General features: G+C 42.8%; 7 protein-coding genes and 2 long non-coding RNA genes across 21 annotated transcripts in view; 5 read left to right on the top strand and 4 right to left on the bottom strand.

Annotated features, from left to right (window-relative positions):
* Positions 1-8,329, bottom strand: part of LOC138961595 (sine oculis-binding protein homolog) — a 135,698-nt gene extending 127,369 nt beyond the window's left edge. Inside the window, exon 1 of the mRNA XM_070333253.1 lies at positions 6,327-8,329. Within this exon, the coding sequence (XP_070189354.1) occupies positions 6,327-6,467 (141 nt within the window). The 5' untranslated portion in view covers positions 6,468-8,329. The remainder of the gene's footprint in view (positions 1-6,326) is intronic.
* Positions 8,330-22,655: 14,326 nt separating this feature from the next.
* On the top strand, positions 22,656-29,230 carry LOC138961607 (uncharacterized). 3 transcript variants are annotated; one of them, XR_011454246.1, is made up of 7 exons: positions 22,656-23,198; positions 23,539-23,714; positions 24,041-24,215; positions 24,834-25,040; positions 25,862-25,970; positions 26,907-27,019; positions 28,429-29,230. It is a non-coding gene; the product is annotated as an uncharacterized lncRNA (long non-coding RNA). The 3 variants fall into 3 exon arrangements; XR_011454245.1 differs by having other exon boundaries at positions 22,977-23,198; positions 24,926-25,040; XR_011454247.1 differs by lacking the exon at positions 26,907-27,019 and having other exon boundaries at positions 22,977-23,198; positions 24,926-25,040.
* A 1,735-nt stretch (positions 29,231-30,965) lies between these two features.
* Positions 30,966-67,465, bottom strand: LOC138961601 (ADP-ribosylation factor GTPase-activating protein 2-like). Of its 8 annotated transcripts, XR_011454244.1 has the most exons (16): positions 67,360-67,465; positions 63,757-63,948; positions 63,273-63,404; positions 61,799-61,828; positions 58,285-58,444; positions 57,224-57,345; positions 56,603-56,745; positions 55,825-55,953; positions 53,734-53,922; positions 51,884-52,024; positions 46,890-46,952; positions 40,429-40,558; positions 39,348-39,557; positions 38,354-38,378; positions 34,585-34,622; positions 30,966-31,363 (listed from the first exon to the last, which is right to left on the bottom strand). XR_011454244.1 is itself a non-coding variant. In XM_070333266.1 (15 exons), exons 1-14 carry the CDS (start codon positions 67,429-67,431, stop codon positions 38,370-38,372), a joined length of 1,722 nt encoding a protein of 573 aa, XP_070189367.1. In that variant the 5' UTR covers positions 67,432-67,465; the 3' UTR covers positions 30,966-31,363; positions 38,354-38,369. The 8 variants fall into 8 exon arrangements, 7 of the variants coding, with proteins under 7 accessions (XP_070189367.1, XP_070189368.1, XP_070189366.1 ...); XM_070333266.1 differs by lacking the exon at positions 34,585-34,622; XM_070333267.1 differs by lacking the exon at positions 38,354-38,378.
* Positions 67,466-67,510: 45 nt separating this feature from the next.
* On the top strand, positions 67,511-79,650 carry LOC138961604 (protein AMN1 homolog). Its single transcript, XM_070333275.1, has 7 exons — positions 67,511-67,601; positions 69,967-70,099; positions 71,141-71,285; positions 71,690-71,907; positions 72,567-72,623; positions 73,476-73,587; positions 74,497-79,650. The coding sequence occupies exons 1-7, from the start codon at positions 67,552-67,554 to the stop codon at positions 74,574-74,576; spliced, it is 795 nt and encodes a 264-aa protein (XP_070189376.1). The 5' UTR covers positions 67,511-67,551; the 3' UTR covers positions 74,577-79,650.
* Positions 79,651-81,032: 1,382 nt separating this feature from the next.
* On the bottom strand, positions 81,033-86,535 carry LOC138961603 (ufm1-specific protease 1-like). 2 transcript variants are annotated; one of them, XM_070333274.1, is made up of 6 exons: positions 86,407-86,535; positions 84,912-85,061; positions 84,021-84,737; positions 83,449-83,551; positions 82,826-82,896; positions 81,033-81,821 (listed from the first exon to the last, which is right to left on the bottom strand). In XM_070333274.1, exons 2-6 carry the CDS (start codon positions 85,032-85,034, stop codon positions 81,681-81,683), a joined length of 1,155 nt encoding a protein of 384 aa, XP_070189375.1. In that variant the 5' UTR covers positions 85,035-85,061; positions 86,407-86,535; the 3' UTR covers positions 81,033-81,680. The 2 variants fall into 2 exon arrangements, with proteins under 2 accessions (XP_070189375.1, XP_070189374.1); XM_070333273.1 differs by having other exon boundaries at positions 86,322-86,469.
* Positions 85,247-85,837, top strand: LOC138961096 (uncharacterized). Its single transcript, XM_070332693.1, has one exon. The coding sequence runs from the start codon at positions 85,247-85,249 to the stop codon at positions 85,835-85,837; it is 591 nt and encodes a 196-aa protein (XP_070188794.1).
* A 25-nt stretch (positions 86,536-86,560) lies between the features above and the next one.
* Positions 86,561-97,514, top strand: LOC138961605 (protein LTO1 homolog). The gene is made up of 6 exons (XM_070333276.1): positions 86,561-86,679; positions 87,071-87,176; positions 88,445-88,515; positions 90,443-90,557; positions 95,929-96,052; positions 97,021-97,514. The coding sequence occupies exons 1-5, from the start codon at positions 86,600-86,602 to the stop codon at positions 95,995-95,997; spliced, it is 441 nt and encodes a 146-aa protein (XP_070189377.1). The 5' UTR covers positions 86,561-86,599; the 3' UTR covers positions 95,998-96,052; positions 97,021-97,514.
* A 6,439-nt stretch (positions 97,515-103,953) lies between these two features.
* On the bottom strand, positions 103,954-121,182 carry LOC138961594 (uncharacterized). Its single transcript, XM_070333252.1, has 5 exons — positions 120,147-121,182; positions 118,224-118,901; positions 113,815-113,997; positions 105,386-105,583; positions 103,954-105,063 (listed from the first exon to the last, which is right to left on the bottom strand). Exons 1-5 carry the CDS (start codon positions 121,179-121,181, stop codon positions 104,467-104,469), a joined length of 2,691 nt encoding a protein of 896 aa, XP_070189353.1. The 5' UTR covers position 121,182; the 3' UTR covers positions 103,954-104,466.
* Positions 121,183-124,749: 3,567 nt separating this feature from the next.
* LOC138961592 (uncharacterized) lies at positions 124,750-129,240 on the top strand. 3 transcript variants are annotated; one of them, XR_011454242.1, is made up of 5 exons: positions 124,750-124,905; positions 125,404-125,502; positions 125,719-125,811; positions 127,131-127,228; positions 128,378-128,636. It is a non-coding gene; the product is annotated as an uncharacterized lncRNA (long non-coding RNA). The 3 variants fall into 3 exon arrangements; XR_011454241.1 differs by lacking the exon at positions 124,750-124,905 and having other exon boundaries at positions 125,235-125,502; positions 128,378-129,240; XR_011454243.1 differs by lacking the exons at positions 124,750-124,905; positions 127,131-127,228; positions 128,378-128,636 and adding an exon at positions 126,748-126,787 and having other exon boundaries at positions 125,235-125,502.
* The last annotated feature ends 14,939 nt before the right edge of the window (positions 129,241-144,179 follow it).

Genomic DNA, 144,179 nt, shown 5'->3' with positions numbered 1-144,179 from the left:
ATATATTCCTGTGAGTGTCTGTGTGAGAGAGAGAGAGCGAGAGAAAAAAACAATGAAAACAACATTCTTGTTACTGATTACAAATCATGATAATGTATTTCTATGTGTGAATGAAAGAGAATTCACACACACACACAAAAAAGTGCAACAGTTGTCACTTTGTGTTGAATAAACAATAGATCCAGAGGAGCGAATAACTGTGTGGTTGTGTTTACTTTGACACGTGTTTTCTGTACCTGCAACTTTTACCGTGACCGTGATTTGCTACTGGTGTTCGTGATCGTGAAAACAAAAATCAAGGTAACTGTGATCGTGAAAGCTAAAATTTCCCTTCCCGTGATCGTGATGATACCCCCCCTTTGGGGCCCTCTATAATTATATCGAATGCAAAAGCTGAGTCCAGGCCCCAAAAATGAGATCGTTACACCGGAACCTGGTCGGATAAATGCCGCATGTCAGTTTCAGGTGTGACAATGCTGTTATCATTCTGCCCGTGATACCCGTGATAAAACGACGGTCTAGATCTGAATGATATACATTAACCAACTGACACAACCCTTGGATATACATCTGTATCATATTACACAGAGAACTGTCCCGCTCACTTGTTTGATGGCGTAACAAATGACTGACAAACACGCAGCGTACCTTGGTCCTGACACTCCAGGTACGAACACCATCACTGCAGTGCGACACGACGAACGATCCGCAACACGACACACAACATAATTATCCAGCTATCATTTGGATGCTCACTTACAATCAGTCCTGATTGGTAGTCAAAGAGTTCGGTGGATTACAGCAACACGAAAATACCCAGCATGCTTCCCACGAACGCGGCGTATGGCTGCCTAATTAGTGGGGTAATAACGTTCATACACGTAAAAACCCACTCGTGCAAAAGCATGAGTGAACGTGGGAGTTTCAGCCCATGAACGAAGACGACGACGACGACGACGAAGAAGAAGAAGAAGAAGAAGAAGAAGAAGAAGAAGAAGAAGAAGAAGAAGAAGAAGAAGAAGAAGAAGAAGAAGAATATATTATATATAGTACACTAAAATTGTAATACTTGTACATTGTAATGTGTTATATGCACAGTGTGAACATATCACCTATATATATTATATATCACCCTCCTGTATATGCGATATGAACACTGTGAACTGCAAAACATCATAGATATCATCCTCCAGTGACTCATCTGGCCATAACACGCGATACGTGTCAAGACAAAGCCCCGGATCACGTAACACATTGTCAGGCAGCCATATTGCATTCCGTGTATAATATTCTCATGTAGGCAACTCGAGCAGCCTGTCAAATGCTGACTGCTGCATCCCCCTTACTGGTGATCGGCCTCTTACTGCGGCTGTCTTAGTGCTTCAAAAGCTCAAGACGTTGGGTAAATTAAAAAAAAAAAAAAAAAACCAGCAAAAACCACAATTTTAGAACGGCCTGGGTGCGGGTCGAAAAGAACTCTATCTGAGCATGAAAAGTGGCTTGTTCATTTCAATGCTGGTTATTCTCTCAGGTGCCAGGCAAATGGTTCCGAATAACTGCCACTTACTCTGTCTCTATTACACATGTGACTGTCGTATGCATTTAGAGCGCTTACTTCCCTTGGAACTCTGTCATCAGCACCAAATTAAATCACTTTGGTGAAAAAATCAAGGCAAAATTAAACAAAACAAAACAAAACAAAATAAACCAATACAAAACATCCTTCTCTTGCATTCCCCCCACCCCCACCCCACACACACACACACACCCCTTTTTAAAAAATTTTTTAATGGAGAAAGAAAACTATATATAGACGGAAAGTAGTCAAGAAATGAAATAACGTCACTAAGAATCTGTGTTTTCTGACGGATTTTGTTACATGACCTTCTTTTGTACAACGTGAGGAATGTCTAGACAAGTCTGAAGAAACGTACAGCCACAAACTCGTGTGTGAGGATCAGCTTTCCAGCATCGCTCTTGCAGGTAACCGGGCCAGAACACACAGATATGTACTGTAGACTAGATACATTATGTGGCCAGACCACAGAAAAAGAAACTTCAAGACTGAGAAAGTTTGTGGGCCGGCAGCACTGGGTTGGGGCTGAGCTGTGTGATGGGTTTCTAGCCAGGTGAGCGGCTGGGCGACTGCCTACTGTTTCCCTGATCACTTTTCAGCCAGGTAGAGGAACATGAAGACTACCCACTGGCTCCCCGATCCCCCATTCCCACCCTACCTCCCCCTCTCTCTTCCAGGTAGGCCTGTGTTGAGAGCTGGCAGAAGGCCCGTGTTTACCTGACTGGGGCAACCAGAGCCCCGTCACGGAGTCGTGTTTCTCTCTGCCGTACCAACTGCACGTGCACCAAATGGGGGGTCGGGTGGGGGAGGGTGGAGAGGGGGGGGGGGTGGGGGGGGGGGCGGGGGGGTTGCGAGGGTCGGGTGTAGAGTTGTACAGTGGTGGGGGAGAGTGACCCTCTCTGTACACACGTTCGCCTGGTACTGTACAAAGGGCCATGCATGGAGATCGTTCCCTTCCATTATAGTGTAAATCGAGTCATTCTGTAAACCAAACTGAGATCTGTCCAAACAGCTGTGTGCAAGGAACACCTCAAACACAACAAGAATGTGTTGTTGATCAGCAGACCCGTGGTCATAGATCTAAGAACACTGTCAATGTGTTGGAATGTCTTTATTCAACAATGACCACGGGTCTGTAACAAACGAAATGATATATGATTATCCTCTAGATAGGGTAGGCGGATCCTCCCACTTGGACACACGAATACGCAAAAAAGAAGAACAAACAAACAAACAAACAAACAAACAAACAAACAAACTAACAACAACAACAGCAATTTGTTACTGAATAAACTTGTTTAAACCAACATGTCTGCTACCCGCGCAGAGTGAAACTTTTTGTTGAATTTATTCCGCAGACTGAAACTTTGTCAATTACGAAATGAATTGAGCGAAACATCCCCGCTCTGCACACAAAGCAGCCAGGCTGTTGACACGTGTCCAGGTGAAGGCGTGCTGTTATCCCATGTAAAACTGGCCTGGCTAGCTCAGCTGTATGGTGGTCAACAAGGGGCTTTCCGCGGGAAGGGAGGCATCTTTACAATGACATAAAACGGAACTACTTTTTCCGTCCAATTATCTTCAGCACATGTGGTTGTTGTTTTGTTGGTGGTGGTGTAAAATTTCTGTTACAGCGTTTCCTAATACTTTAAAAAGTAAACGCCTTTCACCAGACGGCGCTGACACGGCCATAATGGAGAGTAAATCGTACACAGCATTAGCAGACAGCGGTGAGACAAGATAATGGAAATGTAGTCGTACAAAACATTAGCATAGGACACACTTTGTTGGGACTTTGGCAATGATGTGTGCAGTGCACGTCACGTGGTACTTTGACTTCTTGGTTTATTATACAAATAACCTCGCTCTACACCTATTTATTGTTCTTTCTTTCTGTCACAGTCTTTCTCTCTTTCTTTCTTTCTTTCTTTTGTCCTTTCTTTCTTTTCTTTTCTTTTCTTTCTTTCTTTCTTTATTTGCTTCGCTCTTTCTTTCTGTGAGGGGAATTGTGCCCAACGCGGTCAGATTTCTCCACCGATCGGACAGGCAGAAGAAACCGGCCAACTGCTGCACTGAGAGTTGCCCTCCTCCCACCGCCAGTACCTCCATTATACCTGGCAGCACACGGGGCAGCCAAACCCGCCCTTCTCAGGTGTTACACCTGTTTCTGATCTTTTCCGCCACTGGGTGGGTAGGGGTCAGTCAATGGTCATAACTGTATTCCAGACGAACGGCCCCTTTGAAACTTGTTTCTGTATGTTACTGTATATCGACATTGGAATGCATCATGCTCTCTCTCTCTCTCTCTCCCTCCTCCCTCCCTCCTCCTCTCCCTCTCTCTCTCTCTCTCTCTCTCTCTCTCTCTCTCTCTCTCTCTCTCTCTCTCTCTCTCTCTCTCTCTCTCTCTCTCTCTCTCTCTCTCTATACAAGCTTACCAATCTGTTTCTCTAACAGTCGCGACGTGCCCAATACAACAAGGACACTGACAGACGTGACGGGGGCCCTTTGAAAAGGAGAATAGAATGGACAATTTTCCTTGACGCCCACACACGCTTGTATAATCTTATTAGAGACATCAAATGATACGCTTAAACAAAAAAGAAAAAGAAAAAAAAAAAGAAAAAAAATGGAAAAAAAGAAAAAAGAACAGAGATTGCAGCAGAAATGTAACCATTTATATATATTGGCCATATCTTTGTGTAAAAAGAGGTTTCAGCTGGAATAAGATGATATGCGGTGTAACTGCGCCTTGCAATGTGAAAATAAAACCGGTTTAACCAAACTCATGTACACGCCGATGACGTCTGAATATAAACTCATCAAAAATATTATTGCACCTATTTTCATACCCCAACTAAAACATTTATTACCGTATCATTTCACTCAAACTGTCTATTCAATTACTTAATTACTAAGAGGGCGGTCACGTGACTCCTGTAAAAGAAATCTTTGATCCAAAGAATGTACCAGGCCGCCAAGTTAAGTGCCTTTAATGGCATGGAAAGTTTGAATGAAATGACAAATTAATGAATGATTTAGTTGGGGAAGGAAAATGGGTGCAATAATGTTTGGCCGAGTTTATATTAGACTGGTTCAGACAGTAGACAATCATAAACTCTGAAACTGTAAAAGATCATGAACAACCATCATAATAAAACCGAACCAGATAAACAAGACACAAAATACAACATAGGTCACCGTCTGCAAAAGGACTTGCAATGTTAGGATTATTCTCAAGAACATAAATTGCAAATGATGATACAAAGGCAGCACAGAATCTATCAGGCCAAAAAAAAAAAAAAAAATAGGTGTGGTTACGGTAACATAGCCAAAAAAAATAGGGTAGGTAGGTAGGCAACCACTTTTTTTTTTAAACTTTTTTTTCTAATGTGTACAAATTAAACCTACTTGACAGGGAAATAAGTGTGCGACTCGGGCGCTTTCGCTTTCATTGCGTTTTTTGCACTCGTTTTTTTTGTTTTTTGTTGACAAATGTAATAAAAAGTTATAGGATTGGCCCCTAAAATTAGGGTAGGTCGGGTTACCGTAACCACACCTATTTTATTTTTAGGCCTCATGAGAGTGTTTCAACAAAACGGTTATCAGCAAACAACAACACAATTAATAACAAAACAAAACAAACAAGTCGCGTAAGGCGAAAATACAACATTTAGTCAAGCTGTGGAACTCACAGAATGAAACTGAACGCACTGCATTTTGTCACAATGACTGTAGTCCGCCGCTCGTGCAAAAGGCAGTAAAATTGACGAGCCTGTTTAGCGCGGTAGTGGTTGCGCTGAGCTGCATAGCACGCTTTTCTGTATCTCTCTTCGTTTTAACTTTCTGAGCGTGTTTTTAATCCAAACATATCATATATCTTTATGTTTTTGGAATCAGGAATCGACAAGGAATAAGGTGAAATTGTTTTTAAATCGATTTCGAAAATTTAATTTTAATCATAATTCTTATATTTTTAACTTTCAGAGCTTGTTTCTATAAGATGAACGTAATTTTAGATCGTTTTATAAAAAAATAATTTAAATTACAATTTTCAGATTTTTAATGACCAAAGTCATTAATTAATTTTTAAGCCACCAAGCTGAAATGCAATACCAAAGTCCGGGCTTCGTCGAAGATTGCTTAGCCAAAATGTCGATCAATTTTATTGAAAAATGAGAGTGTGACAGTGCCGCCTCAACTTTTACAAAAAGCCGGATATGACGTCTTCAAAGACATATATATAAAAAAATGAAAAAAACGTCTGGGGACCCAGGAACTTTCATGTAAAATTTCATAAAGATCGGTCCAGTAGTTTACTCTGAATCGCTCTACACACACACACACACACACACACACACACACACACACACACACACACAGACACAGACACACATACACCACGACCCTCGTCTCGATTCCCCCTCTATGACTGTTAAAACATTTAGTCAAAACTTGACTAAATGTAAAAACATAACACCATTCCAAGCACTGTGTGTATGCGTGCGCATGTGTGTGATTTGCAGAGAGAGAGAGAGAGAGAGAGAGAGAGAGAGAGAGAGAGAGAGAGAGAGAGAGAGAGAGAGAGAGAGAGAGAGAGAGAGAGAGAGAGAGAGAGAGAGACGTACACAGCGAAAGAAAGTCAGAGATCCGGACAAAATAAAAGACAGACAGACAGACAGACAGACGGACGCACACACACACACACACACACACACACACACACACACACACACACACACACACCACTGACCTTGATATCATCTTTGGGTTCCTGTTTGATGCGCAATGCCATGGGTTGTGTTGGGACACTGCTGGCTCGCTTCCCTTCACTTGCGCTGGGGGGCGGCGCTTCCTCTCTCCCTCCCCCTCCCTGGCTCTCCGTCGCCTCCATGCTTCAGCGAACGCGAGACACGCCTCTTTCCGGTACGTCCACGTGGAGTCACTCAGCCGTGAATGGAGCCTGAGCCGCTAAGTCAGTGACCGTGTCGGGTCCTACGTGTTGTAATGTCCCTTGATTCTCGAAGACGGTGTGCTGGCATCCAAGACAACGCATTTGAACTTAACCCACGTTACAATGTTGTCAACCGCTTGTGAGAAACAAACCACGTTACAAAGTTGTCAACCGCTCGTAAGATACAAACCACGTCACAATGTTGTCAACCGCTCGTAAGAAACAAACCACGTTACAGTGTTGTCAACCGCTCGTAAGAAACAAACCACGTTACAATGTTGTCAACCGCTCGTAAGAAACAAACCACGTTACAGTGTTGTCAACCGCTCGTAAGAAACAAACCACGTTACAATGTTGTCAACTGCTTGTGAGAAACAAACCACGTTACAATTTTGTCAACCGCTCGTAAGAAACAAACCACGTAACAATGTTGTCAACTGCCCGCTTAGCATCGGGGGAGTTACTGTGACAGGCGGAGTGGGTGTGGAGGGGACGAAGTTTGGTGTCTGTGTTTCCATCACCTCACGCGGACTTCCCTCGCTACTCCAACAGCTGGCAGACACTCACACTCACATAATTCCCAGTCAGCGATGAAATCCGGAGTGTGGACAGTAGCAGAGGTGACAGTCGCGACAGTCGCGACAAGATCGGTGTCCGTCTCGGTGTCCCTGACCACTGACGGATGATCCAAGTTTCGTCGCTGTCAGCAATGACTCAATCCGTCCTCTTCACTGCGGCCTGCTCGCCGTGTCCGGGCACGGTGGACGTTGGTCAACCCTTACCTGAGGTCACCCCTGCACGTGACTTGCCTTCACGCCGTGCCTACAGGTCAGGTCAGGTCAGCAACAAGAGCCGGACGCCACGAGCAGTGTTGTGTGGAATCAGTCAGCGTGACGGCTGTGGGCGCCGAGCAACAGGTGGTCAGTATTCAGCTGCTCCACCCAGAGCCACGGGGACACTGAGGGCGTGCTGGTCAGTCCGAGAAGGGTCAGAACTGTGTGGTCAATGCACGGTGCACCACTGATGTGGGGTCAGAAAAAGGTCTGTGGTCAGTTGTGCCAGAGCGGCGGGAGGCTGGATGCAGCACAGAGGTATTATGGTGTGTGTGTGTTCTGCACAGAGCAGTAAGGTCAGCACGGACCGCCCCACACACACACAGACAGGAGGGAGGCAGGCAGCGGTCAGTTTACACACACCTTCGACAAAGATCTTTGCCTTCACCACCAATACCGACTGAAAAGGAGAAAGGCCCGACACACACGCGATGAAGAAGCGCGGTTCACACGGACACAACTTATTAATGGACCAGGAGACTGTAAACACGAGTACTAGCGATAACTTTTATTCAGCCACTACACTCATCGGCCCACACAGCGATGGGTAGGCAGTGTGGTGTGGTGTGGTGCACGGCACAACATAACGCAACACAACACGATCATCGTGCTTCAGTGAAGGCACAATCTCTACACTATGGGCTCTCCAGTAAGCTACGTTTCCCCAAGAACTGTGTGTGTAGCGGCGGTCCCGTGAAGAGGAGCAGCGCGACTGACTGGGCCGGTGCAGTGCTATCCATCCGGTGCTGGTCGTGCAGTGTCTACCTGCGCTGTGAAGATCGCTGCGCTCGCTGACTGCTGCTGACGGCTTCCTATTGCCGCACGGCACGGCACTACTATACGGCACGGCGTAGCAGCAAGGCAGGAGGAAGGCGGCAGGAGCCGAGCGCACGGCACTCGGGACGTAACGTACGGCAGGCAGAGACCTCAGTGTCAGAGACGAGACTGCAGGCGACACACAGTGCGGAACACAGCGATTTGCAAGGTGGTGCAGGGGAGGCAACTATTTCACTGTGCCCTGCACAGACTCCTCTTGGCACGTTGGTGACACTGGTCACAAGTCTGTCTGTCTGTCTGTCTTTGTCTCTGTCTGTCTGTCTCTCTCTGTCTCTCTGTCTTTCTCTCTGTCTGTCTGTCTGTCTCTCTCTCTCTCTCTCTCTCTCTCTCTCTCTCTCTCTCTCTCCCCGACGTCTCCGACCTTGCCGTTGCAGACGAGGCTTTAATTGAGTGCAGGTTTAAATATATTACACCCATGGCGATCTTAACAAGTAGAGAACGCTATGATTACACCCCATTATTAATAAGCAAAGCAAAGTTCAGCGGACAGATTGTTGAAGGTATGGCTCCGCGTGATTGTTTTTTTTAATTTTTTTTTAAGGCAAACAATATGAAATATAAATCAAGTTTAGCATATTCTGGCAGCGTCCCTTGGAACTTTCTTCCAGAATTTGTTGGAGTGCCCATGAGTCTCAATGCATTTAAAAGGCACTTGTCATCGTATTCAATGTTACATTACAAACAATCCGGGTGATAAAAGACTTCGTTACAGATCCAGCATTGTACGCTAAGTTTTTGCTTAGTGCTTGGGTTCTTGGTGTTATGTCTCGGTTAAATGTATGCTTTGTATGCTTGTTGATTTGTGCTAGTTTATTCTGTAATGAATTTGTAAAGCGCCTGGAGCCAATTGATGGGACTCGCGCAATAGAAAAGTTATTTATTATTATCTATTATTATTAGAAACACTAGGTTTCATGATACAAAACTTCAAGTTCTGAGAACGCATTTCCCCAAGAGCCGGCTTAAATGTTTTCAGTAATTTACCAAATGTGTACATCTATAAGGTTTGATGGTTGTGTAAAAACCATGGTATTCTTGTGTACATATTTCTATGATTTTGTTTTGTTGTTGTTGTTGTGTGTGTGCTATGTCTGTGTATACTTAGGCCAAAAAAAAATAGTCTGTTTACGGTAACCCGACCGACCCTATTTTTTTGGCATTTGGGGGGAAAAAAAAATCTTGTTTTTTTGCAAAATAACGTAAAAATATGGTTTTTTTGGGAAAAAAAAAAAATCCCGACCTACCGACCCTATTTTTTGGGCCTATGTTACCGTAAACAGACCTATTTTTTTTTGGCCTTATGTGATTTAGACGTGGCAGTCCATCTCCGGGCTAGGGTTGGTTGAAAAAAAGCTCGTGTTGAACAAAGATTTTTCTTATCTTATCTTATCTTATCTTATCTTATTTAAGTTTTTTTTTTATTATCTATCTCATCTGATCTGATCTGATCCTATCTTAATCCTTATATTCTTTTCTTTTTTTTCTTCATCGGAATGAGCATAATTAATATGTGTATGTTGAAAAAATTTGCATTTCTTTAACATTTGTTTTCCATTTGTTTCCTCCATGTAACTTCTTGAATACATTCTTTACCTTGCCTTGCCTTGGAGAGTCCCGGCCGCCGCCTCCACGGAGACTGCACGGCTGCGATCTGCTGTGAGACTGGTCAACCCTGGCACTGTCCGTGTGTCTTGGTCTCACCATACGTTCACTGAGACTGGTCAACCCTGGCACTGTCCGTGTGTCTTGGTCTCACCATACGTTCACTGAGACTGGTCAACCCTGGCACTGTCCGTGTGTCTTGGTCTCACCATACGTTCACTGAGACTGGTCAACCCTGGCACTGTCCGTGTGTCTTGGTCTCACCATACGTTCACTGAGACTGGTCAACCCTGGCACTGTCCGTGTGTCTTGGTCTCACCGTACGTTCACTTCAATGTAATGAACATATTTTGTGAATTTGAGGGTTGAGTGAGTCTTCAATGAAGTCAGTGCCGTTGTCACGAACTGAAAACTCTGCCTGAACAATCCTTCTCATTGCGGTCAATGCGCATGCGCTAACATGGGGAGATTCTCTCCCTGACAGGATGCCTTGAGTTTCCTTGCCTGAAACCGATTTTTTTTCCCAACATATTTAGAGCTTTTTGTAATGTATTAGGCCTATTGATATAAGCAGATTCGCGATCCGGTCGATAATGAATTTTCATGGTGTTTTGTAATTTTTAAATTACAAAGGAATTGATATGTAAGACAGTTTCAAGCGAGCTATGTTTCGCGGCTGTATTAACTGTGCAAACAACTCTAAATATGGCAAAAGTGTCACGTGATAATCAACCGTTTGGTTTCGGCGCTCACTGGAGCAGACGATTTTTTTTCTGTAACCAGTTGACATTGATGAAACCATATATTACGGTCTCCTTCCGGCAGCAGTCCCAAAATTTCGACTTGTTTTGACCTTAGAACGATGTCTTTATCATAACTGTGAAGAACAGAACGGAGATCACTGTCGAAGTCGGCCAATCTGCAATCATTTTCGTCTCGCGAACACTGATCACTCAAATTTAGATCAGTGCTCGCGAAAAACATATGGGAGATAACTCTGTATTCGTGTTTTGATAGATTCGCGTAGGACTGTAGCGTCCGGTCAGAGAGATAACTGGCGATAGCCGTTGAGCGATCGGACTGATCAGAATCAGTGGTCGTGAACAACCTAACCCTAACCCTTACCCTTACCCTTACCCTAATCCTAACCCTAACCCTAATCCTAACCCAAACCCGAATCCTAACCCATGCGCGGTTCGTTAGGTCAAAGGGTCGCATTTTTTTAAGTCCAAGATTGGCGCATGTGCATTAACCGCAATGAGAAGGATTGTTCAGCAGAGGTTTCAGTTCGTGACACCGTGCCAATGCTTTGCACTGCAAGGGAAATAACCACGTCAGAGGCGACGTTACCTCTGCACCACTGTGTGTCGCTCGGTGCTCGTCCCTACTCCCTCTGTGGCTTTGACTGTGTGACTGTGTGCAGGGAGAACATTCAAGACCCAAGCAGCCTCAGTCTGAAAAACCTGAAGGGGACTCTGTACAGGGAAGGGTCAGGGAGGCGCCCCTGACGGTAACAAAATAATACATTTCAATGGTAATGTTTTGGGTCTATCCTCGTGTCTGGAAACAAATTGTCTCCACTTGAAATTGAAACCAAATACTGATGAGACTGACGAGGCACATCAGTCAGCCAGGGGAGGGGGGGGGGGGGGTCCGGAACCCAGGACCCCCCCCCCCCCCCCAGGTCCGGCCCTGCGGGTAACGACCATGAGGAGCCTCGGCGGGACACCGCGGGGTCACTTTACTACTGATGCTTTTGTGTCTGAAACTAGCAGAGCAATCCCGACTGATGTCAGTGCCTGTCCGTGTTTGTCTGCCGTTCGTGTGTTTGGCTGTCTGTGTGTGTCTGTGTGTGTGTGTGTGTATGTGCGTATTATTCAGTGTTGCTTTATTGAAGTTCTCTCTGTCCAGGCCTCATGTCACAGTGTTGCACGCACCAGTCACCGAGACAAGCTGTTTGGCTGACCGAGACCCACAGAGGGAGATAGATGTACGTGACGTCATTGCGACCTCTTAGTCAGTCCCAGTCGGCGCACAACGCAGCGCTCCCTGGCTATATTGCTTTGAACCGTTTACCGTACAGAGTGTAGTATTAGTGGATCGTCTTCACGCCGACGGCAGCGGACACAGGGTACTGAATGAAAAGAGATTCCTGGCCACATGATTATGTCCCCTCGCTGACCACCAGATCAGCGGCTGATGTGTCCCCCGCGTCTCTTGGTCAGGAAATGGAAAAGATGGGCTGAGGACTTGAGTGCGGTCAACTTGCTGCTGGTCATCTGCGGCCAGCAAACTTGACGGTGTCCGTGTCGCAGTTAATGCCTTTTCTTCCTGGCTGTCCGATCCTTTATTATTGTCTATGTTTCTTGTTAACCGCAACGTGATACCTTCTTTTGTCCATCCTATTAGTATGTGGTGGAAAGAATAGCGGATTGGTCACGTTAACATGGTAATTACTTGCCCTTGTTCTTTTCCCATTCTCGGAATGGCTTGGAAGGAACGTACTCTAAGATAGGTTTAGTTTTGCATTTCATGATGCGTATGTGTGTACTCTGTCGTGTGTGTGTGTGTGTGGGGGGGGGGGGGGGGGCGGGAGCCAGTGAGTATGTGTGTGTGTGTTCCCACACACTGACATGACCTAGCCTCCCTGTTACAAGGAAAAGCACTATCAATGTAGGTATGCTGAAAGCACACAAAAAAGAAAGAACTTCACTGGCTTCCTGTATCTGAACGTATTAGGTATAAAGCTGCCTGCTTCTGCTACAATATCATCTCTGAATCGGCACCTGCCTATCTTTCTGAACTGGTCTCTCTCTACACTCCCTCTCGCACCCTTCGTTCTTCTGATGATGCTCGACTTCTCTGTCAAGGTCGCTTTAAACGCAAGGCTCATGGCTTCCGCACGTTTTCGTATTATGGACCTCAGTTATGGAATTCACTCCCCTTTCAATTACGTCACTCTCCATCCATTTCATCTTTTAAGTCCAATTTGAAAACTCACTTGTTCCAACAACACTACGGATAGTTCCTTAGTATAGAGTCTGGGGATGTGAGATGTGCATGATGTGTTGTTTGAATCTGACAGTGATTGTATGATTTTTGTATACATGTATTGTTGTCCCGCGCTTTGAACTTTTGATAAGGCGCTTTATAAATGCCCGTTTGTTTGTTTATTTATTTGTTGCTTAACGTCCAGCCGACTACGCAGAGCCATATCAGGACGAGGAAGGGGGGGATGAAGGGGGCCACTTGTCAAGCGATTCCTGTTTACAAATGCACTAACCCATTACTTGTGTCCCAGCAGGCTTTAGTAAAACTAAATTAATACCTACTGGAAGATTACCAGTTTCCAGTATGTTAAAATAGGCTTAACCTATCTACTGCTGGACTTACATCAGAACACTAACAGATTAAACTATACATGAATCGCGAGACAAGCGGCAAGAGAAGAGATTTTTGGAAAAAATACAGGTGAATGAGCAAGAAGGCAGAAAAAAGAAAAGAATTCATGAAGAAAAAGAGAGCATGACAGGAAAGAGGAACCAAAAATCTACCTAACAGCAAACTAGAAAGCTCCTGCGGTTCCAAAAACAGGAGGGGCTTTTAATTTCATAACCGCAGTGCCCCACTGCGGGATATAAATGCCCGTTATTATTATTATTATTATTAAATCTGATGCACTGGCCACGTACCTTGCTTGTATGTTTATATACAACTGTTTCTATTGACCAACATTTCTTTCATCGTTCTTGTTATATTTCCTCTAATTTATGTGCAGAAGGAACAGTGGTCCTATTTGCTTGTCAGTTATACTCCAACAGTTTACTGTCTTAAGTGCACCCGAACACACACACATTCACACAAACGACAGGCATGGGAATTGTCCGCGAAATCGCGGATTTCCGTGGAAAGGAAATTACGTGTCAGCGAAAATAAAAAATTGTCTGCAGCCATCCATTATTTGCTTACACAAGAACTATCAAAATATTGGCCTTGAGTGATCGACCAGAAGAAAATATTGGTCTAAATTGCTAAAATTCGTTTTCCTTCCAAGGGGCTTCGCACCCCTGGTCCTCCCCAACAGGGCTCTGCCCCTGTACCCCGTTGGGGCCCAGGCAGCCCCTGGACCTTGTCCTATTTTCAGAGTTTTTTCGATTTTGGAATTCCCATGCCTGAAACGTCCCCACACACTATAGTGGAACCCCCTTTTTAGACCCCCAGTAACAGACTCCACCCCCTTTTAGACCACAAGTAACAGATTCCACCCCCTTTTAGACCCCCAGTAACAGATTCCACCCCCTTTTAGACCCCCAGTAACAGATTCCACCCCCTTTTAGACCACAAGTAACAGATTCCACCCCCTTTTTAGACCCCCAGTAACAGATTCCACCCCCTTTTTAGACCCCCAGTAACAGATTCAACCCCCTTTTTAGACCCCCAGTAACAGATTCCACCCCCTTTTAGACCCCCAGTAACAGATTCCACCCCCTTTTTAGACCCCCAGTAACAGACTCCACCCCCTTTTAGACCACAAGTAACAGATTCCACCCCCTTTTAGACCACAAGTAACAGATTCCACCCCCTTTTTAGACCCCCAGTAACAGATTCCACCCCCTTTTTAGACCCCCAGTAACAGATTCCACCCCCTTTTTAGACCCCCAGTAACAGATTCCACCCCCTTTTTAGACCCCCAGTAACAGATTCCACCCCCTTTTTAGACCCCCAGTAACAGATTCCACCCCCTTTTTAGACCCCCAGTAACAGATTCCACCCCCTTTTAAATTTAACACATGGGGGTACCTATAAATCACCACTGCCCTACATAAAACAATTGTTCTCTCTCCTTCACAAAACATAAATCGACTCAACAGGTACTTTGTTGTCAGAAGAGTATTTATTTTCCTTTTTTTCGTCCGTCATGACATCATTACAAAACAAAATCACAAATAATTAACTGTTTTATTTGGTAGTACATGGTGTAGAATATTGTACATCAACACACAAACAATTATGTTTTTTTCCATCTACAGGCTTTTTACTTTTTTTTTTCATTTGCTGAACATTTTATAACTTTAAAGAAAAGCCAGAAAAAAATAAAGAAAAACAAAAACAAAAATGAATCAAAACCCAAAAACTTGTCTTGCAAAATGCAGAGTAGCCCACTTTCCAGGCAGAATCCAATCTGCAGTCAGTCACCCAGTCACACGCATTCATCCATCTTCCTGTACCCCACAGATCGCACATCACTTGCCACGTCAAGTGTCTATGTACATCAACACCAATAGCCTGTGGAGTAACACATCACAATGTTGCAGTACATTAAAACAGAGGCCAGGATCAAAATGGTGTGTGTGTGTGTGTGTGTGTGTGTGTGTGTGTGTGTGTGTGTGTGAGAATCAAGATGGTAAGGGTGTGTGTGTGTGTGTGTGAGAATCAAGATGGTAAGTGTGTGTGTGTGTGTGTGAGAGAGAGCGAAAGAGACATACAAGAGACAGTGACAAAAGGTCAGGTGTCATGTCTACTGTCCCGAATGACACACGATTGCTGACATTTCACCATTGCCAAAAGAATAAACAAATAAGAAATAGGTAGAAAATGAATGTGAAAACTGACTTTGATTGTTGATCAGTATTTTCTATACCACTAACAAATAATCTACTTACACATAGCTGTTTGGCAAATGTATGTTGCATGGGACACACTGACATGAAAGTGGAAGATGTTGTTCCCTCTAGAGAAACTACATATCAAGTTACACTTTTTGTGCTCTTCCATTCCAGTTGGCAATCAATTGTTAACGCATGTTATTAGAAAAAATAGAACGAAAACAGATTAGATAGAATGAAAAATGTACTGGTGATGTCATTTGGGACATACTGACATGAAAACGTCACCTTTTGTCATTGTCTCACAAGCAAACATAAGCAAATGATCAGTTCATATCAAGCAGGAAAGAGAGCAGAAAGCGATCACTGATGAAGTTTATGCAACTTTTGTGCTCCAACTAACCAACTCTCCTTAATCCAATTAAACAATTGACTCTGTTAGCATTCAGACAAAAAGATCACAGTTAATCATCTGTGTGTTACATTTGCGTAATATTCTCCATTTATTAAACCAGGCATGGTACTGAAGGAATGGCAGTTTCAGCTGAAATAAAGCCGGGGGTCCAGGGGGCCTGAGCGGCCCCCTGGCAGGGTCAAGGGGCGCTGCCCCTTGTGGGGGTCAGGGGGCAAGGCCCCCTGAAGCTGACGACTTTTTACTAATTCAAATGTGTTTAGTGCCCTCTCCTTGAAGCTGAGAGGGATATAAGTGAAAGATAACAAGGCTTGAGTAAGAAAAAATAATAATCTCAAGTCAATCAGCAGATGGTTTTTTTTGTTTTGTTTTTTTTTTAATTTTTTTTTTCCTTTTCCGGATTTTCGTTTTCGGCGGATTTCCGCCGATCGGCGGAAGAGTACCATGCCTGTAAACAATTGACTCTGTTAGCATTCAAACACATAGATCATAATCAGGTAAGCCCAATGGATTTTCCGACAGACAAAAGCTACAGATGTATGATGATAAATGCCTCCTTTACTTTGGAAGGGAAGCAGTTTATGAACAAGAAGCTTTTTGCACCTTCTTTCTCCCCAGGCCACGAGGCGTCCCCACAGGGAGGGGTGGCCAGTACAGAGGAACCCCCCTTTTAAGACTCCCGCCTTTTTAAGACCTTGTTTTCTCAGACTTTCTGTTCATAACCTCTGTAAAATTACCCCCATTTTAAGACTCCCTCCCTTTTAAGACCTTGTTTTCTCAGACTTTCTGTTCATAACCTCTGTAAAATTACCCCCATTTTAAGACTCCCACCTTTTTAAGACTCAATTTTCTCAGATTTGTGGTCTTAAAAGGGGGGTTCCACTGTATACACAAGATACTGCCCTCTCAACATCTTAAAATGCAATAAGTTACATAAATATACAATTACGGTTTTCCACTATTTATGAACTACTGTATGTACGTACTACTCATGATGAGAACAAGCGTTCATCAGCTATCACATGGTTAGGACAAACCTGATTTTTCCAAAGTATCACCTCTCTCACCACAACACCTGAAGGCTGACGTGCACGAAGCGAAACCAAGTCCCACCTAAATGGGTGGTACGCAGATGAGGGGTTTGATCGGTTGAGATTTATTGTGATTTGGTTTAAACAAGACTTTATTCAATTTTTATCATGACATAAACAACATATGGCATTTAGGATTTCTTACTCAAGCATAGTGCTGATTTTAAGCAATCCTAGTGTAAGCACAACAGTGGTAAGCATCATGGCGGACTTAATAGAAATACTCATTTCAGAAAACTACAACTGTTGTGCTTTAAACCTATCAGATCCCTGGCTTGTTACAACCGAGTTGGGTGTGACCCAGTTTCTCTTCATGCACCTCAGCTTGATCACTTAACACTAGAGAAAGAGGCCCCAACAGGGACACATGCACACTTGTCAATGTTCAGCCCTTTCTCAACCATTCTCAGCTTGAACATTTGACTCCTTGCACTCAAACACACACAAAAAAAAAAAAAAATAAAATAAAATATATAAAAAACAAGAGGCGAAGCCATCAAGGCTCACGTAAGAAATCGACAAACAGTAACACAAACCAGGGGCGGACGAGGGGGGGGTTTCTGGGGTTTCCGGAAACCCCCCCCCCAGCCAAAAAATAAAAATATTTTTGTGTGTTTTTTTGGGTTGAGTTTCAATTTTGTGGGTATTAATCAGTGACAAAATCTGCTGCCTGGAACTGGTAATGATCATCCTCAGAATGCACCAGCTTGCACCATTTTGCATCCTTTTTTTCAAAATTTTCCGGGGGGGCATGCCCCCGGACCCCCCTAGCAAGCTAGGCGCTTCGCGCCGTCGGCTCGGCGCTTCGCGCCTTCACACCCATATCTTCACAATATACTTTTGGAAACCCCCCCCATAAAATGAACTGATCCGCCCCTGCAAACTCAATCACACAAACACACACACACACACACACACACACACACACACACACACACACAGAAAGAGCATAGGTGAAACTGTGCAAGAAAGCGAGACACTAGATCTAGATCTGTCTGTCTGCATGTAGCCTACTTACAAGGACACGACTGCCAACTAGTCTCGGCGCGCTCAAAATAATAATGACCGAGACTGTCAGTACTTCATTCGCGTGACGTCTAACCCTCTTACGTCATAATGTGACGTCAGTGTAATGTGACGTCTTCAAATGTTAGAGTTTCTACCACAGACATACACACGCACAGACGCACGCACGCACGCACGCACAGACAGACAAAGTTACGATCGCATAGGCTACACTTACGTGAGCAAAAAAACCACCTTGTCTCCCATTAAGCTCAAACCGGACTAACATTTTGATTGGCGAGGGTAGCTTGGCCCCTGTGTCATGCCAAGAGACCAAACCATCCCAGTAAAGCCTCAGAACACAGAAACCACCACTAAAGACATCAAGGGTATCAACACATGCTCATCATCAAAACTGAAAAAAAGAAAAAAAGAAAGAAACCAGAATCTAATAAAACCATTCAAACAAACACACATGCACAGTACAGTTTCACTCTCAATCAATGTCTGCCCTGAGAGGCAGTTCCAAACACAGGCAGTAAAGACAGAGTTGACAGAATATCCCTCAACCAGACGTGATTAAAACAAAGAGACAGTTGAACCCGTATCTACACAAGTCAACACATTCAGGCGTGATAAAAACAAAGTGACAGTGGAACCTTTATTTTTCACGAGTCAACACATTCTTTCTTTATTTGGTGTTTAACGTCGTTTTCAACCGTTCAAGGTTATATCGCGACGGGGAAAGGGGGGGAGATGAAATAGAGCCACTTGTTAATTGTTTCTTGTTCACAAAAGCACTAATCAAAAATTTGCTCCAGGGGCTTGCAACGTAGTACTGGGAGAATGCAAGTTTCCAGTACAAAGGACTTAACATTTCTTACATACTGCTTGACTAAAATCTTTACAAACATTGACTATATTCTTTTCAAGAAACACTTAACAAGGGTAAAAGGAGAAACAGAATCCGTTAGTCGCCTCTTACGACATGCTGGGGAGCATCGGGTAAATTCTTCCCCCTAACCCGCGGGGGGTAGTCAACACATTGAGAAAGCGGACACTGAAGTCAGTACAGTGGAACCCCCCTATTAAGACCCCCCCCCCCAATTTAAGACTCCCTTCCCTTTGAGACCTTATTTTCTCAGACTTTCTGTTAATAACCTCTATAAATGTACCTCCTCTAATTTAAGACCCCCTCCTTTTTAAGACTTGATTTTCTCAGATTTGTGGAGGTCTTAAAAGCGGGGGTTTGACTGTATCAGATGACAGGGCCATAACATTGTCAGTGACCACAGTGAGGGAAGGTGTCTGGCCACCGTGGCCGTCAGTGGCTGTCTGACGGGCACTGTGTTGCGTTGGGCAGTGCGGACACTCACTGTAACACCCTACTCCCTCAGTCATCACGCTAGCTCTTTCCCACAGCGCTATTTCTCTACTAGCACCAATCCTGGCACTTGCTGAAAACGCTCACTATGTGGCACAAACCGCGTCTAACACAAAGTGATTACATCATCTAGTGATTATATCATCTATTTTTCAGGAAGAAATCAGTTCAATGAAATATTAACCAGTATGTTTGATACCTTCCCATTTCAATTCCAGTATTTTTGAGATTTTGACACCTAAATTATTGGAACTGTCCAGTTAATGTGATTCCTGACCCTACTCTGCGTGGACTGAAGGCTTTGTGTTATTCCCTAAGGTCCCTTCAACATCATTCTATTGCAATGCCCTGTGTCTGTAGCACATTAATCTTGTTTCCGACTGACAAAGCACAAATGCAAGTCCACCCCTGAACTAAGTAAGGCAACTGGCACACAAGACCGACTGCAGATGATCGTGAACAATGTTTCCGCATGACGCTGGGACAGAACAGGCATGGATCCTACACCACCACACCTACAGGTGGAGCTGTCTCTCTCTGACAAGTGATTGGACTACACTGGACAGAGTGTTGTTTGCTACTGTCTGTGTGTGACAGCTTCATGTCCAGTGCAGTCCAGATGATGATAGGTGTTTTACGCCGCCCTCGTGGTAAAACCATCAGGGGCATGCAGTCCAGTCCTTTGGCCTGGGGAACCCAGCTGAAAAAGTACCACACGATGTACTATAGTATACTATAGTAAACTATAGTAAATGTACCCTGTACTATAGTAAACTATAGTAAATGTACCATGTACTATAGTACATACTGTAGTACATGGTACTTTGTACTATAGTACTGTGTAGTAAATGTACCATGTACTATAGTACTTTGTGGTACAGTATAGTACTTTGTACTTTGTACTATGGTACTTTTTAGTGAATGTACCATGTACTACAGTAGTACTATAGTACCTAGTACTTTGTACTATGGTACTTTTTATTGAATGTACCATGTACTACAGTAGTACTATAGTACCTAGTACTTTGTACTATGGTACTTTTTTGTGATGTACCTTGTACTACAGTAGTACTATGGTACGAAGTACTTTGTACTATGGTACACTGTGGTACTTTGTACTATAGTACTACAGTACATAGTACTGCGGTACAGTATAGTAGTAATAGTATACATGCATTTTGTGTTTTTATTTTTATTGTTTTATTGATATAACTTATCAGCTAAGTATTACTTTTTTTGTTTAAATTTGATTAAAAAACATTGTTTTTAAAATTGTGTTTTATATCACCAGTTGTGCATGTAAACGTGTTGTGTGTGTTTTTACAAGGTAGTCATACATATAAGATTCATTATGTTTTGTGCGTGCGTGTGTGTGAATTAAGCCGTTTGTTGGAGATGACATGAGATATTTTCAAACTTGTTAACTGTGCATTTGCAAAATACACGTAGGAATACTTTGTGCTCACACACACACACACACACACACACCACCACCACACACACACCGTCACACATACACATACACACACACACACACACACACACAGTCACACACACGCTCGCACGTGCACACACACAAACACGTGGGAACGCACATATTCACTTAGGAGAAAGGACTTTTGTAACGTCAGATGTACATAAGTATAGTTAGTTTTTTGTAAACAGTTAGCATCAAATGTGAAATTAATTTTTCATTAACGTTAGCTGGAAACGCTTCTCACAAAAAAGTTTTCAAAAGAGAATTTAACAATTGCTTTAAAAGTTAAAGGATAAGGATACGCGATAAGGATAAGATTTTATATAGTCCTGTGAGGTTGCCCTCATGGAAATTCGGGCTGCTTTCTCCATGGGGAAAGCGAGCTGCCATACAGTATACGGCGATACCCACACATTTTGTTTCCTGCATGCGTGTATTCATGTTTCCGAGCCCTGAGACTTTCGCTGTGAACTTGGGTTCTTTATCGTGTGCATGCGGCCACCGAGGAGAGTCTGCACGATGTTGACTCTAGGAAATAAATCCCTCGCCGAACGTGGGGATCGAACCCACGCCGATTGCGACAACTGGTTTTGAAGACAGCGCCTCTACCGACTGAGCTATTTCCCGCCCGCCCGAAACGCTTAGTAAAATGGTCTGCAGTGAAATTTTGAAACAATACCTTTTTTATGTTAAATTTAACGTTTGCCAAAATAATTCTTCATGTAGGATCAAGTGCAAAGTTCTTGGTTTGACCTGAAGTTGACTGAATTTTGCTGTGTGTACAATATTGTTTCATTTTAAATAATTTGAGAGAGAGAGAGAGAGAGAGAGAGAGAGAGAGAGAGAGAGAGAGAGAGAGAGAGAGAGACAGAGAGAGACAGAGAGAGACAGAGAGAGCGTTGTGGCATACAAGCATTACAAACAAGTGTTTTTTCACCCATGCAGAGAGGCACCCCTATTCTAATCACATCATATACACGGACATTCACACACACACACACACACACACACACACACACACACACACACACACACACACACACACACACACACACACAATATGAGATTTAAAAAAAAGGTAATGGAATATGTACACATCGAATGCTTAACAGAGAGAGAGAGAGAGAGAGAGAGAGAGAGAGAGAGAGAGAGAGAGAGAGAGAGAGAGAGAGAGAGAGAGAGAGAGAGAGAGAGAGAGAGAGAGATCATAATTAACTTTGTTACGTCAGGATAAAGGTTTTAGGCTTAGCCTCAACTTCCAACCTGTCCTTGCAGGGCCGGACTACCGGGGGGGGGGGGGGGAGGGGGTGTTATGGGGGTTGCGCAACCCCCCCCCCCCCCTAGCCTAAACATGTACCTCACTTATTTAAAACATTTTTTATTATTGTTTATTTTATGCCGTTTCATGCAAGGAGCGACCATTTTCCTATCTCAGAATATGACCTACCCATCAGCTTCAGGGGGCTTTGCCCCCTGACCCCCACAAGGGGCTCTGCCCCTTGACCCCGCCAGGGAGAACATCCCCCTGGACCACCACTGGCAACCCCCCCCCCCCCCCTCTCTCCTCTTTGCCTAGTCCGGCCCTGCCTTGGAACATATACAGAGAATAATTGTAAACGTAAGCAAAAGACTGCACACCCCCACACACACACACACACACGCACGCACGCACACGCACACGCACATGCCGCACTCACGCCCACACGCATGCACACACACAAACCGCTGACTGATATTCGCTTACCGAAACACACACACACACACACACACACACACACACACATATACCCCCACACCCCCCCCATACACACATCCCCCATAGACACACATACTGCGTAAACTCACACACCGTCACACACACACACACACACACACACACACACACACACTTGTGTGCGTTGCATATCTATGCACATGCTAAAATGAACAGAGCAGTACCTAAAAGGAACTGTAACTCATAAAATTAAATAACTAGTAAAAACATTTAAGTTTTGGTTGAGTATATATATACATAAAATATTGGACTAGCAAAGTCATCAAACACAAGACCAAACAAAAACAAAAACAAACTGAGCCGGCTACTTTCGATACGAAGAAAGGGTTCGCATGCGAGAGTTATGTCCCTTAAAAATCGAAGAGGAGACCACTCCGAAGTAAATCAAGGGACAGCACTAGTAACTGATTTTCAACGAACGAACGAAGAAAGTGTTTGCACCAGGGGCAGGGAGATTGGAAAAAAGCGGGCTACAACATCACGAAAGGAACCCACCAAGAGAGTGTAACCATAATTCAGAGAGCAGAAGATGGATCTGGACTGAGAAGTAAGCCTTCAAGAGTTTTCCACGTAATCGTATCCAGATTCGCTCAGGAGTTATCGAGTGATTTGCAACTGTAACTGCCAAGTCATCGACTATCGAGTGAGGAGTACGTATAATTATTCTTTACTCCCACAACTCTTTTTCACTATCACTGTCACTACCCGTATCCGAATATTTTTGAGATTTGCAAAGTTTATACCATTGTGAGAATCTGAATCTGATACAATTACAGTGACCATTGGGCCGTCAGGTTGGGTTTTTTCTCTTTGACTTTGAGTTTGAGTTTGATGTTTTTACTTTGAGTTTTACTTGTTTGTTGATTCTATCTGGATCTGGCTGCCCCACATGGTGGTGTTCGTGGGGAGTACGTGACAGAGGCGGACTATTTCGTTAACTGTTTACTTGTAAATTCCCATTTTGAAAACATGTATACATGACTTTTTCAGATTAAAAATCTGTCGGCAATGTGGAAAAGAGGTTGAACTGGTAACAGGAACAGTGAGCTGGTTGATCAACTTGATGGCATGGCTGTACCAAATCATTCAATTGGAACGGAACCGACAAAAACACCAATGTTTCCATTCTTCTTTGTGCTGAAAGTTTACACTGACAGGGACAACAAGTAAGTGACATTTTAAACTCTTGTCTTAAATTACCCGTACCACTTGTATAACACACACACACACACACACACACACACACACACACACACACACACACTGACACACACACACACATATTTAAACATCAAGTTTTTCTGTTCACTTTCAGTGATGGACGGCCTATCTGGTGGCCTGTAATTATTCCAGTGTCTTGGGGGCACAAGAGGCAAAACTGTTTGATGTTACTTTTTGTGTTTTTATTTCTGCATGCTTTATTTGGATTACTAGAAAACCTCTTTTTATTCCTTTGTGCAAATCTATTTGACCTTTATTCTTTTACTTTTAGTGAAAAACAAAACTGCCTGAGTTGGTGGGGAAGCTTCTGGACTCCAGGTCAAAAAAACAGTCGGCAGGGTGATGACAGATGGCTGTACCAATGAGTCATTCAGATAGAAAAGGAAGCAGACACCAAGGATTCCATTCTCTGTGCTGAAATTGTGAAAAGTTGTACTCTTTAACCAGTAAGTAAATTATTAACAACAAATTATAAAATTTCATTTCAAATTTAATGTAATTTGCAATTATATTGTACTAGCATAGCTGAATTTGGTATTTATGATCCACTTTTGTGTAATGTTTGCAACACACACACATACATTCAAATATAAACTGCGTCTGAATCAGTGATGGACATTTCTTGTTTGATTCACTGTCTTGGAGTTTGATCAAATTTTCAAACAAATTTTGCTTTTCTTGGGTGTGTGTTTGTTTTTGTTTAGCCCTTAATTGTGATGCACAGACAGACACACACACTTAAAGACACACTCCCTTTTAGGACCTTGCTTTTTTCATATTTTCTGTGAATAACCTTTGTGAATCATCAATCAACGGCCTTTTTAAGACACCCAGGGGTCCTTTTTAAGGCCTATTTTTCTCAGATATTTTGAGGTCTAACAAGGGGAGTTCCACTGTATGAGCAAGCCTTAGTTCTATGTTTAAGTATAACAATGGGTGAAGTGCATCTGACTTTATATTTGTCATATCATTTTAAAAGCCCTTAAAAAGTTTTGTTGATCATCATTATAAAAATACAGTCATGAAATTTCTGGCTGGATACTCAGTCCTCTCTTGTGTTACAGATGCTGTGAAGCGACAGGAGGTGCTCCTTCAGCAGATAAGGACAACAACAAAGAGTTTTGTATCACTTTATGGAACTTGTTATATCTTTCAGGGTCCTAAATGGAGGGTTTCACTGGAGCAGTGACTGTTGGACAACAAGTGCAGGGTGTGTTTGGACCTCCTGGATCAACATGTGTGCAGAACTGCTTAGGGCTTGAACTTCATGGGTGTGTGTAGGAAATTTCATATTAGATTTTGATATTAACATATTCCTGTGGTGCTATATAATTTAAATTATATGAGTAAATGAATATGTCTGTATGAATGTACGTATTTGCTGTGTCATTGTGGCATAGATATATAGACCTATAGCAATAACAAGACATACATGCTGTGAATGTATGCTTTTATGCTCTCCTTGTACAAATCTGAATTAACTGAAATTTTTCTTAATGGCCAAGCACAGCCAGCTCTTTTCGACCTTTACATAGGGCCACAGTCAGAGATTGTAGAGTACACAGAGACCATTCATACTTCTTTGCGCTAAGGTAGGACTGCAGGTTATGTTTTTATCACGGCTTTGTCAACATACTGTCATTTCTGTCCGGCTGACAGTGCTGCAAACATTCATTGGATTGAAAATGTGTTTGTTATTGTTTGTGAACATCCTTTTTTAAAAGACCTGGAAAAAAGCCCCAGAACAGATTATATAGTACATAATAATATGTAATTGAATTTAAATTTTCTTTTCAAATCAGTGTCTTTTTACAAACTAGCCTTTGTTATTTTTGTGAGTTTAAGTCAGATATCAACACATACTGAATGCATAGTTCAGTCTTAGAGTGGGAGAATGTTTGAGGCATAAATTGCTTTTGACAACAACAAAAGTTCCCGGTTGAATCGAGAAGCTCCCCCAAAATAATTTTATTACACATGCCTAAAGCCAGCATAGTGCAAGCAGATTTATTTGTGTATGTGCTTGTATAACATGTACAAAGACAGATAATTTGTACAAGTGTTGGCTCTTCATTTTTAATTATTTTTTCAGGATCCTTGGGGGGTTCCACTGTATCTGTGACTTTAGGACAACATATCAAGTTCTGGTGGTTTTTTGACCTAATGGATCAACATATGTGCAGACCTGCTGAGTGCTTGAGGTAAATTGGTGCATTTAGATATATATTGTTTTGCCTACCTGAGAGATACCACCCATGTGTCATGATGTGATAAATGAACCATCTCTTCACAGGCGTGTCTATCATGTAAATGAGGTTGGTTCAAACAACATGTCTGTCAGGGATGTCATTTTCCACTGCTTATGCAAAATCTCCGAGACAAACTTCATTCTCAAAACACTCGCGAGAAAATGGCAAGCCCAAACGTGTTACGAGAATGACTTTGCATCTGTGACTTTGTAATCATGAGCAGTGGAATATATAAGGTCCCTGCCAGACCAGCTTGCCATGACCTCAATGATATGCCCATATGTGCGTGTATGGTTTAGTTACTACATGGGTTATCTCTCCGGTACATAGGAATTGAAAACAGAATACTTCATGGCTTGCTGTGTGGCACCAGATTTACACTTATTGCTTTTCAAATATTGAAATATTCACGACGGGCGCATTGTACACGCAAGCACAAGACCAAGTGCGCACGGAAAAGATCCTGTAAACCATGTGGGAGTTCGGTGGGTTATAGAAACACGAAAATACCCAGCATGCCTCCCCCGAAATTGGCGTATGCTGTCTGAATGGCGGCCATACACGTAAAAATCCACATGAGTGAACGTGGGAGTCTTAAGCCCATGAACGAAGAAACAGAAGAAGAAATAATATTCACTTTTACTTGTGTAAACCCAGTAACACACAGTAGGCTATGTAGTGTTCTCTATTTGTATCATTGAAACGCTTCTGTCCCGTCAATCACACTTTAAATTGCCTTATATTTTGGATGACATATGCCACCCCTTTGGTATTCCACTGATAATAGTTTAATGTTTTAGCTAAATAGTTTCAGCTAATCGCTATGGAGTATGCAAACACTGGAATTATATGCGATGAAACACTCAAGCTGCTTTCTCTTGCTTATAGCTGAGAGCAGCACTGTAGCTCAGTGACTGTCGGGTGGAGGATCCAATTCCTGCCTGTTTCCGACATAATGGATCAACATGAGTGCAGACCTGCTGAGCGCCTTATCTTCTTGGGTGTGTATAGATGTATACATTAAAGGCACAGTAAGCCTCCCGTAAACCATCACAGAGCTCCCCGAGCGTCTACATACAGTACAAGCATACTTCCATTTGAACGCTCACCGAACGGGAACATCCTGGCTGCTTTCTGTCGAGCGTGAAAAATTTTCAAAGAATTTATTTTCGTGGACTTGGTCCTCTACAACAATGGCGCCTCGTTTTGGTGCTGGACGGCTGTTATGAATATTCAATACCAGAAATCACGCCCGGACAGTAAGCCTCCCGTAAACCATCACAGATACTGTCAGGCTTTTACACACAGTACAAACACCCTTCCATTTGAACGCTCACCAAACGGGAATATCCTAGGTGCCCTACGTAAAGAGCGAGCAATTTTTAAAGAATTAATTTTGCCGATTGAACTCAGGTCAAAAATGAGTTACTTCCCTTCGGGTCTCATTCTATCGATGTAAACTGGCGATAGCCGTGGATCGATGATTATCAGAATGTTTTTGGACCGTGGTGCGTTTTTGCGCTAGACCTAACTTTTAAAATCTAAATAATAAATTGACAGCTTGTCACACAAACATTCTTTAATCATAAAAGAATTCTTTTTTCATCAAGACAAGATCAGTACAATTCGAAGTTGTGAAAGTTTGAAAAAAGAAAAGCCCGGAAGCAGGGTCACGCAAGGGTCATAGCAGACGGCGGTTTATGCATATATCACCGTTCCTCTCAACAGTCAAAAACCATCGCTAGAGTTTTTGTGAACCACAGCCGTTTGTTTCGTGCATAAAAACGTGCTATTGTAGATAAGCTCACATGGAGTCGCATTCAAATGACTAACTGACGACTACATTGTGAAAAAAGGGAAACTGGATCACACTGGTTCACGATGGCTCAGGGGTAAGATAAACCACGCAAAAATAAATTATTTGAAAATTGTTCGCTCTTTATGGAGGGCACCTAGGATGTTCTCAATCGGTGAGTGTTTAAATGAAAGGGTGTTTGTACTGTAGTCTGTGTGTAAAAGCCTGACCGTATCTGTGATGGTTTACGGGAGGCTTACTGTGCCTTCAATTGTATTCATAAATTCACACACACACACACACACACACACACACACACACACACATACTGACAAAGACATTCATATTCATGCCTGCACACACGCAAGCACAAACATACACGCACCAGCACGTTTCAAACCCCCACCACCACCACCGTCTCAGTCGGTGCAGCTGTTTCGGAGCCTTTAGTCATCATAATACACACACAGACGGACACAACTTTTAAAAGTTAGATATATATGCACTAAAAGCCACGGCACTTTAAGTTAGGTTTCATTATCATTCTCTTAAAGTTTGGCCCTCTTTGCTTCAGTCTGCATGCTTTCTCATAGTCATACTGCTGTGTCATTGCAGGTTTCATTCCATGCTCTGGTGTGGGTGTCATAAGCAAGAGAGCCTCCTGTTCACTTCCAGCAGATGACTGCATGGTGAAGGACCTTGATACCACTTACAGACGTCAAAGCAGCTAGCTAGATGCCATTGGAGAACAACCAAAACTATTCAGCGGGTGCCATCGGCGAACATAAATACAAGTTACAGAACAGGAAAGCAGATATCACTGGCAAAGGGAACCGGACAGCAGCTACAATAAACTTAATCAGATGCCTGTAGCAAATAATCTGGACACCAATCACAAATCAAACAGATGTGGAGGACAGAGAACATTTCATGTGATTATTGCCACATATATAACCCTGTTTTGAAAAAAAGGGACATAACACCACACTATATACTTTCTGGTTGCATGCTGAAAACTCTCCATTGGACATTTAGTGAGTTTTGACTCACCAGGTCAGGAGAATGTCACTGATGGGGAGCATAATTAGGCTGACTTACAATGGGTAGACAGAATTGAACATTGTTGTTTTCTTGGATGGTTTTCGGGATAGACTTTACAAAGTTAACATACTGCTATGGTTTGATCAATTTCAAACATGACCACATTTGGCATTTTTTCAAAACCACATTTTTGACAAATATCAAGGATGTGTTGCGAAAGCATGTGTTCTTATTTTTCTGAAATGTTTTGAAAGCTAGATTTTTGATACTTTACAGGCTATTGAAGTTGGATGACCTGTAGATGTGACCCATGTAAAATTGACCCTCATAAACTTTTAAGTTCACAGAAATTAATAATAATAACAGAGAAATGGTATTATTTTGAATGTGTTTGAAGCAAGATCGTTGTAACTCAATAACCCCCCGCGGGTTAGGGGGAAGAATCTACCCGATGCTCCCCAGCATGTCGTAAGAGGCGACTAACGGATTCTGTTTCTCCTTTTACCCTTGTTAAGTGTTTCTTGTATAGAATATAGTCAATTTTTGTAAAGATTTTAGTCAAGCAGTATGTAAGACATGTTAAGTCCTTTGTACTGGAAACTTGCATTCTCCCAGTAAGGTCATATATTGTACTACGTTGCAAGCCCCTGAAGCAAATTTTTGATTAGTGCTTTTGTGAACAAGAAACAATTGACAAGTGGCTCTATCCCATCTCCCCCCTTTCCCCATCGCGATATAACCTTGAATGGTTGAAAACGACGTTAAACACCAAATAAAGAAAGAAAGTAACTCAATAACTTTATCTGTGTAAGGTCACACACATACAGGGTTAGATGACATCAAGTCAGCTTGATAGTTTGCATTATTCAAGTTCAGATTGGGGTAGAGTTCCGGTCAATAATAGGGACAATCATTGTCTCCTTTGATTGTTCACAGAGTTTTCATGTACTGATGTATGCATGGTCACTTTCAAAGCTAATCATAGAAATTTAACTTGGCTGTAGGGGAGATAATTTTGAGAAAATATGTGTTGTGCTAAAGATGAATTCCCACAAAGAAGAGTGCTATGATAAATCTGTTTCGTGCATTTTATTATTACTTGTTCTGGTTAACAGGGTTATAAAAAAATTGCATTAAAGCTGTTTCTGCATTGGGACATTTACCAAAAATCAACAGCTTGGTTACTCACTGTGCAAGATGGACACCTTATTTAAAATTATTATTTAATTGGGTCTTTTACATGTTAGTGGATATTTTAAAAGGTTCTTACATAAGTTTGACTATTAATGCTCTGCCGAAAAATGAAAATAAAATTTAAAACATGTGATGAACCTTTACTTTCCTACCAAATGTGACAGATTGACTGCAGCGAGTGGCCTGATCGTGCACACACACATTCAATTCACACAAAACAATTGATTCAGCAAAAATTGGGGCCACATTTACATCCAGTGTAATTTTTAAGGCTATGGTACTTTTTCAAGAAAGTACTGCAGTATACTATAGTAAACTGTAGTAAAAGTACTATAGTACAAAATCTACAGCAACAAAAGTACCACACTGTACTATAGTAAACTATAGTAAAAGTACTATAGTACAAATGTACCATGCCAAAAATACCACGCTGTACTATAGTAAACTATAGTAAAAGTACTATAGTACAAATGTACTCTACGAAAGTACCACGCTGTACTACACTTTACTCTAGTAAACTGTAGTACATGTACTCTAGTAAACTATAGTTTACTATAGTTTACTATAGTATACTATAGTACATTTTGGCAAAAAAGTGCTCAAAATACTATAGTACATTTAAATGTACTATAGTTTACTATAGTATACTATAGTACATGTACCACAATGTACTATAGTACACACTAATGTATTGTACTATAGTACTTTTTGTACTATAGTTTACTATAGTACTAGTACTATAGTAAACTATGGTACACCATAGTACAATTCAATGTACTATAGTACTTGTACTATAGTAAACTATAGTATACCATAGTACAATTCAATGTACCATAGTACTTGTACTATAGTAAACTATAGTATACCATAGTACTTTTACTATAGTATACTATAGTACATAGTGTGGTACTTTTTTACTTGGGAACACTGAGCTTGGTGTGGTGCTGAGAGCCTCTGCCCTAGGGGCACTGCCCTGGCTGCCTGGCAGACAACAGTGAGCCAGAGGGAGATGTGAAGAAAGGACAAGAGAAACGAGAAGAGGTCGCCATCACCCTGCCATACAAGGTCAGAGGTGAAGGTCAAGGCCAGGGCATGGCTGCAGCAAGTAGAGGGGTGTTGTCAGAGTGTTGGGCTGAGGTCAAGGTGAAGTTGAAGGCCAGGGCATGGCTGCAAAAAGTCAAGGGGTGTTGTCCGAGGCCTCAGGTTTTATCAAGATCAGAAGTGAAGGTGAAGGCCAGGGCATGGCTGCAGCAAGTTGATAGGTGTTGTCAGAGAGTTCCGGGCTGCCGTCAAGCTTCCACTACGTCATGCGGTCCTGAAAACACAACAAACACCTTGAACTCAGTTCCCCGTCCTTTGTGGCATGCACACAATCCTTGTCATCAAATCAACACAGGTCTTGTCATTCCCAATGTTTCACTTAAGCCCTGCAGTCTGTCAAGAGATATTAAAGGCTGGGGCAAATTACAAAGCTGCAGTCTGTCAAAAGATATTAAAGGCTTGGGCAAATGACAAAGCTGCAATCTGTCAAGAGATGTTATAGGCTGGGGCAAATGACAAAGCTGCAATCTGTCGAGATGTTATGGGCTGGGGCAAATGACAACGCTGCAATCTGTCAAGAGATGTTATAGGCTGGGGCAAATGACAAAGCTGCAATCTGTCAAGAGATTATAAAGGCTGGGGCAAATGACAAAGCTGCAATCTGTCAAGAGATTATAAAGGCTGGGGCAAATGACAAAGCTGCAGTCTGTCGAGAGGTTATAAAGGCTGGGGCAAAATGCAAGCATGTAGTTTAAGAGCTACATGACTGCATTTATCAGATGTATAAATTTATCCCTCTAAGTCATATTGTAATTCAATCAAGTTTGTGTTTCAATGAAACAGATCCGGTGATTGGTCAGAATGCCCCAACTCATTAAAAATTACCGGTCATTAATTGTCGATAACCACTCGCTAAAAAATCCATTAACAACCTGCTGGCGAGGCGCATTGATACAGCCTCAACTAGTCTCGGTTAGCTTTGAGGGTCATTTTACAAGTAGGAAATATGAAGGCCAACAAAATACCGAGACCATAAGGTATGCGAAGTGATGACGTCGAATACGTGACGTAAGTTGATGCATGAATTCTTCTTGTCAGTCAATTCCAAAGATCACTTTTGTGATGAAAAGAATTTGTTTTAGAGTTTGCTGTCCAGAAACCCGTCAAAAAAAAAGGGAAAATGTGTGTGAAAGAAAACAAAACAAGAGCAGAGTGATACGATAGAAATACAGAGACAGATTTCTTGGGACTTGACCCTTGCAGGTAGGTGGACTGAAAGTAGTGTGTGAACAGAACAGAACCAATTCTGTCTGTTTACAACCGCATGAAAGCAGGAAAGAGATCGTCGTCAGATTGAATTACAATAACATTAACATGCTTCCATTTGAAACTTCTCGGTCTCCATCGTGGATTGACGCCCTCCCAAAGTCTAATTGAAGCCCTCCGTCGCTTCGCTCCGTCGGGCTTCAATTAGCTTTTGTCGGGCGTCAATCCCCGATGAAGACCTCAAAGTTTCAAATGGAAGCATGTTAATGTGTAATTATTGTGAATACTCTAATTTTTGCTGCAGTTAATCTCATGACAAAAGACATTGAGCAAAAACTTACAGAACTCATGCATAATCAAAATAGAGATATGGTTAGAATGATGGAAGCAGATGTAATGTATGTACTGACAACACCTCATTGAGCGCTATATGACGGAAGGTTAATTCTGACTTCACACTTACAATCTTAACGTTTAGCAGTAGCCCACAATGTCTTAACATGTACTGTATAGCGGTGTACACACACAAAAACGGTGTGCATAGTATCTTTGTGTGTTTTGTATCTCAGTGTGTATAGTAATTCTTGGTGTGTATAGTACCTTGGTGTGTATAGTATCTTGGTGTGTATAGTATTGTAAAGCGCATTGAGCATATATATGATTATGCGCTATAGCAAATGTCCATTATTATTATTATTACTATTATCTTGGTGTGTATAGTAACTTGTGTATAGTATCTTGGTGTGTACAGTATCTCAGTGTGTATAGTATCTTGGTGTGTATAGTAACTTGTGTATAGTATCTCAGTGTGAATTGTACTGTAGGGTGACCACAAGTAAGAGGCACGCACGCATCAGCAATATGCATCAACTGATCAAGCAAAGCAACAAAATAAGAAGAAAACAGAACAAATGCAAGACAAAGCAGAAACAGTCTGGGACAGTTGTAGGGGTCGGACCAACAGGCAGAGCAAATGAACAGCTATGACAAGAAGTACAAACACCACACATTTCCACAATAACATCACAGTTATTCCACAGTTATACAGATATACAACAGCTATACCACGGTCATACCTGAGTTATACAGCTATACCAATGTTATACCACAGTTATACAGCTATAACACAGTCAAACCTCAGTTATGCAACAGTTCTACTGCTATACCACAGTTATACAGCTGTACCACATTTATACTAGTTATACAGCGATACCACAGTTATACAACTCATTCCAGTCATGCAAAAGTTATACAGCTATACCAAAGTTATACAGCTATACCACAGTCATACCACATTTACACAGCTATACCACAGTTATAGCACAATCAAACAGCCATACCACAGTTATAGCACAATCAAACAGCCATACCACAGTTATAGCACAGTTCTACAGCTATACCACAGTTACAGCAGTCCTAGCACAATCAATCAACGATACCACAGTCATACCACAGGTACACAGCTATGCAACAGTTATAACACAGTCACAGCACAATTGAACTGTTATAGGACAGTTCTACAGCTATTTTTTTTTCCTCATTTTTCATTACTTTATTGTCCCATCGCTGGGAAATTCGGGTCGCTTCCTCCCAGTGGAAAGCTAGCAGCAACGGAGTCGCGCTACCCAGGTGTCTGCGTGTTTAGGTGTATTCAGCCACCTGCACTTATGGCAGAATGACCAAGGTCTTTTACGTGCCATTGTGATGACACGGGGGTGGGACATGGCTTCTGTCTCTGGGTCTGCACATAAAGTTGACCCGTGTCCGTCCCGGCCCGAATTCGAACCTGCGACCTTTCGATCACAAGTCCAGTGCTCTACCAACTGAGCTACCGGGCTACTGAGCTATACCAGTTATACAGCTATATCACAGTTATACAGCTACACCACAGTTAAAGCACAATTCTACAGCTATACCACAGCTAAAGCACAGTTTTACAGCTATACCACAGTTAAAGCACAATTCTACAGCTATACCACAGTTAGAGCACAGTTCTACAGCTATACCACAGTTAAAGCACAGTTCTACAGCTATACCACAGTTATAGGACAGTTCTACAGCTATACCAGTTATACAGCTATATCACAGTTATACAGCTACACCACAGTTAAAGCACAATTCTACAGCTATACCACAGCTAAAGCACAGTTTTACAGCTATACCACAGTTAAAGCACAATTCTACAGCTATAACTACAGCCACATCTACAGTTGTATAAAGAGGACTCACTGTCTGCATGCCTGCACCTGACTTAAGGGCAACCATTACTGAAAAATATGAAGAAGCAAAGACATGCAGTGGAAAATCACACACAAAGTCTGCAAAGGTTAACCAGCAGTACAATGTCCTGTGTGCCTGCACTGGTCCAGCACGGCGTTTTCGGACAACAACCTCAGCAAAAAGTCTAGGCTTAATTAACAACCTGCATAACTTCAACACAAGTCAAAAACAAGTCGTGTAAAGTGAAATCAATATGTATTTAGCCCACTTGTGAGCCTTTTTAAATTTGTATACCAAGACTAGTAAATCTTGAGTTGACCAAAACTCTGCAACAAAGACAACGCTGACACATTGTCTTGGTAACGCAAGCCAAATAAACATAATGTTGTATCCACACAAGTGGTTACTTAACGCTACCTTCCTTGCAGCGTCCTGTGCAGAGTGAACAATCTTGCTGTTCGCTTTGTCCCTGACACTGACTAAGTCAATCTGCCAACCTTCGCCGGCACTCGTGGGTCCGTGCGGACCCAGAAGGGTGTTTGATTGCAAATATCTCTTAAACGAGTTGGAATTTTTTAATGAGCTTTTAGAAATGCCTCAGACACCCAACAAGCTATCATCTCCTAAAAGCTCATTAAATTTCAGTGATAATTAATTAATTAATGGTCAAATTTAGACTACACACGGAAGCATTCGTGGGGCCGTGCGGACCCATACTTTTCAAAGAAGGAAAAGCGTGTATACCCTTCCGAGGCACTCGTGGGTCCGTGCAGACCCATACTTCTCAAAGAAGGAAAAGCGTGTATACCATAGCTGCCAACTTTCTGACAATGAAATTCCTGTGGGGGTCCGGGGGCAACGCGTTAACGCCCCCTGAAGCTGAAGATTTTTTGTAAATGAAGGTGCCAAAATTGCTTTTTTTCTGGTATATTATGATCAAAATTGACATTTATTTAACAAATGAAATAACAGTCATGTTATAACTAATAATTCCATGAAAAAAAAGTTTTTTTGAAGATACCTGCTCAGGTGCTGCATTTGGCTTTTGTTGTTTTCGCCTTCAAAGTATTTGCGAAACACGACGTGATCTTTGGCGTCTGTTTCACAGCAGTAGCAGTCGACTGCTTCACATTGCCGCAATGCTTGGCGGAGGCAGCATGGAGCTCGATGTCTTTTTTCCCACCATGTCCGATGTTGATGTCACATCGACAAGGTTTACAGAACGCGTGGTGTTCCCCCTTATCTGACTTGTCGATAAAGTCATAGTTAGCCTTGTACTGTGGTAAAAACCTCACTTTAGCCTTTGGTTTTTTGTCTTTTGGTGTTGTTTTTGGCGGCATGTTGGAAGGCAAAACCGGAAAGATCGAGGCACAACTTATTTTCCGCACATGCGCACGCCAACGTGGCTGGTCTCGGTTAACCAGAGCGTCTTTTCACCGGTTTGTTCCCCCAAAAAGAGGCTGCTTACACAAAGTATGTTAGAAATTTCGATTTTCGGGAAAATCGAACACACTTCGGGATTTCGTGACGGATTTAAAACATCGGGAGATTCCCGAAAAATTCGGGAGGGTTGGCAACTATGGTATACCCTTCCGAGGCACTCGTGGGGCCGTGCAGACCCATACTTCTCAAAGAAGGAAAAGCGTGTATACCCTTCCGAGGCACTCGTGGGTCCGTGCGGACCCATACTTCTCAAAGAAGGAAAATTGTGCTAACACTTCCGTGGCACTCGTGGGGCCATGCAGACCCATAATATTTTAATTGTTCCAAATACCGTGTATAATTAATTAATTATCACTGAAATTTGATGAGCTTTTAGGAGATGATAGCTTTTTAGGTGTCTGAGGCATTTCTAAAAGCTCATTAAAGAATTCCAACTCGTTTAGGAGATATTTGCAATCAAACACCCTTCTGGGTCCGCACGGACCCACGAGTGAGTCCGTGTGTAGTCGATAACGAGTGCCGGCGAAGGTTAAAATAAGAATAATTACAAAAAATAATCAACAATCCCACGGTACACATGACAGAGGCAGGCTGGGTACGCATATGATCCCAGTGGTTGCACTTTTCTTATCCCTTGACAAACCATGGACAGCTGTTTGGAGGTGTGCATAAAACACAAGCAGCTCAGAGTCACTATAAAGCCTGTCATTAATTGGGCCAAGTCGACTATGCCAAGTATGCTTTGCCAAGCTGGCCGCACAGAGTTTTAGCACCGAGTTAAAAAGACTTCGTGAAGGACCGCCTTTACAGGTTAAACACTAACACCGTTCACTATCCTATTATTTAACACTTTTAACTTTCACCATAACTAAATTACAGCCAAGACTTGATCAAGGGGTTCCCCACTAAAACTGAATTACACTGACACAAATGTTATGTAAACTGATAAATTAAATACAAACGAAAAACATCCTCAACTGAAAAGGACATAATCTATGATTATGAAACGGCATTTGCTTTTGCATTTGCAGTCATCATTTTCTTCTGTAAATCCTAATTTTTAATTTTTTTTAAAATTTCACAGAACCCTACCACAACCGCATTCTCACTATGGCGTGAAATAGTAGCAATTAGCTTTTAAGCGCTATTTAGGACTGACATGATGCTTCCGATGCATGCTTTACAACCATCACTGCTTCCTGCTGAACAGGACCCATCAAAACAGAACAGGGCTGAAACTATCCTTGCTCTATGACCATAGATCAAGTTCACCAACAGGGCTGGAAAGCGAATCAAACAAGAACTATCCTTGTTGAACACCAAAACACCAAAACAACTGAACAGAATACCCAACCAAACAAAGAAAAGAGAAGAGAGGAAAGCAGGAACCAGTAGGAGCATGACCCCCAAAAAGCATAACAAGTCGCGTAAGGCGAAATTACTACATTTATCAAGCTGTCGAACTCACAGAATGAAACTGAACGCACTGCATTTTTTCACAATGACCGTAGTCCGCCGCTAGTGCAAAAGGCAGTGAAAGTGACGAGCCTGTTTTAACTTTCTGAGCGTGTTTTTAATCCAAACATATCATATCTATATGTTTTTGGAATCAGGAACCGACAAGGAATAAGATGAAATTGTTTTCAAAACGATTTCGGAAATTTAATTATATTCATAATTTTTATATTTTTAATTTTCAGAGCTTGTTTTTAATCCGAATATAACATATTTATATGTTTTTGGAATCAGAACATGATAAAGAATAAAATAAATGTAATTTGGGATCATTTTATACAAAAATATTTTTAATTACAATGTTCAGATTTTTAATGACCAAAGTCATTAATTAATTTTTAAGCCTTCATGCTGAAATGCAATACCGAAGTCCGACCTTCGTCGAAGATTGCTTGGCCAAAATTTCAATCAATTTGATTGAAAAATGAAGGTGTGACAGTGCCGCCTCAACTTTTACAAAAAGCCGGATATGACGTCATAAAAGACATTTATCGAAAAAAAGAAAAAAACCGTCTGGGGATATCATACCCAGGAACTCTCATGTAAAATTTCATAAAGATCGGTCCAGTAGTTTACTTTGAATCGCTCTACACACACACACGCACAGACAGACAGACAGACAGACACACACACACACACACACACCACGACCCTCGTCTCGATTCCCCCTCTATGTTAAAACATTTTAGTCAAAACTTGACTAAATGTAATAAAAAGAAAGGCAAACCCCTGGTTAGTTACCTGGTTACCTGATTAGAAAACCAGGAACATGACCCCCAAAAAGCAAAATGAAAAGAAAGGCAAACCCCTGGTTAGTTACCTCCATGTCCATGACACTATTTTCGCTAGAAACACAAGACAGCGAGGAAATAAATGACACGTGCTCACACAGTGACAACTCAGTCTAAAGCCTACTAACTACAGCCGAACCAAGCCGAACTAGTTCGGCGAACGTTCGGTGACGTCATCAAATCAGGGGATTCCTCTATTTTTGGGTTGCACCTGTAACGTTCACGGTTCGCCGATACAATCCTGCAAACCTTCGGCGCGTCATCGGCGAACTGACTTTTCATTGGTTGAATATTTTTGTATCTTTATCCTTGAAGAGTGACAATACTGGGGGCTATAACGCTGTCACCAGATCACGAGTCTTCTCACATGATATTTCTTGATCATATGACCGACATCACCGAAACATTCGCCGCTAGTTAGTACACCGAACCAGACACGGTGTAACATTCACCGAACGTTCGCCGACCTAGTTCGGCTTGGTTTCGGCTGAGCGGACTTAAGGGGCAAAATACTGGACCATCAAGGACACGGTCATGTGCAGCTACACGTGACTGCCACAACGTAATCAACTAAACCAATGCACACACACACCCCTGCCTTGTTGTTGTAAAGGGGAGAGTGGTGCAGGGGTGAGGGACAGGTTCATTAAGTTCACATGTTTACACTTATTTTCAAAATGTTACTTCACACATTAACATTCCTTTTTAAAACGTTAGTTCACACGTTAACATTTATTTTTAAACAGTTACAGCACGGGAAATGTTTATTTGAGATCTTTACGTCACCCAAACCTAACTCTTTAACATTAGAATGAACACAGACTTCTCTTTTTTTAAATATTTTTTTTATATTAACCATCCACAACCACCTAAAGTGTATAAGGTAGGAATAGAGCTACTTTTATTTTGGTTATGATTGGGGAGGGGGGAGTTTGGAATGGGGAAGGAAACAAAGATCCAATGGGATATGCCGACCTAAATTTTTCCCATATCTGCACCTAGCAACTAAGAACGACGACGTACCTGTAAAGAGTTGACAACTCCATTAGCGATGTTGGATAGACGGCCAGCGACCTTGGTGATGCCCTGTCGGACTCCGTCCTTGATGTCCTGAAGGTCGGGCGTGGCTGAGCCGTAGTTGCTGGTAGAGCGTGGCTGAGCGGTTCCAAACACATCGTCGCTGGAGATGCTAGACTTGCCCTCCAGACGCGACAGCTTCTGACGCATCTCAATCTGCAGACACCAAGGGATAAACTCAGCACAAGAATGTTGCACCCATTTTCGTACCCCAACTAAAACATTCATTCCCCTGTCATTTCATTCAAATTGTATTTGGCATTAAGGGCCCTCCACTTGGCTATCTGGCTCACATTTCGGATCAAAGATATCGTCCAAACAAGGGTACCCCCAACATAGACCTAACAAAAACGTCAGGTACCAATTAAAAAATCCACACAAATTGAGAATAGGTGCAACTTGGCAACATTTACATACAAGGAGAAAGCCAAATCAATTATCCACCCAGAACCGCTTGTTTACATTTTCACCTTTCCATAGCTACTACTTGTCAATAACGTGTGGTCGGCCCTTAGAATCGTTGTTGTAGGCAGGTTTGACTGTATCCCATCTTGAGGGTTCACACTGCTCAATTAAATGGACAAGTTGTATTGTTCAGTGAGATACCAAAATCTGCCATAAGTTACACCTAATGATGCATACAACTAGGTATCTCATGTAAAGTCGGGGTAACACCCGGGAACATTCCCATTGGGGTTTCACCGTGAGGCCGTAAAACAACATTTACATGTATCTATTCAAATCTCTCACCACACAAGGAACTATGCTGGTGCGTAGTTAACAACTCTGTTTCACTCTCATGAAAAGATTAGAATAAAAAACCAAGAAAGGTAGGTTGTTGCAACGTGTGTTATTGACAAAACAATACAATCACAGATATTTCGACCCAACGGTCTTTTAAGTGAACAGACACAACACAAAACTTTTGATAGTTCTATCCGTTTACGTCCCCTCGTCTGGGAGCCGAGCGAATGAAAAGATTAGTTCTACTGCGCTGTAGGTGTTCTCTTATGCGGTTCAGACTTACATCAGGGTCCCTTTCACCGAAGAACTGGTCTGAAGATATAGATTTGGCGTTGGCGTATTTCTGTTTGTCCGTGTCCGTCATGGATGGCCCTCCGCTCGTGTCCGTGGCCGTCCTGCGGCTACGGCTTGCTCTGAAAGAACAGCAAACGTCAATCTGTACGTGTGAACAGAAAGTCACACTAATGATACTTGAGTCTTTGGTATTTACAGAAAGTATCAAGGATAGGTTATTCTGTAGGTGTGAACAGAAAGTATCAAGGATAGGTTATTCTGTAGGTGTAAACAGAAAGTATCAAGGATAGGTTATTCTGTAGGTGTAAACAGAAAGTATCAAGGATAGGTTATTCTGTAGGTGTGAACAGAAAGTATCAAGGATAGGTTATTCTGTAGGTGTAAACAGAAAGTATCAAGGATAGGTTATTCTGTATGTGTGAACAGAAAGTATCAAGCACGATATGTCCATCTGTATGTGTGAACAGTGAGTACTGTAACAACTATGACACCCAAATGTGTAGGTTTGACAGACAGTATCAACAAAGATAGGTTGATCTGTATGTGCAGGCATGAGCAAGATCGGTCGCCCACTCGCAACAGGCAACCAGAAATGAGTGTGGGCGAGTCGAAAGTCTTATAATGATCGCCCACTCGCCACAGGCAACCAGAAATGAGTGTGGGCGAGTAGAAAGTCTTATAATGATCGCCCACTCGCCACAGGCAACCAGAAATGAGTGTGGGCGAGTAGAAAGTCTTATAATGATCGCCCACTCGCCACAGGCAACCAGAAATGAGTGTGGGCGAGTAGAAAGTCTTATAATGATCGCCCGCTTGGCGAGTGTAAATTTTGGGTCTGTGGTATTATCATTTTCCGAGCGACGATTGTCTGTTGTGAAGCACTTTGTCGTCTACGATTGCTAAAATTAGATGTGATCGGAGCTCCAGTTCCAGCTGATCGGGAAATTCTCTTTAGTGACCATGAACCAATCAGAATGACCGTGTGATTTCAGGGTTATCAGGACTTTTCGTTGACGCGAATTTAACCAATCAGAATTGTCGACACAGCACATGTGTCTCAGAAGCCTAGGCAGATCTGAAGCTGTAAACATGTAGAAATACTTGGACAACTGCCAGCCCCCCCCCCCACCCCCCCCCCCCCCCCCCCAGCCAAACCAGAGGGAACGGAGTCCGAGAGATTGAAATAGTATGACTCCGGACAGAAGAAGCGTTCCTTCGCGGGAGACTATACAAAATCTGACTGGTGAGCAGAGAGACTGGCTAAACTATGATCGGGAAAAAAACGTCATGTGTACTGCTTGCGAAAAGCATGCCGCTTCTGAGAAGGAGAGAAAGGGGCCATTCGTTGTTGGTACGGACAAATTTAAGCTAGAAAACATACGTGCACACGAAACATCAAAGTCTCACCAAGAAAACACCAAAAAATGTGTAAACTCAAACAAAAAGGTCGAAGACACCGAGGGGGGACACGCTAAGCACGAGCTAACGCAAGACCAGCGTGCTCGTGTCGCTCAACTGATGCGATCTGTACAGGCGCTTGCAAAGACCTGCTCGCCTTTCACCACGTTTGAATGGATGGAATCGTTTTGTTTTTTGGAAACTCATTTTTGTGGGCGAGTGAATTTGTTTGTGGGCTAGTCAATTTTGAATTTCACTAGCCCACAAGGCGAGTGAAAATTCTGGAACTTGCTCATGCCTGATGTGTGAACATAAACAATCAACAATGACACGTCAATATGTAGGTGTGAACAGAAAGTATCAAGAAGGATACAAAACCAAAAGACATTGTCAGAATGATGAGAGGAGTGGGTGGTGAGACAAGGCGGTTGTGTGTGTGTTGACGGTACAGTTCAAATCAATCTGTATGTGTGAATAAAAAGTATTGAGCATGCCAAAAACAAAACAAAAAACAAAACTTGACTAAGTGTTACAACAAGCCAACAACGAAATATGCTTTCATAATGACCAGAGGGAATGGGTAGGGTTGTGATAAACAAACAAGGGAAAAGAGAAGAGATGGCACTACATTGGGGTGTGCACGTTAAAGATCCCACGATTGACAAAAGGGTTTTTCCTGGCAAAATTGTATAGGCATAGATAAAAATGTCCACCAAAATACCCGTGTGACTTGGAATAATAGGCCATGAAAAGTAGGATATGCGCCGAAATGGCTGCGATCTGCTGGCCGATGTGAATGCGTGATGTATTGTGTAAAAAAATTCCATCTCACACGGCATAAATAAATCCCTGCGCCTTGAATATATGCGCGATATAAATTGCATAAAATACAAATAAAAAAATAAATCCCTGCGCTTAGAACTGTACCCACGGAATACGAACGATATAAGCCTCATATTGATATTGATTGAAAAAACCCAATTCACTTTGTTTGTGCACACAGAAACCTCTTTTCATGCTGATGCAACCAGTCAACATGTGAGAGAGAGAGAGAGAGAGAGAGAGAGAGAGAGAGAGAGAGAGAGAGAGAGAGAGAGAGAGAGAGAGAGAGAGGAGAGAGAGAGAAGAGAGAGAGACAGACAGACAGAGAGAGAGAGACAGACAGACAGGCAGAGACAGAGAGAGACAGAGACAGAGTGAGAGACAGACAGAGACAGAGAGAAAAAAGATGCACTTTTATCATAACTATCAGGTTGACAGCGCAGAGTGCCAACTCAAACTCTGTCAATACAGTGTTGGGGTCTTACATCTTCATGTTAAAGGGAGTGACATGTACTTCATCCCTGGAGTGTAGGACTCATTTACAACGTTAGTTTGGCATCCTCTTGTTTAACAAAAATGATACATTCTGCAGCCTCCATGTACAAGTAATCACAATTTTCTCTTAACACTTCATAGTGGAGAGCTCTAGACATTGTGTTTGGACCACTTTGCTGTGCTAATCCAAGTGTCTGTGACGGAGTGATTCAAAGTGCATGTTTTGATTATCCATGTATCAACCATGTTGACAACACATGTTGTGACCGTGTCTGAATATTGCACATCTGACGTTGAGAGAACACACAAAAGTGGTGGATACACAGTGCTCAGAGCTGAATGTCACTGTAATGAGAATCTGTTACTGCTCAGCATTCTTGCTACACTGGAACCACCCTTTGTGACTGTAATGTGTGTGTGTGTGTGTGTTTAAACCAAGGGCATGAAACAATGAGTTTGTCAGTGAGAGTGTGTATGTGTGTGTGCGTGTGTCATTGCGTGTGTGTAACCAAGTGCAAAAAAAAAGATTGTGTGTCTCCGAGTATGTGTATATATGTGTCACGATCTAGTGACACAGACCAAGAAAGTGTCACTCAGTGGGGTGCCTTCTCTTGGTCAATTGCGACTGAAAGCGCCTGTGCGTGAGTTGGGGCTACACGGCAGAGTTTTGCTGACAGCGCAGAGCACGCGGAGATTTTTCGGGGGTAATTCTGCTTTGCGAGGCAGAATTGTGGATAGCTGAACTTGATATGTGACAAGGTCAGTCAGGTGTTATTGTCTAGGTGGTCTGTGAGAGACACAAGGACGGCGCACTTGACACTCAGCGGCAGAAGAAGAAGGATCGAATACGACGGTTTCTAGAGTATGATGGATTTCACCGAATAGAATATTCGGCACTCTAGGGGAACTTCAGCGAGTTATCACCTTCTCACTGCCACATGTTTTGCTGAGGACGAGTCGTCAAATCTTTCCTTCGTCGTGCGATGGTCTTCGCATAAGTATTCGACAAGGGGTTTCTGGATGTTGTTGTCACTGTTGACGAACAGAGGCCATTCCAGGGAGGAAGCGGGTTTTGCTTCCATGAGAGTGCTACATTCATAGGCTGTTTGAGGTAATAAATCATTATTTAACGCTGTTGACGAGTCTGTGTTTGTGGAATGAAATACTCTCTGTTGTTCTTTCCATATTAGCGCATAATTTGCTCTCTGTAACGCTAAAATACTAATCTGTATATGGTTTTTGCAGATAGGGAGAGAAGGACGAAAAATGGCTGTTTTGTTGTTGTGGAATGTCCGTTTGTGCAGGCCCACGTGTTTAAAGGTGGAGGGTGAGGGGTAGCTGACATGTTTAGTGCACCGATGCTTTCTGTTTGCAGCCTTTTCCTAACTTCTGTTCGGCTGCCTTCTGCGGGACCACGCTAACCAGCACACCGGCTAACCAGCGAACCGGCTAACCAGCTAACCAGCGAACCGGCTAACCAGCTAACCAGCGACTGGGTGCGGCGCCTGATGCCTCCACAGTTCCCTGCTTCGTCACCACGCTAACCAGCACTTCATTCGACGGAGCAGTTGTGGAGGCTAAAAAGACTAATTACAGGCCGTCCACCCAGTGGCCAAAGAAAGCTAAGTGCACCATGTCTTTGCACCCCGTTGACCACCGTTGTTATTTTTGCTATCTGTGATTATACTCGAGTAGTGACGACGTGGGGTGTGTGACACCTGCATGAACTAGCACTTTTGGAGCAGAACAGTCGTATTTTCTTATCTTTACACGGGATCAGCGTGTTACTATAATTTTCTATATTCTAACTGGCATTTTGTCAGTGACCACGGGTTTTTTACGTTTTGTGAACGTAAAGGAACATATTTTGAGTGAAGTCTCGAGGGAGGTGGCGAGTTTTTTACATAAACAGGCGTCTGAAACTTATACTTTTGTTGTCTCTATTTAATTGTATGACTGCGAGAGTGGATCGTGGTGTGGTTAGTTAGTTAGTAGTAACTAACCGTTTCATAATCACCTTAAGTGATATATTGAAACGTGACAATATATGACACACTGACACATACACTGACACACTCACTGTTTTATTACCTACTGTGTGTGTGTGTGTGTGTGTGTGTGTGTGTGTGTGTGTGTGTGTGTGTGTGTGAACCAGTGTAGTCTGCTGGGTGAAAAGTTTCACAGAACCATGCAGGGCATGACAGCCCTTGCCAGAGTGCAGCCATTAGCATGGGTAGGAGAACCGAGGCCGAGGTGCACGAAGCAAAACTGGCTGCCACTCAAATGGACGGTAGACGCGGTGCAGCCATGGGGTCGTATTGGTTGAAATTGAGATTTGTTGTGATTTCAACCAATCAGACCCTGCGGCTTGTTCCCACCCAGTTTGGCTTGATGCACCTCAGCCCCAGGGTCCAGGCTAGGAGGGACAAGGTGACCACAACCTTACACGTGTACCACTAGGGGAGCAAACCAGCTTCACCAAAATCCACACCACGCCTTCTGCTCACCCAACCCTCAGCACAAAATGGGCATTTTCTGAGCCACGTCATTGTGAAAATCGAGCTAAATCCTTGCATCAACTGCTGCAGCTGACCACAGTTAGCCAGCCACAGAGTTAGGCCGCAATAGAGGCACAAACAACCAGTGTCCCTTCACTGATGCCCAAGCAAACAGCAAAAAGAAGAACAGAACAATTAGCACAGAAACTGAAAAAGCAATGCCTGTGACAATACAGCACCATAAAGCTGTGAATATCACAGCCCACTGGCATCTTGTCTGCAGACAACGTACACCTTTCTGTACCAACACTATACAAGTTGTGAATACTGCAGCCCACAGCCCCTCAAGCATACATGTGTGTAGAAGCATCACAAAGACAGGAGCACTGCTACCAGACTGCTGTACAAAGGCCGGCTGTCATAACAGTTGCAGCACGTTTCCTGATGTTCAATGCACCAAACGCTACAGGGTACCATTAACATTAACCCAATTTTCCATGATCTGAGCACAAAGAAGCAAACAAAGCAATGAACAATGATAGCAAAGTTTGCATTATTTTTCAAATAAAAGTAGTGCATGCAGTGAACATCAGAAAACCTGCTTTCTCCGCAAGCTCGCTTGCTACAGCAAGCCTTTTATGTTGCAAATTGACACCCAGCAAGCTCGCTTGCTACAGCAAGCCTTTTATGTTGCAAATTGACACCCAGCAAGCTCGCTTGCTACAGCAAGCCTTTTATGTTGCAAATTGACACCCAGCAAGCTCGCTTGCTACAGCAAGCCTTTTATGTTGCAAATTGACACCCAGCAAGCTCGCTTGCTACAGCAAGCCTTTTATGTTGCAAATTGACACCCAGCAAGCTCGCTTGCTACAGCAAGCCTTTTATGTTGCAAATTGACACCCAGCAAGCTCGCTTGCTACAGCAAGCCTTTTATGTTGCAAATTGACACCCAGCAAGCTCGCTTGCTACAGCAAGCCTTTTATGTTGCAAATTGACACCCAGCAAGCTCGCTTGCTACAGCAAGCCTTTTATGTTGCAAATTGACACCCAGCAAGCTCGCTGGCTACAGCAAGCCATTTATGTTGCAAATTATGCTGGTGCCGTTTGAGATCAACCTCATTTCATATCGGAGCACACATACACACACATATTCAACACTTGTTTCCGTACAGGGAAGGGAGAGCATGCAGGAGACTAAAAAAGCATAAGCACCATGAAGAAAGAGAACCCGTGTTACCCAAACAAGGAGTTATTGTCCTTGGCAGTCATCAACTCCTCCTCCTCTCCTTCAACAACTTCACTGCAGTTCATAACAAGCAGACTATGAGCAAGTTATACAGAAACATCAAACAAACAAGCAGGCTATGACTCATACACACACACAAGCAGTCCATGACTCATACAAACACATACCACACTACAACTCAAACACATAACACACCACAAACAACCTGCGAGTCAAATGTGGTTTGAGTGGCACTTGCACGCATACATACACACACAAACTCGAACTGGGTCTGAGTGGTAGGTACTCTATGGTAACCATGGCAGAAGTGCTCGACAGACAAGACACTTGACATGAGTGATTGAGAAAGACAGTACCGTACTTTCCGGTCATAAGGCGCGACTTTTTTCCTCGAGTTCGACCCCTGCGTCTTGTATAACGAAGCGCCTAATCCGTGTATCTTCTTCTTCTTCTTCGTTCATGGGCTTAGACTCCCACGTTCACTTATGTTTTTAGCACGAGTGGATTTTTACGTGTATGACCGTTTTTACCCCGCCATTCAGGCAGCCATACGCCGATTTCGGGGGAGGCATGCTGGGTATTTTTGTGTTTCTATAACCCACCGAACTCTGACATGGATTACAGGATCTTTTCCGTGCGCACTTGGTCTTGTGCTTGCGTGTACACACGAAGGGGGTTAAGTCACAAGCAGGTCTGCACATAAGTTGACCTGGGAGATCGGAAAAATCTCCACTCTTAACCCACCAGGCGGCAGCGACCGGGATTCGAACTCACGACCTCCCGGTTAGGAGGCCGACGTCTTACCACCACGCCACTGCGCCCGTCAATCCGTGTATGAAATACGAAAAAAATCAAAGAGACCGCCTGAGTACGAGTCAAACAACTTGTTATAATGCATGTTTCAACTACTAGGTACTGCCCTGGCCAAGTTTCCTCGAGCTCTCAAGCCACCCAGCTATCACAATGGACCTGCCTTTGATCTCGCCGCACACACAGAGCACACATATTTCCACTCTGTTAAAATCGGTCACTGACCGGTCACTGACCCCGGTGCAGGAAGTGTTTCCTCTCTCAGATATGACAGGGGAACCACCTCTCATGGCAAAAACTGGGTCATTTCCACTCTGTATTCTTCCTTTGATGTGCGGCTTATTTTCATTCTTCGACCGTTTGTTACCGGTATACTTTTTTCAATTTTGGTGCGCCCTGTCGGCCCCCTGCGCCCAATGGGTGACTGGATTACAATTTTTGTTAAAAAGAAGGGCCTTATGCACTGTAGCGCCTTGTCACCCGGAAAGTACAGTACATAGTGTGATGATCAGGACAGTCAATGAGGTATCCTGGCCGAGGTGCACGAAGCAAAACTGGGTGCCAGCCAACCGGATGGGAAAAAGCTGCGGGTTCCGACTGGTCGAAATTACAAAACATCTCAACCAATCTGAACCTGCAGCTGCGCACCACCCATTTGGGTGGCACCCAGGTTCGCTTTGTGCACATCACCCCAGGGCCCTGACTATACACCACCAAACTTTTGGCTTGCCTGCATAGGCTGTGACACCCACTTGTCAGTAATCCTACCATTTAGTAAGTGTGAAGCATGCCCACTGGAGTCAAACCCATATTAGATCATTTTTAAGACATGTGCCGAGTTCCAGTGCATTCTATTTGTCTGATCTTTGTTTCGGGGGACGTTTTATGTGTTATTTTCAGTGTAGGCTGCAAAGATGTTTGGATATGGCTAGAAATATCATTTCATACTAGATCACTTGAACAATAACCAGACTTTAGCATTAAAGACTTCCACATGAAGTTCTTTCAAAAGTTGCCAAAAGTATTCCAGAAGCTGCAGAAGCACATTGTTAGTGGCCATGGGGGGGGGGGGGGGTTACATAGGCTGCAATGAACCAGACCAGCAATGATGAGTGAGTGGGGAGTACAGGGAGGGAGTACACAGGCTGCAATGAACCAGACCAGCAATGATGAGAGTGAGGGGGGGTACAGGGAGGGAGTACACAGGCTGCAATGAACCAGACCAGCAATGATGAGAGTGAGAGGGGAGTAAGCACACAGGCTGCAATGAACCAGACCAGCAATGACCAGTGAGTGGGGAGTACAGGGAGGGAGTACATAGACTGCAATGAACCAGACCAGCAATGATGAGAGTGAGGGGGAGTACAGGGAGGGAGTACACAGGCTGCACTGAACCAGACCAGCAATGATGAGTGAGTGGGGAGTACAGGGAGGGAGTACACAGGCTGCAATGAACCAGACCAGCAATGATGAGAGTGAGGGGAGAGGGGGGAGTACAGAGTGGGAGTACACAGGCTGCAATGAACCAGACCAGCAATGATGAGAGTGAGTGGGGAGTACAGGGTGGGAGTACACAGGCTGCAATGAACCAGACCAGCAATGATTAGAGTGAGTGGGGAGTACAGGGTGGGAGTACACAGGCTGCAATGAACCAGACCAGCAATGATGAGAGTGAGTGGGGAGTACAGGGTGGGAGTACACAGGCTGCAATGAACCAGACCAGCAATGATTAGAGTGAGTGGGAAGTACAGGGTGGGAGTACACAGGCTGCAATGAACCAGACCAGCAATGATGAGAGTGAGTGGGGAGTACAGGGTGGGAGTACACAGGCTGCAATGAACCAGACCAGCAATGATGAGTGAGGGGGAGTACAGGGAAGGGGGTACACAGGCTGCAATGAACCAGACCAGCAATGATGAGAGTGAGTGGGGAGTACAGGGTGGGAGTACACAGGCTGCAATGAACCAGACCAGCAATGATTAGAGTGAGTGGGAAGTACAGGGTGGGAGTACACAGGCTGCAACGAACCAGACCAGCAATGATGAGAGTGAGGGGGAGTACAGGGAAGGGAGTACACAGGCTGCACTGAACCAGACCAGCAATGATGAGAGTGAGTGGGGAGTACAGGGAGGGAGTACAAAGGCTGCAATGAACCAGACCAGCAATGATGAGTGAGTGTGGAGTACAGGGAGGGAGTACACAGGCTGCACTGAACCAGACCAGCAATGATGAGAGTGAGTGGGGAGTACAGGGAGGGAGTACACAGGCTGCAATGAACCAGACCAGCAATGATGAGAGTGAGGGGGGGTACAGGGAGGGAGTACACAGGCTGCAATGAACCAGACCAGCAATGAGGTGAGTACAGGGAAGGGAGTACAGAGGTCTCTGAAGCATATGAATCATACCAGCAGTGCAGACGACAAAAGACACAAGACAAGGGTGGATCACGTGTCAGATGCTTTAATCAGAAACTTTCTGCATGCTCCCTGTCCCCAACACACTGAACAGCAAGTGTACACACATCATGCCAAATCACTCTGCTTCTACTGTTAACGGACACAGCCCCTCCTGTCCCCAACACACTGAACAGCAAGTGTACACACATCATGCCAAATCACTCTGCTTCTACTGTTAACGGACACAGCCCCTCCTGTCCCCAACACACTGAACAGCAAGTGTACACACATCATGCCAAATTACTCTGCTTCTACTGTTAACGGACACAGCCCCTCCTGTTCTGACATCACACTTTCACTCCATCACCACTATTCCCAGATTAACACCACTAATGGGGTTTTTCAACCTTGCTGCTCTGTCGTATTAACAGACCTGCCAACCCTTGTTAAACCTAAAGTGTAGCTAAAAGACATAGGGCGGGGATGTAGCTCAGTCGGTAGCGCGCTGGATTTGTATCCAGTTGGACGCTGTCAGCGTGAGTTCGTCCCCACGTTCGGCCAGAGATTTATTTCTCAGAGTCAACTTTGTGTGCAGACTCTCCTCGGTGTCCGAACACCCCCGTGTGTACACGCAAGCACAAGACCAAGTGCGCACGAAAAAGATCCTGTAATCCATGTCAGAGTTCGGTGGGTTATAGAAACACAAAAATACCCAGCATGCTTTCCCCGAAAGCGGCGTATGGCTGCCTAAATGGCGGGGTAAAAACGGTCATACACGTAAAATTCCACTCGTGCAAAAAACACGTAGTGTACGTGGGAGTTTCAGCCCACGAACGCAGAAGAAAGAAGCTAAAAGACATTTTGGGGCAATTTTCAGCATAGCAAATGGTGTTTTAGTGTAGCATTGTCTAACATTTATTTGCACATCCACATTTCGGCTATATCGCGCAAGAATATATACATTTAAAGACAGTTTATTTGGGAAAAAAGAAACATAATGGCCTACAAAGAGTGTCTTCGGTGCCACTTTACAGTGTGAACAATGTTTTATGACACACATTCTGACACGGAGTGAGAGTCAGAGAGGAGGACCAAGACTCACAAGAAAGAGCAAACTGTTGAATGTTTGTGATTCGTTGTTTGAGCGTAGCAATTCTAAGCTTGGCATAACAGCGTAGCGATTTGTCTTAAAACGTAGCATGCTACGCTTAAGCGAAGCTGTTGGCAGCTCTGTATTAATGTTTGTACAAAAAAGGTCAAAGTGTCTGAGTTGAGTAGGACCAGAAAACATTTACAAAAGCCAATGACAATAGACTAGCTCGGCACTGTCATGACTTCAAATTGAGTTAATGATCAAATGGGACTGGGAGATACAATGGAGATACAATCCAAGCAACGTTTCGTAAGGCCACATAATCTACAAACATTTACACGGAAGATACCATGTCTGTGAACATGCTTAAATGTACATTGCTTGTTCCCAAGACAGCACCCCAGCTTCATAAATAACACTGAAAACAATGCTTTAAAACATACCCGGAATAAGGATCAGACAAATATAAAAAATAATCTCTATAAAAAGATCACAATGCTATAATATATACAAAATAAAGGTGACAACAGTGAAACCACCCATTTATATGTAAGAATAGAGCGGATAAAATCTGTCATAAAAACATCAAGACATAAGCAAATGACTTGCGCCCCAGACACAGACATCAGGGAGAGAGGCGGGCCGGCAAGAGCTAGGATCGGGGCTAGTATCTGAAAGGTGCCAACCTGTCATCTGCGCGAGAGGACATTGAGTGGGAGGCGGGCTTGGTGTCGTAGCTGTCGATGTCCCACGACCCTCCCTTGTTGGGGTTGCCCCAGCCAAAGTCATCCGTGCGTGACTTCAAGTTGTCCCCACTCCCGCCTCTCCTGTAACACAAGCAACGGCAGGCTGTACACACCACACTGTCACTTTCTCTCACAATGACACTTCATTCTTACGCTGGTCCCTCCTGCTTCTGTTGATATTTTGTCATTACAAGACAGGCAACAGTGAGGTAGAGGGGCACAGGTTATATACTGTAGCAGGGTTCTACACAACCCCAAAAGTCAAGGGTATTCATACCCTTTCAGGAAAAATGTAAAGGGTTTTTATACCCCTTCCAGATTTTTCACAGGGTATGAGTGACAATCGGTGTATCCATGAAATGTCTTTTTTTCCCCATATGATTGCCTGTCTGGTAGTTATCACCTTTGCCATTTTGACGTTTTGCGAGGCATTTTTTTGAGCAGGCGACAGCACCGGATAGGCTAAAGCGAACAGTGCCATCGAGATGATCAGTTTAAAGATATCGCGCAGTTTGAGGACAAGGGAGGCAACCTCTGCTTCACGGGGTGTCAGTGTCGACAGAGGAGTGGCACGAACACGGCGTGTACTTTAGGCCAAAAAAAAAAAAAGTCTGTTTACGGTAACATAGGCACAAAAAAAAGGGTCGGTAGGTCGGGATTTTTTATTTTTTTATTTTGTTTAAACATATTTTTAAGTTATTTTGCCAAAAAACAAAGGTTTTTTTTTTTCCCAAATGCCCCCAAAAAAGTCTAGGGTCGCGCCAAAAAATAGGGTCGGTCGGGATACTGTAAACAGACTATTTTTTTGTGTGGCCTTAGTGGTCTCAATAGAGCAGGCGACCTGAGTGCTGTTGCTTGTAAACTAGCAAAGGCTATACCCTTTCAGCGTTTGACTCGTACGTTTTTTTACCTCTTTGAAAGAAAACAGTTACGTATTTATACCTCTTCAGAGAGCATCTCGTACGTGATTTGGAGGGTCAAAGGGTATTATACCCTTAATTCTACGTGATGTGGAACCTTGCTGTAGTGTCCCTTTCTCTCACAGTTACGCTCAACACTCTGTTTTCTCCTACGTCTGTTTCCACTACAAGACGTTCACACACCATGGTACACTCGGTGTACAAAAACACTGCTTCAAAGTAAAACATTTGTGGACCCACTAATTCCAAGGGACTATCGTTACTTTTTTATTCCGCATCCCCTTTTCTGTTTGTGTATTTTTGAAGCATCACCTTGCTCAAATGCTGACCCAAAAGACAGAATTCTGGTTAAAAGAGCATCACGCACCCTCACCATACAAATACTAAATCTGTACCCACTTGCTGCCTGCACCCTCACCATACAAATACTACATCTGTACCCACTTGCTGCCTGCACCCTCACCATACAAATACTACATCTGTACCCACTTGCTGCCTGCACCCTCACCATACAAATACTACATCTGTACCCACTTGCTGCCTGCACCCTCACCATACAAATACTACATCTGTACCCACTTGCTGCCTGCACACTCACCATACAAATACTACATCTGTACCCACTTGCTGCCTGCACACTCACCATACAAATACTACATCTGTACCCACTTGCTGCCTGCACACTCACCATACAAATACTACATCTGTACCCGCTTGCTGCCTGCACAAAGAGTCCTTGCGCCGCAGACTATCATTTAATGACGACATTAAAGAGAATCTTATATCAAGAAGAATCAAGAGATGCTAAATCATGTGATTTCCATCACAAACTTAGAGACCCAAGAGAAGCGACGAGGCAACTTGACTTACTTGGAAGAGGAGAATCCGGACATGGAGTCTATTTCATCCTCGAAGAAGTCTCTGTCACGGCTGGCTGAAGGTCGAGTGGAGTAAAAGTCGTAGTCACGGTCACGGTCACGGTCAGTGGTGCGCGTAGAGCGGTTGGGGGCCTCCTGCTGTATAGTCTGCATGTCACTGACCGCTGAGTGGCTGATACCTCTGTGGACACATAAACAACATGAACACATGGCTGATACCTCTGTGGACACATAAACATGAACACATGGCTGATACCTCTGTGGACACATAGACAACATGAACACATGGCTGATACCTCTGTGGACACATAGATAACATGAACACATGGCTGATACCTCTGTGGACACATAGACAACATGAACACATGGCTGATACCTTTGTCAACACAGACAACATGAACACATGACTGATACCTCTGTGAACACAAACAACATGAACACATGGCTGATACCTCTGTGGACACATAAACATGAACATATGGCTGATACCTCTGTGGACACATAGACAACATGAACACATGGCAGACACCTGTCAACACTTAGATAATGTGAACACATGCAGGGGTGGGACTCTCTTGTGATGAAAAATGAGGAAATCCCTTTATTCTAGGGGGGTTCGGGGTCATGCTCCCCCGATTTTTTAAAAAATGGTACATTAAAATCTGTGCAATCTGGTGCATCTTGAGACTAAAATTCAACTTGTTTGGATCAGGTAAAAAAGACATTCTCCTCCCCCAACCTCCCCCCCCCCCCCCCCCAAAAAAAAAAAGAAAAAATCCCAACCAAACATAAAAAACACTTTCACACAACAATGGTAACATTGTAATGGTGCATATTTACGTAATGAACCATGTATCCATAATCCAATACTGGCAATAGTATGATCCAAGTGACGCCCCAATGCATTGAAGCTCAACATGACTATTAGTTATCAGGAGTTTTCAGACAGCACAATTTAACTCTCAAGCCTCCAGTGTTCTGTTCCATCTTCACTTCTCTCCATATCATTCAGTCAACAAGTTATAGATACTGTGATGAAATTGGACGCGGAAAAATAGATTACTCCAGCGAAATTCGTAAGTCGAGTCCGCGGAAATCAGCGGATACGCGGAAAAGTCCCATCCCTGACATGGATAGATCAGCTAATAACTTTGTGGACACATAGATAGGTAAGAAGAACACATGGGTAGACCTGATGACTTTGCTGTGAACACATAAGCATGCCACATGCACTTAGCTTTCCCCACATAAATCATGTCAACACTGGAAACAATAACCATTTCCTAACACTTTGTTGTTGCACGTAGTGACACCTGGAAGCAAACTATAAAGCAGAAGCAGAAGCTCTCGTGCAGGCTGCCTCCTTGGTTCAGGACTCCGCAGACCCTTGCTACCAAGTTGTCTTCCTCTCGGACGCCCTTTCAGTCCTTCAGGCCCTAGAGAACGACAAACTCCCACAGCTGGCCAAAGCATTACAGCTGGTCAGACAAACCAGAAGAGTTGTCCTCCAGTGGATACCAGCACACTGTGGGATACCAGGAAATGAAAGGGCAGATGAGCTGGCGAAAGAAGGAGCCGTGGAAGACCAACCTGAAAACAGTGTCAGCTTTAGTGAGCAGAAGACAATCATCAAGGCATTGATGAGGCCAAGGACAAACAGAGATGACTACCACACAATGTCCAGAGAGCAGCAAGTCAACCTCATCAGGCTGCGTACTGGCCACAACAGGCTCAATGCTCACATGAACCGAAAGTTCAAGCTGGCGCCATCACCAACCTGTGCCTGCGGTCAAGAAGACCAAACAGCGGAACACATCTTACAGCGATGTCCCTTACTAGATGAGGAACGAAAAGAAGTGTGGCCGTCACCAACTCCCTTGCAGACCAAACTATACGGCGGTCGACAGGAGTTGGAGAAAACGACAACATTTATCAACAGTGCTGGACTGATCGTGTAACCTCTGCGAACGCCAAGAAGAAGAAGAAGACACCTGGAAGAAGGGAGCGGTATGGACATACAGCACAAGAAGAATGAAGTGAATGAGGAATGATATGACATGGGTCACAATGAAGGATGACATACTTGTCTGATATAAATCCCATGCCCAGTCGCTCCAGCTGTGCGGCTTTCTTCGGGTCCGACGCCTTGATCCTGTCCTCCTGCTTCTTACGCTGCACGCTCATGTCCTGGTAGGCGAGGCGCATTGATGCCCTGTACACATAGTCCACACATACTTTGTTACTCTACTATCTCTCTCTCTCACACACACGCACACACACACGCAGACAAAGAGACACACACTTCACCCATGTCCTGGTACGCCAGGCGTATCGACGTTCTGCACCGCAATGACACTTTGTTACTCTACTGTCGCACACACACCCCACCTTGTGTACTATCTGAACATGGATATAATCAGGTTTAGCCTGGGAGAAAAAGCCAATGGGACATTTGTCCCACTCAACAAAAATAATGATGGGACATAGTCGAAGGCAAGAAGCGCCAAAGAGGCCTGTACGCGTTTTGACCAAAGATGCAAAATGGTGCAATATGGTGTGTGTGTGTGTGTGTGTGCGTGTGCGTGTTTAATCCGATGTCAAGTGTACATTTGGTGGGGCAGTGGTACGTTATCTCAATGCACCGTTTGACGCGCTGAAGGGAATTGTGATGGGACATTTTCAGATTTAATGCGCCAATGGCGCAGGGCGAACTAGTAAATGAAACCCTGCATAATGCATACAACCACACATAAGTTCTGTCCAACTCCAACCAAGAGTGTTGCTCTTTGGAACAACACACAGACACACACACACACAACCCTCCTGACAACACAGGCTGGCTGTAAAGGAAGGCTACTCACATCTGTTTGTCTTGGTCTTCCTGTGTCTTGGCCTCCTCGATGGCCACGTTCTTGGCGTACTCCTCGCGGTCTTTGTCAGCCTTCACAGCTCGGTTCTCGATCTCGTTGAAGTTGGCCTTCACCCGCTGAGCACCAAAGCCCTTCTGAAAGACACACAGGTAACAGCATGAAGACACACAACGTCTCTCGTCTCTGTCACACAACATCTCTCGTCTCTGTCACACAACTTCTCTCGTCTCTGTCACACAACTTCTCTCGTCTCTGTCACACAACTTCTCTCGTCTCTGTCACACAACTTCTCTCGTCTCTCAAGGTGCAAATCAGAGCACTTCTTTCATTTCTTGACCTCTAAAACACAGCGTACATGTGCATATGTGTGCATTCTTGTAAATTGAGCCGTATTTCTGCATGTTCTAAAATCCTGTCAACATATTCCTCCCAAACATATTTCTTTCTGAACATGAAAAAAAAAGTTGTAAGTTATTCAGCATGTAAGTATATGGAGTAAAGGATAGAAACAAAAATGGTTATAGCTGTATAGGGGGTATGTTTGAAGGGTGGTCGGGCATGAGGTAATGGGGATGAGGAAGGAATGAGGGGAGAGTGACAGGTGGAACATACCCCCTTCTTGCCGGCAGGAGCTTTCTTGGCACCGATGAGCGTCTTCCTGGGTTCCATCTGGCTGGCGGCCTGTGTTGGGGACGTGCTGAGTGCATGTTCCACACTCGGGCCCACCCCGGGCTCTGTCCACAACACACAAATATCGGTCAACACTACATCATAACTCTGTCCACAACACACAAACATCAGTTAACACTACATCATAACTCTGCCCACAACACACAAACATCAGTTAACACTACATCATAACTCTGTCCACAACACACAAACATCAGTTAACACTACATCATAACTCTGTCCACAACACACAAACATCAGTTAACACTACATCATAACTCTGCCCACAACACACAAACATCAGTTAACACTACATCAAAACTCTGTCCGCAACACACAAACATCAGTTAACACTACATCATGATTTTGTCCCTAACACACAAACATCAGTTAACACTACATCATAATTTTGTCCTGAACACACAAACATCAGTAAACATTACTTCATAATTCCCCACCCTAGGGCCCATCCCGGGCTCTTTCCACAACACACAAACATGCCTCACTCTGCGACTGTTGGCCCAAACTACAATATAGGGTGATGACAAGGAGACAGTGAGCAATCTATTTATTACGGTATCTCAGCCCCCAGTGCCTACACGGAGATGCGTGCCTCACTCTGCGACTGTTGGCCCAAACTACAATATAGGGTGATGACAAGGAGACAGTGAGCAATCTATTTATTACGGTATCTCAGCCCCCAGTGCCTACACGGAGATGCGTGCCTCACTCTGCGACTGTTGGCCCAAACTACAATATAGGGTGATGACAAGGAGATAGCGAGCAATCTGTCAGGTACAATATCTCAGGCAGCAGTGCCTACACGTAGATGCGTGCCTCACTCTGCGACTGTTGGCCCAAACTACAATACAGGGTGATGACACTGATAAGTTTCTGGTTTAAGCTCACTGGTATAGGAAGACAATGTGATCGTGAACGATCTATTCTGGTACAGACTACAGTATCTCAGCCCCACAGTGCCTACACAGAGATGTGTGCCTCACCCTGTGTGTTGGTGGCGGCACCGTTCTTGATGGGCAGAGGGGCAAACAGCTTCTGGTCGGCGTTGAGGTCAACCTGCGGAACGTCCTTAGTGTGCTCCGAGAAAAAATCCACCTCCTTCCCTTCCGGGGACATGGGCTCCTGGTGCGTGTCAATGTGAAGCTGGCGACACAAAACATACACAAGTCAGTGAAGCTCCTCACATTCACAGCTACCCATTCACAGCCACACAAACCACAGTGCAAAACCAAAACCCCGGCTCATGGTATCTTTTGGAAGAAAGAGAGCAGAGTATACAAGTGTTGAGATAAAGTAATGGTCATTCTAGCTGTGTTTATCAACTCTGTGACAAGAATGTGCTGAAAATATCATACACATACACACACACACACACACACACGCACACACGCACAAAATACTGTGCACCCTATAGTGATACCTCACAGATACTGACTCCTTTCCCTGCAATTCTTTTCCGACGTGCACACAGGCATCAGTACAACTACTAGTAAAACCTGTATATTGCCAAGTAAAAATGTTCTCTGTTTCACAGCCCATTCAACATACATCCATAAGAAAACAACTACTAAATGAGCATGACAAAAAACAAAACAAAAAGCCATACATGATACAATTTATCAGCAGCAATCATTAAATTTTAAATATAAATCTACAAATTTGTATAACTTCCATGCACACCCCCATCCCTTTCCCTGTAACAACCCCTCTGGGGGGGGGGGGGGGGGGGTACACATGATACATTATTAAATTATATGAAGTCACTCTACTCCCTGATCTTCAAAGCTCCCTCCTTCTCGTGAATAAAACACAGTCTCGGGTTCATAACTGTCGTGTAAATTAATTCAGAGGCTTGAAAACAACACACACACAATACAAAAAAGTCTGAACAGTCTTATGTTGCTTGGTGTCTGTTCACATGGAACTGGTGATCACAACACGCGTGTTAGCAGATACTGACAGTCTGATAATCAGTCCAGTGAATCAGATCCCCAATTATCCACACATTACATGGCAAGGGTTACTATTTTGAAAAAAAGCTCAAAACCAGTGAAACATTACTCCATGTCAAACTGAAACGCCCAAAGCTGACTGGCCAGTTCATCCAGCTATAAGATTTCATTCATTTCAAAGATTTAAATTTAAATTTAAAATTGACTGGCCAGTTCATCAGACACTGACAGTTCAACGTGTGCATGACTGTGAGGAATGGCTGCTTGAAAAGGCCAGTAACTGATACGACATGCCCATAGTGCTACCATTCATGGATTAGCTCCCCTTCCCCCTTTCAAGAGATTGGCGGAGAAGAAACTAAAAGCATACACAACAAAAAAAGGTTATTAAAGGAAAATATTGATAGCCAAGAGTGATGACAGTGAAGGGGACACCAAAAGCAGAATGTGGAATGACCCCACATTCATGTACTTTACAGCTGCCCCCCCTCTCTCTCTCAAACAAGAGCACTGTGATAAGGGGCAAATGCAGGCGCAACCAGTGATGATTTTCTTTCACTTTAACAAGTTTAAGTTGTTAACTGGGAAAATAACAGAAACTTTTGATTACGATTGATGAGCATTGACTTCCGACATAAGAAGCGTTATGGCATCATAATTACCAGCATACAGTTCTACTTGTAAAGCATTAATTGCCCTGCTACAAAAGACAGAACACAAATAACCTCAAAATAAAGGTCACTACAATACAATAAAGTGTAAATCATGGCAGATGAAAAGAGCCCCCTGCTCGTGTCTGCAGGGCTGTCCCCTGCCTGACCACTACAGTGAATACAGCAAGCAAGGCTTCAAACAAGCAACACAAACATTGAACAAATAATAATAAACAATAAATTAAGGAACTATGAAAAATTAAAGAAAAAGAGCAAATGATCCATTGACTCCCCTTTGCTAAAAGGGGCGCTTGGATAAAGAAAATCCCTCATGTCAGTGACCTTGACATTTGACGGAGGACAACCACATTTTCTAAACAAACATGGGAGGCTTAGCTATACGGAATTTGAAGGGCCCAGACACAAATATAAGGCCCCCCCAAAAAAGGTCTGTTTACGGTAACATAGGCCAAAAAAAATAGGGTCGGTAGGTCGGGATTTTTTTTCTTTTTTTTTTCCCCCAAAAAACCATATTTTTACGTTATTTTGAGGTTTTTTCCCCCCCCCAAATGCCAAAAAAAAGTGTAGGGTCGCGCGAAAAAAATAGGGTCGGTCGGGTTACCGTAAACAGACTATTTTTTTTTTTGGCCTAACTTCCTCCACAATGTCCACATTCCTGAATTTCAGCTACTAAATGGAAAAGCAGTGACCTTGAAAGTTTTGAAGGTCAAGCAAACTTACAAGTTACACAATGAATGAGGGTTATCAGTGGCTAAAACATAAATCTACAAAATCCACTATTTGCTGTTTTCCTTCACGTGAAGTTTTCGCCACTGTGACCATGAACTTTGATGAAGATCAACCATAGTTTTCTCATTTCTGAAAGTAAGCTAACTCTGGGAATGTGTGAAGTTTCAGTTTTAAAGCTCTAGCTTTCAAGTTTTTCCAGAAATTGGTAACTGTTCAACATTTACCAAAACTTGACCCCGTTGTGACAGTAACCTTGAAGTTGAAATTTGAAATGGTCAAACAGACTTAGTTTCAATATGACCGAGTGTCTTTGAGCCCAGACATTGTGGACAGTTCAAGGCTCTAGCTTGAAAATCCTTCAAGCAGTGACTTTGATCTTTGATGAGGATCAACCAGACTTTCAGTTTTATTGTATCAAGAGGTCATATCACCAACAATTTTGAAGCTCTAGACCCAACAACATTCAAGAAACCTAAACGTTCAGGATGTTTTTTGGTGTGTTTTTACTACGGCCATCCTAACACTGCTGAAACCAAAGACTCTCCTGATTGCTCAGGTGAGCCAAAAGGATTAAGACAAGAAAATGCATGAGAAATAACCCTCCCACTACAGTGGAACCCCCCTTTGAAGACCCCCCCCCCCCCCCAGACTTTTTGCTCATAACCTCTGTAAATTTACCTCCATTTTAACCCTTAGGCTGGTTGTCGCGACATATGTCGCGCTACTTTACGTATACTGTCACCTGGTTGTCACGACATATGTCGCGCTACTGGCTCAGTCTGTTTTGGTCGGTTCCGATTACCTCCCATGGCTGCGAAAACCTATATGACCGTTTTTTGTTATTTTTCTCTCTGTTCATTCACCAGTGGCTATGTAAAATGTGTTACAGAATTGCACCAGTGTTAGGGTTAAGACTCACTCCTTTTTAGATTTTCTCAGATTTTTGGAGGTCTTAAAAGGGGGGTTTCACTGTTTCAATTTCCTAACCAAGTTAGCAGACAACTTAGGCCTACCCAGCATAGTCAAGGAATGATGCTGAAAATACAGACATTATTAAATGTACAATGTACAGAAAAAGCGATGCAATAAAATCAAGAGCCTGAAACAACAGCCCTCACAGATGTGTCTCCCAGACAACCAACCTTGTGCTTTCCTTCCTCATCAAAGAAAACCTGTAGATCAAATTCACCCCGCAATCTTTACTTCACATTGACTGACTTCCCGCTTAACACTCGCTTCAGTATCATTAGTATCAAGCCAGGCTTCAGAAGTCATTCAACTAGCAAGCAATGCTTTCACACACAATCACATTCTGTTTGAAGTACACAAACATGAGCTACTTTTCACACTTTAACAGAGCTGCCAGCCTCTGTGAAGCTGCAAGAGTACCAATGAGCAGCAAATACCGTATTTGACGGATTACAAGCCGCACCGTTTTATAAGCCGCACCCCCGACTTTAAAAAAAATAAATTGGGACGAGCCACGTATAGGCCGCGTCACTATATTAGCCGCCGTCGAAAAAAATATAATCAGATCGTGTCAATCAATCAAAACAACCAGGCAAATGAAAGTATGGTATTTGGCGAAATTGGCTCCGAGAATAAACAAGTGAAACAAAGAAGAAAAGTGAAAACATTTGAAGAAAAATATCACACACACAATTTGTAACCAACACACATGTAGTCTCGCCCGGAATACGCTTTTTTGGGATGATTTACGACTTGTGCGCACATTTCGAGCAGACGAAAACACACCATGGCGGCTTTCGCTCCTCCAACTATCGCGAGACACAAAAAAACCAAATCTCACGCGCGCGAGATCCTGATACATCCGGTGTTTCTCTGTACGCTATCTTGTCATGACAACTTGTTGACAAACGAAGATTCGCGAAAGAAAGAGAAAAGCGCCGAGTCTTGAGTAGAGAGCTAATAAAGTACCGGTAATCACTAATCGAGCGAAATGAAAATCCGCGGCGACTTCCATTAGGTGAATGCTATTCAAGGTTAGGTAACGTTTTAGCCGCATCTTTTTATTAGCCGCAATGCAATTAAAATAAAGAAAAAAGTCACGGCTTGTAGTCAGTCAAATACGGTAGTGTTCAAGTGTGGCAGTGTCTTAAATTCAACCGTACCACTATGCCAATAATGATGTAAACAAGAATATTTTTTCTAATAACAATATTTAAACCAGGAAGCAACTGCAAGACCATGTCTATGCGAGTCTACAGAGTCAATGCAGTGCCATTTTTCTGTGTGGACTTTTTTTTACCCATATTCTGACTGCCGACAGAGTATGGAGCAGAAATCAGTACCAGGACTTGCAACAAAGAGAGCTACTGATGCCTACCTGTTATTCTTATTTTAGCTCAGCTATTTTTTGTTTGATGGAACAGCACAGACTTTGCAAAAGATGATCATCTGTATAAGCCTAACCTTAACAATAACATTAAGTGATTAACAGAAGCAAACATCTGACTTCTGAGAGCTGGCACCTATGGGCCAGCATTTTCAGCCAGCTAGATACAGACTACACACAGACACTGAGACAGAGCACAGCAACAAGAACAGAATAGGAAGCGTGACCAGTGCTCAGGCCAACCCTGAGCGTGAGCTCACCTTGGTGCCGTGGAGTCGCATGGCGTGCTGTGCCTGACCCACTAGCTTGTCACGGTACATCTTGGCCGCGCGGCTGTTGTACTTCTGCTGGGCGTCTGTTGTTGTGCAGCCATGCTCAGAGAAAAACGTCCGCTGTACAAAGAAACAAACATGAAACAATGACTGAACAAGGACTTCTCTACAAAAGGCTCCAATTTCCAAATATCATCAAACAAGTATTTGCTAGCTCTAAAATCCACTTCGTTGATAAAGTATTAATGAAAATCGTCTTTCAAATAATTTTATGCTAAGTTTGATATTGGTGTAAAAATGTGAGATGAGCCGTATAGGTTCTGTGAAACCTGCAAATTGCATGGCCCTAAGGTTACAATTCCCATGCCGGATAAAACTAAAAGCTCAAACAATACACGCCTGGCTCCTGCCAAACTCCAAAGCAGTCTATGTGGGGATAAGGTAAGAGACTAGAGAGCAAAGATCAGCTTACAGCGTTACCGTTGCCGCCGACCTGCATGGCGCGGAGCTGGAGCCAGGACCAGTTGGTGTCCAGGTTGGTGGACTTGATGAAGGTCAGGTGGACGCCCAGCGAGCGATGCACCGCCGAGCAGTCGATGCACAGGAACACCCCATAGGTACAGCTGGCCCATGTCGGGTTGTTGTTCCCGCAGTCAAAGCATTGCTGTTGACACAGAGAGGCAGGGTTACAGAACACACACATACACTATTAACAGAAATCGGCTGACAATGTTCCCGCAATGAAAACATTGCTACTGATAATGATATGGACACTCAAGGGTTACACAGAAAGACACAAATGTCATTACCGCCGTCTTTGACCGAGTCACACTCAAAAAGCATTGCTATGGAGACTATGTTACAAAGCTACATACTGAGCAAAAAACAACCAGTGTTGTCATCATTTTCACGAGTTTTCATTAACAAACACCTTGTAAAAAAATCTCATGTTCCCCATGCAATAACTCGAGGTGCAGGGCCTCACATCCACGTCGGACATCGGACATATGAGGATATTTTTTTCAAATGTCCTATACATTTTTCATGCAGGAGGACAAATGTCCTATTGTTTTTGTCACAAAGTGGTCAATGTCCGATTATTCTATCATTTGATCCGGACATCGTCAGTACTTCTCAATTTACAGTAGTTTGAATGCTATTTTATCGATGTATTGCGAAGCGATGTGTAGCAGACAAAATTAGACACTTTGTGTCTCTAGTACCAAAGAGTTTCCAAGGCTCGCAACTCGGAATGCTCGAAGCCAGTTGAGTTGCCTCCCTTCGCGCTTTCCCCGAAAATAACAAACATGCCGCCTAAACGAAATCTGATCCCAAAAAAGGGACAGAAGAAATTACACTTCAAGTCCCTTCCCTCATCATCTGTCAATAGCACGGAAACTGAGCTTCCTCCAGCCCCAGAGCAGTTAGAGCCCGATCGCCCAGGTGAGAATGTCGATCGCGATAGTCAAACATCGGAGCCGAAGAAAAACACTACCCCCTCCCTCACCCCCACGCGTAACTTCGTCTCAAGCTGGGCGACATCATTCCCGTGGGTGTCGCATGACCCAGAGAGGAAACTTATGTTTTGCACCTCATGTCAGCACACAGGGAAGTCCAACACTTTTACCGTTGGCTGTTCGAACTTTCGCAAATCGGCCCTTACCGATCATCAAGAAACCAAAGACCATGCTGTTAGTGTGCAAGTGCCATCTCTCCAGAGAGACAAGGAGATAGTTGAAACCCGACAGCTGACAAAACAAGAAAAGGGGGCAGCTGTGACAGTCAAGGCTCACTAAAAAAAGTATTTTTGTTCTTTTACCCTCGTGCCAAGAAACTAGTCAAGTTTAATTATATTTACGTTTTGTTACGTGAAAAAAATGTCCTATTGATTTGTTTTTGTTCAGGACAAATGTCCTATCACTTTTACATTGGCCAGGACATTTGTCCTATGCTACATCTCATGGATGTGAGGCCCTGGAGGTGGTGAATGGGTTTGAGCTTTCATGTGAAACGTGGATTGTCAAAGTAAAAGCAAATCAGGCTGATTGTTTGATGTGTGGAACCATCGTGGGTTTGGATTTGTGTTTCCGAGGACAACAATTGTAAGCATTCACTCTCAAAGACCCAATCAATGTTGATAATTACCGCGGCGACTCATGGTCAATTTGCAACTTATCTCTGTAATCGCAAAATCCACAACGAAAAGTCATAAACACTTAAAAGAAAAGAAGGTATGGTCGCAGCTCTGTACATTTTCAGACTGGAAGAAAAGCGTCAACAAGCTACGTTTGACGTCATACAAGTTTGACGTGTTATCTCGTGCTACTGTGACGATGCTTTGTGGTCCGGAGTTGGATTCTAAAAATTCGTCTCCCTGTGGGTTATTGTGCATTTTGTTGCACAACCAAAATGATGACAAAAACGATGTTTGGTGGCTTGTCGTCAGACCAGCATTTTGTTGTTGGTCCTCGGGGAGCATATCGCCTTTTGTCTCATATTTATCAACTGCGGCCTTCGGCCTTGGTCGATAAAGATGAAACAAAAGACGATATGGTCCCCTTGGACCAACAAAAAAGCTGGTCTGTCAACAAGCCACCAAACATCTTATATTGTTCCCACAGTCAAACCATTGCTGTACACATGAACAACACACAACCTGTCAGTGTCAAACAATATCATAACGCAGTCAACTCAGTCAAAGCATTGCTGTACACTTGGGACGCTTATCAGGTTACACATTGAACAAGACACAACCAACTTTGTTCCCGCAAATTAATATACATGGACAAGACACAATTATTTAATGCTGTTTCCACAGTCAAGAGATTACTACAGACATAGACCAGTAATATCACCAGGACAGGAATGGGAGGGGGGGGGGGGGGGGGGGGGGGAGATCAACACGACAGGTCTGTATTCACTCCGACAATGAAAATCTCTGAAAGTTGTAACAATTCTCAGTCTCAGCCAATAATATGCCTGTCACAAACAAGTTGTTAGGAAAAAAATTCCATTAGATGTTTTTCTATCTGTTTTAACAGGGCTGGCAAATGTGTACACACTCTAACTCTTAAGTGTATACGACCTCTTCCAAGTCTATGTATACTCTTGAGTCAGTGAGTGTGATCTATACACCAACAATTAACTTAAAGTGTCATCTGCTGTGCAGCATCATTGAGTTGTTGTGTGGTCTTGTTCAAGACTGTTTTGTTTTAGTGTGTCTAAATTGTCCCAAGTGTACTTTACAAAATGGCGTTGAATAACACGTACTCCGCGTGTCGATGCGATTGTCCGGTACATAACAAACACTCACAGAATGTAATCTTCACTTCAGTCTACAGTTAAGGCCTTGCACAAGTTGCAGTATCAGTATCACTCACACACTATTGTTTTGTTTATTGTTCTTGTACTCTCAGATGATCAACTGCCTGTTTCCTTTGCAAAATGTCATCAAATGACAATTCGCTTCGCGACAGGAAGTTATTTTCATTGTCGGAGTGTATTCAGGGAGAGAATCTTGTATACACTCCTAGCCAGTGCGTTCTGAAAATAGGAGATCATCATTAGCTTAAAAATTAACTGCATGCTACTACCCATGAGTAATTACAACCTCCAACCACATAGCCTTTTTACAATTTCACATTACTCTTCAATTCAGGTTGCAGTTGCACAATATGGTCCTGGTAGTGGCACTGGTAATGGTATTGGTAATCACTAAATGACTAATTGTGTACGGTAATCTGCCTAACACTAACAGATGCTGCTGTATACTGTTGAAAACCGCTGTAAAGACATACGTCTGATTAAAGGTCTGAGTAAGCAAGAATTAGACTACGCACTAAAGCTTCTTCGTCGTCGACAGCGCATCTGGATCAGACTGAGAAAGACGGACACAAGTGACAGTCATCACTACGTCTGTCAAACTGAACACGTATTCAGCCATACGAACCGCTGTCGGCTGTAGCCTAACCAAACTCATGATTTTTGTGTGCTAACTGTCAACAAAACTGGTATCCGTTTTCTACGTTTTTTTGAAATGATTTTGAGGAGTGAAAAGATAAGATCAATAGTGTACCTTATTCGTTGGAATTGAACGTAATCGCTTAAAAATAGTGACGATGTCGGCTTTGCTAGGTTGGTCTGCCATGTTGGTGACGTTTCTGAAGGCAGCAAGTCATGTGACCGCCCCATTTACGTATCGTACGGGGCGAAGAAAAATCTAAACTGCGATTGGTCAATATTGTCCTTGACGTCTGCTTGTTTAAATATGGCGGCTTCCGCTAACGATGACCGTAGAGTTCCTTCTCTTTTCAAAACGTAAGTCTTAATTGCGCCTGCATTACGTCAAAAACTTGCAGTTTTCTACATTCCCAAATTCAGCGACGTTTTAACAGTTCATAGAGTAATATAACCATTTGCATTTCATTTGTGGTTGTAGTAGTGCTCTGTCGAATGGTCGATCGTTGTTGTCTTTTCTCGTTCACAGCTTCACAACAGAAAGTTGTAATAACCACGTAAACACGTCCTGAGAAGGAAGGTAGCCTGGTAACTTGGATGGCCATGGATTAAACTTTAAGATGCAGAGCCGAAGTCAAAAAGAGAGTAATTCAGATGGGATAAAAGAAGGTTGAAAGATTGAAGTAAAAAACAAACAAACAAAAACAGTAATACTAATAGGGCTCAAACCTACGACCTCACATTCCAAAGTCCGGAGAAGTAACCACTTTGCCATGCACACTATATAACTATCATGTTGGGCACCAAAAAAAAAGGTTCCTGGGCCTAGGGGCGCCATGGCATAACCAACTTGTCGGTACTCGAGCCACTCTGTTGTTTTCTTGGAAGCCACACAGTGAATTTGTTTATTTGAGACACTATTTGAACAGTATCATTGTGTTGCACCGTTGTGTGTTGGCAGGTGCACCAAGGTAGTGCATCGTGACCAGTCTTATCCTTAGTGGATTATGACTTTATTCAGTTATTCCCCGAAAAAACAGAAATGCTGCAGCAAAACCGTTTTTTTTAGGGGAATAACTGAATAATGTCATCATGAACCGAAGCATGTTTTTTTTTGCAGCAAAACCTTTTACTGCGGTAAAATTGAAATAAAGAATGCTGCGGTAAAACGGTGCGGTTGTTTTACTGCAGAAAAACTTCTTGCATTTTGTCCGCAGCATTTTGTTCTTGCTCATTATAATATTGCATGTGTGTTCCCCCTCTGTTGAGAGATGGACTCGTCTAAAGTTACCCAGAAAACACTGAAAGCAGGAACTGCTAATTACAAAATTACGCTGGTAACACCCTTACCTGTCAGCAACATTATCACATTTGCCTAGAGGTACGCAGATATAGTCCACTTCGTGTTCGATTTGCTTCTAAAATTGTTCATGCTCAGCCGCCATTGTGAAGTTGAATGGGGGTGAATGACCCCACACCTTCTGATTGGTCCTCCGTGGAGCAAGCTATTATATATCTCGAGCGGAAGGGGGGGGGGGGGGAGGAGGGGAGAGAGAGATGGATACTAACACTACTTTACGTGAGCGTTGGTTTTTCTGCAGAAAAAACTGTCACAGATTATTCCAAAGAAAAAGCAAGAGGCGAAGCCTTCACGGCTCACGTAAGAAATCGACAAACAGTAACACAAACTCAATCACTCCGTCACACATACACACACACACAGTAAGTATACCGTCGCGATATAACAGGACAGTTGAAAACGACGTTAAACATCAAATAAAGAAAGAAAGAAACAGTAAGCATAAGTGATACGGTGCAAGAGTGCGAGACACTAGATCTAGATCTGTCTGTCTGTAGCCTACTTTTTAGTACTTACGGGGACACGATGGCCAGATCAACACTGCGCTTTCGACAGCGCTTCCTCGCGCAGACACTGGAAACATGCTGTGCAGATTAACCTGTAGGAAATCTTTGGTATCTTCTTTATCTATTTTTCTGGAGCTACGAAACCGAACAATGTGAAATCATGAGTCGTCTTCTTCGAATCGGCGAACTGCAGCTCGGTGATAACTGTATCTATACATGTACCTCAATCCTTCACGGGATCTGACCTAACCTTGACCCCTGACCTGGTCTACATACCTCACACGACACAAATCAGTCAGCTGTTTTTACCCCCCCCCAAACCCCCCCACCACCCGTTTTCTTTAGTTACACACTTTAACTACATACGTGCCGACGAAATGTTGATCATTGCTTCAATATTTTGAAGCTGTTGCTTGGATAATAACCAGGTAAAATTAGTATTTCGGTGTTTAGTCAAATGTTAAAGTTTCTATCACACACACACACACACACACACACACACACACACACACACACACACACACACACACACACACACACACACACACACACACACACACGCACAGACAGACAAAGTTTATCATCGCATAGGCTACACTTACGTGAGCCAATGAATCGCAATAAATTGAATAATGCCGCAAAAAAACAACCTCACATTATCCTGCGGAAAAACTGTTTTGCTGCAGGAAAAAACAATGCTTCGGCGGATGATGACATTATTCAGTTATTCCCCGGAAAAAAAGTTTTTGCTGCAGCATTTCTGTTTTTGTGTGGGAATAACTGAATAAAGTCATAATCCGCAAAGAATACAGTCTGGCTCAGCATGAAATGATTGTGTTGCACTGTTGTGTGTTGGCAGGTGCACCAAGGCAGTGGTGACGAGTCTGGCTCAGCATGAAGAGGACCTGTTCGTGTCCCCCATGCCCATCAAACAGGCCTGCCTCACGCTCATGACCAAGCGAGGGCTGGTCACTGATGACAACATTGTCAATGTAATAGTTCCTCCTCTTACCTTATCTGTTTTTCAGGTCATCCCCTTGAATGGTTTAAACTCACTTTTTAAAACTCAAGAAAATTGGACACACACACACTGTCAAGGAATTTAGATGCGAGCTGAACTTATTCAATGGTCCGGTGTTTGCTTTTCCGTGTACGGGGTTTCTACTTTCGCACACTCATTCACACATTTTTACACACACAGTCATACACAGACATACTCGTGCATACGGGATGGTGACAACACGCACTCGAACAACACACACGGCACACAACAAATGAACATTTCAAACATTTCGCTATTAACTCAAATCAAAACATAATCGTCATACAAATACCTATTTTATAACAAAATACCTCTCGTCACACAGAACACACCGTTCGGCACTGTACCAACACTTCTGAATCCTTCGAATGTCTACAACACAGTCAGGTATCACATCACTGCCGAAAGTCCTTGAAGTTACACACAGTCCGAACCGGCGAAGTACACTGCTTTACTGTCCTCCGACATGCACAAGATAATGTCCGCTGCCATGTTCCTCTTGCTGCAGGCACTAAAATAAAACCTAATTACTTTAATTAATAAAAACACTTTCATTCCACACCACAACAAACACATCCACTCGCATCAGTCATCCCATCGCTCTCTGACGTATTACGCTTGCACGGTCAACCTCTCGACCACCGCATTTACACAGAGGGGGGACAACATACGACGCACCGTACAGCACAACCATCCCTCGCTAAAACAAAACACTGATTTTACCTATTCAAATTAGGCGAGTCGGCTATTCCACCAGACCATTTCAATAGGGTTTTAGAGACTGCTCGGAAATAATACTTATTCCACGATAGCTCAGGGGTACCGTGATCAGAAAACAATACCACCAAATTTTCCCTTGGCACACACATAACACACACACACACACATACACTGACACAGTACAGTATTATTCACACATTGCGTTGTTAGGTTGTGGGAATCGTTGCTATTTTATCAACCCCAAAGTGTTGGGTTGCAATTTGCTGAGCAGTTGCTGAGTGACAAGCTGCGAGTGCTTGACCTGTCGGCCAGTGAAGTGTCCGACGCCTGTCTCTTCCAACTGTCCGTCTGCAGGAATCTGTGTAAGCTGGACCTCAATTCAAACAAGGCGTGCAATGAGGCCATCACCTCAGCAGGTACATCGTTTATCTCCCCTCACACATTGTTTCTCACCACTTTTCTTGTATTCAGGAGTTATGATTTTAGCATGGAATTTTATTTACCTTGTCTGTAAGCATGTCTGTGTTTGTTTGTGTGTGATTTTGAACCACAATATGATGGTGATGTCAGCTTGTCAGTGTAAGGTTACCATTCAAAATAAAGGGTCATGTGGTCATGGAAACAACACTGCCATGTGTCATCAGTGTCATGTTGCCATGAAAAAGCCACAGCCAGGGGTGAGTCAGGTGTGTAAGGTGTCACTATCATGTTGCCATGAAAATAACAGCCAGGTGTTTCAGTGTCAGGTTGCCATGGAAACAACACAGCTAGGTGTGTCAGTGTCTTGTTGCCAATGAAATAATACTGCGTGGGGTGTCAGGTGTGAGCAGCGTGTCGCGATCGTGTCCTCACCTGCAAGTACTGTACCTGCGTCGCTGTATCAACCTGACCGATGACGGGGTGGTGGCGGTGTCGCACAACTGTCCACAGCTACGAGAGCTCAACGTGGGGGGATGTCCACGCCTTACCGACGTCAGCCTGGTGGCCCTGGGAGAAAACTCCTCACGCCTCAGCTCGTTCAACTTCTCCAAGGCGGCGGTGAGACTTGTTGTTGTTGTTGTTGTTGTTGTTGTTGTTGTTGTTGTTGTTGTTGTTGTTGTTGTTGTTGTTGTTGTTGTTGTTGTTGTTTCTTCTTCTTCTTCTTTGTTTCGATTAATATCCTTGTTGTTTTTGTCTTTTTTGTGTCGGTGGTTTTGTTTACTATGTTTTAGAGATCTTTTCTGTATTCTGCATTTTGTTATACCTGTAGCAGTATTCACAGTGTCACACCTACGCAAATAAATACAAGGGGTTTTCAACATTAAAAAAATGCACAAATGGGGCCAAAATCTGCAGAAAGTCAGACATTTGACTGATTTCTTATTAAATAGATAAATAATTCATGATTGATTTCTTATGAAATCAGAATGTCACTTTTCCAGTCAGCAAGTTAGTTTATCACTCTCTTGACAGCTAGCTGGCACATGAGGAAAGTTCTCTGTGTTACTTGACTGATTTCGAGTCATTGTCAGAACTCTCTAATCAGTATCCACAATCTGCCGATGCTGAATGCTGGCTGTCTAGTGATTACTTTATGTAATAATGAGAATTTTTGATTTTCAACTCTGTATTTTTATGTGTGTGTGTGTGTGTGTGTGTGTGTGTGTGTGTGTGTGTGTGTGTGTGTGTGTGTGTGTGTCTGTGTCTGTGTGCAACAGGTGACAGACTCAGGTGTGTTCAGCCTGGTGAATGGAGCATGTTCTGCTTCACTCAAGGTAAGAGAGAGAGAGAGAGAGAGAGACAGAGACAGAGACAGAGAGACAGAGAGAGATTGATTGATTACTGGATTACAATGAACAAATGAGAGACATTATTTTATTTCCTTGCAAAAAACATTCTAATATCCGCATCAGGTTATTGATTTTCTTGAGCTTTGTCTTTCATTATATGCGATATAGATATGCTTTGGTTAACAGCAACAGATGTCCCAACATGATTACAAGGAACATAGTCACACGCTGTTTCATTGATTTGCTTTCCTCTGTGCAGGTTATACATTATTGTCATGAGGACTACATGTGAATGAGTGACTGTGTCTCTCTTTTTACAGTGAAGAATGTTTGGTTTGGGATGTTATGTGGGTTATTTCGAAGGTGTGTAGGTGTGTGTGTGTGTGTGTGTGTGACAGAGAAATGATATCTTATGATGAACAGACATACAAAAAAGGTACACATTTGTGTTTGTATACCACATTGAGATGATAAAGTTGTACAGTGGAACCCCCCTTTAAGACCCCAGAATTTAAGACTCCCTTCCTTTTAAGGGCAGACCGGGTAGGCAAAATGAGTTATTTTTGGTCTCATACATGTTTTTTTCAGATTTGTGTTCATATTAATTGTTATTAATACCTCTGTAAATTCACCCCCATTTTAAGACTCCCTCCTTTTTAAGACCTGATTTGCTCTGATTTTAGGAGGTCCTAAATGGGGGGTTCCACAGTATTGTCTTGTCATACTGTACGTGTTTCACACTCGATCAACATCTTGCATTACAACGTATGTGACATTGTGTTAAACTCAACATGTGTTACAATGTACATGATATTGTGTCACTCTCATTTGTGGCAGGAGATGGACATGAGCGGCTGTGTCCAGCTGACGGACGAGGCGGTGGAAGGGGTGGTCCAGCTGTGTCCGCACATCAAGATCCTCGTCTTCCACAGCTGTCCCCTCATCACTGGTGAGATGCTGGCAGTTGCCTGTAACATGGGCTGTTCCTTGTGCTTGTCATTTCACTATAGCCCTACACCACCATTCCCTCCATGCCCCACCCATCTCCCCTCCACCCTCCCCTTCCCCCTCCCATCACTGGAACCACTGGCAGTCGCCTGTAACACAGGCTGCTCCTTGTGACAGTCATTTCAGTATAGCCCTACACGTCCACCCCCTCCCCTCCCTCCTTCCATCACTGGAACCACTGACAGTTGCCTGTAACACGGGCTGCTCCTTGTGACAGTCATTTCAGTATTGCTCTACACGTCCACCCCCTTACATGTGTCACAGGGTGACGCAGTAGTCCCCCTTGTCACAGGCAGTTGCTCTACACGATGGAGTTGTCTCCCTGCCAAAGGCAAAGTGGGAGCTGTAGCTCAACGTTTTTGGTACGTTGGAAGCCAGCACACCAGTGAGATGCAGAGTATATATCTGGTTGTGATGGGGTCTAGCTGCTGTTGTCACCTTGAATGCTCTTAGGAACTTTTGTGTACCCATAGCAGTTTCTGCAGGGCTATTAAGTTAGCTCTAAATCTACACCCTGTTTGACTGCCTTTGCCTCGAAAGGTGATTATTGTGGGATTCTGCAACTTGAATCATTTGGGTTGCATTCAATTTATGGTTCTTCAATATTGCCCCAGTTACTGTAAGTGTAATTGTCCAGTATTTATATTCCCCACTGAGTGCAAGTTCCCAGTGTTTATTTTGCCCCAGTGAGGGTGAGTTCCCCGAGTGTTTATTTTGCTTTCAAAAGTAAATGCAAGGAGAGTGTGTGTTACAATCAGGAACTAATGAACTTTCCTGGTTTTCTAGCAACTGGACTAAGAATGCCTGCGTTTCGGATTTGGAGAAATGTAGCTGTTTTTGCATGTTGCAGAGAACGCCCGAGTTGCGCTGGAGAATTTGGTGCACAATGGGGCAACCAGGATGAAACAGGTCACCTTCACTGTCTACTGAAACACTTCATGGAACAGGTCACAGTCACTGTCTACTAAAACACTTCATCAAACTGCTGTCTTCACTGTCTACTGAAACACTTCATCAAACTGCAGTCTTCACTGTCTACTAAAACACTTCATCAAACTGCTGTCTTCACTGTCTACTGAAACACTTCATCAAACTGCTGTCTTCACTGTCTACTGAAACACTTCATGGAACAGGTCACAGTCACTGTCTACTGAAACACTTCATGAAACTGCTGTCTTCACTGTCTACTAAAACACTTCATGAAACTGCTGTCTTCACTGTCTACTGAAACACTTCATCAAACTGCTGTCTTCACTGTCTACTGAAACACTTCATCAAACTGCTGTCTTCACTGTCTACTAAAACACTTCATCAAACTGCTGTCTTCACTGTCTACTGAAACACTTCATCAAACTGCTGTCTTCACTGTCTACTGAAACACTTCATCAAACTGCTGTCTTCACCGTCTACTAAAACACTTCATGAAACTGCTGTCTTCACTGTCTACTGAAACACTTCATGAAACTGCTGTCTTCACTGTCTACTGAAACACTTCATGAAACTGCTGTCTTCACTGTCTACTGAAACACTTCATGAAACTGCTGTCTTCACTGTCTACTGAAACACTTCATGAAACTGCTGTCTTCACTGTCTACTGAAACACTTCATCAAACTGCTGTCTTCACTGTCTACTGAAACACTTCATCAAACTGATTACTGTCACTGTCTACTGAAACACTTCATGAAACTGCTGTCTTCACTGTCTACTAAAACACTTCATCAAACTGCTGTCTTCACTGTCTACTGAAACACTTCATCAAACTGCTGTCTTCACTGTCTACTAAAACACTTCATCAAACTGCTGTCTTCACTGTCTACTGAAACACTTCATCAAACTGCTGTCTTCACTGTCTACTGAAACACTTCATGAAACTGCTGTCTTCACTGTCTACTGAAACACTTCATGAAACTGCTGTCTTCACTGTCTACTGAAACACTTCATGAAACTGCTGTCTTCACTGTCTACTGAAACACTTCATCAAACTGCTGTCTTCACCGTCTACTAAAACACTTCATCAAACTGCTGTCTTCACTGTCTACTGAAACACTTCATCAAACTGCTGTCTTCACTGTCTACTGAAACACTTCATCAAACTGCAGTCTTCACTGTCTACTAAAACACTTCATCAAACTGCTGTCTTCACTGTCTACAAAAACACTTCATCAAACTGCTGTCTTCACTGTCTACTAAAACACTTCATCAAACTGCTGTCTTCACTGTCTCAGACCTGTTTACCAGTACGATTTGGGCGTATTTTGTACGCCAAATTATTATCGGTACGCAAATACGCGACACACGCACAAAATACGCCAAAGAAAAAGTCTAGAATACTTTTTCCAGTGTTGGTGTGCTGATTACGGGATGGTACAACTGATACCGGTTTCGGTCGAAGGGAGATAACCATGACAGCGAGTCTTCAGCTGTGGAAACCTTGTTCAGTTGTTGGCACGTGCGATCGTCTGGACAATCGTGGCAAAATGAAGCGGAAAAATGTGCCAGTTTCGGATGACTGTGCCAAATCTAAACAGCAGAAGCAGCAGATTTTCTTGGAGAAATATAAGAAAGAGCCAGGAATTGTGGAGTCTACTATGCGAAAAAGTCATGCACACTGCAAGTATTGTAAATCAGATTTCTCCGTTGCCCATGCTGGGAAATATGACATCGAACGACACTGCAGTTCCAAAACTCACCTGGACAAGGTTGCTGCAAAGAAATCCGCTGAAAGCTGCCAAGGAATTATGAAGTTCATTCCCGCAAAGCAAATCCTGCCAGAAGAAAAGGCTGTAGTCCGTGCTGAAGCAATGTTTTCTGAGATTATTGTAAAAATGAACTTGCCACTGTCAACCGCAGATGTTATTTCACGAACTTCATCTTTTCATTATCAATCTGTTTGGAAGACACTGGTTATAATGCTATAAACTGACAGGTAAATAAAATTGTTTTATCCCTGTTGTATTGGAAGGGGTTAAATTCTGAAGGTGTTCACAAGACATGCTATTCTTACACAAACACGTTTGCACTCACGCGTACATTTTCCCTAGCCCATATGGCTTTGCTTGCAAAGTACACCAACTTTTTGAAAAATACACTCAACTGTTTGGGAAAGTACTCTTGCCTCGGGTTTAGGGTAAACAGGTCTGCTGTCTACTGAAACACTTCATGAAACTGCTGTCTTCACTGTCTACTAAAACACTTCATGGAACAGGTCACAGTCACTGTCTGCTGAAACCCTTCATGATAGTGCTCACCGGGACTGTCAACTGAACAACTTCATGAAACTGATTACTGTCACTGTCTACTGAAACACTTCATGAAACTGATTACCGTCACTGTCTACTGAAAAACTTCATGAAAGTGCTCACCGTCACTGTCTACTGAAACACTTCATGAAACTGATTACTGTCACTGTCTACTGAAAAACTTCATGAAAGTGCTCACCGTCACTGTCTACTGAAAAACTTCATGAAAGTGCTCACTGTCAACTGAAACACTTCATGAAGCAGATCACTGTCACTGTCTTCTAAAACACTGCATGAAAGTGCTCACCGGCACTCTACTTAAACCCTTCATGCAGGCACTGTTTACTGAAACACTTCATGAAACTGATCACTGTCTCCTGAAACACTTCATGAAAGTGCTCACTGTTTACTGAAACACTTCATGAAACTGATCACTGTCTCCTGAAACACTTCATGAAAGTGCTCACCGGCACTGTCTACTAAAATAACCCTTCATGAAACAGGTTAACTTCACTCTCTACTGAAATTTTTTTTATCCTCCTGAAGATCTCAGCAGCCTGTTTCAATTGACTTGACTTGACTTGAATTGACTTGATCAGTGGTTGAGGCCCGTGATGACCTGTTCACCGTGTTATGTTGGTTGGTTATGTGTTAGTACTGTTAACTGGTTATGTTGTTGAAAGCTCCATATTCCTTACTCCTGAGACCTCGATCAGGGTGCCGTCTACAATTATTTCTCTGTGTGTTTGAAATGTAGAGAGTCAGTGTGTGGGTGTGTGTGCACGTGGGTTTTTGCTCGTGTGTGTGTTCGTGCGTGTGTGTTTCACAGTGAAGGAGTCATTCCCCATGTGGTGGTCATCTGTGTGTGTGTGTGTGTGTGTGATGTCACTTGAAGGGCTAGTCCTGCCCTGGTCCTGGGTCAATGTGGACTGGTGAGGGTCACAAAACGGCCAGTTCTACTGCACTGATACTGGACGGATGGACAGATGGGTATAGTCCTGAAGTAACCCCGTGGAAGTGCCAGTGTTTCTGTGATTGCTAATCTGTGTCTGTGATATTTAATTGGGAGGAAACTTAATTCTGATGCAAAACATTTCAAAGAATCCGTATCCATATTTATTATTATTCAACCTGAGAAAATTATCTACACAAACAGTTACTTGCAAACAATGTTGCTGTGGCACTGTAGAGTTCTCTCCCTTTAGTGGAAAAACATATCAAGCCATGAAAACCTATGCAGAATTGTTAAGACTTGCTTGTGATTGTTGAAATGGTGTAGTCATGTCATTCTTGGTGTGTCAATGTGTGATGAGTAAGATTGATCAGTTGTTTGCTTTTAATACTGAGATCACTGTACTTTCTGTGGACGCCTCATGTCCCTGATAGGGTTTTATTGCCTGTGACAATGCAAGATACGTATGTCATTTAGCAGCAGTGTTTGTCTGGTTCCTGAAGGGGTAGACCTGCTAAAAGTCAAAACTGGTGAAACAGAAAATATTGGTAACCTGTTCATGCAGTTTAAATTAATGCAGTTTAATTTTGTTATGCCAATTTGAAATGACGTATAGTTCATAGCAGTTGGTTTTACACCTAATCCAGAAATTTGAAATAAAAAATGTGTGCATTTTCTTTTGTTTGGTGAACACACAAAATAAGTTTTAATGTTTGACTATTTTTAATTCACTTCTTTAACAAAAAAATATAAGTTTTTATTGGGGGGAGGAAGGTGTTGGGAATGGCTGGAAGAAAGTACGTTTTTAATTATTATGCATGTGGTCAAGGTTCCTAAAAAAACTACTGCGCAACATTTGGTGAAAGTTATAGCTTCCCTGTTTATTGAACATACTTGATGATAAACTTTGTTTGATGATAACCTTGTTATTTGGAAAATTGATTTTTGACTCACATGCGAAGCAAAAGTGAGTCTATGTACTCACCCGAGTCGTCCGTCCGTCCGTCCGTCCGTCCGTCCGTCCGTCCGTCCGTCCGGACGTCCGGACGTCCGTCCGTCCGTCCGGAAAACTTTAACGTTGGATATTTCTTGGACACTATTCAGTCTATCAGTACCAAATTTAGCAAGATGGTGTATGATGACAAGGCCCCAAAAAACATACATAGCATCTTGACCTTGCTTCAAGGTCAAGGTCGCAGGGGCCATAAATGTTGCCTAAAAAACAGCTATTTTTCACATTTTTCCCATTTTCTCTGAAGTTTTTGAGATTCAATACCTCACCTATATATGATATATAGGGCAAAGTAAGCCCCATCTTTTGATACCAGTTTGGTTTACCTTGCTTCAAGGTCAAGGTCACAGGAGCTCTTCAAAGTTGGATTGTATACATATTTTGAAGTGACCTTGACCCTGAACTATGGAAGATAACTGTTTCAAACTTAAAAATTATGTGGGGCACATGTTATGCTTTCATCATGAGACACATTTGGTCACATATGATCAAGGTCAAGGTCACTTTGACCCTTATGAAATGTGACCAAAATAAGGTAGTGAACCACTAAAAGTGACCATATCTCATGGTAGAAAGAGCCAATAAGCACCATTGTACTTCCTATGTCTTGAATTACCAGCTTTGTGTTGCATGACCTTGGATCACCTTGACCTTGGGTCAAGGTCACATGTATTTTGGTAGGAAAAATGTGTAAAGCATGTGAGTCGTATGGGCTTTGCCCTTCTTGTTTTTTTTGGCGCGGGGGCATGTTTACTGTTGTTACATTGTCTTTTTCTAACAATAAAATAGTGCAAAACATACCAGACCATGGGATTGGGATGCTGGCTTTACACTGACGAACATTTATCTTGATTTAGTGCTATCCCTTTTCATTCATACTTTTCTCTGACTCTTCCTGATTCAACCTTATTTGCTGAAGTTCAAGCTCTTTTGCAGATTTTGGTTTATTTTGCTGTTGTGTTCCATCGTTCATTCACACTTCACTTGCTCAGACTCAAGCTCTACTGAAAGAATATTTCTGTTATTTTACTTATTTTTTAAATTCATACCAGCACATATTGTAGGTTGAAGTTTGGTGAAAATCCTCCTCTACCACTGGAACTATTTCACTCTGTATGTGCAGACATGAAGCTGTGGCAAGCACAGGTTGTAGAATGAAATTTGGTGGAAATCCTCCACCACCACCCACTTGAGTTCACTCTGTGGCAAGCTCAGGTTATAGAATGAAGTTTGGTGAAAATCCTCCACCACCACCCACTTGAACCAGTTCACTCTGTGGCAAGCACAGGTTATAGAATGAAGTTTGGTGGAAATCCTCCACCACCACCCACTTGAACCAGTTCACTCTGTGGCAAGCACAGGTTATAGAATGAAGTTTGGTGAAAATCCTCCACCACCACCCACTTGAACCAGTTCACTCTGTGGCAAGCACAGGTTATAGAATGAAGTTTGGTGGAAATCCTCCACCACCACCCACTTGAGCCAGTTCACTTTGTATGTGCAGACATGAAGCTGTGGCAAGCACAGGTTATAGAATGAAGTTTGGTGGAAATCCTCCACCACCACCACCCACTTGAACCAGTTCACTCTGGGGCAAGCACAGGTTATAGAATGAAGTTTGGTGGAAATCCTCCACTACCACCCACAGACCTGGGAACCCATACGATTTCACCGTATTTTGTACGCATGATTGTCAAGAATACGCTCAGTACGGTCAGTGGGAAAAAAATACGACGAGAAAAATTCCTAGACTACTTTTCTTCACAAGTCCATCCTGAAGCCGATCCAGTATTTTGGCACATGATTACGTCACTATATTAGCCGCCGTCGAAAAAAATATAATCGGATCGTGTCAATCAATCAAAACAACCAGGCAGACGAAAGTACGGTATTTGGCGAAATCGTTTCCGAGAATAAACAAGTGAAACAAAGAAGAAAAGTGAAAACGTTTGAAGAAAAATATCACACACACACACACAATTTGTAACCAACACACACATGTAGTCCCGCCCGGAATAAGCTTTTTTGGGATGATTTACGACTTTTGCACACATTTCGAGCAGACGAAAACACAACATGGCGGCTCTCGCTCCCCTCAGACACAAAAAAAACGAAATCTCGCGTGCGCGAGATCCTGATACATCCGGTGTTTCTCTGTACGCTTGTCACGACAACTTGACAAACGAAGATTTGCGAAAGAAAGAGAAAAGGGCCGAGTCTTGAGTAGAGAGCTAATAAAGTACCGGTAATCGCTAATCGAGCAAAATGAAAATCCGCGGCGACTTCCATTAGGTGAATGCTATTCAAGTTTAGGTAACGTTTTAGCCGCATCTTTTTATAAGCCGCAATGCGATTTTTTTTTAAAGTCGCGGCTTGTAGTCCGTCAAATACGGTACAGTTTTTGTCAGTAAAAATTGAAAAAAGCATTTGTCTTAAATGTATAGGTAAACTTAATTAACGGTGTGAGGGATGTGCATGAGGCATGTTTTAATCATGGATGTGCAAACGCTGTGTGGAGTACGCTCATTTATTTGAAAATACACCAAGTTTATTTGAGAATACTCTAAGTGCCAAACAAGGGTTCCCAGGTCTGCACCCACTTGAACCAGTTCACTCTGTGGCAAGCACAGGTTATAGAATGAAGTTTGGTGGAAATCCTCCACCACCACCCACTTGAACCAGTTCACTCTGTGGAAAGCACATTGTTATAGAATGAAGTTTGGTGGAAATCCTCCACCACCACCCACTTGAACCAGTTCACTCTGTGGCAAGCACAGGTTATAGAATGAAGTTTGGTGGAAATCCTCCACTACCACCCATTTGAACCAGTTCACTCTGTGCAGACATGTAGCTGTGGCAAGCACAGGTTGTAGAATGAAGTTTGGTGGAAATCCTCCAGTGCCACCCACTTGACCCAGTCTGCTGTCAGTAGCTGTGAGGCGCACTCTACCACACTGCTGCAGTGGGGGTCCTGAAAACACCAATATGTTGAATTTTGTTACAATCAATTCGCAAATAAGGAACTTTACTTATGTCCTGAAAATATGGATGTTAGTCAATCCACAAATCAGGAACTAAGCATTTCCTGAAAACATGGTGTTACAGTCAACCATGAAATCAGGACTTGCATATTTCCTAACAAACAAGAAGAGCAAACGCTCGATCGAGTCACTTTCGCAGTTCTGAATATTATATGAGGCATCAGATGGACAGGAAGAAATTGCTATTCACAACACAATGAGTCACGTTCACGTAATATTTGAGCCCGGTCACTTTTATAGTTTCCGAGAAAAGCCCAACGTTAAGTTGTGTGTTGCCGAACAGAAAAGGCTAGTTATCTCCCTTGTTTTTCTGATAACGTTCGTAAAAGGCTACAGATGTAAATACTTTGATGTAAAGAATAATCCTACAAAGTTTCAATCACATCCGATGAACTTTGTCAAAGATATAAAATGTCTAATTTTTCCTTTGACGCTGACCTGTGACCTTGAAAAAGGTCAAAGGTCAACGAAACCATCGTTAAAGTGTAGAGGTCATTGGAGGTCACGACTAAACAAAATATGAGCCCGATCGCTTTGATAGTTTCCGAGAAAAGTCCAACGTTAAGGTGGTGTCTACGGCCGGCCGGCCGGACGGCCGGCCGGATGGCCGGCCGGACGGACAGACTAACACTGACCGATTACATAGAGTCACTTTTTCTCAAGTGACTCAAAAACCACAGATTCATTGTAGTTATTTAAGTTATTTACTGAAAACATGTATATTTTGCAGTAGGTCAATAAAATCAAAAAAGATATTTCCTAAAAACATGGATATGTCACAGTCAATCCACAAAATTAGACACTGCATATTTTCTGAAAACTATGCGTGAATATGTCACAATCATAATCAGCGTGATGAGGCAATTATGCTCTGAAGCACTATATAACGGACTTAAAGAAATTAATACTGTAGTTGCAAGGTTTGAACACTGACCAGCACAAGGAGTGCGCCAGGGTCTGTGCACACTCCCAGGATGCCTTTGGAGGATGCGTCACAGTCTCCACCTGAGTGCATGGAACAAGAAACTGTAAAACAACTGTCACACACTCAGGCCAATTTAAATGTCACGGTTCTTTAGCATACTGCTTAGAGCCAACAGACCTTCCAGGCAAAATGTCCTCATAAAATACCCACTTGCTCGAGGTCTTTTCGAGGACACACTGATTTTGAAGGTTAAATTTAAAAAAAAGGCTTGATAGCTTACAGTGCCTTGGCGGTTCTTTCTTTCTTTCTTTATTTGGTGTTTAATGTCGTCGTTTTCAACTATTCAAGGTTATATCGCGACGGGGCCTTGGCGGTTGGAACTGTACAAAGACTTATAGTTCAACTTACCCCTACCCCCCCCCCCCCCACTCACACATATTCCAAATACAGCCCCCCCTACACACACACACACACACACACACACTGACAGTACACAGATGCACACATACACAGACAGAATGGGAGTCTAACGCACACATCATGATCAGAACACCCAGGTGGGTGAAGCTCACAGAGATGCTGTCCCAGGTCAGCTAGCATGTTCACAAACAGACACACATACATAAACACACCCATCATGATGGGACCACCCATACTGGTGAAGTGTTTATGAAGCTCAGAGAGGTGGCATGCCAGGCCTGCACCAGCGCCAACATGGACAATCTTACATGGCACCTGCACAAACATATAACATTAATACGTCACATTTTCACATTTTCAGGTTCCTGTACAGTTGTAACAATGGTGTGCATGAACACACACAGCGCTAAAGGAAGTCTCACACACACACACCGAGCAACAGGTAGTCATACAGAGGCACACACACAAGCACGCATACACACGCACACACACACACACAAACTCACTGTTCGGATATATATATAGATGATGTACAGTACATGCGTAAAGCTCACAAAGCACAATTTATATTTTAAACTGATGTTCACAAGAAGTTCTTCACAGTAAGGTATTATGTGTCTGGATTATTACATCATTTGTACATTAACTGTAAAAAGATTTTATTTTTTTAAATATAACTCTTTTTGTACATGTTCAGATTCCAAGTATTGACAATATCAATCCAAAAGAAATGTGAAATGGTAGAGATATGACATTGACACTGTGATACTGAAGCAATACTCACTTGGTAAAAGAAGTCGAGACACAAACACACTTCATAGCTTCCAATCCAGTCCCTGGAGTCAACAAATTGCGCTGGCTTGTCTCCCATGGCAACCAGAGCTTGCTGGATCTGGCGGATGGCAGGAACATCAGATGGCACTCCCTCCCTGACCTGGGCCCTGGGATCACTGTTGTTGTAAGACGCTGCTGACACCGGGTCATCACCCTGCTTTAAAACACTGCTGGTAACAATACTGACACCGGCTCTGTTTTCTACACCGTTGTCAACGTCTGTAATACTGGTTTGGCCATTAACACCACTGCCAATGATACAGATACCGGTTTGGTTGTGGACACCACTGACAACAACACTGATTTGGTTCTCAACACCGCTGGCTACTCTTCTGATACTGGATTGGTCCCCTACTGCACTCACGCTGGTGTAGTTAATTACATCATCACCATCAGTGACATCACCACTGGCTTTGGCTTCAATGACATCATCACCATCAGTGACATCACCACTGCCTATGACTTTGATGACATCACTGTCACCACTGTTCTTGCTGTGTTCAGGATTGGTGACATCGGCAGTATTGTTGCTCCCTATTGAAAAATGTGAACAACAGTGGTGAGGATGTTGATTGTGTTGTTGTTGCTGTTGTTGGTGGTGGTGGTGTGGCTGCAGTCTTACCCAGCTGCAGAGTGTCTGGAGGGTTCTGTAGCCACAGCCCCAGCCCTGCCAGAAGGACAAACACACACGCAGATCAATAGAGAAGATTAAAAATTGAATGCCTTCTCTTTCAGGTCTCTTTTGCACAATTTAACTTGAACATCGGTCCACTTAGACATGCACATACCAAACGATCAGTAAAACAATTCCAGTGACGCAGTACTTAACAGCTGTACTCACCCTGTCATCCACACCATCACAGCAGTAGTGCCAGTACTCATAATCTCCCCTGACCACTGCCACAGTGTGTTGAGCTCCTGGTGCAGGAAGACCACAATGTACGTTCCGCAGCCGTGATGTCATTGCTCATCGATCCCAGTCTTTATAGATCTGTCATAAACAGTATTTATAAACCAGAAACAACCAAACAGGATACGCTACACATACATACATGTACTGAAATATTCTGTGATTTAAAGTTCTCTATGATAAATAAAACATTAAATTGTTTCTTTGAATCGTGTAAAAGTGAAAGTCTGTGAGTATGTCTCCATCTGTCTCTGCATGAGGCTGGGATGATAAAAGAGGCGACTGTCAACAAGGGCAACATAACTGTGGGCTTCTTGCGGCGGAACTTCCGGGAGTGCACCACCACCGTCAGAGCTGCTACGTACAAGGCCATGGTCAGACCGGTCCTTGACTACGCCTCGCCAGTCTGGGACCCGATCTCTCAGAAAGACGTCACGGAGCTTGAAAAAGTCCAACGCAGAGCAGCCCGTTACGTCCACAACAACTACAGCGATCGGACCCCAGGCTGTGTGACCAGCATGCTGAAGACCCTCCAATGGGAACCACTCGCCGACAGAAGACTCGCCAACCGCCTCACTATGCTCTACAAGATCAACAACGGCATAGTCGACATCAACAAGGCCGAGTTCTACACCTCTGGCGACAGCCGCACCAGAGGAGCCCAGAGACTGTTCCAGGAGAGGGCATCCCATCCTGTTCTCTTCAACTCCTTTTTCCCCCGAACACTGCGTCAGTGGAACAAGCTCGACCCTAAGACCACAGTTGCTCCTTCACTGGAGTCCTTCCAAGCTGGTCTGGGTCGTACCCATGCACGGACTTGCCTCGCTGACACAGTAACCCTGCAGCTCTTCGTGTAAATAGTTTTATACTTTTAACCATCTTCTCGGAGTTATTGGGTCACCCACCACCAGTAACCAATTACTCAGTACTCCGCCGCTGGACTACAGACGTTCGAATGAACCCAGTCCACATCAAGAAAGAAGAAGAAGAAGAAGAGGCAAAGTTTGAATAAGTGGAAGCATGCACCGACTGAAAAAACTGCCCAAAATGATTTTTTTTTAAGCAGCATGCATGCAATATGTTAAAAGAAAAATGTACAATAAAATCAAATTGAATGAATTTATTTAAATTATATCATATTGAAAGAATTCAGGCTTCAGACATCTGTCTCTATGCTTATGGAGATATAATTGTGTAAATCATCTGTTCATTTTAATGGAGATGTAATTGTGTAAATCATCTATTAATTGATTATTTTACGTCTCAAAAAACACCCCCAACAGCCACACACTTACACACACACACAAACACACACACACACGCGTGTATGCTTATTTCTACCTTTGAAGTGATCACTATCAGCTTTAGTTTGTTCTGCTGTTTGAATGTTTAACGCTGAGCATAATTAAATCACAATGAGTAGTACCATATATTCTGTGATCAAGATGCCAAGTTCAACAGCTGTTGCTTCGTAGAGTGCTCTTGATGATCGGAAGAAGCAGACGATATGTGTGTCGTCACCAGAGTGGCTTCCCCGGAAGTAGAAGGCGACAAGGTTATGCAGAGTGGCTTCCCCGGAAGCAGCAGACGACAAACCAGAGATCTGTAGCAAACACAGCATGGCTTCCGCGAGTGGGAGACATAACAAAATGGACACAGACGATGACTTCCTTGAGGCAATATTTATGAATGAAAACAGGTACACCTCAACAGAAATGCCAGAGGGAAACGCCGGAAGCTGTAGCAGGAAGCGATTTGTTAAACTTGTTGTTTGGAGTTACTTACGCTACTTCAGTACTTGTTGATAACCGTGTATTGCACCACAAAGTAGCATTCTTCGTCATTGTTGTTCTGTTTCTATCAGGATCAGTTCACATTGTTGCGAAGAGACTGCACTACTAGAGTTTCGTCATGGTTGCACGCGAAACAGGATTAAAAAGAAATGACACCTTAAAGCGGGACAAGTGGGGGGAAGGGGGGGGGGGGGGGGCGATTGTTGTCAGGCAGCCATATTGTGTCATTTAATGATGTAGCAGCGTACCATGCCGACAAAGGCGTCTGGGGATGCAGTGTCACCTTCCCCGTTGCAGGTGTCAGGATGAAGGCTTCTTGGAGGGACAAGCTGATGGCAGGCGTAAGGGGCTGCAGGAAGGGTTTCACCTGGGCTGTCAGAAAGGCTGTGAGATTGGGACAGAGGTATATATATATATACATATAATGATATATATATGTAAATCAACAGCTAGCTATAGGCTGTCCGAAGAGCCAGAAGATTTAAGATAGCGGTAATTAAATCAACTTCTGTGAATGGGAGTTTTGATAAGTTGTGGTAGATAATAGTGACAAATAAATCTGTTGCATGTATTTGTTTACATTTTGAATATGCATGAGTCTAATCAGTAAATCTGGTGAGACTTATGATAATTGAATGCTGTAGTCTCTTTTGGCCGGGTCTGGAGAACTGGCGAGTCGGTTGCAGAGCCCCCATGCTCGGGGACCGGCACTGATCGATCTCCACAAGCTACGTTTATTTTTCAAGGTCTAATTCGTTCATACAGATTTTCTTCTGAAGTTTAATTCAAAGAACTGTGGTCTTTTCTTTTTTTGAGAAAGATTAACTGCATATGAGATCAGTTTTAGACTCAGAAAGGATGGAATTTTGGCAACAGCACTCCCTGATGATTGACCGTAGCGAGAGATCTTTCTTTCTTTATTTGGTGTTTAACGTCGTTTTCAACCACGAAGGTTATATCACGACGGGTAGCGAGAGATGCGGTTCACAGGTGTCAGAGATTCTGTTGAGCAAATAAAAAGAAAGGAGAGTTTAAAAGATGAAATTTTTTATTTTTTTTAAAATAAAGCAACGGCAGGGCTTGAACCGACCTCAAAAACATGAGCAAGTTTGCTAACAACTGAGCTAAGATGAATACCTGCCAGGAAAGGGAAAACTCAGAATGTCAATTTTGTGCGATACCGGTGATTGCCGGTTCCCAAGCCTGGGGGCTCCGTAACTGGCTCGCTGGTACCCGAGCCACTCCATACTTAGTTTTCTTTTTTTCTTAATAGAAATTGTTGTATGAGTACTGATGAGATAGATGGGGGGGGGGGGGGGAGAGAGAGAGAGAGAGAGAGAGAGAGAGAGAGAGAGAGAGAGAGAGAGAGAGAGAGAATGTGTGTGAGCTTTGATGCATTAGAAGGCTTAGTAAAATTAGCTCTAGGGCTGTGAGTGTTTCAGTTCTAGATGAGCATTTGCACAAAAGCATTTTGGTCTTTGGTATAAAACTATCTTAGCTAGTATATAAGTGCCGCCCACTCCAATATCACATTCAATTGATTTGCAACATGGCTGGCACACATGATCGCTGCATTTATTTATTTTTTATATGCACAGGTTTTGGGGAATGAGGTAACACAAGTTGCTATAATTGTTGTACAGTTAAACATCTTTCATGCTTTTTGTGCAGATTGGATTCTATCTTGGATTTTCACAAACCATCAAACTGAACCTACTGGATTCATCAAAGAATAAAGACAGGTGTGAATATGAAAAAAAAGTGAATCAAGTTTCGCTCTGCAATTCTGTATTTATATAAATTAATGTATTTGTATGTTGTGATGGTGTTGACACTATACTTGCCCAATTGAGTCTAACTACCTGATGGCTAATCTACTGTGATACCTGTGATAACTGATGATGATTACTGTGATTGGTTTTATGTGTTTGGTTGGTCTCTTCTTTTGGTAGTGCAATAGCGTTAATTATGGATTGTTGTTATCATCATTTACATAAAAACTTATCTGTTAATCCAAACAATGATATAATTACTGTGATGTTCTTAACTACACTTTAACATGGAATGTATGTATGTATGTATGTATGTATGTATGTATGTATGTATGTATGTATGTATGTATGTAGGTATGTATGTAGGTATGTATGCATGTGTGTTGGTGTGTCGGTGTGTCAAGTGTGCAAGTAAAAAGGGTATTGTAGTTGTACATATATTACTTTAGATATTTTTTTGTTATCATGGGTTTTATAAATTTTCTTCTCTTCTTCTTTTATATTTATTAATTAATGACCTATATGTGCTGATGACCAATTTAATTTCCTTTGTTGGATCAATAAAATGTTATGAGTTATGAGTTATGTTATGTTCATGTATAAAAACCTTGGACAAGAAAATGGTTATTTTCACTCATTGGAATAGAAATGCATAATAAGATAAGTGGGTAAATATGTTCATAAAAGAAAAATAAAGGAGAAAGAAGAATAAAACAGAGAAATAAGTACAAAAAGAAGTAAAGGCTAGTTTCAGAGCCCTCTTGTCATTCTCATGAAGAATGTGTGAGATGTTGTGTGAATCACAATGTTGTTGTGTTAGTGATTCTTGAGTTGTCTGTGAATAAAGTGAAATATAAGGCATCGATCATTGGCGAACGACAAGAAGAAGAAGGCATCGATCATTCTTTTTTACATTTAGTCAAGTTTTGACTAAATGTTTTAACATAGAGGGGGAATCGAAACGAGGGTCGTGGTGTATGTGTGTGTGTGCGTGCGTGCGTGTGTGTAGAGCGATTCAGACCAAACTACTGGACCGATCTTTATGAAATTTTCCATGAGAGTTCCTGGGATTGATATCCCCGAACGTTTTTTTCGTTTTTTTGATAAATGTCTTTGATCACGTCATATCCGGTTTTTCGTGAAAGTTGAGGCAGCACTGTCACGCTCTCATTTTTCAACCAAATTGGTTGACATTTTCGTCAAGTAGTCTTCGACGAAGCCCGGACTTCGGTATTGCATTTCAGCTTGGTGGCTTAAAAATCAATCAATGACTTTGGTCATTAAAAATCGAAAAATTGTAAAAAAATATTTTTTTATAAAACGATTCAAATTTACAATTATCTTATTCTCCATCATTTTCTGATTCCAAAAACATATAAATATGTTATATTTAGATTATAAACAAGCTCTGAAAATTAAAAATATAAAAATTATGATTAAAATTAAATTGTCGAAATCAATTTAAAAACACTTTCATCTTATTCCTTGTCGGTTCCTGATTCCAAAAACATATAGATATGATATGTTTCGATAAAAAACACGCTCAGGAAGTTAAAACGAAGAGAGGTACAGAAAAGCGTGCTAACCTTCTCAGCACAACTACTAAACCGCTCTTCTTGTCAATTTCACTGCCTTTGCCATGAGCGGTGGACTGACGATGCTACGAGTATACGGTCTTGCTGAAAAATTGCATTGCGTTCCGTTTCATTCTGTGAGTTCGACAGCTACTTGACTAAATGTTGTATTTTCGCCTTACGCGACTTGTTTTTACTTGTTTTTCCTTCTTTCCCTCTTTCTTTTGTACTTTCTTTTTAGTGGCTAAATGTTTCAGATTCTGATACTTATTGTTGCTTATCGCTTTAGTACATGCAGTTGACTGTTGTTACTCTTTGAACAGGGTTTTGAAAGCAGTGAACAATCTGAACGAATTAATCGGATCTTTCCCACTGACGGAGGCCCAGCACCCCAGTCTGCAGGAACAAATACAGGCAGTGCGAGCAAAGTTCAAACAGGTTAGGTGATCATCCATTTCTTCAGCCTAGCTGTGGCATATATGATGCTGACTGTTTGGCACCAATTTGTGCTGTGTCTACTTAGCTTTCATAATCAGATCTTGACATTTTAATTTATAGATCAAATAACTAAAGGGAAGTAAGCGCTCTAAATGCATACGACATGTGTAATAGAGTAAGCGAGAGTTATACGGAACCAATCTCCTGGCACCTGAGAGAATAACAAGCATTAAAATGAACAAGCAATGGTATTATTTAACAGAATTATGGGACAACAACAACAACACACACACACACACACGCACACACACTCACACATACACGCAAACAAACGCACAAACTACTAGACATAGCAAAGGTGAATTAAATAGCTTTAACGATAGAGTAACTGTAATGAAGAAGAAAAAAAAAATGTCCATCATATGAATACATGTCCAGGCTAGGTATTAAGGATAAGCGGAAAGAAGTAGAAATTTTTTTTTAAAAAAGACCCATGAAGAAGGATGCTCCCCCCCCCGCCCCCCAAAAAAAAAAGAAGGGTTGCAGCAGCCTGCATGCAACTGAGGTCAAGAAAAAAAAAAAGAAAAAAAATGAACAAGTGACTTTCATCTTCATCATTTTATTTTAAAGTGTTTCAAAAATATTTTATTTTATATTGTTTCATTTGATGGTGTTTTTAAAAACATTTTATTGTGTTTGTTTGAACAAGATTGTGGGGGATTGGGTGGGTCAGGGGTAGAGGTCAGGGTTTGAGGTTTCAGGAATGTCAGTGGTGACACTTACACTCTGTCAATCTGAATGGCGAAATAAACTTTGAGTGAGGCTATAACTTGCAGATCAAGCCCAGCCTCCCTATTTGAACATCTCCCGTTTAGGTCACATAATTGTACGTAACTTCACAAGATAGAAACAGTTAATTTTTTGTTAGCTATCATTTTAGTGAAGTCATTGCTCCCGGTCAAAGGACAGTTAGGCAAAAAAAAAAAATAGGTGTGGTTACGGTAACATAGCCAAAAAAAATAGGGTAGGTAGGTAGGCAATCACATTTTTTTTTTTTAACTTTTTTTTCTAATGTGTACAAATTAAACCTACTTGACCACACCGGTGACACTGTGACGGTTCCCCTACGCTTTGTGTTCGGTGCCCTGACCCTTTGTGTTCGGTTCCCACTCGGTTCCCACACGCCAAAATTCGCGGACAAAACATCCATTTATGGTAGTATTACGCAATGTTGCTCTCTGAGAATGGTCTTGTTAGATCTGTGAGTGTTTACACTACATGCCTAGGTGCTGTTGGATTGAAGGTTTTTGATATTTTAGCCGTTATTAGGTAGAATGCCTTCCACTTTACTGCAAAACTGCATAATTCAAAGCATCAGCAAGAAATATCCTACCAAAAAATGCCTGCTTGGAACTGTCGTTGGTCCAGCAAAAAGTTCAACATGTCTGTAGCAGACAGCCCAAGTTTCAAGATTGTAGGGCCATCCAAACAGCCGTAATAATAAAAACAACAAAAGTAGTCAGTGAAATTGGCTGTGTTCGGTCCCCCCACACTTTTGTGACGTAGGCGTGACGGTTCCCATAATTCATTGTGTCGGTCCCCACTTTCTGTGTCGGACCCCACTTTCGACCTAATTTCTCTGTGACGGACCCCACAACCAGCCTATTTTGTGTCGGTCCCCACACCTTCTTGGATTTATGACTTGCCGGTTACTTGTATCATTGTATTCATTGAATCTAATTGTCTCGGAGTTATTTTTCAGCAAAAACCGGCAAGGCAGCACCTTTTGTGATACCAAGTAAGTCAGATGACATCAGTATGTGTGTGTGTGTGTGTGTGTGTGTGTGAGAGAGAGAGAGAGAGAGAGAGAGAGAGAGAGAGAGAGAGAGAGAGAGAGAGAGAGAGAGAGAGAGAGACTAACTTTATTAGTTTATGCCACAAATAATATATAACATTATTTATCTCTGGGACGGTTCCCAGTATACCAGCAAATTATGTGTTGATCCACCCACACCTTCTTGAACTGGCCTTCCCAATATCTACTCTTAGTCTTACGGCCTTGGAGATATGCAATTTGGCACATTTTTAAAATAAAAGATCCACCTGTCGTATGTGAGATTCAGTTTTCAGAGCAAAATGCTGCCCAGGGACTTCTAGTGGTGATTGAAAAAAAAAAGAGTACTTGCCTATGTCAAGTATGTGTCTTTATCCACGCTTGTTGTAAGAGGCAACTTTTCCCAGCTCCTTGTGTTCATGACTGCTTTCTCTTAAAATTAATTACTTTATGACAGTCAGAATACAATGGAACAAGGCTACATAAACCCTGACAGCCTACGACAACGGCCCGACTAAGGCTCAACACCGCGCCAATAAATTCAGCATTGGGCCAATGTTGGGCCATGATTGCTCCGTTTTCGTAGGCTATCAGGGTCAAAGATACATATTGGTAAACTAGTAAAATACATGTTCAGCATCATCAGCAATACCACAAAAGGATTAAAACAAGAAATTCCTCCGATAGGAACTACACCCCCGTCAAAGGGAAATAACCTTCTCAGTTGGTGGCAGTGAGAATGGTTATTTCCCTTTGACCAACGGGGGTGTCCGTCTATACCAGGCCTTGTATAATTTTAATCCACCAATAACTCCCTAACCGTGTGTTTGACTGGTCCCAATTTTTGTAAGGACCGTCTCAGGAATGTATAGAACCTGTTCACCAAGTTTGGTGACGATCGGTCCGTTTATTCTTGAGATCTACTTGCGCGTCTCACACTAAAGTTGTGTTTCCGTACCCGCGACAGCGTTTTTCCAGCGGTGCGACGAAAATCAAGCACATAGAAAATGACCAGGAGTGTTTCCACAAGCGGCAAGCGACGCGATTTTTTTGAAAGGGTCCTGGAGCGATTTTTTCGCGTTGTCGCGCGGCAACGCGGGAGTTTACAGATTTTACCGCATGTTTAAAACGCAAGTACGGAAACACGTCACGCGTTTGCGCGCGTTTTCTTTTGTCGCTGAACTTACCGCGAGTACGACACTACCGCGAGTACGACACTACCGCGAGTATAACACTACCGCGTGTCACACTACCGCGAGTATAACATTACCGCGTGTCATTTTATGACTTCCATGGCTGAAGGCAAAGGTTGAAATGTTTCCTTGAAATATAAAACAAAAAGGCCTGGTCTGTTCTCTGAACACTAATTCAATGTTTGTCATGCTAACCAAGAACTCAAAACGATCAGAACACACTATCACTATCAGAATACATATAAATTATAGAATGGGTTGCTTCCAATCAAAGCCGTTAGAACACAAACTCACAAGAAGTAAGTTTGCATGCGTTCTCTCTACGGTTATGGTACTCGCGGTTGTGGTACGCGCGGTAGTGTGACACGCGGCAGTGTTATACTCGCGGTAGTGTCGTACTCGCGGTAGTGTGACACGCGGTAGTGTTACACGCGGTAGTGTCGTACTCGCCGTAGTGTGACACGCGGTAGTGACGCTCGCGGTAGTGTCGCATAACCGGAGTGATCTGGAAAGGTGTCAATCTCTCTCTCTCTCTGTCTCTCTGTCTCTCTCTCTCTCTGTCTCTCTCTCAGGCTCTCTGTCTCTCTCTCACACATACACACACATACACACACACACACACACACACACACACACACACACACACACACACACATACTGATGTCATCTGACTTACTTGGTATCACAAAAGGTGCTGCCTTGCCGGTTTTTGCTGAAAAATAACTCCGAGACAATTAGATTCAATGAATACAATGATACAAGTAACCGGCAAGTCATAAATCCAAGAAGGTGTGGGGACCGACACAAAATAGGCTTGTTGTGGGGTCCGTCACAGAGAAATTAGGTCGAAAGTGGGGTCCGACATAGAAAGTGGGGACCGACACAATGAATTATGGGAACCGTCACGCCTACGTCACAAAAGTGTGGGGGGACCGAACACAGCCAATTTCACTGACTACTTTTGTTGTTTTTATTATTACGGCTGTTTGGATGGCCCTACAATCTTGAAACTTGGGCTGTCTGCTACAGACATGTTGAACTTTTTGCTGGACCAACGACAGTTCCAAGCAGGCATTTTTTGGTAGGATATTTCTTGCCGATGCTACGAATTATGCAGTTTTGCAGTAAAGTGGAAGGCATTCTACCTAATAACGGCTAAAATATCAAAAACCTTCAATCCAACAGCACCTAGGCATGTAGTGTAAACACTCACAGATCTAACAAGACCATTCTCAGAGAGCAACATTGCATAATACTACCATAAATGGATGTTTTGTCCGCGAATTTTGGCGTGTGGGAACCGAGTGGGAACCGAACACAAAGGGTCAGGGCACCGAACACAAAGCGTAGGGGAACCGTCACAGTGTCACCGGTGTGTTGACAGGGAAATAAGTGTGCGACTCGGGCGCTTTCGCTTTCATTGCGTTTTCTGCACTCTTTTCTTGTTTTTGAGTCACTTGAGAAAAAGTGACTCTATGTAATCGGTCAGTGTTAGTCTGTCCGGCCGGCCATCCGGCCGGCCGGCCGTCCGGCCGGCCGTCCATAGACACCACCTTAACGTTGGACTTTTCTCGGAAACTATCAAAGCGATCGGGCTCATATTTTGTTTAGTCGTGACCTCCAATGACCTCTACACTTTAACGATGGTTTCGTTGACCTTTGACCTTTTTCAAGGTCACAGGTCAGCGTCAAAGGAAAAATTAGACATTTTATATCTTTGACAAAGTTCATCGGATGTGATTGAAACTTTGTAGGATTATTCTTTACATCAAAGTATTTACATCTGTAGCCTTTTACGAACGTTATCAGAAAAACAAGGGAGATAACTAGCCTTTTCTGTTCGGCAACACACAACTTAACGTTGGGCTTTTCTCGGAAACTATAAAAGTGACCGGGCTCAAATTTTATGTGAACGTGACTCATTGTGTTGTGAATAGCAATTTCTTCCTGTCCATCTGATGCTTCATATAATATTCAGAACTGCGAAAGTGACTCGATCGAGCGTTTGCTCTTCTTGTTTGTGTTTTTTTTTTGACAAATGTAATAAAAAGTTATTGGGTCGGCCCCTAAAAATAGGGTAGGTCGGGTTACCGTAACCACACCTATTTTTTTTTTAGGCCTTAGTGTTTCACTGGTCACTCTTACCTCTCTCAAAAGACAAAGCACTAGCCTGCTGCCACATGCACTCACACTACACCACCACACAGACACACATAGCTGTGGTTTTAATGTTGCCATCAATCTAATCCTATAGTCACTATTTCACAATGTCAACAATAAGTGATTTAATTCTGTTTGCATGTTGTGAACAAGAAGTCATTTAATTGTTTTTATTGACACACAGGTCACCTCACTGCTGGGCATACAGACCCAGTTTTCACCCGGGGGAGTAGTGCAGGGTGCCTCATTTTGAGTCAGCACCAAGGCTGTAAGGGCACTCACCGCTTCATCTTGAGCGCAGCAGCATGGTGAGTGATGGTGACAATTACCAGAGGTGCCTGCATTGCCCGGGCTAGAAAAGCTAGGAAGCTAACGGCTTGTTTGGCAAGTCGGTGATGGGTAACAAAACGATTTTGTGCTAGCAAGGCGAGGATTGAATTTTATTGACCCACGCTGACACTAAAAGAGTTGCTCTTGAAACGGCAGCCTGTACTATACTCCATGTGTTTTCAACCGCCAGCTCTTTGACAGAAATGCTGACCTTTTCTTACAGTGAGCAGACAATCCCTGTGGAATGTTTTACCTAGCTTTACTCATGAGACCTGGCCTTTCTTGTCGCCGCCATGAAACTAGGGTCTGATGACTGCAGGTGACACTCACTCTCTGACACTAGTAAAGAGTGAACACTGTTGTCAGCTGTCACTTGTGCTGATGGGGTCTATGTCGACCAAAAGAGTGGGAATCCCACAGGGTGGAGTTCCTGTAGCGTTTCGCTGATTTCGCTGAAAGTCACGTGATTCCACTATAACTTATAAGCAACATCGGTAGAATTCGATATTTTTCTATCTTTTTTGAAATTCTGAATGCTGCACGCGAATTAAGGAATTCTAACAGATTTTTCTGTGGAACCGCACTTTTGGAAGGGGAAGTAATGCTTAGGTAACTCAAATCGGTTTATGGCAGTCACGCGCTTTGCGCAAGATTGCGCTCTGTCGTACTTTTTCTGCAGGAACTCCACCCTGTGGGATTCCCTGTACAAAGGGGATCTCCCTTCATGAACTCCACCTACATGGAATCCCACTCTTTTGGTCGACATAGAACCCTTCAGCGCCACTTGTGGTGATAAGAACATGGCTTCCTGCTTTACATTTAGTTTTAGAGACTACAAGAAAGTAGGTACAAGACCCCAAAATGTAAGATTCCCCCTTTTTTAAGAACTTGTTCTCGCAGACTTTCTGTTCATAACCTCTGTAAAATTACCCCCAATGTGTTTCAGAGAGGATATCCAGGGAACAGAGGAAGTCTTCCTATGACTGTCAATCCTTTTGCTCACAGACGTGTATCAACGTACCATGGCTGTCGCTGATCTGTGTAATTCATTGAGACACTCACAGCCACAAGCTGAAACGACAGCAGACTACACAGCTTATGAACACAGGAGTAAGGACAGTGAAGGAAAGTTGTGTTTGTGGGGGCCAGGTAACTCAGTTGGTAGAGCACTGGAATTGGGATTCTAGGGTCACTGTTTCGAGTCCATGAGGGCTGGATGGACACGGGTAATTTTTAAGCGCAGACTCAGTGACAGTATCCATGCCCCACCCCTGTGTCACCACAATGGCACATAAAAGACTCAGGTCAGTGCAGGTGGCTGATTATACCTAAACACGCACACACCCGGTAGCGCGACTCTTGTTGCTGTTAGCTTTCCTCCAAGAGAAAGCGACCTCAATTTCCTAGCAATGGGAAAATAAGATAAATGAAATGGGGGGGGGGGGGGAAATTAAAAAAATTTAGTTTTGTTTGGTCTTGTGCACCTTAACTCATTGTCTCCCAGGTACGGATATATCCGTACCCACTCATATGGCTCTATCTGACCAGGTACGAATATATCCGCTCAGATTGTTAGCTTCAGTCGCTTCCTGTAACGTCCATCTAACACCTGCATTCCGGCGTGTTGATACACAGTTACTACAATTCTGAGTGACCTACTGCAGCACAGCTGGTCTCGGCTAAAAAAAAACTTGGTCAACATAGTGGGGTACAAAGTGTTATGAGACCAGGGATTAGAACACTCTATGGTGATTCAGGTGGGGTGGAGGGGAGGGGGGGCTGAGTCCATCATCAGACCTGTTTACCCCCATAAGTGTTTTGGAGTAATGCTCAGCCCCAAAAATAGTAATCCTGGCACAAAAATAGTAATCATCCAGCATTCGTCGCCAATTACAACGCACATGACAACTGTGTCTGCGAAACGCAATCATGCACATATATCCATCATTCACACATCAGTCAGTTTTTGTAGTCATCATAATTTCAAAGAAGATCACATCAAAAGCACATGCATCACTGATTCTTTTTCGTTTGCTCGTAGTAGGCCTTTTTTAGTGTGTCAAGCGCTTCTCTACTGTACTTGCGCTTGCCGAATGAGTGAGGGCGAGACTTCACCACTAGAATAAGGCTCTCCAGCGTCTCATCAGACAGACATGATCTCTGGTCAGTCCTGTGCTTTTTCACCCCATTTTGCCATTGAAAAAAACAATGCCAAACATGTGAATAGATAAAAAAATAAAAAAATAAAATAAAATTTTTTATTTTTTATTTTTTTTTTATTTTAATTTTTTTATTTTTTGAAAATCGTAGTCTTGACACGGATAGCGGAATGGCGTATTTTTTTCAGAAAATCGTAATAAATTACGCCAAAATCGTAAGGGTAAACAGGTCTGCATCATCCAATGTGAGCTGGGCGTGATGGAAGCTGTGGAAGTAAACAGGGGAAGCAAATCCAATTCAGTCATTGACTAGGGAAAAAACAAGGGGAAATATGCATAGCCTTAAAGTCTGAAAATCATGGTGTATTGTATTGCTTATTCTTTACCATTGTACACTTGATGACATTGATCCTTGAAGATACTACCACAACTGTACATAATGAAATGATGAGTGATGTAATATTTCCTGGTTGTTGAGGATAAATGTACATGGCAGATAAATCTTAGCGATTATTGCTACTGCTTTTCTACCTGACTGAATTAGAAGCCTGAATGATGCAGGGCGATAGGTGTGTGTGTGTGTGTTGGATCATTACCTGTGATGTGCTAGCCAAGTCTTTGGAATAAAACTGAATTTTTGGTAAATTGCTAGTTTTGAGTTTGACTGATTTTTTTTTGGATTAGGCCCACTCCGCCTCCCATAACCCATTAGTTTCTTTTCATAGACACCTCCAGGCTTGGGGGTTGGATAACTCATGAGAACTGATTTGGGGTTTACATGTGGTAAGTAGCCATTCAAGTGACCTGTAGGTGTCATTTAAAAGTGTTGAAATTGCTATCGTGAATGTGTTTCATCAGGTTAGTATTGCTGTTTTTGTGAAAAGATTCCATCGTTCTGTAAGCCTCCTGTCGGTGAGGTGAAATAGGGTTTTAGATTATATTGACATTGTGCTGGTTACTGTGACAGTGACAGAAGTTGACTTTATGCGTCTGTGGAATGATTGACAGACACAACGTGGGCATGTCATGAATGACAGTCTTTTCAGTGCTCCATTACACACCCAAATGCACAAACGCTTGCACACACATGCATGCACACCCTATCATCATTTACAATCACACCATATCATTCATACAATCACCAAGCAGTTGCACACACATGCATACACAAACACACATGTCGGCGTCTTTTTCTTGTACATGTATACGTAAGAAATAACAACTTAGGCAAGCTAGTTTGCACACCAGAAATATTAAAACGGTGGCATATACATATAGGGGAAGGGCTCCTAATATGGACCACTGTGTGTTTCATGCTGATAACCAGCTTGTTTTTTCGCGAAGGAGTTTCATTTTGTTTAGTAATCCTTCTCTCTTAGATTAACCGTTAGGCCTAATTAGAGTGAATTAGCTTTGATAGACATTCAGCAAAAATTAAATGCAGAAAAAAATCACAAATGGTCCATATTAGGAGCCTGTGCGCCCAATATGCCTGACACTGAGATAGGTGCTCACACTCGATAACGCTTTCCTTACGAAGATAATTAACACATTCTGCAAATAAGCAACGTTTAATTTTCAGCTTCCCTAGACTTTAACCAAATGCTTGATATTTAGACATATCGTAATATCCTGGACAATCAAAGGTAATGTTGCCAGGGTTGTGAAACAAGTATACAGCGTTCATTGTCACATCCTGAAATCGTCCAAAAAGATTATACACTGATTAAAGCATGTATAGACATCTACACACCAACACGTACGGAACAGCTTCGAGCAATTAAGATTACACTAAATGTGCAAAGACAACCATGAAGAGAAACCATACAGATTTCGTCCATAGAGAACATACACTGAATAATGCATGTACAGACATCTATACACCAAAATGTACATTACAGCTTCAGACAGTTGCGATTACATCGAATGTGCAAAGAAAACCATGAAAAATACCCATACGAACCCGTCCAGATTTTCTCCATAGAGAATATACACTGGTTAATGCAAGTACAGACATCTATACACTAACATGTACAGAACAGCTTCGGGCAATTAAGATTACACTAAATGTGCAAAGACAACCATGAAGAGAAACCATACAGATTTCGTCAAAAAGAGAACATACACTGAATAATGCATGTACAGAAATCTGTACACCAACATGTACAGAACAGCTTCAGACTAGGTTACATTAGATGTGCAAAGACAACCATGAAGAGAAACCATACGAACACGTCCAGATTTTGTCCATAGAGAATATACACTGGTTAATGCATGTACGGACATCTATACACCAAAATGTACATTACAGCTTCAGACAGTTGCGATTACATCGAATCAGAATGTGCAAAGAAAACCTTGAAAAAAAACCCATACAAACTCGTCCAGATTTCCTCCATAGAGAATATACACTGATTAATGCATGTACAGACATCTAAACACCAACATGTACAGAACAGCTTCAGACAAGGTTACATTAGATGTGCAAAAAAACACATACGAAAAGCAAATAAAACGGTCAATCGGTGAATATTCTTCAAATCACTTGAATAACACTTTCCTGAACAAAGTTAACAACTCAGCCTTTTCTCCTCAAAATTGTGTGCACTTCACTCCAGGTATCTCAAACAAGAGTTTCTAAAGTTGTACCCAACTTACACTGTACCAGCTACGATATGCCAAATTTGTAACAAAACAAACCAAAAAACTACAAGCAATTCTTAATGGTATGATTTTGAACATAACCAGGTTCGATGAATTCATGATTTTTACCTGTGACTGCACTCTTTAGTGCAACAAATGCATCGGAACAAAAATAAAGAGACAAAACAATACACTGAATATATATAATTATATATAAACATACTCATCAATATTTCATTGGTTAAAAATCAACAGAAAATCAACTAATTTACAAACAAACAAATCCCCCCAAAATTGTTACAACATGTATCAAGTCACTTTAACACAGACAATGCATTGAAAACAAAGTGAGTATTAAAAAAACATCTGAGACATTTACAATTGTTTGAGCTCCCCTCTCACTACAACACATAGCAACAATCAACAGTCTGCTTGCTTTCTGTCCAGAGAGCGATGGTGCGTGCGTGCGTTTGTCGTGTTATGCCGGCCTGGACCTGGGAACCCCTGTTTCGTACCTCGAGTATTCTCAAACAAACACGGCGTATTTTCAGAAAAAGGAGTGTACTCCACACATTTGAACATCGATGTTTTAAACATACTTCGCACGCGTCCGTTGCACCGTTAAATAAGTTTACCAATACATTTAAAACAAATGCGCTTCTTAAAGCGTTTAATGACAAAAGCTGTAATCATTAATCAAATACAGTTATTTCTAATCATAAAAATAAACAGTGCCCAAGTAAATAGACAGAAATGAGATGGATGAGCTTGTCAAGAACAGTAGTCTAGGAATTCTTCTTGCCGTATTTTTTTCCAACCGATCGTACTGATCATATTTCAGACAAAAAGGCATACAATATACGGCGAAATTGTATGGGTTCCCAAGTCTGTATACCCCTCTACTGCCGCATGTTGCTTGTTTGAGTTTTTAAAGTAAATATCATTGCATTTGGTTTGATTTGTATTTGATTTGAATAAACAAAATTTGGCAATGTTATTCCAAGGATACAACCACACATGAACGCAAAAGAACAATTTGTTACAAATAATATAAAGGTTTCAATGCACTTGGTACCTTTAAAGTCGACAATGTTTTTCTAACGTAAATAATTATCACATTCCACACAACATTAGGTAACAAATAAGCAACGTTTGAAGTAGACTTCAACCAAATGGCGACGAGATATATCTTAATCCGTGCAAATATTTTGACATATCGTAATATCCTGGAGAATCAAAAGGAGAATGTTTCTAGGGTTGTAAAATAAGTATACAGCGTTCATTGTCACATCCAGATTTCGTCCAAAGAGAATATACACTGATTAAAGCATGTAAAGACACTATACACCAACATATATAGAACAGCTTCGGACAATTACGATTACATTAAATGTGCAAAGAAAAACATGAAGAGAAACCATACGAAACCATCTAGATCTCGACCATAGAAAATATACACTGATTAATGCATGTATAGACATCTACACACCAACATGCACAGAACAGCTTCATAAAATTAAGATTACATTAAATCGGTAAAGCCAACCATGAAGAGAAACCATCCAGATCTCGAGCATAGAAAATATCTGACTAATGCATGTATAGACATCTACACACCAACATGTACAGAACAGCTTCTTATCTTTAGTTAGATGTAAAGTGTTCAGTATATGTTTACACCCCCCTATATTCGAGCATGTATAGGTTTCACTGTTTGTTTGTTTGTCTGTTTGAAATTTGGTGTGTAGCTTGGAAGTGAGGTACATGCGGTCGTTGCAAAACATAGAGGTTCCGACCTGTCACGCCAACACAGCCAGCGACGGAATGAATCGGAAGTTGTTACTTTAACATTTTATGCATATGTGACAGGGATCGAGACTACTGCGTTATCCTTCACAGCTGACTCTGCAGTTGTCTGCTGTTGAAGAACGCAAGCTATTTATAGCTCGACTGTTCTTCAACGTTGCCGACATCTCTGAATTGTAGAGTTCTGTTTGTGATGGGTTCTGACTGCTGCGGTCTCCTTGAATGTTCTTGGGAACCTTCGAGTAACCATGGCAGTTTGAATAGCGCTATTAAGTTACCTCTTAAAGGCACAGTAAGCCTCCCGTAAACCATCACAGAGCTCCCCGAGCGTCTAAATACAGTACAAGCATACTTCCATTTGAACGCTCACCGAACGGGAACATCCTGGCTGCTTTCTGTCGAGCGTGAGACATTTTCCAAGAATTTATTTTCGTAGACTTGTTCCGTTAACAACAACGGCGCCTCGTTTTTGCGCTAGACCTAACTTTAAAAATCTAAATAATAAATTGACAGCTTGTTACACAAACATTCTTTAATCATAAAAGAATTCGTTTTTCATCAAGACAAGATCAGAACAATTCGAAGTTGTGAAAGTTTAAAAAAAGAAAAGCCCGGAAGCAGGGTCACGCAAGGGTCGTAGCAGACAACGGTTTATCAGTGCAAATCGCCGTTCCTCTCAACAGTCAAAAGCCACCGCTGGAGTTCTTGTGAACCACAGCCGTTGTTTCGTGCATAAAAAACGTGCTATTGTAGATAAGCTCACGTCGAGTCGCATTCAAATGACTAACTGACGACTGCATTGTGAAAAGGGAAAACTGGATCACACGGGTTCACGATGGCTCAGGGGTAAACCACGCAAAAATAAATTCTTTGAAAATTGTTCGCTCTTTACGGAGGGCACCTAGGATGTTCTCAATTGGTGAGTGTTTAAATGAAAGGGTGTTTGTACTGTGTGTAAAAGCCTGACCGTATCTGTGATGGTTTACGGGAGGCTTACTCTGCCTTTAACTTCTCAACCCTGTTTGACTGGCCGTCGCATCCAAAGGTGATTGTTGTGTTCCGGCACTTAAATTCACTGGGACGCGCGTTTGAACCAAACATTTGACGTCGGAATAATATGTTAAAAACTGCTCAACAATACGTCCTTTAAAACAACAACAACAAAACAATAACAAAAAACAACTAACGAGCCCAGAAACAAATACAATCTAACAAATCGTTACACCTGTATCGTGTCTCTTCAGCACAGACAATACATTCAAGACATGGTAACTGACACATATAACCACTTAATGTCCCAAATAGACACTAGTTCTGGGGACAGAAAAACCAAGTTAGCATAGCGTGATACAACGCTTAGCATATAACCATGTTATGTCCCAAATAGACTCTAGTTCTGGGGACAGAAAAACAAATATAGCACAGCATAGCTGATACAAACACGTCTGCCACGCTTACACCATTTTTTCTTTTTTTTCTTTTTTTACATCTTTAAGGGCGAGAGTGTTTGGTTCTGAGTTTTTTTCGCGTTAGTACATGTATTTAAATGCTTAATATATTGAGGTCCATAAATACGGAGGTGGAGAAGAGGGCAAATCTGAATTCCTTTTTGAACAGACAAATACAAAATGTTCATCAGGCTACGCACAGCTTCAAAGTTTCTGAAGCATGCGATGGCCACCCTTAAAATCGCCCTCTGACTGTACCGCGCCACAAGGCACCAAAAGCCTTGCTCCTCGCGTATTGCGTCTCACTGTTTTTAGTTTCCGCGATGAGTGCCTGAACTACTCAGGCTCTTGGAACTCCATATCATCTTCAGGTTCACTCTCGTTTCCGTGTGGTTGTGTCTCCAACGGTTCCAAGCGCTCTTCTGGCACCATCAGTGCCAGAGATCCCTCCATGATCTCTTCAAGACCCAGACTTGTAGCCTCTTGGAAGGATGTATCATCCACAGCCCTCCCTGGCTCTGCGTGCGAGTTGTAGTTGTTGTCAAAGTTCATCTCTTGCAAATTTTTAATGTTGTTGTTGTGCGTGTTTCTGTTCCTGTTTAACCTGAAGCTGCAATAATTGAACACCGTAGTGTTTTGAACCGTTTCCTGACTTGTGGTGTGCCATAGTTCTCGACTGCTGGCGTTGGCTGCTATCTGTGAGGAATCTTGCCGTACCAGACGTCCCGGAGCTACTGTATCAGGCGAGGAAACTGACTGGGAGGCAGCTGTTTCTGACGGGCCCTCAGCTGTTGTATCTGGCGGGGAAACTGAGGATGAAGTAGCTCTTGCTGCCACAGAGGTACGAAGGTGGCCATGGAATCGCTTGACGTATGTGTCCTCGGCCATAGCCGGATCTGTCTGTGTGCCGTGTGTCTCGTTTCCGTTTATCAACTGTAAAAAAAAAAAAAAAGAAGACATAGTAACTCCACTAATATAAACCGAAAAGATTTATTCCAAGAGTAAGTCTTTTGTCCATAATGAGATGTTATTTTCCTGCGATGATTCCAAAAGGGGTACACACTGAATCATTTCTCACATACAACTGTAGTATCTGTGATAAAATGAAATGATGTACGAGGTCAAATGCCTGTTTTAACTCAAAGAAAACAGCACCGCTGACTTTGATGAGAGAGAGAGAGAGAGAACTAGAGAGAGAGAGAGAGAGAGAGAGAGAATCCATGTTTGCAGGAATTCACAGATAATGAAAGCTTACACGCAATTGAGGTCTCAGCGTTTCCAAACTGGGTGTCGGTAGGAACTGAAACGAAGTGTCGCTCTTTTTGACGAAGCCAATATCAATGAAGCCTTCAAACCACTGTGGTCCATCTGTGCCCGTTGGTAGGTACAGGGCCCATTCAACCCTTTTTGGCTCCTTGCAGCAACATGGAGAAAACCCCAGTAGGTCCAGTCTCTGCCACAACAACAAGTCGCGTTAGGCGAAATTAAAATACATTTAGTCAAGCTGTCAAACTCACAAAATGAAACTGAACGCACTGCACTTTGTCACCAAGACCGTATACGTACTCGTAGCATCGTCAGTCCACCACTCGTGGCAATTTTTTTTTTTTTAAATGTTCATTAATTTATTGTCCCATCGCTGGGAAATTCGGGTCGCTTCCTCCCAGTGGAAAGCTAGCAGCAACGGAGTCGCATGGCTTTCGTCTCTGGGTCTTCACATAAAGTTGACCCGTGTCCGTCCCGGCCCGAATTCGAGCCAGCGACCTTCCGATCACAAGTCCAGTGCTCTACCAACTGAGCTACCGGGCAATGGAAATGAAATTGACAAGCCAGAAAAGCGCGGTAGTGGTTACGCTGAGCAGGATAGCACGCTTTTCTGTATCTCTTTCTGTAACTTTCTGAGCTTGTTTTTAATCCAAACATCTATATATATATATACGACTTGTGTCTGTCTGTCTGTCTGTGTGTCTGTGTGTCTGTCTGTGTCTTCGCGATGCACGGCCAAAGTTCTCGATGGATCTGCTTCAAATTTGGTGGGCATATTCAGGTACACCCCGGACACAACCTGGTCGATGAGAATTTTCAACACGTGCTCTCAGCGCGCAGCGCTGAACCGATTTTGGTTTTTCTGTTCATCTTCCCAGATCCATTCCCACTAACTCTTCCTTATCTTCTCCAGTGTTTTGCGTTTATCTCCCTTCCTTCGTGTGGCGTCAATCCATATTCCCGTTACTATTTTTAGAAGGTCACTGTCCACAACGCTCAATCCATATTCCCGTTACTATCTTTAGAAGTTTTCCTTCGTGTGGCGTCAATCGCGTTCGGTGCGCCACTCACCCGGCGAAGCCGGCGTACGGTGCGTCACTCACCCGGTATTCGGCTCTACTTCTTCCCGGCGAAGCCGGCTACCCGGCGAAGCGGGTATTCATCTAGTATATATATATATATATGTTATTGGAATCAGGAACCAACAAAGGAATAAGATGAAATTGTTTTCAAATCGATTTCGGAAAATGTGTTTTAATCATAATTTTCATATTTTTAATTTTGAGAGCTTGTTTTTAATCCGAATGTAACATATTTATATGTTTTTGGAATCAGAAAATAATGAAAAATAAGATAAAATTGTTTTTGGATTGTTTTATAAAACAATAATGTTAATTGCAATTTTCAGATTTTCAATGACCAAACTCATCAATTAAAAGCCGCCAAACTGAAATGCAATACCAAAGTCCGGCCTTTGTCAAAGATAACTTGGCCAAAATGTCAATCAATTTCATTGAAAAATAAGGGTGTGACAGTGCCGCCTCAACTTTTACAAAAAGCCGGATATGACGTCATCAAAGACATGTATCGAAAAAATGAAAAAAACGTCTGGGGATATCATTCCCAGAAACTCATGAAAATCGGTCCAGTAGTTTACTCTGAATCGTTCTAGAAAAACACAGACAGACACACACACACACACACATACACCACGACCCTCGTCTCGATTCCCCCTCTATGTTAAAACATTTAGTCAAAACTTGACTAAATGTAAAAAGGCAAAAGCCTAATACATGAATTTTCGCAATAGATCCACACACCATTCAAATGCAGAAGAGGGTGGGAACGGGGTGGGGAGGGGGAGGGCGGAAGGGGAGGGTTGCGAGTGATCATGGATATTATCCGTTAAAAAATCACAAACTTTGCAGATACGGGTGTGTGCAGAGTTTTGTGATGATGCCATTTATTTTAAACCTCTTTTTATGACTGACCATTTGTTACCCTTTTATATTCAGCAAAAAGATTGATTTTATACGGTGTAGTGTCTGCACAGGGAAACAGAACGCAAAAAAGTTGAGTGTTTGAATCCCGGCCCATCCAGGACGGTTAAGGGTGAAGATTTTTCCGATCTCCCAGGTCAACTTATTTGAAGACCTGCTAGCGCGTTGTCCCCCTCCGTGTGTACACGCAAGAACAAGACCACGTGCGCACGAAAGCGATCCTGTTATGCATGTAAATGATCGGTGGGCCATATAAACAAGATTTTACCAAGAACGCTCGATGAAATCGGCGTATATATTTATAAATGGCGGGGTAAAAACGATCATGCACGTTAAAACCCACTCGTGGAAAACAAAACCACGAGTGCACGGGGGAGTTTCAGCCCATGAACGCAGAAGAAGAACATATCACTGCATGCGACTTGTTACACTTCTGGCAGTGTTCATTCTACATTTGACGCTAAAACCGGACTCGTTTCTGTCCACAGACACTGCTGTTTACACACACAATTTGCGATCAATATCACAGCTAAGACTGTAATTGTTACATTTTATCAGTGTTGGCCATGCATCAAGATGCTTGCGGAAAATAACCCTCAAGCTTTAAAAAAACACACGTACCAGTCTTCTTTACGCGACAGTTGATAATTTGATCTAAACTTAGCCAAAAAGTTATTGCAACAAATTTTGCACGATAAGAAAAGCATTAAAACGCAATTCATTTTAGTTGAACTTTATATGCTCGAAAAGGTAATAATGTCAGCTGTTCATATAAGTTGTCCGATCGATGGTACTTTGTATAGGCATCTCGTGACAGACTGTCAAACAAGGTCACCCTTAAAATCGACATGACAAAAACCTGTGGAGATTAACTGTCCTTGGCCTGTGCTTCCTTTGCTGCGGGTAACAAAAAGCGCGACACACCGAGCACAGCGCTCCGGGTAAAAATAACCACAGGCAAGTTAGCACAGGCCAGGTCAAGTCAAGTCAATATTTATTTTTAAAAAAACCTAGGGTTACATGAATTAAAAAAAAATTGCAATAAACACGACAAAAAATATATGTAATAATGAGACACACTTCTAATTAACCGAAAATATACTCACGGAATAAAATAACTTAACATGTTTTAAAATTTAATATCTCAAAATCGGAAAAAGTTGCAGGAGAGCGGGGTGGTACGATCATATACTGTTCAAAAAAAGAAACGCATAGCTTGTAATATTTGGTTAATTTAGTTATATGGCTACAAGGATATCCACCAAACTGCAGAAAATGTTTATCTGGTCGTCGACCTTTCGTCCATTGCCACAAGTGAGCTCTGCACGTGACGCATGCGTTATCAGTGGCTACAATGTCAAAATTGCTCATTTGGCATGACCACTCGTCATGCTTCAGTGTAATCTCGTGAAACTCGGGGAATATTGAGCTCTCACCATGTCTTCCAAAACCCATAAAAGCGGATTGTTCGCCACAAAGAAATCAGACGACAATTCAGCGACGAAAGATGGCCCGATTGAGCAGAGAAGACCGCCAAATTGCATTGGGTCGTTTACAAGCATGCCAAAGTCAAAGTGCAATCGCCAGGCACTTCCACGTGTCCCAGAGCACCATCAGTAGACTGTGGGTCAGGTTTCAAGCCACTGGCTCCGTTGCTGACTTGCCACGAGCGGGAAGACCAAGGGCGACAACTGCTGCTCACGACCGCTTCATACGGTTCCGCCACCTCCGGAATCGTTTCCTGTCGGCCTCATCTTCTGTCCAGGCTCTCCCCGGGCCACACCGATTATCGGACCAGACCGTGCGGAACCGCCTGCATGAAGCTGGTTTGAGAGCTCGCAGACCTCACAGAGGAGCTGTCCTCACCCGCCGCCATCGCCAGAACCGAGTGCAGTGGGGCAACCAGCACCTTCGCTGGACCGTCCGGAATCACTGGAGACACGTGTGGTTCAGCGACGAGTCCTACTTCCTGCTCCAGCGACATGATGGTCGGAGGAGGGTCTACCGGAGAGTAAACGAACGTTACGCGCCCAACTGTGTGGATGAGGCACCCGTTCATGGTGGTGGAGGCGTCATGGTGTGGGGGGCGATCAATACCGCTGGAAGGAGCATGCACCCTGGTGCACGTCCAAGGGCGCATAACTGCCCAGCGATACGTGGAGGAAATTCTGCGCCCACACGCCCTTCCTCTTCTGGCTGACCAGGATGCCATATTCCAGCAGGACAACGCTCGCCCGCACACAGCACGACTCACCACCCAGTTCCTCACCGACCACCATGTCCAGGTGCTTCCCTGGCCATCCATGTCGCCAGACATGAACCCGATAGAACACCTCTGGGATGAATTGGACAGACGTATGCGCAGGCGAGAAGAAGCGCCGGCAAATCACCGCGATCTATTGCAGGCACTTCAGGAGGAGTGGGACACCATCCCACAGCAAGATATCCGGCATCTGATCCAGTCCATGCCCAGAAGGTGCCGGGCAGTTGTTGCTGCTCAAGGCAGTCACACCCCCTACTGACTTGACAGCCTCGGCACCCAATCGTATTGATTGACTGATTGATTTGAAGATGCAAATGAACTGTGTGTGCATTCAACTGTGTCCATACCAAATTTCAAACAAATAATCTAAATATTGGATTTTCTGTTAATTTTTTCGAAAAATAAAACAAATTTGGCAAGTAGCAACCATGCGTTTCTTTTTTTGAACAGTATAGAACCATCAATTCCTGAGAAGAGGAAAAAAACCGGAATGTTCTCGGTTGCTTAGTTTTTTCACAATTGGTCCTCAAAGACGCATGGTGTCATTTTGGAGTTTACTAGACTGACGCCTAAGCTTGCCGACGCTGCCGACAGCCAGTGCACGCTGTGTGTGCTGTAAACAGGTAGGCCTGCACTCTTTGACTCTCGGGGCACGTCTACCCGTACTTGAAACCTGCAAAAGGTCTGCTGCTGATCCACGAATATTGCATGAAAGTACTGCCTTTGGTTTGTCCGTTTGTTTGTGAGTGAGAACAAAGGTCTCACTAAAATGTTTCTTTCTCTTTGCCCAAAACTGTCCACTCTGTCTTTTTCTTTCACCATGCCACGAACGTGTGTGAACGATAGACTCGTCGCAATAGGGATGTTGAGAGGAGGGATGACTTATACTGATGTTGCTTGGAGATTCGGAGTGACCAGGCAATCAGTTGCCTTGTGGCGAAGAAGGTACCAGCAAAATAACGGTAACGTATTGAGGCTAACCTTCGCACTTTATGAAAAGTCGCGATTTTTTTTGGCCACTTGTTGGTTATTGTTGATCGAATTTCGACTTCACAATGAAATTTGTTTTGTTAATAAACGTATTGAGGCTAACCTTCACTGCTCCTGTGTAATTTAATTGCGGCTGCGATCAACCAGTGCACGCACAGCGCTGTCAAACACACAGTGCTAAGTTTGTAAACTCCAAAATGACACCATGCGTCTTTGAGCTCAAATTGCAAAAAAACGGAACAAGCCAGACTATTCCGGTTTTTTGCCCATAATGAGCAATTGAACAAGCTTTACGTTGGTACAAAATCACTCCTGTAACTTTTTCCGATTTTGAGATATTAAATTTTAAACAATGTTAAGTTATTTTATTCCGTGAGTATAAATCAAGCCTAATTCATCACTAAATGATTGTAATCATACATTTTTTTAACAGGAATGTATATGTTTCTGTGTTCGGTTTTGTTTTAATAAAAAAAAAAACGTGATCAAATAATCAGAACTCTTTCAAAATACTCGTAATAACATGTATCAAATTCAATAACTTTCGGTTTTTTGTTAATTCAAATAAATGTTTAAATTTGACTGCATTTGAATTTCTACGAAAATACAATGGTAACAACCTTTTCCTCAAATTTTTATAAAAATTACACTGAAATATATAATGAAATTCATCTCCGAGTTCTCCAGACTGGCATTTAACACATATTCTTTCGTTATGTGGTATATTTAACATTCGGCCTTTCTGTATTGGCAATTTATGATTTAATGTTCTAAAGCGTAAAAATGAGAGGGCTAGGTTATTGGTAAATGTATCTTTGAATAATCTATAATTCAAACAAGCTTCTTTTTCATTTAATTCTGAAAACCACGATTGTATAGGCCTATATTGATCTTTTAGGCATTGCAACGTTTTCAATTTAAACCATTTTTCGGAACATCGTAAATTAAACTGGTCATGCCAAAAACCACTAAGACCAAGAGCATTTAAAGTTGTTTCAACATGTTTTAAATAGGGTGCTTCATATGGATACATGTTATTTACATCTATAGAGGCGATGCAAAAAAGGATACAATACATTTGAAAACTTATTACTATTATTACAATACACCAATTTAAAACAAAATCGAAATATTCTATTTTTAACTTAGACATCTAGTGGAAATTTGCCTAATTCGCCTAATACCATACACGTTGGGGTCGAATTTTTCAATTTCAACATAATCTTTTGAAAACGAAGTTGCAATTTTGTTGCTAAATTTACCAAATTTGGGCCCCATACTTCACAACCATATAACATGATCGGTGCAACTATTCTATCAAACAATTCAATTTGAATATCTATGGACAGCGACAATTTTCTACACTTCTTTAACAAACTAAACATTGCTCAATAGGCCTTATCATATAACAATTTTTGTCTTTTATTAAACTTCTTATTACAATTAAAAAATGTTGAAAATCAAACACGACCTCAACTAATTCATCTTTATATTTAAATAATGTAAGTGTGAGTGCTGCGAGAGACGCTCAGGATGTTTACATGTGTTTTAATGCAATTCTAATTCTAAGTTTACAGCAAATATGAAGCGGGCTAGAGTTATTAGTTTTAAGTGCAATCGTTTAATTCTTAATACATGTGATGTTTTTATGTCTGTGATCGCCTGACACTGTAAGGCAATTTTCCTTGTTTTTATGGGGACAGTAAACATTTTGAGTCTTGAGTCATGAGTCTTGAGTCTAATGGCAATTTTCGGATTTTAATTACCTCTTGAAAAAACAACTATTTTCGTTTTTTAGGCGTTCACCCGCAAATTCCACTGATCGCAGTATTCAGACAACACATTAAGCGAGTTGTACCATTTCATTTAAATTACATTCATTGTCATTAACTTCATCTTCATCTGCTGAAAACATACCTTTAAAATGTTTCAACAAAAGTCAGAAGAGACTTTTGGTAATTCTTCATCTTCATCTCATCGGGTTCCATTAATAATCTTCCGATATGATTTTGGGTCATGGCTTTTTAATTTTGTTTACAAGGTCTGATTGATATCTTTTAAATTGCTTATTTACTTCCTGTTTTGTTGCGGAGCTCACGCGAAAGGGCAGTCTTCATTCTTCTATGTACAGTCTCTTTTTCTCACATGTAACATTAAACCATGGACAATTGTCGGTTTTCCTTGTATACTGCTTCTTACGAAAATTATTTATTTTAGATCACCCTAACTTCAGTGTATTACTCTTCATTATATTATTAACTTCTAAAAAACCCTCCCAGGACTGTTAATCTCCACGGCTAGTGTACTCACCACTGACGGTTATCGATAATTTTTCATGCGTGTTCCCATCTCCAGCAAATGTAAACCAGCACTCGGATCTGCCTCAAACATTGGCACCTATTGCCTCAACCATTTTAACCATGTTTTGACATTATTCAAAGAGGGTAAATACAGCGAATAAAACAGATTAGCGCCTTTAGTTTGTCAGAACAGGAGGTGGTCCATATTAGGCGCCGGTCCATATTAGGCAACCTTTCCCTATGTCCTCTAATATGGACCACCTTCAGCAAGATGAAGAAAATAAAAGCTAAAGGCTGGTTTCATTATTCCATTAAGAAGCTTGCTGAAAATAACCTATAACTAGCACTCGAGCTTTCAAAAATATATCAACTAGTCGTCTTTTTGTGGAAGTTATATAATTTCATTTATTTTCTCTCTGTTCTTGATAAGTTTCGTTAGTTTCCTGGCTTCAAAGAATGTTCTAGTCAAATCGAAACAGAAAATCTAAAGTATATCTGAATTAGTCTGACTTGCACACTAAGTTGTATCATGTTATTTTGAAGTATAGGGGGCTTTTAAAAGTGATTCGTGAAGGACTCTTCACTGGTCCATGATTATTATACGCCCAGGCTCCTCATATGGACCAGTAGTGATTTTTTTCTGTACTGAATTTTTAGCTCAATGTCTATATCCAAGCTAATTCGCTCTAATTAGGCCTAACGGTTAACTAAAGAGAGAAGGACTACCACACACAAAATGAAACTTCTTTGCAAGAAAACAAGATAGTTATCATCATGAAACAAAGTCTTGTCAAACCTTCATTTTCTTTGGTGGGTCAGATATGCACCCTATTCTTGCGTACACGACAATCTTGACTATGCATACCTTCTGTGCTGGAAACAATGGTGCACCTCCAGGTCTTCTTTTGTGCACCCAGACCGTCTGGGCATCCTCCAGGAAACCTAGTGATACCCCAAGTTGAACGCTGGCAACGTCGTCAGCAGGAACTGGCGCAAGTGTCTGGCATGCAACGAACGTTTGCTCCTTTGTAGCGTCTGGTATCACCGTCTACACACACACACACACACACACACACACACACACACACACACACACACACACACACACACACGTTCAATAAAAGAATGCTGAAAAATACACATACACATGCAGTCTGTCCACTAATTCTTGAGAATTATTGATTTGTTTCTTGATAGCAGAAAACCCATTGCAAAGATAAGTTTCTAGTATGTCAAGAATATTTTCTCTGTTTCCACTCAATTGGATTTGGAGGATGTAATCTTACTTCACTTCCTCTGAATTTAGAATTGAGCTCGTGACACGTTAAGGCGGTTTGGCTATTAGCGTTAAAACAGCACGGCGCACTAGAGATCACTAGAGGGTCACCTCAAGTCCTTTTTCATAAAACAAAAGTGGGTCAACTCCTTCTTACGTAACGCCATGTGCATGTCATTGCTGTTTCGCAAACCTGTACACAATTAAGGTTTGCCTGAGAAGAATGATGTCTGTACCTTTAGGGCCTTACCCAGCAAACACGTTTACACTGTATTCACGTTGTGTTTACGTTGGCCAACGTTGGGTTTACGTTGCATTTCAACGTAAAATTTACGTAGATTAGTGTGGACGAAATCACGTGGAAATAACGTTGAAAGACAACATTGCATTTTACCTGAAGTTAACGTGAATACAACGTGAATTTTTGGTTATGGTGTTTGTTTGGTGGAAATAACGTTGCGATTAATTTACGTAAATTCCACGTGAATACAACGTGAATTTTTGGTTCGTACAAAAATTACGTAAATTCTACGATCACACAACGTGATTTTGTAGTTGGTTGTGGTTTGGTGAAAATTACGTTGAGTTTTTACGTAAATTCCACGTGAATGCAACGTAAACTTTTGGTTGTGGTTGTGGTTTGGTGGAAATTACGTAGCGTGTTTACGTAAATTCCACGTGAATGCAACGTGAATTTTTGTTTGAAATTAGTAAATGTGTCGTTTTGGTAAAAATAACTACCTAAATGCTACGTGCTCTGTATTTGCTGTTAATTTGACAATTCCACCATTTAAATTGACAGAAATCACAAATGATTAAAGTAAACCCTTATTTTGCACCATACAATGAGTATTATTGGGGAAATTACTCTGGATTCAAACATGTATTTTTGTAATAGCTATTCATTGCCTGTACTCTTAAACATAACTTGTTATGACCTTAAAACAGTATCATTCTGGAAAGCTGCGTTCAAAGTCAGGGGCAAAATTCTCAAGAATGTTTGACAAATAATGCTTGACTTTATATTGATAACTATTCGTCTTGATGGCTTTTTTTTTTATTTTTTTTTTTAAATTTTATTATTCTTTCAGCTTACAACCTTTTCGACAAGAGAAAAAAAGCAAAAGGAAAAAAAGAAAAGAAAATAAAAAAGAAAGAAACGCGACAGGACAACAATGACATATGTACCGTTAGTCGAAAAGCATGGTATGCCATGTTATTGTTTATTGTTCGTTTGTTTGTCAACAGAGTTTTTTCTCGATATTTTTCACGAAGGCACAGTTGGGGAAAGTTCAACAAAGCGAATAGTGTAGATCTGGGTCAACGAAGAAGAGTGTTCCTGGTGGAACGTGAAGTCCGTGAAGTGTCCGTCAGCAGCGTCAGGCGTGTTATGTAGGCGTGGTCGGCTCACCATCACTGTGTGCCACTGCAGTCTAGCATGACATGGCAACACGCCTCGATGTGTTGTTTCATTCTTTCTATCTGATCGGCGTACCTGAGCGGGTCAACATCGCACCATCGTCTGAGACAGCCAAGGATAATGCTGTATTGTAGATCAGTGTCTTCAGTTTCTTCAGTAAAATAAAACCAGTTGTCCACAACACCTTCTCTCAGTCCATACTGAAACACCATCCGGTCAGTCAATGCATACAGACAGTGGTGTCCATAGCGATGATCAAGGACAACTTTTCTCACAACAGGTGTCACGGCACACTCTAAGACTGCCTCTCTTTCCTTAGGCTTGAGTGAAGACAAATAATGGGTTACAGTATCGCGCCGATCTTCCCAATACTGAAGGAACTCGTCGTTCTCTGAATCCGTGTCGCTGGTGTCACACAACGTTTTATCTGAATCAGGGTCTTGATCCATTGCAGAATCAGGCGGTTCCTGCGTGTAATTGTCGGTGTTGTTGTAATCAGGGCGCTGTGCCGTCTGACTGGGTGGGGTCTCAAACACATTGTCAACAACACCGGACTCAGCGTTTTGTTCCACACTTGTAATGCTGTCACTGTTTATGTTTACGTCGTGTGACTGACCTTTGACCTGATGTTGTCTTGTCGCCGCACGCTGCGTGTCTCGCCTGAGTTCGCTCGGTGACTTGCGTCGGTAGCGTGCAAAAGTGACTGGTTCGGGTTTCCCAATGGCGGATGCTGAGTCACTGTCCCATCTCAAGACGAGTGTCGTTGTTTTCCCCTTGCCGTGCACGTCCCATGAAGACAGGGAGCACTTCATGGCCAGAGTCTGCAGAACTGACTCTAAGGCAACTGGTAGTCCTGGAATGTCCATCATATAGGAACGAAGGAAGAACTTTTGGATGAAAAAAGGGAGAGCTCAAAATCTCGCTGCTCGCTGGTAGCCAGGGGCAGATCACTCCTGATGGCTTTTTATTACTTTGAGTTTCACTTTGAAACAATAACAGTAAATGGGCACAATAATTTAATGTTCATTACCACAATCTTAATCATCCAAAGCAAAATTAACTAACATATAATTGTGGTGAAATTTAAGACATAAGACATAAGACATAAGACTTTATTTCAATCATGTGCAGTACACTAGGGACATGTACGTTTTGGCCAGAGTACAATCAATCAATCCATGCACACCCTTCCAAATGCAAAATGCACGCTAAAACAAACATCGCTTGCAATCTCAGGCACACACACGCTCACGCACGCCCGCATACATTCCCCACACAAAACCCACAACAGCACACACGCACAAGCATGCTCCTCCTTAACAAAACGTATTTAACCATCAATTGTACATATGCGTAAAATAAACAGTATAGAAGTATCAGTAAGAATTATATATGTATCAGACATCATATTGTTTGCTCAATAAGACCCCGAAAGACTTTGTGTGCATAATTATGCTATGGCTTAGAAAATAATCTGCTTAGAGCTCGACAAAATCAGAATGTTGATCTCAACCGTGTTGGTCCATTATCCTGATCTCAACCGCACATATGGGAATTAAGTTTCTTTCACGTATTAACAACACCTGTTTCAGCAGATTGAAATTGAAAGTTCAGTTTTAGTTAACTATTGTGCGGAATAGAAACAGAAATCAAAGTTTATTCATCTTCAGTTAAAGGCACAGTAAGCCTCTCGTAAACCATCACAGAGTACTGTCAGGCTTTTACACACACTACAAACAACCTTCCATTTGAACGCTCACCAAACGGGAACATCCTAGGTGCCCTACGTAAAGAGCGAGCAATTTTTAAAGAATTAATTTTGCGGATTGTCTCAGAGACAATCGGACCGTGGTGCGTTTTGGCGCTAGACCTAACTTTTAAAATCTAAATAATAAATTGACAGCTTGTTACACAAACATTCTTAAATCATAAAAGAATTCTTTTTTCATCAAGACAAGATCAGTACAATTCGAAGTTTTGACAAATTGAAAAAAGAAAAGCCCAGAAGCAGGGTCACGCAAGGTCGTGGTTCTCGTAGCAGACGACGGTTTATACCTATCGCCAGTTCCTCTGAACAGTCAAAAGCCATCGCTAGAGTTCTTGTGAACCACAGCCGTTTGTTTCGTGCATAGTCAGAGGTACTTAATAACGTGCTATTGCAGATAAGCTCACAGCGAGTCGCATTCAAATTACTAACTGACGACTACATTGTGAAAAAGGGAAACTTGATCACACGGGTTCACGATGGCTCAGGGGTAAGATAAACCACGCAAAAATAAATTCTTTGAAAATTGCTCGCTCTTTACGGAGGGCACCTAGGATGTTCCCGTTTGGTGAGCGTTCAAATGGAAAGGTGTTTGTACTCTGTGTAAAAGCCTGACAGTATCTGTGATGGTTTACGGGGGGCTCACTGTGCCTTTAAGCTGTGGGCCGGTATGCAGGAGTCGAGGAGAGTTTCGCCCAAGAAAAACTCTTACCTCGATCTTATTTAGCTCCAACGTAAAATGTTCCAATACAGAAGTGGAGGTTAGACATCATTAGTAAGGTGTTAATTTACCCCGAAGACGAGGAGACTTACCTTGCGGAAGTCACGGATGTTTAGCCTCTGATCCCCAATGAACAGGTTCAGATCCACTTCTTGAGTGAGTCTCCGAACATGTTCTCCATACAGGCGAATTGCGATCAGATATGGATCCAGCTGTTTTCTGCAGACGGTGCAAAAGTACCCAGTAAAATGGCGGGTCAGAATGTTTATTCTATTGTCCTTGGACAAGCAAAATGTCCCCACGCTCGTGGCATCTCCAAGGGCAACGACGTCTGTGCTTTCCTCAGCTGCACGTTTGTCACTTTTGGGTTCTGTGTCGGCAGAGCATCTCAACAGTTCGGTATATATCTTTCCTTCGTCGTCTTGGTGAGCCTGATACACTTTAATTTCACATTCAGCGACACCTGGGGGCAGGAAATGAGGCAGGGAGATGCACACGGTGTCTCTGAACGAGAACATCTCTCCAGCAAAGTACTCCACCACCGGGCTGCTGATTACTTCCTCCTCACAGAGCTTCAGCTTTTCCTGCACACTGTCCAGATCTGTTGAGACAGCTCCGTAGATTGTCACTCGTTGTGAGTCTGCGACTATGGCGTTTTCAGGTAGGGACAGAACGACGTCAGAATCTGCTCCCTGAAGCTGGCCACCTCCAGAAGAGAAAGATTCCTGGAACTGCCATGACCGGCTGAAGATTGGCTGTTGTGGCTCTGTCTGGAAATCGAAGCATTTTTGATTCTGAATTTTGTTATTCGTTCAAAGGGCGGAAGGGATTAATTATTCAAAACAGTGTAAAAGTAAATTTCACCACCAACAGGGCAGATTACATTCTGATAATCATCGCTCCACGGCTATCGCCAGTTTCTCTCTGACAGCATGCTAAATTATTGCCCGAATCTATCAAAACAAGAATACAGAGTTATCTCCCATATGTTTTTCGCGAGCATGATCTAAATTTGAGATCAGTGTTTGCGAGACAAAAATGATTGCAGATTGGCCGACTTCGACAGTGATCTCCGTTCTGTTCTTCACAGTTATGATAAAGACATCGTTCTAAGGTCAAATTAAACAAGTCGAAATGTTGAGACTGCTGTCGGAAGGAGACCGTGATATATGGTTGCATCACTCTCAACTGGTTACAGAAAAACTCGTCTGCACCGGCGTGCACCGAAGTAACAGTTGATAATCACGTGACACTTTAGAGTTGTTTGCACAGTATATACATCCGCGAAAGATAGCTCGCTTGAAACTGTCTTACATATCTATTCCTTTGTAATTTAAAAATTACACAACACCATGAAAAATCACTGGTCTAGTCGCTGACGTCTTGTAAGGACTAACAGGCACTCTATCCCCGACTGGTCTAGCCGCTGACGTCTTGTAAGGACTAACAGGCACTCTATCCCCGACTGGTCTAGCCGCTGACGTCTTGGAAGGACTAACAGGCACTCTATCCCCGACTGGTCTAGCCGCTGACGTCTTGTAAGGACTAACAGGCACTCTATCCCCGACTGGTCTAGCCGCTGACGTCTTGTAAGGACTAACAGGCACTCTATCCCCGACTGGTCTAGCCGCTGACGTCTTGTTAGGACTAACAGGCACTCTATCCCCGACTGGTCTAGCCGCTGACGTCTTGTAAGAACTAACAGGCACTCGATCCCCGACTGGTCTAGCCTCTGACATTTTGGAAGGACCACACGGCACTTGGTCCTCTTCGTCGTCACTGACAATAACGGATTCTTCAGACTCTTCGCTCTGTACGAGGTGTTCATATGTGTGGTCCGACTGAGCGGCAACTGGCACAACCAAAACATGTCATTGTTGTCCCCTCCAATAGGAATTATTTGTCTCTGGTGAGAGCTGACATTGACTGAGGCAAGTCTAAGTTCTAATATTCTAGGAGAACGAGGTGAAAGTGTACGTTAACTTGTGATAACTGACAATGACAGAACCACTTACGGACAGCCGGGGTCTCTTGGCAGGACAAACTGTGACACGGTCACCGGCAGAGGAAATTCCTTGACAGGGGTCGGGGTCAGCACGTGGTGAGGTAACGTCCTGTCCGCGTTTTCTGTCAGTCCTGGCCCTAGGTTCCACTCCCTGTGTGCGCCCTGGGGACGGTGGTGTGTCCCCGACTGGTCTAGTCTCTGACGCCTTGGAAGGACTAACAGGCACTGTGTCTCCGACTGGTCTAGCCGCTGACGTCTTGGAAGGACTAACAGGCACTCTATCCCCGACTGGTCTAGCCGCTGACGTCTTGGAAGGACTAACAGGCACTCTATCCCCGACTGGTCTAGCCGCTGACGTCTTGTAAGGACTAACAGGCACTCTATCCCCGACTGGTCTATCCGCTGACGTCTTGGAAGGACTAACAGGCACTGTGTCCCGGACTGGTCTAGCCGCTGACGTCTTGTAAGGACTAACAGGCACTCTATCCCCGACTGGTCTAGCCGCTGACGTCTTGGAAGGACTAACAGGCACTCTATCCCCGACTGGTCTAGCCGCTGACGTCTTGTAAGGACAAACAGGCACTCTATCCCCGACTGGTCTAGCCGCTGACGTCTTGTAAGGACTAACAGGCACTCTATCCCCGACTGGTCTAGCCGCTGACGTCTTGTAAGGACTAACAGGCACTCTTGGTGACATTGGTACCCCTTGTTTTTGTTGCTTGTCTGGTGACATTGGTACCTGTGATCTCTGTTGTTGGTTAGGTGAAATTGGTGCCTGCCGTCTCTGATGTTGGTTAGGTAACATGATTGCCCGTGGTCTCTGTTGTTGGTTAGGTGAGATTGGTGCCTGTGGTCTCCGATGTTGGTTAGGTAACATGATTGCCCGTGGTCTCTGTTGCATTGGTGACTGTGGTCCCTGTTGTTGGTTAGGTAACATGGTTACCCGTGGTCCCTGTTGTTGGTTAGATAAGATTGGTGCCTGTGGTCTCTGTTGCATTGATGCCTGTGGTCTCTGTTGCATTGATGCCTGTGGTCTCTGTTGCATTGATGCCTGTGGTCTCCCACGGCGAAGCTAAAACCGCGATTTGTAAAAATGTAATAATATCGCATTTCACAAAGTAACACATGCCTTTTATTTTTATTATTATTTGTTGTTTAGAGCCTCTATGCTGGGTGGTGGGGGTGCTTTGGGCCGGATAGGTACAACATTACGAGTTTTAGCATGACAAAGAAAGAAGAAAACATTTCTAATAGATCCCATGACTTCGGGGTAGCGCGACTCTGTTGCTGCTAGCTTTCCACTGGGAGGAAGCGACCCGAATTTCTCAGCGATGGGACAATAAAGTAATGAAAAAAAATATTTAAAAAAATAACAGATCCCATGACTTTGGGGTAACGCGACTCTGTTGCTGCTAGCTTTCCACTGGGAGGAAGCGACTCGAATTTCCCAGCGATGGGACAATAAAGTAATGAAAAAAAATATTTTAAAAAATAACAGATTGGACAGCTCCAGTAAACCATGCCTTTGAGTCCGGCTAAGTTTTTGTCGCACTTCTTTCAGCACCATAGACGAATGCCTCTGAGTCCAGCATATTTTTTGATGAAGAATACGATGCAATCATTGTTTTATCTGTTGACGAAAATTTTAAAGGCACAGTAAGCCTACCGTAAACCATCACAGATACTGTCAGGCTTTTAAACACACTACAAACAACCTTCCATTTGAACGCTCACCAAACGGGAACATCCTAGGTGCCCTACGTAAAGAGCGAGCAATTTTTAAAGAATTACTTTTGCGGATTGTCTCAGAGACAATCGGACCGTGGTGCGTTTTGGCCCTAGACCTAACTTTTAAAATCTAAATAATAAATTGACAGCTTGTTACACAAACATTCTTAAATCATAAAAGAATTCTTTTTTCATCAAGACAAGATCAGTACAATTCGAAGTTTTGAAAGTTTGAAAAAAGAAAAGCCCGGAAGCAGGGTCACGCAAGGTCGTGGTTCTCGTAGCAGACAACGGTTTATGCCTATCGCCAGTTCCTCTGAACAGTCAAAAGCCATCGCTAGAGTTCTTGTGAACCACAGCCGTTTGTTTCGTGCATAGTCAGAGGTACATAATAACGTGCTATTGCAGATAAGCTCACATCGAGTCGCATTCAAATTACTAACTAACGACTACATTGTGAAAAAAGGAAACTAGATCACACGGGTTCACGATGGCTCAGGGGTAAGATAAACCACGCAAAAATAAATTCTTTGAAAATTGCTCGCTCTTTACGGAGGGCACCTAGGATGTTCTCAAGCGGTGAGTGTTTAAATGAAAGGGTGTTTGTACTGTGTGTAAAAGCCTGACAGTATCTGTGATGGTTTACGGGAGGCTTGTTGTGCCTTTAATGACAACTAAAATGAGAAAACTCTTTCATTATATTTAAAGCTTCAGAGCTGCAATGCAATCCCATAGTCCGGACTGTGTCAAAGATTGCTTGACCAAAATGTCAACCAATTTAGTTGACAAATGAGGGCGTGACAGTGCGGCCTCAACTTTCACATAAAGCCGGATATTACGTCCTCAAAGACATTTATTCAAATAAAGAAAACAAATCCGTCTGGGGATATCGTACTCAGGAACTCTCATGAACAGTTTAATGAAGATCGGTCAAGTAGTTTTCTCTGAATCGCTCTACACACACACACATACACACATACCACGACGCTTGTCTTGTTTCCCCGTCTATTTTTCCCCGTTCCTTCTCTCTCCTTCTTCTTCCCTTTCCAGCTCTATTCTTCTTCTCTCAACCAACTTTATGTATCCAATAATTTATTTATTTAGTTATGACTGTTTTTCCGTCTTGAGAATGCATGTGCCTGTAGTTGGTATGAGTGAGTGCGTCGCGTTCTCGCTGTGCGTCTGTCTGCGAGTGTATGAGTCCGAGTGTCTTGGTCCTTGTCGACTTGTGTTTTGTATAATTTTCACTATGTATTGTATATTTTGTAAGCGCCTAGGGCTATATTTAGATTAGGCGCACAAATGTTCATAATAATAATAATAATAATAATAATAATAATAATAATAATGTTAAAACATTAATCAAAACCTGACTAAATGTAGAAAGAAGCAAAAATCATCATGAGATACCCGGGTGCCTGGGTGCCTTTCAGGAAAACATGTCCGATTTTCCGACACAAGCGTCTCAACTGCTCTGGAGGGTCGCTGTGCTCGCCAACTGGTTTGTTTTGGAATCAAGCAGGGATCTTCGAATTTGAAGACAGTCTCGCTGGTTTCAGAAGGAGCCTGAAAAAATGCCTGTCGATTACAAAAAGTAAAACACAAAGAGGCGCATCAAAGCACGCATACACCTCTTCTCCAAACATTATGCATGTCGCACGGTATGTAACTCCTCGTATTTGCCTTACATTCTTGTCATACGAAAACACGTGCATTGTGTTCGTTAAAAAAAATTCGTGGACAGCGCTCCAATACCCAGTGTCAAACAGTTGTTCTGGTTGTGTGGGTCGGCTGTCAGCATAGAGACATGAATTTGATTGGTCGATAGTTATAGGCAAAGCACATGGTCTTTGCACTTGTGAAATCAAACAGTGAACGCTTCCCCAAAATAAAACTTTTTTTACATCTATTTTTGTTTCTATAACTTTTTTCCCCATGGTTCATTCATCATCTGACATAACTTTTTAGCGAAATCTAACCATAAGATTATTGAAAAAAAAGCAAAAATGTAGACGACCACCTTTAACGTGCGAACTAATGAACTCCAGTTAAATAAGGGAATCCTTGTGTTTATGCCAGTGTTTCGACTCTTTTCTCTTGCATCTACAGGTAGGTCTACCTCATGTGTGGACATTTCGGCTAGTTTCGATGTTTTGTGATTGTGGACGATGTCTCTGTCTCCAGAGCATTTTTCTCTCTCTAAAAGGTCATACTTTAAAGCTGGATTCTATTCTCGTGATGAAAGAAAATGGGACAGAAAGCTAAAGAACATCGCAACATTCAGTCTTTCATTTGTTCTCTCACTGTAAATAAAAGTAAGTAAACAATTCTTCTTCTTCTTCTTCGGCGTTCCAGGATTTTTGGCCTCAGGTCAGACTCCAAGTTTTGTAGCTTGAATAAAGCTGGTGGTCAGGATCAGGGAGTCTTTGGTGCCCCAGAGTTGCTCCTGCAGTGTGGCACCGGGGCCAGTGATGTTCTGGCTTCCTGGTGGAGCGGGCAGGTCTGCAGGATGTGCTCCGGGGTCTGTGGGCCTGTTTCCCACGGGCAGTTCGGTGTGTGCGACAGACCAAGGCGGTGCATGTGGGCACGCAGTCGACAGTGTCCAGTCCGTAGGCGGAAGAGGATGGTCTGCTGATGGCGCTGTAGGTTGGGCATGAGGTGCACGAAGCAAAAGTGGGTGACAACCAATGGGAGATCTGCCCGAGTCGGTCCGCTCCCTCCCGGTCGGGGTGCACGAAGCTTTTTTCCCAGGGTTGCGTACCGAATAGGAGGCTCCCGTTTGGACCAGCTAGCTAGCAGCCCCACTCAAAGGGTGTTGGCACCCAAAAAAATGGCGACCGCCTTTTTCGAAATGACGTTTTCGGAGAATTTACAAAAACAACGCCCAAACGAAAAGGTAGAATGGTGCCTTCCGTTCGATTTCAAGTCATGCTTTTCACATTTCCAAGCAAGATAACCGCTGAGAGTGCAGAAACGCCGCTGTTCGATTTTGAAATCTCGAATCGCAGACGACCTTCGCTTTCACAGTACAATCATAGCAGGTGAGGCAGTGTTACTCATTTCGATCAGCTCGTTTTCGTATTTTTTGTGCATTACGATCATGTAAAATTATTGGAATCAAAGCAGGAATGACTAAGGCATGCAAATGCGTTGATTTTGTCGAAAGCTGTACAGTAGTTAGCTAGATTCTTTCTGTTGAGTTTGTTTGTATGACTGAATTTCGTCTTCAAAATCTTACCACTTCTGTGATTTTCATTGTTTGTTTAGCTCATCGGCAGGAAAATCGTCAGGCAAAATATCAATCTGTTGAATGATAACGTTAAGATAAGGGATGTTCAAACATGTATCTGTTTGTAAACACAAACGCAAGGCCAGATCTATCTGCTTCATTGACTGCCAGATTTTCATTGAATCTTCAAACTGACTCGTTTGCAGACTCTCAAATTAGATCCAGTGTTTGTATTCTTAGATTCATGATTGACCATTCAGGCTGTTTACGATGATGACGTTGTGTTTGTTTATGCTGATGCAATCTGCAGATCAAAGGGGACTGACCACAGGCTGACCCAGTGATCAATACAACTTGTGTTTACCACTCAACATTTCCTTCCACCTATAACTCAAGGGCAAAAATAAAGGTACATGCTTGTGGATTCATTAGCCTATGCAATTCATGTCTCTGAAGATCAAGATAGTTGTGAGCTTTAACTGATTATGCTTATTAATATCAGCACCATCCTCACCCTATAACACTCTCATGTCCAACTAGCACTGTAACCAACCTTCAACCCTGCCCCCACCCCCCCCCCCCCTATCCTTGCCCCCTCTCTGCATAATTATGTTCAATTTTTCAGAATGACCTTGTTATCACTCCAGCGTCTGACCATGGAGTCTACAGGCCATAGTCTCAGATGTGATGGGATCAAGAGGATGCCACAATGATCAAGGTAACTTTGCAAATACTCAAACAGATCTAAATGCAGAAGGTGATCCACAAACATGTTTGCTTAAACATTACAAGGTTACACCCAGAACAACAGCTGGCCTTAGTTGCTTACTAACTGCAAGCAACAAAGACCCTCTCCCCCTCCCCTCTTCCACCTGCAACATATATTTTCATATCCATATCCAACTTTTCCATTGCCTCTTATGTTGTATAACTGTTGATATTTAACAGTAACAAGTTTCTGTTTTCAATCAATGGCTCTGCATTTACCCTGTACACAAACACACACACACACACACACACAAATGAGACAATGACAAAAGGTGACGTTTTCATGTCAGTATGTCCCAAATGACATCACCGGTACATTTTTCATTCTATCTAATCTGTTTTCGTTCTATTTTTTCTAATAACATGCGTTAACAACTGATTGCCAACTGGAATGGAAGAGCACAAAAATTGTAACTTGATATGTAGTTTCTCTGGAGGGAAAACATCTTCCACTTTCATGTCAGTGTGTCCCGTGCAACATACATTTGCCAAACAGCTATGCGTAAGTAGATTATTTGTTAGTGGTATAGAACATACTGATCAACAATCAAAGTCAGTTTTCACATTCATGTTCTACCTATTTCTTATATGTTTATTCTTTTGGCAATGGTGAAATGTCAGCAATCGTGTGTCATTCGGGACAGTAGACATGACACCTGACCTTTTGTCACTGTCTCAAATATATTCACAATCTCTCTCTCCCTGTTTTAAATTCAGTCATTTGAATCACTAACACTTAACTGGGGTTCAGTTACTGAATCTGTGATAGTGTTATTTGGAGTAAGATTATTGACTTTTTTGCTGCGCCTGTTCTTCTTACTGTTTTTCCTATCCACATAATTCGTTTTGTCCATTAAAATGCCTGTTTTTGTTTTAATCACTACAGTATGTGTCCATATAGTTTACGCCTGAGATGTGATGGGACCAAAATGTTTCCCGAATAAAACAGGTAACTTTTTGTTTACCTGATCTGTGTCATGCAGAAGTTGGTTCACATTATACATTGCAGTGTTGTTGTCTTCCAAATACATTAAACATTGTACCAGTCATTACATTTAAATGACAATGCTGACTAATATCAAACCTCCCCCGGTTCCCCAACTAGCCTTCTCACATCCCCCCCCCCCCCACCCACCCCACCCCGTCCACCCCCCCCCCCAACTCATTAGATCACGAACACCACACTAATAAAATCATATATACTGTTGCTGCTGCTAAAAGTTGTTGTGACTTGTTCTTCCTCTGTGTATATGTTTTGTGTTTCCACAGAATGCAGTTCTTCCATGCGCCTCAACGTCTATAGATCTATGGAGTCTACAACATTGTCTGAGATGTGATTTGAGCCACAGCATGTCAGAATGATCAAGGTAACTTTTTAAACACATATAGCTGATCAAACTGAAGAATTCAAACACACAGTTTCAGTGGGTTTTTTAATGCATAAAACATTGCAACAGTCAGGGGCTTTCTCCCAATAAAGATTGTGAGGTTTTCTTTGCAAGTTGTTTCGCTATGCAGAGTGTGATGTTTTTGTTTGTTTGCTGTACTAAATGAAGATGCACAGATAAAAGAAAGTCTTGCATGTAGAGGAAGGAATATGCTTTTGGTTTTTGACAAGACAAATTTTACTCATTAGAGCTTAAGTATAAATTCCTTACATTTTGAACCAAAATGTCAGACATCACAGATCTCTCAAATTAAAAAAAAAATGAGGGCATCATTCTGACTTGAACATATACCACACATTTGATAGCCTGGTTATGTTCTGTGTATAGTGAAAACATTTCGCTCAATGAATTTGACATGTTGACAGCAGTGTCTGTCATGAAATGAATAGCTCATCCTTCAATCTCCACCAAAAGAAGTCAGACGTATGTGCCCATGTTAAAATAAAGTTTTATTTTTCACATGTAAAAACGTAGACAAACATGTGGTGTCTGATATACTGGGTAACATGATGAGGAACGTACCTTTAAAGGCCCAGTCCTTATTGTGAAAGCAGTTCTGCTCAGCTGGAATTTGGTGAATTTGTTTTTTTTTTACAAGTTTTTTGTTAATGAAGTGAATTCGCAAAAAAAATAAAGGATAACAATTTGTTGTGCACACAAAGCATTCACTGATTCAGGCTGTTGAATTTTGTCATGTGTCTTGGGAAAGGGGAAGTCTTATTCTACGTAAAAGCATCGCCAGGTTTGGGTTGAGCCAAATCGTTTGCATGGAAAGGACTGTGCCTTTTAAGGACGCATGGATTTTTCATCTATTCAATTGCAGGATAACAACACAACACCGAATAGTTTCTAAGCTATTATTTCTTTTCCTTTCTCGAGTCCCACGAAGTTCCCAATGCTAGGGCATACTTTTGTATAGAAGCTGTTCGTGGAAATGTCATGTAAGGTTTTACACTGGCGAACATGAATTTTTCAGACTGGCTAAAATGAAAGAAGTATGCATTCTTGTGTTTTGTTTCTGCAAGCGGTATCATTTTCCTAATGTTATCTGATTTTGATCTCTTACAGTTTTTACCGCTAGGATATGTACAATGGGCTAATTAAACATATACGCCAGCCCACATTGCAGAACAGGATATGAACAAGGTATGTAGCGCTGTTTGCATCATTCGTTTAAATTCAAAAATCAGACTAATTTGCCTTCTTTGGCATTATGCATAAGAAAATTCATCTTTATTTTTTGCAATGCTGACTGTAATTCTGTGTGTGTGTGTGTGTGTGTGTGTGTGTGTGTGTGTGTGTGTGTGTGTGTGTGTGTGTGTGTGTGTGTGTGTGTGTGTGTGTGTGTGTTTTACTGATATATTGTAATTTATTAATCGGCTGAAGACGACACAGTTTCCAACTCCCCAGTGAGACTTCTTGAGTCAGTTGCATGCAAGAAAGTAAGGGTATTTCGTATACTTCATACTTGGTGTACATTAATTTCAGCTTCGGCATGACTAGTCCCGAAAGATGCTATTTTGTAGGTGAAATGGTCTGACTTTGGTTGTCTTTCGAAAAAGAATCCAAATTCGGGGATGGACTCAACAGTTCGAGGTTTAAAATGGAGCGGTAGACTAACGAACCCGATTTAATTCTTCAAGATTGATATTTTTGGGGTTATTTGAAGGACGTAGTATACCATAAACAACCTTAGACAATCAGTGACTTGAGTACAGCCATTACAGGCAGGAGGAGGGCATCCCCATAGAGGATTGCGTTCCTGTCATCGGTTAATTTTGCGCAAGTGTGACTCTACCATGAAGGGGTCATTTTTCCAGTCAATCGTGTTCGGCGAATATCTTCATGGTTGTTGTGCATGAATTTCACTTTGTTCATCACCATTCCACGAAGTTTCCTGTTTGTAGGTTTCATGGTCCGATTTTTGACTCACATGCGAAGCAAAAGTGAGTCTATGTACTCACCCGAGTCGTCCGTCCGTCCGGCCGGCCGTCCGTCCGTCCGTCCGTCCGTCCGGCCGGCCGTCCGTCCGGAAAACTTTAACGTTGGATATTTCTTGGACACTATTCAGTCTATCAGTACCAAATTTGGCAAGATGGTGTATGATGACAAGGCCCCAAAAAACATACATAGCATCTTCACCTTGCTTCAAGGTCAAGGTCGCAGGGGCCATAAATGTTGTCTAAAAAACAGGTATTTTTCACATTTTTCCCATTTTCTCTGAAGTTTTTGAGATTGAATACCTCACCTATATATGATATATAGGGCAAAGTAAGCCCCATCTTTTGATACCAGTTTGGTTTACCTGGCTTCAAGGTCAAGGTCACAGGAGCTCTTCAAAGTTGGATTGTATACATATTTTGAAGTGACCTTGACCCTGAACTATGGAAGATAACTGTTTCAAACTTAAAAATTATGTGGGGCACATGTTATGCTTTCATCATGAGACACATTTGGTCACATATGATCAAGGTCAAGGTCACTTTGACCCTTATGAAATGTGACCAAAATAAGGTAGTGAACCACTAAAAGTGACCATATCTCATGGTAGAAAGGGCCAATAAGCACCATTGTACTTCCTATGTCTTGAATTAACAGCTTTGTGTTGCATGACCTTGGATGACCTTGACCTTGGGTCAAGGTCACATGTATTTTGGTAGGAAAAATGTGTAAAGCAGTTCTTAGTGTATGATGTCATTGCTAGGTTTAGTTATTTGATGTCAAGCATGTGAGTCGTATGGGCTTTGCCCTTCTTGTTTAGCTTCTTTCAAAAGTGTTCCAAAGTACCCCTCCATTTAACCTGTAAACTCACAAACAATGACGATGAGACAGAATGCTAAAGCACAGATCCTTTTATTTAACAATCTATATCGTCCTCCATTTTTTTTTTAAATGTTGCTGTGTTGACAAACGTTCTCCGAGCAAACGTCTATCTAATGTTTTTGTCATCACATTGAAAGAATTTCTTCTGAGTAGAATGAAGCTGAATTAAAATGTAAAGAAAAAAAAGACCCATTGCTCAAAACATTAAGAAACAGGATGATTTTGGTTCGGTCGTAGACCTAAAAGCATTACCGAGGGATTCATTCGAGGCCAGTGTATCAGTGCACATTGAAAATCTGTGAAACCTCAGATATAACTTTATAAAACAAACAGAATTTTGATAAAAATAACCAAAATTCACAGGATTTGTGTGTGTTTTTTTTGCATCTCCCTCTTCACCCAACCCCAACCCTAATTGATGTGCCCTAAAAGCGCTCAAAAACAGAGACACGTTAGTTTTTCGCCTCAGTGCTTATCCACATTTACAAATATTGTATCATTTATTTTTGGTCACTGCCCGTCCCTTTTCTGATAATTATAGTCAAGTTTTCTTTTATTTCCCTTGGATTCCCGATGGCTCCACGGTAAACACCATGATCAGCGCATGCGCACTAAGGCCACTGAAGTCACTTTCCCGAATCTATTTATAACCTCCGACACAGTAGGGTAAATGACCGAGACGGCTTCGTGCACCGCGACCAAGTGGGAGGGAAAGACCCAAGTCGGTTCGCCCCCAAGAAGGTGACAACTCTCACCAAGTTACCACCCAATGGTTGTCACCCGCTTCGATCTTCGTGCACCTCAGCCCAGATCATCAGATGGCAGGCTGTGTTGGGCATTCCAGGTGGTTTGGTAGTGTCTTTTCACCAGGGTTTTGGCTTCACTGTAAGAGACTGTTGGTCTTGTCTGCTCCAGATGGCTGCCAGTCTTGGCCAGTCTGTCCGCTTCCTCGTTCCCTGAGAGGCCACAGTGAGCAGGGATCCACTGGACAGCGACGTTTGTGCTCCGGGAGAGAGTACAGAGAAGACGCTGGGTGTCTCGTTCCAGCTGCTCTTTGGGCGACTGCAGGCTTTGGACGGCGGATCTGCAGTCGGTCAGGAAGACGGCGTGAGAGGGTGGGTGTTCGCTGACCAGGCCAACTGCTTCTCTGAGAGCGGTGAGTTCTGCCCGGTAGTTGGATGACAGCTCTCGGCAGGCAGGGATCTTAAAAGGGTGTGTCCGTCTGGGTAGCGTACCAGGATCCCGCTTCCTCCGTTTTTGATGGCACCATCTGAGGATCCGTCAGTGTAGATGTGAGTCCATACTGAGGCGTTGTAGTCCTGGTGCATCATCTCCAGTGTGAGGTTCTTGTGGACTGTGTCCTGCTGCTCTCTCTTGCTGGTCACTCCTGGCATGTCAGTAACAAAGAGCACCTTGCTGAGCTGGCTGTTCCACTCTTCAGCGTCTTGGAGGGGCTCTTGTTCTTCAGGGGTGCTGGTTTGGGTTCTCTCTAGCTGCTTGGCCAGATGGTTGAAACTGCTTCTTTTCAGCCTGTTCTTCGTCGGCTGTTGGGTGTGCTGGTGTGCTGGGTGAGAGGGGATTCATTGCAGCTTCTCGTACTGCACGATGACCTTCTCTTCTCGTCGGTGATCCAGGGAAGGGAGTCTGGTGGTGGCTTCAAGGGCGTGTATGGGCGTAGTTTTCAGTCCCCCTGTGATGATGCGCATGCTTGCGTTCTGCACTTTGTTGAGCCGGCTGGTGTTGCTCTTCGCAGTTGTGTCCCTGGCTGCTGCTCCATACTCCATCACAGGGCGGACGTGTCCCGTATACACCTGTCTGAGGATGTTGCTGCTGGCTCCCCACTTTGTGCCAGCCAGTTTCTTCATGATGGAGAGTCTTAGCCCTCTTCTCTGTCTCTTTGATGTGTGAGTTCCAGGTGAGTTTCTTGTCTAGCTTGATACCTATGTAGGTAGGGGTGTCTTCCTGTGGTATTGCCTGGTTGTTGATGGTCAGTTGGAGGGTCTCTTTGGAATTGGAGAGGGAGAAGCAGGTGGCTACGGTCTTGAGGCTGTTCACGGTGATGTTGAGGGCCTCCGACTTTGGCGGTTGCGGTGGACTCGGCAGCGCTCCACATCGTAAGGTCATCAGCGTGTAGGGCTCTGGAGATGTGTCTGGACAGACTGTTGGTGATGTTGATGAAGACGACGAAGAGGGTGGGGGATATTACTCCTCCCTGGGGGACTCCTTCCCTGATCTTCACAGCGTAGCTCAGGTTGCCGTCAAGCTTGACTCTCGCGGTTCTGTGGCACAGGAAGCTCTTGATCCAGTTGAACATTCGTCCAGCGATTCCTGCCATCAATAGCTTCAGGAGGTGGCCTTCCTTCCACACCTTGTCGAAGGCTTTGGAGAGGTCAATGAAGGTGGCAATGACTTTCTTCTTCTCCTGGAAGGCATTCTCTATTGATTGGGTGAGGTAGATCAGCTGGTCTTCAGTACTCCTGTTCTTCCTGAAGGCGGACTGTTCATTGGTGATCAGGTTGTTGGTTTCCAGGTGCCACATCAGCCTCTTGTTGATCATGCGCTCGAGGGTCTTGCCGAGGCAGCTGAGTAGACTGATCGGTCTGTAGCTTGTCTTTTGCTTGTCTTTTGCTTGCGGTTCCTGTCCTTCTTCAGGATGGGTATGATGGTGGCCTCTTTCCATGCTGAGGGGAAGACGCCGGATCTCCACGACTGGTTCAAGAGCTCAAGAAGCTTAGTTCTGGCAGCAGGCCCGAGGTGCTTGATCATCTCATTGCAGACTCCATCCTTTCTGGTTCTGTGGCACAGGAAGCTCTTGATCCAGTTGAACATTCGTCCAGTGATTCCTGCCATCAATAGCTTCAGGAGGAGGCCTTCCTTCCACACCTTGTCGAAGGCCTTGGAGAGGTCAATGAAGGTGGCAATGACTTTCTTCTTCTCCTGAAAGGCGTTCTCTATTGATTGGGTGAGGTAGATCAGCTGGTCTTTAGTACTCCTGTTCTTCCTGAAGGCGGACTGTTCATTGGTGATCAGGTTGTTGGTTTCCAGGTGCCACATCAGCCTCTTGTTGATCATGCGCTCGAGGGTCTTGCCGAGGCAGCTGAGTAGACTGATCGGTCTGTAGCTTGTCTTTTGCTTGCGGTTCCTGTCCTTCTTCCGGATGGGTATGATGGTGGCCTCTTTCCATGCTGAGGGGAAGTCGCCGGATCTCCACGACTGGTTCAAGAGCTCAAGGAGCTTAGTTCTGGCAGCAGGCCCGAGGTGCTTGATCATCTCGTTGCAGACTCCATCCTTTCCGGGCGCTTTCTTGCACTTGAGTCTTTTGATCGCATCGACGAGCTCTGCCATGGTAAGATCTGAGATCATTGGTGGGGCTGCGTTTCTCTGCTGTCGGAGTCTGGTTTCAAGTTGTTCTGCAACTTCCTTCTTTCTTTGGGGTGGGACTCTGATGGTGCTCTCGGTCTCTCACACATGCACTCGTACACACACACAGACACACAGACACACACACACACAAGGAGATTTGCTGCTCTTTTTCCAGTGTGGAAGGTTCCGCTGTCTTCTAGTACTGTAGGTCCCCGCGTGGCCATGCTGTCTTCGTTTAGAAATTTAGTGAGACGCCAGAGTTTCCCTGTGTCTGAATCGAGGCCAATGGTGGAGGTGATTTCCTGCCAGCTTTGTTGCAGTTCTTGTGTCTTGGTCTTGTTGAAATCCTCCTTCAGTTGGTTGTGCATGGTCGTTGTTTCTGCGGATGGGGACTGCTCCATGCTTTCTCTGGCTTCTGAGAGTCGCTGGTGCAGGCAGGCCAGCCTCTGACTCCAGTAAGGTTTGTAGTCCTTCCTGAAGCCACGGGGGATGGACTTTCTGGCAGCCGCTAGGATGGTCTGTGTCAGCTCTTTTACGTTGTGGTTGATGTCCTCTGTGAAGGTGGTGTTGCGAAGGCTTTCTGCATGGAGCTGGTACTTGGTCCATTTGGCTTTCTTGAAGTTCCAGCTGGCTTTCTTTCTGTGGTATTCCAAGATGGTCTTCATGTCAGCAATGGAGAGGGTGATGGGTAAATGGTCACTTCCTCCCAGTTGGTCGTTGACAGTTTTGGTGGTCCTTTTTTCAACCTCTTCTGTGGCTATGGCAAGGTCAGGGGTTGAGCTTTTCTTCCAAGCTCTGGAGTAGTAGGATGGCTTGTCATCTGGCTGGTTGATAAGGATGAGCTGGTTGTCGGTCATCCAGTCCTGTATGTCTTCTCCTCTTGCGTCAGTACTGTCGTAGCCCCATGCTGGGGAGTGGCCGTTGAAGTCGCCAACGATGAGATGTTTCTCGTTTGGGAGCTGGATGGTGTGGAGGTCCAGCTTGGTGGTAGGTGGGCTATAGACGTTGGTGATGGAGAGTTCTTCTCCCTGCAGGAAGGTCTTGATGGTGATGTACTCAAGGTCGCCGTCTGCCGTCTGTGCCGTCATAGCTGCCGGGATGTTGTGTCTGACTAGGGTGAGAACTCCACCCTTGTGTCCGGTCGGCCGGTCCCGTCGGAAGGTGTCATAACCTCTGACGAAGAATCTGCGGTCTTCTTTCAGGTGGGTCTCCTGGATGCAGATAATGTCGATGTTGTTGTCTCTCAGAAAAGCCTGTAGCTCTGGTTTCTTTCTCTGGACGCCTTCTGCATTCCACTGCACAACCCTGATGGCTGTCGCTGGATGTTGAGTTCGACCAGTCGCTCTACTCTGTCTTCCCCTGGTTCCCGAGTCAACAGAGGCGCCAGTCGCTGAGGTAGACCCCCTTGAGGCTGAGGGTCCGGCACCGCTCCCGCCTGGCAAAGGTCCACGGGAACGACACCATATCAAAATATCTGTCTGAATCTGAGGCATAATCCATAGTGGTGGCGTGCGAGCTCGTCTCCCATGAACTTAGTTTAGGTTCCCACACTGTGTCGGAAACACAGTCAGCATCGCTCCGACTTCGTTGGGGGGTGGTTTGAATTCGGAGTGTCCTTCTCCTAGACTGGTTGCCTGCCATGGCTGATGAGTCCGGTCTGCCCATGGTTTGAATTCAGAGTGTCCCTCTCCTAGACCGGTTGCCTGCCATGGCTGATGAGTTCGGTCTGTCCATGGTTTTATTTACATGAGTATCCTTCTCATGCCCCTTATGACTCGAGGAGAGTTAGCTAATATTAGTCTTGACCTCTCTCCGTTGACCTGTCCAGCATGCGAGACGCTACCAGAAGTGTTGACACTCCTGCTGGCATAGCTCTCGTCAAGGAATCAGCCGTGTGTGGAGAGTAAACGATTCAAAACTGATTACTACATCCTATACACAGAGAGAAACACAATTTTTCATCCCATGCAGCGCCAAGACCGAAACCAAAGTAGGTTTACAGTTCCCAAGCTTTGTTTACAGTTCATAGTCAAAAGTGTGTCTTGTGTTTGCCTTCTTTGAAAACCATTATGTATGCCAGCACCTTTTTTGTGACGCTGTGGCAGAATCTCAGTCTGAATTGATGCCGAATATCTTAAAAACATTGATGCTCGGACAAAAGTCTAACGGTATGAGCATTGATCTGACTGACTGGCTGACTCATTAGTCTCAACGTCCTCTGAGGACCAATTGGCCTGTCTTGGGACAGGTAGAATTAATATGCTACATGCAGGGACAAAACACTGGACAAACAAACAAAGAACACATATGATCGCGTTATAGTTCTATTAGTCTGTTGTTGCGGTATTTCAAAATGGAGATGGAAGTAAAGATTTGTTGGGGGTTGTTGCCTTAGTGTACGCGGAATGTGATTGGACTGGAGCGGTTTTGTAGGCTTATTTGCTTTTTGAGTCACTTGAGAAAAAGTGACTCTATGTAATCGGTCAGTGTTAGTCTGTCCGGCCGGCCGGCCGGCCGGCCGTCCGGCCGGCCGGCCGGCCGTCCGTAGACACCACCTTAACGTTGGACTTTTCTCGGAAACTATCAAAGCGATCGGGCTCATATTTTGTTTAGTCGTGACCTCCAATGACCTCTACACTTTAACGATGGTTTCGTTGACCTTTGACCTTTTTCAAGGTCACAGGTCAGCGTCAAAGGAAAAATTAGACATTTTATATCTTTGACAAACTTTTCTCGGAAACTATCAAAGCGATCGGGCTCATATTTTGTTTAGTCGTGACCTCCAATGACCTCTACACTTTAACGATGGTTTCGTTGACCTTTGACCTTTTTCAAGGTCACAGGTCAGCGTCAAAGGAAAAATTAGACATTTTATATCTTTGACAAAGTTCATCGGATGTGATTGAAACTTTGTAGGATTATTCTTTACATCAAAGTATTTACATCTGTAGCCTTTTACGAACGTTATCAGAAAAACAAGGGAGATAACTAGCCTTTTCTGTTCGGCAACACACAACTTAACGTTGGGCTTTTCTCGGAAACTATAAAAGTGACCGGGCTCAAATTTTATGTGAACGTGACTCATTGTGTTGTGAATAGCAATTTCTTCCTGTCCATCTGATGCCTCATATAATATTCAGAACTGCGAAAGTGACTCGATCGAGCGTTTGCTCTTCTTGTTATTTATGTAGAATATTTTTAGACTTTTGTTTAATGCCTAAATAACTGAATAAACAACTGACTTAATAAGTAAATAAATACATAACTCGAAAAAAATAACAATATTATTTTAATCTTCCTCTAGACAAAGGAAAATATTGAAATAACTAGCTAACGAAATATATCAGAATGGGGAACTTTGGTTCAGGTAGGTGGGCAGTATGTGTTTTAGCCTTGATTAAATCGAGCTATGATTTGAGTTTTAGGCGCTTTGGTTGTGGGGTGGGGGGGTCGGTGGGAGAGAGTATTGAGGGGTGGCGGGACGGGCACACCTGGGAAGGAGGAAAGGGAAGGAGGTTTTCAAAACAGATGTCCTATTTCAGCCGTATATATTGAGAGACACAGGCTTCCATTGTCAGGCTTCCATTGAAGCGTGCAATGTATATCTAAGAATTCATGGGGTTTCCGTTTGTGTTCGTTGACAAGGGTGTGTAGGTTGTGGAGTGATTGGCAGCGGTCAAAGAGGTGTAAAAAATATTAACTTTCCACATTCACAGAGACGAGGAAAGAGCTTGTGAGCGCATCCATCCGTGCGAATTCTGCGAAGTATTTTAAGGAGGGGGGTGGGGAGTGTAGGCTGTTTTGTTTTGTTTGTCGGGGCAGAATAAGCCAACCATGGGCATCGCCTTCTGTTTTTAGTTCTGTTTCCCAGTGACGCCAGGCAACTTTGGCCATTTTGTGTCGTGCTTCCGTCTTTGTTAATTTTAGGTCATGAGTTGCTGTTTGATCTGTGACGGCCTCTTTTGCTGCTCTGTCAGCCATATCATTGCCTCTGATCCCTGTGTGTGAGGGGAAGTACATAAGGGTCAGTTCTGTTCCAGAGGCAATGACTTGGTGACAGAGGAACAATATTTCCGTCTGAAGCTCTTCCCGGTTTCTGGAACCATTTTGTAGAGCAGTCAGAGCTGATTTTGAGTAGGAGAGAATCACGACTCTTGTTGGGGGTTGAGGGAGGTCATTGACATAATGGCATGCTTATAAGATGGCGTACATTTCTGCAGTGAAAATGGACACATCCTTGTTGAGTTTGATTTATTTTGGTAATTTTGAGGTCAGGAATGATAAAAGCACAGTCAGCTTGGCCATCATTTTGTTTTGAGCTGTCAGTAAATATTTGTAGGTTATCTCTGTAACTGTTTGACATTATTTATTTTACTATTGATGGGACAAGTACAGGGTTATCTTTCTTTGTTATACCCAGATCATGATCAGGGATGATAATGGGGGATTCCATGAACTAAAAGGGGAAGGGGTGAGTGGGAATGTGGGCCATCCTACCTGGGTTTATCTCATTTTCTTGAAATATCGGTTGAACATACTCTGCTAATGGGGTCGTTGCTTTGTATATATATATATATATATATATATATATATATATATATATATCCCATGACCTCCCTTCTTTGTCTCTGTTACTTCAGTATGGGTATATATGTTGTATTTTTATAGCTCAATAAATACATCATGGACTCCAAAAAATATATGATAGTGCAGATTCCGATTTGGGCAAAGGACTACTTTCCTCCCGACCTTTGACCTCGCGCCGAACAATGTGACACATTTGTATGAAGTTCTAAAATCGCATTGCACGGCTCAGAAAACCATATCAGTTGCACGCAAAAATGAATCTCAGAACTGATCTGATGTATGAGATGCAATAAGCAAAAGTTTCTTTCATTATGAAAGCAATGCAGGTCGAAAAAAACGAACATTCAACTTACAAGATAACCAGATGCTAGCGAACCAAAACAAAAACACGAGTACCCTCCCCTTGCATCGTTAGCAGACGACTTTTGAGAATCTGTCGGTAGTGTGTTTTGCCGGTGTGCGCCTTCAGCTATCAAACATCGGCTGTTTCACGTGTTTTGCGAGCAAGTCTACTCTTTTGCCTGGCTCTGCAGTAAGTCCACATATTTTTCCGTAATCCAGTCATATTCCTTCAAAATGCAATCAATCGGCGGTGACAGACGTGTCGGTCGCGTTTTCCTCTCACCCATACCAGTTTAAGTTCATCCATGCAAACACACTCGCAAAACAGTTTATCACGTAGATACATTTCAAATAGGGAGCAAATGGTTAAATCTAAACCTACATATTTGTTCCCTAAGATTTGCTTCTCTGTCAATAAGCCTAATTACACACGTTCGAGAAAAACAACGTGGAATCAATTCTGAATCGAGTAAGCCAAATGGGTCCCAAACCCGTTTCGCCCGTTCTGCCGACCTGAAACGCAAAACAAAAGAATTGTGCGCTTCAACTAAATTAATTTCTATTCGACTTCATTACTTTCTTGCAACTTATGAACCTTTACTTAAAGCTTTTAAATGGTCTGAAAGTAGTGTTACCGCGTACTTATCGATGCACTCATTCGTTTTATTTTTTCAGCGACGGTCACTTAGTTTAAGGTTGCAAAAGGGCTAAGTCTCGCTGGCAACAGTTTTACCCTGCACAGATCGCAACAGTGCCGCTAGTAGTCTACACTTTGTGTTTGATGGTAGAATGGGATATACAGATTACAACACTCGTGGTTTTTTATATGGCTTGTATTTCAGTCAAGACCCAGCGGGAATATCAATCGAGAGACACTCGCCAGAGGCTCGTGTCTCCCGATGATATTCATCCGCTGGGTCTTGACTGAAATACAAGCCATATAAAAAACCACTCGTGTTGTAACCTATACATATATATATATATATATATATATATATATATATATATTTAAGGTTTTGGTAAGGGGCCGAGGTTATTGTGTCAAACTCAGCAGTGAGCTCTTCGTTCACAGCATTATCAACGGTACTGGCTCTTGATATATACTGGGCCGAATTGAGTCTTCTTTCTTCATCGATGGGCAGTCAGCCAGCCTATTGATACACTAGTTTGTTAATACAGTATTTTGGGAGATCAAATATGATTTTGAGTGCAGCCATTTCGGCTCTTTCCAATAATTGTAGATTCGATTTTCATGCAGCAAAAAATGCTTCTGGACCATAGGTCAAACGGGATCTTATAATGGCTTTCTTAATGTGAAGCAGGCTGTCTTTATTTGAGGCCCAGGTCTCTCGTTTTAACACTTTGAGGAGACTAAGTGCTTTCTTGGTTTTGCCGACAAGGTTTGTGATCTGTGGCCCCCATGTTAGGTTGGGGTTGAAGGAGACGCCAAGGAATTTGACTTGTGTTTTTACAAGATACAAGAAGTTTATTGTCCTCATCAATACAAGGAAATTTGGCATGTGTGTGGCTCCAGGGGTGTATTGTTGATGGTAATTGTGGATTTTTTGTGTACCTTCTTTCTTGTGACAACCATAAATGTTGTCTTTTTGGCGGCGATTTCAAAGCCGTTTGTGTAGAAATACTTGACTATTTTGTCTACTGCGTTTTGGTATCTCTTCAGGTTGGTTCTGTGTTGAGTTTCTCTTGGTTTGTGATTTGACCACAGAGCCAGGTCGTCCGCATACAGTGAAATCACTGTTCCATCCGTCCTAGCTGGCTTTGTGAATGTCACGCATCATGATGCTGAACAATGTCGAGGCAATTACACTGCCCTGAGGGACTCCTATGTTGACATTTCATTGATGAGCCAGTGCTGGTGGTGGGAAGGAAGATGGAGATTGAGCAAGTTCGTATCTGTGGGATATTCTTAGGATTGGATAACTAAATGGATTGATGCATGTCATGTTATGACAAAGTTTTTGTCAATTAGTCAAGTGAACGTTTTCTTTAACATTATTTTATGAAGCAAGAACACCACATATTTTTGTGTGATTTATATACAGTGGACCCCATCCCCTACCCTTTTAAGACCTCGAAAAATGTGCGAAAATCAGGTCTTAAACAAGAAGGGCAAAGCCCACACGACTCACATGCTGAACAGACCTTGATCTTTCTTTCAGAATAATTTTACAATAAAACTGAGAAAAACAATATTTATTCAGTAAAGAAAATAATTACAGAAAACTAATGCCATTGTGAGTTGCACATTCAGTAATTGCATCCAAGTTATGGTGCATACTGTGTCAAAAGGTTCTCCATCCTAAAATACATTTAAGAATATATACATTTCAACTTTGAAGGACCCTGTGACCTTGACCTTGAAGTGAGGTCAAGTTGCCAAACATGTTTCTGAAGATCTAATGTATTTCCCTCACACATATGTAGTTTTGGAAGAGTTATTTTCAATAGTTCAAGGTCAAGGTCACTTCAAAATATAGACATTTCAACTTTGAAGGACCCTGTGACCTTGACCTTGAAGTGAGGTCAAGTTGCCAAACATGTTTCTGAAGATCTTGTAACCATACACCATCAGGCCACAATTGGTGTTGATAGACTTAATAGTGTCCAAGAAATATACAATGTTAAAGGTTTCACAGACGGACGGGGGGGACGGACGCCCGGACGCCCGGAAGGACAGGCGGACGATGTCGGTGAGTATATAGACTCACTTTTGTAAGTATAATGTATTTCCCTCACACATATGTAGATTTGGAAGAGTTACCTTCCATAGTTCAAGGTCAAGGTCACTTCAAACTATGTATACAATCCAACTTTAAAGGACCCTTGCGACCTTGACCTTGAAGCAAGGTCAACCAAACTGGTGTCCAAAGATAGGGCTTACATTGCCCTGTATAGCATACATAGCTAAGGTTGCCATTCTTGATAACTTCAGAAAAAAATGCGAAAATGTGAAAAATGGTCGTTTTTAAGACAACAATTACGGCCCCTGTGACCTTGAACTTGAAGTGAGGTCAAGTTGCCGCACATGTTTTTTGAGATCTTGTAACCATACACCATCAGGCCACATCAGGTGTTGATAGACTTAATAGTGTCCAAGAAATATCCAACGTTAAAGTTTTCCGGACGGACCAGGGACGTAGCACCCGGTAGGGCATGTAGGGCGACCGCCCGACCACTTTTTCCGTAAAAAAAAAAAAAGAGAGAGAGAGAGAGAGAGAGAGAGAGAGAGAGAGAGAGAGAGAGAGAGAGAGAGAGAGAGAGAGAGATCTACCAACAGAACACCCCACGTAGTATTCACGCGATGGCATAAGGTCGGTTTTTTGGTTGGTTTTTTTGTGTGTTAGTCTTGGTCAACTGCTGGAATAGGATGACGTCTTATTTTGACGAGAACGTCACACGTGACGAGTTCCGTCAGGCCATAAAAGTATTGGCGCCAATTTAGTGAAAATTGCTTCTTCGTCCGTCTGCTCCCATGAGAAACAATGGAGGTAAGAAATGTTTTGTATATTCTGTGTGTGAAGCTGGGGTCAGACTGAGGGGTGAGTGATTGTGTGTCAACCGTAAGTACGCCATAACAATTGAGTAACACAGTAACTTGTGGGGTTAACAGTGTCACATGAAACAACATGTAGAGAGAGAATTGAACAATGGACACAAGTGTGCATCCTGGTTGTGATGGATCGAAAACGCGCTAAAAATATTCTGACAAATCCCTCTATTTTTCAGTCATCACTCAGGCTGCCAATGTTGATGGCTGGACGGATCAATAAATTGCTTGTTTAGAAGTAAACCAGTTTGTCAATCCTTGCTTTTTAACACACTAGACAATAATGAAGACGAAAGCAGACCTGTTTACCAGTACGATTTGGGCGTATTTTGTACGCCAAATTTTTATCAGTACGCATAATACGCGACACACGCACAAAATACGCATAAGAAAAAGTCTAGAATACGTTTTCCGGTGTTGGTGTGCTGATTACAGGATGGTACAACTGATACCGGTTTCGGTCTAAGGGAGATAACTATGACAGCGAATCTTCAGCTGTGGAAACCTCGTTCAGTTGTTGGCACGTGCGATCGTCTGGACAATCGTGGGCCAGTGCTGATTACGGGATGGTACAACTGATACCGGTTTCGGTCTAAGGGAGATAACCATGACAGCGAATCTTCAGCTGTAGAAACCTCGTTCAGTTGTTGGCACGTGCGATTGTCTGGACAATCGTGGCAAAATGAAGCGGAGAAATGTGCCAGTTTCGGATGACTGTACCAAGTCTAAACAGCAGAAACGGCAGATTTTCTTGGAGAAATTATACAAGAAAGAGCCAGGAATTGTTGAGTCTTCTTTGGAAAAAAAGTCATGCACACTGCAAGTATTGTAAATCGGATTTCTCCGTTGCCCACTGATGCCGGGAATGGGAAAAAGTCATGCACACTGCAAGTATTGTAAATCGGATTTCTCCGTTGCCCACTGATGCCGGGAAATATGACATCGAACGACACTGCAGTTCCAAAACTCACATGGACAATGTTGCTGCAAAGAAATCCGCTGACAGCTGCCAAGGAATTATGAAGTTCATTCCCGCAAAGCAAATCCTGCCAGAAGAAAAGCCTGTAGTCCGTGCTGAAGCAATGTTTTCAGAGATGATTGTAAAAATGAACTTGCCACTGTCAACCACTTTTGTGAGAGTAACACAAGTATGAAGACAACAAGATTAACTTTTGAGCAAAGCCAAAGGGGAGAAGACTGAACAGATGCAGCTGTCAGTGGCAAGTTCATCTTTTCATTATCAATCTGTTTGGAAGACACTGGTTATAATGCTACAAACTGACAGGTAAATACAATTGTTTTATCCCTGTTGTATTGGAAGGAGTTAAATTCTGAAGGTGTTCACAAGACATGCAATTCTTACACAAACACGTTTGCACCCACGCGTACATTTTCCCTAGCGCATATATGGCTTTGCTTGCAAAGTACACCAACTTTTTGAAAAATACACTCAACTTTTTTGGAAAGTACTCTTGCCTCGGGTTTAGGGTAAACAGGTCTGCGAAAGTCATTTGAAGTAAGTGCTCATCACATTCAACGTATCGGAATTTAGATATAAATGTAAGTCGATTGATAATCACTGATACATTCACCAGCCCGTTGTTTGGTGGAGGATGGAAAGATGATTAGGCCAAAAAAAAAAATTGTCTGTTTAGGGTAACCCGACCGACCCTATCGATTTGGCGCCGACCCAAAAACTTTTTTTTGATTTCAAAAAAAAAAAAAAAGAGGTAAAAATGCTTAAAAGAGACATTTGGCGTTTCTTTCTCTCCCTTTCTCTCTGTTTTATTTATACGTTAGTTTTGAAACATGTGTTCATCAAATATAAGAAGTGAATGTTCAGCCAACATAGCATTTACAAAAAAAAAAAAAAAAAATAAATAAATTTACCTACCTACCGACCCTACTTTTTTTGGTCATGTTACCCCAAACAGACAATTTTTTTTTTTTGGCCTTAGATGGAACTGAGCTCAGAAGGCACGAAATCGCATCATGTTTTCTTTCTTTTTTAGACCATTACAAGGGGACGGGAAGGGGGGGGGGGGGGGGCGGTAGTGTAAGCCCCATATTTCCTTAGCTGTCTCAGCATTTTGTCTTCCATTTTTTTCCGCCCTACCACTTTTATTAGGCGTGCAACGTCCCTGCGGACGGACGGCGGGACGGACGGACGGACGACTCGGGTGAGTA

The sequence above is a fragment of the Littorina saxatilis genome, linkage group LG3 (genome assembly GCF_037325665.1).
Source record: "Littorina saxatilis isolate snail1 linkage group LG3, US_GU_Lsax_2.0, whole genome shotgun sequence".
Classification (NCBI taxonomy): domain Eukaryota; kingdom Metazoa; phylum Mollusca; class Gastropoda; order Littorinimorpha; family Littorinidae; genus Littorina; species Littorina saxatilis.
This window is presented reverse-complemented; position numbering and strand designations above follow the sequence as displayed.

Bases quoted from the DNA above. Each gene is read 5' to 3' on its own strand.
- LOC138961601 (XM_070333264.1), bottom strand. From the start codon at position 67,431: ATGGCAGACCAACCTAGCAAAGCCGACATCGTCACTATTTTTAAGCGA. The intron at 57,346-58,284 runs GTGAGGCACACA...TGTTGTGGACAG, and splicing joins TGCCGCCACCAACACACAGG to AGCCCGGGGTGGGCCCGAGT. The intron at 56,746-57,223 runs GTATGTTCCACC...TGTGTCTTTCAG, and splicing joins CTCCTGCCGGCAAGAAGGGG to AAGGGCTTTGGTGCTCAGCG.
- LOC138961604 (XM_070333275.1), top strand. From the start codon at position 67,552: ATGGCGGCTTCCGCTAACGATGACCGTAGAGTTCCTTCTCTTTTCAAA. The intron at 70,100-71,140 runs GTAATAGTTCCT...TTTGCTGAGCAG, and splicing joins CTGATGACAACATTGTCAAT to TTGCTGAGTGACAAGCTGCG. The intron at 72,624-73,475 runs GTAAGAGAGAGA...CATTTGTGGCAG, and splicing joins CATGTTCTGCTTCACTCAAG to GAGATGGACATGAGCGGCTG.
- LOC138961603 (XM_070333274.1), bottom strand. From the start codon at position 85,034: ATGACATCACGGCTGCGGAACGTACATTGTGGTCTTCCTGCACCAGGA. The intron at 82,897-83,448 runs GTGTGTTTATGT...CCATGCACTCAG, and splicing joins GGGTGGTCCCATCATGATGG to GTGGAGACTGTGACGCATCC. The intron at 81,822-82,825 runs GTCAGTGTTCAA...TGGTGTTTTCAG, and splicing joins CTGGCGCACTCCTTGTGCTG to GACCCCCACTGCAGCAGTGT.
- LOC138961096 (XM_070332693.1), top strand. From the start codon at position 85,247: ATGATAAAAGAGGCGACTGTCAACAAGGGCAACATAACTGTGGGCTTC.
- LOC138961605 (XM_070333276.1), top strand. From the start codon at position 86,600: ATGGCTTCCGCGAGTGGGAGACATAACAAAATGGACACAGACGATGAC. The intron at 87,177-88,444 runs GTATATATATAT...CTTTTTGTGCAG, and splicing joins GCTGTGAGATTGGGACAGAG to ATTGGATTCTATCTTGGATT. The intron at 88,516-90,442 runs GTGTGAATATGA...CTCTTTGAACAG, and splicing joins TCATCAAAGAATAAAGACAG to GGTTTTGAAAGCAGTGAACA.
- LOC138961594 (XM_070333252.1), bottom strand. From the start codon at position 121,181: ATGCAACAGAGACCACAGGCATCAATGCAACAGAGACCACAGGCATCA. The intron at 113,998-118,223 runs GTAAGTCTCCTC...GTGTGTGTGTAG, and splicing joins ACATCCGTGACTTCCGCAAG to ACGGTGATACCAGACGCTAC. The intron at 105,584-113,814 runs GTATGCATAGTC...TTGTTGTGGCAG, and splicing joins CATTGTTTCCAGCACAGAAG to AGACTGGACCTACTGGGGTT.